Source organism: Leuresthes tenuis, unplaced genomic scaffold, assembly GCF_036924035.1.
Source record: "Leuresthes tenuis unplaced genomic scaffold, fLeuTen1.0.hap1 SCAF_6, whole genome shotgun sequence".
Classification (NCBI taxonomy): Eukaryota; Metazoa; Chordata; class Actinopteri; order Atheriniformes; family Atherinopsidae; genus Leuresthes; species Leuresthes tenuis.
The window spans coordinates 19,276,363-19,420,541 of NW_027325360.1; the positions used below are offsets into that span (position 1 = coordinate 19,276,363).

A 144,179-nucleotide genomic window follows, 5' to 3' on the forward strand; every position below is an offset into this window, starting at 1 on the left:
ACCGCACTGACTGTTGTGTTTATCTGCCACCATTTAGATTTCTGTTAATTTCTAGAAGTAAGGAACAGCATGGAGCCACAGTTTTTGGGTGAGGCTTGTTACATTACACAGGAACACACAACAGTCAGTGCGGTTACATGCGTGCCATCGGTAACCTGTAAGTGATGTCATACAGGGGCCGCCTCATATGAGTCAAAGAACGAAAAACAAAAAGAAAATTTTAGATTGATTACGGTAACATGGTAATAATATGCTGCTACATTCAATTATCTGGTCATATATAGAGACAAAACACAATCTTTGCCAATAAAGTGGTTATCTATTTTTTCAAATGTTTTTATTAGACATACAAGGTTCTTCCCCAACACTGACGTTAGTCTCCACTGCCTTCATAAGGTGGCACCTAAAGCACTGCACTGAGTGCCTCATAGTTACACTTTCAACAGGCTGGACACTGTTAATCTTAATCTCTTCTTATCTCACGTTCCAGACGATGGAAATTAGCCGCCTTCCCCCCACTACTTGGCTTCTGTTCATGCTGCAGCCATTTTTCCTTATTTAGAGACCATGTGGTCCGATGTGATACCACAGTTTCTGTTTCCTCAAGTGCACGAGTATGGATTTGATTTGCAAGTATTTTGATTTATCATTTATCATTTAGATTTTCCCTCCTCTTTAACCATCAAGAAGAAAGATGATTAATCATTTGTATACAGATATATTTATATTCCAATGACAACTTTTTCTTGTCTGCCAAAATTCCCATTTAGACTCAAGTCTTTTGCAGTTTAGTGCAATTACAAAGAGCATTGGAAAGATAATGAAAAAAATATGTAAAAAAGTTAAGGTGCTCACACATTTTATCTATGAGAAGTTTTATGCTCCGCTCACATTTCAGTTAAAAGATACAGTCTTGCTTTTAGCATGGTCCTGATTGCAACATCTGCTTTCTATTTCACTAATGTTGTTTTTATGCAAAAACCTTTCCCCCCTCATCTTCTTTTTCATGCTCTAATGGAGCGTCTGCAATGCTATTGCCCAATCTGTTAACATACAGGAAAAACTATTTCAAACGCTGCTCAACAAGTTTGACTGCTGTCTTTACTTCCATGATACTGCAGACCTGGATGTGTTTGGGATGAACTCATTTATATTGTACATCAAATTCAATTTCATTGAAATGTTGTAGATTATACATGAAAAATAGGAGATGTTTTTTTCATGAATGTTTAAAGTGCAAACTTCACAAGGAATTTCTAGACTTTGCTGAATCCTAAAGTTAATTTAACTCCATACCTCCATACTAATAAATCTTAACAATGTGGCTGCTTAAGACCTGAGGAAGATGGGTTATTTTCATTTTGTGTCTTGGCTAGTGTGTCTCCCCTAGACAGGACATAACAATAAATATATCAGTATACTAACTAAAACTAATTTTAACTAGAAGTAATTTAAAGACTAATTCTGTGCAGTTAATTCTTCTTTTCTTACACATACAATGATCTTCCACAAAGAAAGTTGGAAGTGCAGAAAGTCTTGTTTCTTCCCACAGTCCAGACTATCATGGCATAAGATACTTTGGCCAATCGCTTGATTTTCCTCCCATGCCTGTCTACTTAGACAATTAGTCCAATTGATTGCCTAAGTCAAGCTATAACCGTAGTTTGACTTAACTGTGCAGGTAAATGTAGAAGCTAATGTTTTAGTTTAAAGCCTTCATATGTAGATACTGATGTCATGCTGATGTCAATGATCATTTCTATCTAAAAGATCAGCAACGAGCTATAGTAACTAATATATCAGCTATGTAAGTCCACAGAAAAAATATCACCATTAACAAATATTTTTTTGTTCATTCCTACTCTCAAAGCGTATCACAGTGTTGCACAGTACCTGGTTTTGCTCTCAGAGTCTTTTGAATTTTAGAACAACAAATACATAAGGGGAGGATGGAAAACACAGGAGAATCATTTTACAGCTCAAATGCAAGCCAGAGAGTCCATTCTGACACAGCCTCCACAAACAGCAAGAGAAGTGATGAACTTTAACAGGACAGAATAAAGGTGTAAAAGAAGAAGAAAAAATTCACCCTGAAGCCAGAAATCTCGTGCTCCTTCTTGAAAAGAGCTTTCATTCGGAAAAACACCGGAGACAAATATTGTTGTGCTACTGTTCATCCTTGTGATGGGTTATTATGGTATAACAGTAATGGGGAGTGCGTTTGAGGTGTTAACCTGTTAGATGAAATTAGAATTTTCTGCGCAGGAGGTGTTGTGGTGTGATCATGCAAGAAAGGTGAAACCGAATGAAAAAAAAAATCATGTTCTGAGGTTGCTGAAATCATAATTAGGAAAATAATTTAATGATGTATCACAAAGAGCTTACATCAAAAATCTACAAAAAAGGATACTGATTGGGTGAAAAGAGTCAGTTGATATTAACATTGTATGTTAACACTAAACCCCACACTGTTGTCTTCTATAGAACAAAAGGGGCTGAAAAGATAATGTAAACTTAAACATCCTTGAGGTTATTTTAGTGTCCTTGTTAAAAAAAACAAAGGCAAAGAATCCAAATGACTCAGTAATTAAAATGTCATTAATTTGCGGTTTCTTATCAGACCTCACAGACAGCTCTTAATGCAGGCCTGCGAGGAAGATACAGCTTCCTTGCTCCTAGAGAACGCTGGATGCTGCAACCATTTTCACATCAGCTGTCTCAATAATGAGATATATGGTTGCGACAGACTGCACGGCAATTTGACAATTAACCAATTACATTTCTTCTTTGCAATACTGAGATTGGTTTGCAGGAATCGTCGCCTCATGCATATATCTCATTAAAGAAGTAAATTAGGTTTCATGATCAGTTGCTCTGATGATTCATAGCCCTTTCACTTCACAGCCTCGACATGTGTTCACATATGAATGTGGGTGTGCAATTGGCCTTGTGAAAACAAACGTCTGGAAATGTACATACACGTATATATCTCCTATCTGGCACATGTTAAATTGAGGAGGTTGGCTCATTTTCATTTTCATTTCACTGTTAGAAATGGAACTGCAGGCTCACATTTTCCGTTACTTTCTGTGAAAAATTGTGCTCGTCTTACATATAATAAAACCTGCTAATATGCTGTTTTTTTCATAGGTTCCCACTCCACAGCATATTGAAAATGACAATTTAGACATCAGAAGTATTAAGATGTCATGACGTATATCCAAAGAAGATTTGGTTTTATCCTCCTCCCTGCCCTCTGTGACAGCTATGTTTATACAGCTATCTGTAATTTAGCTGTCAAAATCCCATAGATTACACCCTCAACCTAAAGTGGTTTAAAGCCAGAATGAACTTTAAGGGCACAGAAAGTTGGGAAAAGCTCATCTTTTTAGTAAAATGTATCCGACCTAATGATTCTCCTCGGTCCATTGTAGCCATCTGTGTGACCCCACATGCTTGAACAAGAGCCTGCTGCTGAACAGATCTGGCTCAATGTGTCGTGTTAAACATGAGGCTCACAGTGTAGTTCAAACTGGCTGAGCGGTGGACGGATGCAGCCAAAGCATTTTTCAGCTGAAAAACGGCCGTCATCTTCTCTGGTGATGTTTGAGCTCCCTGATAGGTACCCTGACCTGGGCAGATGAGAACCCAAAGCAAGGACAGCTGCTCTGGACAGATGCTGCCATTCGGAGAGAAATAGCGAGTTTTAACTGTTCATGTTATTAGGCTGGGTTTGTAAGGCAGTTCTTGGACTGGAGTCACCTATCTGGTGCTCAGAAAGCTACAGCACAGATATTGTTTTAATAAAACAATATCTGTGCTATAGCTTTCTACTTCTCCGAGCAGAACAGTAGTAAGGATTGTGCTGCTTTCGTCATTTCTGGTATGTCTTCAAGGGAAAAAAAAGCTCAATAAAAATATAATAAATAATAAATATAATTTTGACTATAATTTTTGTTGTACTTACAAGTCCACCTACTGGTATGTCCCTCTGGCATGTTACAAGCAGTTAAAGAAAATAAAAGAAAATACTCTGCAACATGATGAGCCTCCTGTGGAGTGTGTGAAACCAGTGTTATATATTATGAATACTTCTGGGCTGTTTGACTGCTACTTCTCTTTGATTCTGATGTCATACCTGTAAGAATATAATCTTGTCTTTTTCTCAAATAACCCTTCAAAGTGTCAGACTGACTGCAGCTCACCCCCTCAGAGTGCCACACAGGCTGATTTCTGTATGATTTAACTGTCATATTACATCTGCATCTGCTGCAGTGCAATTGAATCCCGAATTGAAACCCCTCATTAGTGTTTCAGTGTGCTCTGATTGCTGATTGACCAGAGATTGCAAGCCTCACAGCTATTTCCTTTTCCCAGTCACATTCTGCCCCGCGTTCCTTTCTTCGTCCTCCCAGCTTCAATCAAAATGTAAGGGTTTCCTAAGCTTAGACTTGACATTTTGTGGGTTTTAAACGACAGATATAAGCCAAAAGGTCAGTCTATCACTTTTGCAAATTTCTGATCATGTGAAACGCTTTCTCATGTTTTTAGAAAAAAGGATTAAAATCAGGGATGCACAGATGTATCAGTAATAACCGGTGATCAGGTTGTTGGGTGCATTTTGGTAAATAGGATAACAGAGCAGTGACGGATATTTATCTGGGGTGTTGTGGTTGTGTTACATTGATTTTGCCATGAAACTTTATCTAATTTTGTTAGGTACAACATAACCTTAATTTAGGCCATGTAAGCACTGAAAAGTAATTGAGATGGTAATAGTTTCAAAGGCTAAATTTCTTCTGAAACGGTTGTAATTTTTAGACAAAGAGTCTTTTTACAGGTTTTTGGGATACATTTATTTGGAAGAATTTATGGCCATTCAAACACTCTGTGATGATTGACTGAAATACTGTTTCCCTGGCATTAAAATGAGAATAAATGTTAAACGCAATCCACACAGGTTGGTAGCAACTGGCCAGTCCTAAACACTGGTAATGGATCGGAATTTACAAAGGGTACATCCCTAAATGAAATTAGAGTAAATCTCTGTTAAACTTATGACATGACATTTAGTTATAGCACCATATTACTTTGTTTTTAGTTTGTGGTCTCCTGGCAATCTTTAAAATGAGCACACACTACTCTGATGTTAGAATGATATCGTATGCCATGCCACTTTTGTGAATATTGCAGTCTCCCCAATGCATATGGGCATTAACCAGCAGTCAGCATTTATTTACAGAATAAATACTTAATTTCCTGCAAAGAAACTATGTAACTGCAGAGATGAGATCACTGGTTATTCCTTTTAATTTCCATTTTTTTATTTTTTATTTTTTTTCTGCCTATTTCAAGTCCAGTGTTTTGGCATTAAGTTTTAATGGCATGTGGCATTCGTTGGCAGAGATAAGAGGGAGTTGGTTTGAAAGGCTCTCTGAAGTCTAATGCTGCACTCAGAGGGTTCATTTGGCTTGCAAACCGATTGGGTATGATCTCTGCCTTCTCAAAGAGTAAATTGAATTAAAAGTTGCCGATGCAAATGGGGTGATTTTGTATTTCTACAGGGACTTGTGTACTCATAGGACTCCTTGAGGATACAGCCAGAGAGGGGATTTTGTTTCTTGTTGGAAAAACATCATGAATTTGTAATGTCTTGATGACAGCTTTTGGTATTTCTTTGAGAAACTGTCTTCCTCAAAAAAAAAAAAAAAAAGAGGTAGAAGAGAAGAAGAGCAAAGCACAACTAATTCCCTCGAGATGACTTTAGCTGTGATTAGTCGCTATATAGATAAGCTGAACTGAATTGAATTGAATCGAATCGAACTCAAGGTAAAGTGTTAAAACAGCCCACATTTAGGGTTTTTCTATTCCTGTCCAAGTAGCTTTGATAACCTTAGATAAGCTGTTATATTGCCAAAGACGACCAGAAAGTGATAAAAAATGTGTTCTGATGCTAACATGTCACCAAGGCAACAAACAAAATGGAATCTTTAACATATGAAGACTTGCTAAAGTAATTTAGCTCTTGACACGATTGTTTTCTAACCTTTACAAGTTAGTTAGGATTTATATGCCTAACCAGGCACTGTTATTATCTAAACTTAGCCACAATTAAATTGAAAGAAATGACATGAAAATACTTTTGAGTCATTTCAAATGGAAATTAAAATGTTGCAGGTTGTTTTTTTGAATGGTTTTTGGTCCTTTTTAAATCTTCATTGTGTATTGTTGTGGGCAGGAATGGAATCCTGTTCTATTCGTTGCTGCAGCGGAGCTGAAGAAAAAATGACTGAATATGTAATGTGTATAGGGATCTGTGAAGGGTGCATTACTGTTCATGGAGAAGATGTTGCTCAGGCCGTGTAAAGACCCGTGGTTGATCCATCACTATTTGATTTCAAGGAGAGATCCTTTCTCTAAATATCCCAACTTTTTATAATCATTCTTTTTTTTATTTGACTTGCTCCTTTGCTTATCAGTAATACAATTTGTTCCTGTGATCATTAACATCTTAAAAACACAAAATGATGTTAATAGAAAAATATCTGTCTGTAAATATAAGTCTGTAAATTGACTTTTTCAGCTTTATAAAATTAATGAAAAACAGACTGCATCCATCTCAGTGACCTATGAGAATACAATTTCAATCAAGTCAAAATGTCCCTAAGGTTCTGATCATGAATGAGAGAGAATGATCTCCATGTCTTTTAGGCATTGTAACAAACTTGAAATTAAGTCAGAGTTCGAATTTATTGACATAGCTTTTACTGTTTGCAGAAAATGCATCGCATTAACCTGAGAGTCAGATTCCTTTCAGATTTTATGTCCAAATGGACATCAGAAATGATGACCTGTTTACGTTTTGAGAAAATCACATATGTCATGAGAAATAGATATGATCCATTTTTAAAGATCTGGCAACCTTTTATTGAGTATATTGAAACATTACCTCTAACAACTCTTTGTAAGCCTTGAACTAGTTCAATTATAAATTGATATAATAAGATCCAGGTACATTGTTTAAGATGTCTTTGACACATCTATCACAATGTAATGTTTTACATTATTTTCTTTTTCTTAAATATTTATCATTATAATTTTAATTACTTATTTGTTTGTCTTTATTATTTATACTACTTTACTTGTGGGAATGAGTTGTACTGTTTTTTTTCATAATCGAAAACTTCAAAATGAAATATTCCAAGAGATAGTATGATCGGCCTTAAGTAAGAAAACCCTTAAGTACCTCTCTGCTTTGTTCTGATGTCAAAGGACAGGCTCAACATGCCACATTTCCAAGAAAATCCACCATGGTCCCAACCTCTCACAGACAGAAATGACAAATGTTGTCTCAAAAATGTGTCTTCATCGATGCTAGAGCAGCATTAACAGTAAGTTCACCTTCCTCCACTTTTCAAAATAGATCAACAAATTAGGTTAATAAAAGGTAGGCACACAATCAAACTGACAGAATTTATTCTACAAAGGCCAAATTAATAAGTAAGGCTTTGTATATGGGTTTTGTTGAGTTTCAGGGTCCACTCGTCTAAAAGAAAAAGTGAAATGCCCAAAATTGGAAGAGATCGAAGTACTGTTATAAAACAAACACAGGAAAAGTAGCTCCGAGCACCCCGTGTCACTTCTGATACAAGTGTCCACACCACACTATCACTACCTTGAGGGAGTTTGTTGTTATTATTTGACTAATTGGGTCCATGGAGGATCTGGAGCAGCATGCCCTCTGAAACAACACCCGAAGAAGTTATTTCAACAAGATTCACAAGCCTGCAGGCGACAAACGATGAGTGCAATCATCAAATGTTCCAAATTTCCCACATTTATTCATTTCTCCAAAAGCAAAGCAGTGAATCAGTGCCTGTGGCCTTGTGGATACTTCTTTCTCCTAAACTTCCATTTAAAAGGTGCAAAAAGATACATTTTTACCAGTAATTACTTTTTTGAAACAGCACATCTAAGCTTTATTTAAAAAAAATCATGGCTTTGAAATTACCTCTGATGAACTTCACATTTTAAAAGGACAGAAGATGCGATGCTTCATTTTGGGAATAATCCAAAACCTGTCCTATGGTTTTGTGTGATGAATATGAATCTAAAAGTCTCATGGTTCTTAAACTTATAAGCTTTTGTTTGACGGCATTTGTCTGCATGCTTTGTGAAAAAAAATCCAACCATTCAATAAAAATCCTTCAGTTTAACAGCATCTCATATATTTTCAAGGTTAATTCAAATTTGTGCAATTTAAAATAAAAATGTTAACATGTCATGATGGATTTTAAAAGATTTCTTAAAGATTTAATCTTCAGCATGTTGCTTATTATGAGGATGTTTTGTTTGGAAAAAGGAAACATTTCTAACAGGATTCTAACATATGTTCGCCAACCTACAAGCATTACCTGCAGCACTGAGTATTTTAGATGGTATCTCTGCTCAAGTTCTTTGCTTGATGTTAAAGAGATGTCTCTCAGAGGCTATGAACTCGCAACTGACAAGGGCTGGAGGCTCACTGGAGCTTGGTTCATGTATCTTTCATACACCCTGCTGCTAAGTTCTTGTCATTTCCATCATCAAGTCTCATCATCATTGACGGACCTCATCTCCAGATGGAACGACTTTTCTCTCCCTCATCATCGCCCTCAGAGGCTTTGACTTCCAGGCCATAAAATCTCTTCTTTTCTGTCTTCAAGACAGAACACTTCAAGAACACCTCCCAGTTTTTAAAGAAAGACTGGAAATTTTCAACTCATTATTTTATTTAACCTTGTTCTTTTCACTTATTTATTTATTGCAGTTCTGTGAACTAAACCCTGTTATAACAATGAGTCCTTAACCAATAAAACACTGACTTAAAATGATGGCAAATGAACATTTAAGCTTAAAATAGTAATGCATAATAAAAATGACTGTCTTTATAAGGAAAGTTGTGCTGTATACTTTATGAAAACTGATTTAGCATAATTTCACTACCGCGCTTTGCTCACAGCTCACTAAGTTATTAAATTCAATTAGATTTTGTCTTCACTGTTAAACTTAACCAGGAATCACCACCACAACAAGAGGATACTGGTACTATAGCATGTTTTTTTTGCTACCTCCAAGTTTACTCCTGTTTACTTTTTTTTTTAATCTTTTATTTTTAGAAAAGTATTATTTTCACTAGCTCCAAGAAAACACTTTACATTCCACCTTTATTTGGACATCGTGAGACAATTCAGGGACTATAAGCAACGCTGGTTAATTGAAAGAGATCGAGCTGGGCTTCGGCTGGATGCCCTTTTTGATGTCTGAACACTGAGCTCAGAGCTCAAAGAATTTGCAAGGTGTTTTTTTTCTGTTTGCTCATCATTTGATGAAACCACTTTCAAACATTCTCGTTTGATCAATGATTGATATGCAAAAATTCAAATCATTATTTACTTTAGTTTTAATCAAACAAAATTATTTACTATGTAAGTCTATTTACAAAACTTGTACATTTCCCACAGACAAGCATGAACTATATTTTCTAGTATCAAAATAGTGTGCTTTCCTAATGAATAACCAAAGCCAACAGCCAACATTCTCTGGCCTTTCAGGGTGCACTTCCTGTGAACTCACACACACATTCATATTGAATTAATGAGTTACCTTGTATACACTGTGGGACACATGTAGTCTCGATTGCTCTGTGGGCATGTACTTTCATGAAAAGGTTATACTGTATATTACAGCGCCACAATACATCAAATCTTGGGAATTGAGGCAGAGATCCTACCAACAATTTCTCTATAATGTCCTTGGAATAAGCATCTGATTGAAATGTGTTTTGTTCCTGTGTTCTGTTCTCACAGTAATTGGAGTTGTTTTATCAGCCTCACTGAGACTCGCTCCCCTCGCTGAACACTGTAGGGAGACACTCGAGCTGACCTCAGAGATAAAGGACAAGAAGTTGCTTGATGGTCTCAAGAGCTCATTAATGGTAAATTGTGTCCCTCTCGAATGCTCTACAGGTGTAATAACTGAACCAAAAAAAAAATAGAATTTGCATCACTTTCAATAAAAAAGAGAACAAGAGAGAAATTTGCATGCAAGACTGGCCTCGTTTCACCTTTTAGAAAATATATCCCCAAGGACCACACAAACAGGGGAACAAGTTAGCTATCACAAGAAACTTTAACTCATTTGCTCTCAATGCTAATTGAAAAATAAACAGAAATAGAGAAATATCCCACTATATTTATATAATCTCGCTCTAACATTGGTTGTGCTGTGATCAGTATTATGAAACTAGCCATGAGTTTGCAGATTAAAAGCTAAATGACCCATGATTGAATCCTTAGACTTGTCCCATGGCACAGAGATAGGTCAGTATGAGCCAGGGTATCTGTTCTGTTTGGTAGATAAGATAATCGTACAATAAAGGAGTAAATAGTTGTTTCACAACATTAAATGGACCTTACTAGAAAAAAAGGTAGAAAACATTGCCAATGAAGTGTAACAATGAAACAAAGCCAGTGTTTATTTGTCACCATAAGGTTACTTTTTTTTATCATCATCTTGTTTAAATTATGTGCTAAATAGACTTTATTGGATATTTACTATTAAAAATGTTGATGGATGTAACTATTCTCAACAGACAATGTTCATGTGCCTATTCATTAAAGCTGGTTAAGTCTTTATTGCTCACCTTCTGTCATAGTTTTTTGCAAATGAAAAATTCTCATACCCAATATTTCACATATTGACAGCTGGTCAAGAGCCAGCTTTCAATGCACACAATACCCGTCTCCCATCAGTATCTATCTTGCATATTGACAGCTATCCATCTGCAGCAGTAAGTAATGCAGCAACGGCGCCAACGCAAAACTTCAACAGGAAAACATAACTCTGTGCTGCTTGGTTATAAACAAGAAACACAATAGGAGGTTGGATGGGAGGAGGATGAGAGGCATCACCTTTTCTTGTTGTTTCCTGTGTAGTTTTGATCTTTAATCCAAACCAAGTGATGATAGGAAGCACTGTGAGTGCCATTCTAGATTTAATACTCCAACCCTGATCCACAAATGAAAAGTTATCATATATTTAGAGTATAGGGTAACATGCATGATACCTTCAAGTAAAAGCTGAGTTCAAATACATTTAATTAACTGAGAAAAAAGGAAATTGTGGTGAAACCTAAAGAGATTAAATGGTTTATTGTAATAAAAACCATCCTATCAATTTAGTCTTTAATATTTCAAGTGTGTGTTCTTCATCCTTCTCATCCCTCAATACTGTGTTTTCATTGTTATCATTTTCATCAGTACAGGACCTTAAGTGGGCAATAACCGTTCCTATTACATGGTCCCATGGACTCTTTCATCCTGATCAATATGTTAGGTCCTGCATATTTTAACATACAAGTATTTTAACAAGCAATAACATATTGTAACACGACAGACATGAAGAAATATCCGAAATAGTTTGGCCATCATGCAACATACAGTGGTAGGTTTGAGATGCTGTTTTTGAGAGACTGTTTTCATGTTTTAGTTGTGGCTAATACAAGCTGCTTACTCACCAGTAATCTGGTTTTTAATTTATAAACAGTTAGTAGTTGTATTAATCTCAGAAATCAATGAAAAAGTCCTATAGAGGCTGCAGTAATTGCCATGATAGTGAAGGAGGAGTTCATGTGGCATTAAAACCACTGCTTACATCCTGTTTCACTTTATCATCTGTTTATTTTTGTAACCTGGACGATGGAGGCCCTCTAAAGTTAAGGTACTTGACTGAATCCAGATCGCTGTCTTAAATTTAATTGTTTATATCCCTAAATATAACCAAACCTTTACATTTATATGATCATTGAGGTTGTTCAAGTGGAGAATTTGTGAATTTGTTACTCGATATGACAAGACAGCTAAGATTAGGTGACATTGTTCAAGAATGTAAAGGATAAATGGAACACGAGTTGAGATTATTTAATTTAAGATTTTTTATGCGTGCATTTAAGAAAAAACACAGCGCATCGACTGAGTTTCATTTTTATGAATGAGATTTTTCTGACTTGCAGGAAGAAGCTTGTTTTCTTTGGCCTCCAGCGCCATCCCTGCTGCAGCTCTATCTGTCCTCTATACATGTGAACAGCAGGCGCTTTTATTTAATGTGATTCAGACCCTGTCATTTCTGCTCACTCAATAATGTAATGTTCTACAACACAGGAGAGGACACAACCCTGGTGGGAACAAGACCAAATACCCTCTTTGAAAAAAAATTACTGTCTTCAGATCTGTATGGCGGGCAGTCAGTGAGACTACAGATTACATTGCACTCTTTCTCATTTTGTTCAATCTAGTTTTTTAGAATAGATTTTCTGGATCATCACGCTGTTTTTTGATATCTCTTATTTTCTGCAGCACCATGATGGAAACTTGAAAATGCATTTGATATTATATCAATAGTGTAAGCTCCATGACACTGAAACAGCTGAAGCGAAATACTATGATATTATTAACGCCACAATTCATTATTGCACTGATGCTCAAAATTGAATGCTATTTAAGATTTCTACTTTTTTTTCTCACATAGCCTATTACATGTGACATGTGCTATGTCATTCAATTTCCTATAGGTATCATCGAAAACTGATGCACAAACAAAAGAGCTCCTTCTTCTTTTTTTTTTATCTTGGTTTAATAGGATTAATTTTTCATACACTCTGTTATTGAGTGTGTGTCCTTCCACCTCAGGTTTTTTCCCAGTTTGGTGATCCTTTAATCTCTCCACCCATTTCACCTGCTTGCAAAGCTAAACTTAATCATCAAGTCCAGTAAGTACGCCATGTCTTTGCCTAAGAAAAGATTAAAGAAATAAGATTTTGTCAGAAAAGTCAAGAAAAAGACAAAGAGATATACAAATTGAAATGGCAAATGTGTGGGTGCTCGCTGTAAGCCACTTAACCGATTTGTGAAATTAGAAGTGAGAAAATAAAACGTTAGAAATGTATCATGTAAATATCTGGACAACAGGATTGTATTTACATACATGCTCAAGATGCTTTTACACTTCAAGTCGCATTTACCCATTCACACACATACTCAAGCAGCACTTCTTCGACTATACAGTCTTACAGGACTTTTTCCCAATCCCACATATTCACAAAACAGTTGACAGAACAGGATGTCCAGTGCCTTGTACTTTGGAACATGGTCTGCACAAGCCATAGAATCACCAACTTTTCGACTGGCAGACAACCGCTCTTCCTCTTGAGGTACAGCTGCTCCATGATGTGACTCAATGCATAGCAATGAACGGATAAAGTAGCAGCAGGTAGCAGGATGCAGTCATGATATCACGCATTTGTATCCATACTCTGCAATAACTCACCCGGCTGATGTATTAATGGTGTTAATTATATTGGAGATCTTCTTCTTCATCCTGTCACTTCTCTTCCTTCATAGTAGATTGTTGAAAATAAAAATGAAAGTGTTAATATTCAACAGCATAGAACATAATAGTTTTACTGAACAGGAAGGACAGTGAAATTTAACAATCTTAAACACTAAATGTGTCTTTTTAAACTACTATGCTGCGGTTTGTAGGAAACTACTGTAAGAATCCGTTCAGATAGGGAGCACAAACTTCAGAGAGAAGTCTTTCTTAAAGACAGTGGTCACTCCACTTTGAATGAGTATCAACCTACAGCTTTATTTCAATCAGTTTTCATTGCCAAGTAACTCACCTAAGTTACATGCTGACCCTTCGCTCTTTGATAACAGAATCATTACTAGAAAGTTCAGTTGCCACCAATCCATGTCAGCCTTGGGACTTACTTTTTGATATCAGCCACAGCTGTGAGAACTCACCTCAGGGAGTTACACATATTGGCAGTGGCACACCACAGTAAATCAATGAAAGCGACTTAAAGCAGTAAAATAATGTTTGCACTGAGTCAAGTTTAATGAGTGGAAAACAGTGCAAGAAACGTTTATGTAGAACATTTATGGGCAATTAACTAATAGCTACGTGTACAGTGTGCAATCCTTTGTGCTGAATGTGGCTGTTTGTGTGTAAACATGACCAAGCACAAATTTGCTCTAACTATACAACTCTGTAGTCAGCCTCTTTGGGGTTTATAGTAGGAAAATATCCAACAGCAAGCTTGGTTGCAGATACAGTCAAGTTCAAAGCAGCTGCTGGAACTTTATAGCCGCAGCAGGGAATGGTATTCAGAAGAAAAAAAAGAAATCTATAATTTTCAAGGTAAACACGGATCATATCCATCTGTTTATGTTGTTTTCACAGCTGAATACATGTAGGCCGCAACACTTCATAGCTGTGATAGCTTAATACTGCCGATCAGGAGAGAGAGAGACGCAGAATACACCTTGCAATATGAAGAACGTTTAAAAAATCAAACAAACACACCATCTTTTTTCACAGATATGTTTTTATTTGTCAAACTGAAAGAGCCTTTGTTTTAAGCATCATCTTTTTAGACTATACAGTTTCTCATCCTCCTTTGCAGGCTTAAACCTTACCAGTATTATACTTGTCTTGTTTTTTTAGATGACCTTTGACACTTGGATGGAGGAGGTAAGAAATAATATGTGAACAGCTGACACAGTAATACAAAGATGCATGGCTTTCCAATTTGCTTCCCTTTTGGACTTGCGAAACAAAGTTTTACAATGCACAAGACTGATGGTGGGTACAAAAAAAAAAGGTTATTAGATCTTTATGATATGCAAGAATGGAATGTGCCTATGGACATCTTTGTTATACTGCACTGTTCAAACTCATACATCATGCAAACTTCCTCAGAGCTTTGGAGCAGGCCTGCTCTATGATAGATGCTTACAGGAAGCAAACTACAAAGCTCAATCAGAGCAGATGCTGGCCAACGTACAGCTATTGGCAATAAAGCATCAAAGAGTACAAATTCAAAAAGAGAAATCATAAGTGAGACAATCAATTTATGATTTTTCTGTGCCCATGAACCTACAGAGTGACAGTCACTGATTCACACCAAGAACAATTGTCACATAATGGTAATCAACAGTAATTTCAGTATAACTTACACAATTATTTTTTCAGATATATTCCTGTCTTAAGACACGTCAAAGCCATTACAGAGTACTAGTATTCCACATGTACAAGTATATCATATACTGTGTATTCCATTGTCAAAACCAGACATTTTCTGATTATGCTCGGTTCCAGCTGATCAAAACATTTTGTTTTGTTCTTAGATTTCATGCCATCAGTGAAAATGTCCGACAGCAAAACAATGTCAAGTAAAGTTCCTCATGACTTTTCTCGATGCTTTCTTGCTGTTGTGGAGTTAAATCCTAAAAATGTTTGACGCCAATCTTTTTTTGCAGACATTAAGTATTAAAAGGTGTAAACTATTGTGGCACTCCAATTTTGTCAAGCCGTCAAACTTATCGGACAAGGCTAAGGCTCTAAATTATCATTACTTTGCCTGTAAATTTCTTTTTTTTTTTTTCTCCCAGGCCGCAGTCTCAAGGCAAATAAATCGAGTTCTGAAAATATTAAATGACTGGTTTGTTGAGAGAGTGAAAGCTGACGAGTTTTAAATCAAACATGAAGCAGAAAAGTAGATGGCGCAGGTCTTCAGGAATAAGAAACTAGTAGAGTAATCCAGGCCTATCTTAGCGTAGAAGACAGGAGTTTAAAAGAAGGGTTGACAGTGTAGCAGTACCTCGGGACTTGTTTACTTCCATTTATTCACCCAGCCAGGCGTTGCTGTTCACTAAGTGCAGAATGCGACCGATGTTTTGACATGTCATTTTAAAAAAAAAATGTAACTGGCGTAGCAACACCTCGGAAATCTTTTAGCTCTCATATATCCCAGCATCCTGCTGTTATATCATGGGAAAACACCCACAAGCTCTTTAACATTTAATTACTTCACTATTTAAGTCCAGAACATTAACACTGTTTGAGCGCCTCAGAAGGAAACACTGATTTAGAGCTCTATACTGTGGCCATGGTTCATTATTATTGTAGATTCTTATTAATTTAATCCATATATTAGTGTTTTGAGCATTTTCTCTATTTTGAAAATAAGGCAATTTATTAAATCTCTGGCTTATCATGTCATAAGTATTAAAGAAAAAAAACACGTTCTGTATTTGAACTATGCACATATGGATGATTTGAATATTTGCCTTCAGCCATATGAGCATTAGCATAAATGAGCGCTGTATATCGGTGGTCAAACAGTTTACATAGTGGGTTAATATGAATGACATCTATCCTGAGCTTTTTAATTGATTCAACTTAGATCTACAGAACAACACAAGGACATTAAACACAGATATTATGAAAAAGACAACTGACAAAAAAACAAAAACAAGCACAGACAATTATATTTTAGAAAAAGTCTGTCCATAGACAAATAGTAGCAAATAAAAAAAAATTGAATTCCTCGTGTGAGCAATAAAACATTTAAACTACATGCAACCTATATGCGTCAGTGTCAGTTTTAACTGCAGTCCTTGCTCATTGTTTCACACATCAGTCATCTTTAGTAAACTTTTGCAGTGTGTTGAAGTGTTTCAGAACAACTTAAAAATGCACTTAAAAATAAGTCTCTAAATCAAAGCCATTTGCTCTCAGGGCTGAAGATTTTAAATGATTTGTCATAATATACATTAATAATTCACGCACCATGCAGTTTCTTAGTCTTTTACATATAATACAAGAGCATTAATAGTGTTTTGACTGATGCAGAAATGTCAGTGTCCCTTCGGGTAAAAGCTTGGGGTTGAGGAGGTGTTGTAATGAAATCAAAAACATATCTTATAACATGATATTACCTCTACATGGTACCTTTGTCAGTCTGATTGTGATATGAAGTTGGTTAATCTTGTTAAGTGAAGCACGACAGACAGATCTTACATCTCTGATAAAAAGTGACACTGTACAACAGCTTCCATGGCAACAAGTTAAAACCACAGTGAGACCCCCCTCTCTGACTCCACCCCCAACTCCAATTCACCCAAATATATTATAGAAGTTCATTCCAAACAGGATGGCAATTCTTGAGAAGAATAAAAAGACAAAGATCACGCTTTAAATAGGAAACTGAAAGACAAAAGTGGAACGGGGCAGGTTTTAAATCATTGTACAAAAGGACAAACAATAACCCACCACAACTTAATACATATTCTTGAAAAATCCATTGGAAATTGATTTCTTTTTACAGGCTGAACAGTTTATTTCTGAAGTACTGCATGATATACTCCAGTATGCCAAGGGACAGGGGACGATGGCCAGAGAGATGGGGGGAAGGACATCACTCTTCCTCTGTGCAGCCCAGTACTTCTACACGCAAAGTGATCCTGCCATACCACGACCAGGGGAGGATCCGAATAAGCCGAGCATAGACGGGGGGATCTATCACATTCTTTCTGTGTGTTTCGTTGTCAAAATTTCCTTGGAACACCTGAAAAGAAGGTAAGCATGAAAGAGTCATTAGATTTCCGTAGATAGATCTCAACAAAGAATTGAATCTAAAGAACATTATATTAGGGTCATTATTTAAACTTATTAATCTGAAAATATCACTTTAATGCCTCTGTAATATTAAAGGGCTTCAACGTGTTTCACCGATAAGCTTGTTCTGAAATGTATCTCTGGTGATACATTAAAAAGACAAATCTGGCAGCTATCATACAGGGACAGGTGCAGATCATTTTTTCATGATTCTGTTCCTTAATTTCTTTGTTACCTTGAATACCTCATGCCTGAGCAGATACTAAATGAGGCAAAGCTAAAAAGAGCTTCAATTCAAACACACTAATTGAACTCTTGTCTTCTATACCACGTGAGCACATTTACAGCTTTACCCCTTGAGGGAATTGCACATTGTTTAAGTGGCACAGCTGGAAGTGCCACCTTAGCAAAAAGGAAAAAAAAGTCAACTGCCATTTTACCTGATTGCTGAATCACGCTAATAATATGCACTTTAGGTGGTCTTACGTTCCTTCAGTTTTGTTATACATTTTCTCTACTTTTTCAAATGGTAATAAAATAAAGGCTTTGATGGGTGCCAAGTACACCATGATGTCATAAAAGGAAACCCTGTTATTTCGCCACTGGCAGCCCAAAACTGGACAGTTTTAAAGGTTTTAAATGAAACCCTGAAACAACTCCTGGATTGACCAAGTGCGTACAAGTATAATCGTAACATGGGGACATATGATTATTAGAAGCTTTGGTGTGTGCTTAACAGACAGCAGAATCTAGTACTGTAGAATGTGTAAGGTTGCATCGGTGCATGAATGTGTGTATGAATGGTAAGAAAGCACGTAGTTATGTATAGACTTAAGACGCGCTGTATGAGTGTGTGAATGTGGCATGTAGTGTTAGAAGCGCTTTGAGTGATCAGTTAGACTAGAAAAGTGCTATACAAGTACAGTCCATTCACCATTTATTAGAAATAAATGCATCTACAGTGAGTACTTCACTGAAGGATATGATCACTTCATATGAACAGTTGTCATTATGTCTGTGTAATAGGGATGCAACGGGAGTCACTGTTGTGTAGAAAAGAAAATCAGCAGGCTGCTGAATCCAAACAGGTGCTAGAAAACCGGGATAAACATTTTTTGAGTAAACCTCTAGTTAATTCAAATATTCATTAGAGCATGAGGAATCGGGAGAACAAAAGCTTCCATTTTGTGTGACTGGAACTAATATTTCTAAACGGAAGAGCCCAATTTCCACTCCGACCAGTTTGCCAAAAAAATATCCAACATAATGGAGGAAAATCTGATTAATACAGACAATGGATTGGTATGACTTTACATAAGAATTATGAAAGTTTATTTGACAACCTATGAAAGTACCCGCCCAGATGAAGCAAAGCACGTAAATTCTAATCGGTTCAAAAAGAGACAGGATCACTTTGAATCCAAATTAGAAAGTCGAAAGTATCCTAAACGGAGGGTATCTAATGTTAAAAAAGATAAAGCAAATATCAGTGAACATACCATAATATTCTTACACGTGCAACATACATTCCACTCAATCTTTTATTTCTTAAACAAGTCTTGCACATGGCTGCTGTCACAAACTGAAACAAAATGTTTCAACAATATAACTGTAAATTGCATTTCATAGTCCCATTAGTGGAAGCCAGTTGATCTTGTTCACATATTTATTTTTAAAACAACATTTTTAGTGCTTATTTGACAGCTGGTATGAAAGGTGGCTTTCAGCTGTCAGATACATTCATGGACCATTAGGTCATCCAGCAGAAGAAGAACATATACGGTGCAACTATCCCCAAGCAAAACACAATGATGTGACAATAGATCATACCTACTCTCTTAGATGTAATGTGTAAGGTTCTATTAATATGCCTATCTTTGTCTAAATCTTTTTACAGCAGGTTTTTGTCCTGTCATTTTTTTGTACTTTTCTGGGCTTTTGTGACTTTCTCTTTTCTATATGACAGGTGTACTCTTTAATTAGTCTACTCATTTCACATGTCGGTTGCAAATACATGCAGGCCACTTTTTCATCTTACATTCTTTTTCATCATCTTCCTTATGCAGTGAAATGCGCTCTGTCCTCTCTTTCACATCTGTACTGTGGCCTGGAGCACAGCCGTTGTCAGAGTTTGTATCTACTGACAAGCAAGCAACTAATCATCACATAGTTTTAAGCTCTCTGTCATCTCTCCTCCTTTGTCTTAGTCTGTGTATAGGCCCTCATACTTTGTTGCACATATTTAGAACCTCAAAGTATAGAAGAATAAATATTTTTTTGTGTTTTTCTGTGCTTCAGTATAAAAAGCAGTCACAATCATTTCTGCCCATTGTTTCAATTTAATTTGATGAGAAAATGAAAAGGATCTCTCTGGAAAGGAAAAAAAACATAGTTGTGTGGAAAACATAAATATGAGATAAATAAATATACTATCAAATATAAATATATAATAAATAGGAGATAATGAAGATACTTCATACAACTAAATGATGCAGTTTTAGGATGATAATTTGTCTTTGTTAGTATAATAGTTTGGACAAATGCATTGGTACCAGGTTCACATGTTAAACGATATGTCATGATCGTTTTTGATTGATTGACTTATTTATGTGATTTCAGATAAGCCACCTCATTACTGGCCTGATAGTAAACTTCCAACAGCTACACATGCATTTAGTGGGTCCGTATAATGGTGCCCTAATCTCAATAGGTTTGGCTGAACTGGATCTGGTTAAAATACTCTGCTGGAAACAACTCTCATTGTCCCAAAAGGTACAGCGTGACATTTAATGCAGCATTTTTTATGACTCATCATGTCTTATTACGAAAGTCGCACTCTCGGTTTTTCAAAATCCTTCTCATGCATCAAAAGTGAAGTTTTTGTTGATAAAACATTGGCAAGAAACTAGCATTTGTGGTAACAAATGTGCACCACAGCACAGGTGTGCCTTGTTTTACAGAATAAAGAATTTAAAAAAAATAATAATAATTTTTGAAATCATGTTTTATGCTGTTTAAAGAACTGAAACATCTGTCTAAGTAGTTCTTCACTGTGTTTCTCTATGGCACCTTACTGATGAGTGATGACATCTTTAAACAGAAGATTGCCACCACAGAGCTCCATTTCGCCTAAATATCTGACAGTGGTAAGCAAGAAATGTGTCACATCGTAGTGTGAGGGCTGACGGACATAAAATCTCCAGCTGACCAAAAAATGACAAGGGCTTGTCTTAGACTGTCTGGGGACACACATAGTGTCAGAAACCGTGTCTTCAGATTTGATTCGTTGGGGAGCCAGATGTTCCAAATATCACAAAAAAAGGAGAAAATAATGATTTAGTGACAAGTAATGTGTTGACTGGGTCGACAACAACATATTGGCAAACAACTTCGAGTGCAATTTTGAAAGTAAAGTGACAAAATATGAATTAGTTATTGATTTGGTATTAGTAATCAGAACTTGAAGCCATCTGTGACAGTCTGCTGTTAAGAACTTAGAGAGTTAGTGGTGAGCTTTCTGAATTATGTATGCGATTGTCATCACTCAATGCAGTTTTCACAACGCTTTGCCAAATGTGCAAAGTGTAGATATGATTTAGATGTGATTCAAAATGTCTATTTATGAATCAACATATGTTCAACATTGATAAAATCAGTGCCTTATGGAGTAATCTTTCAAAGTTTTCTCAAAAACCATTCCGAACCAGCTTTTGTGTTTTCTACATTAAGTCATGTGGGTGGACTGGGTAAACATTGAATGAATTTTGACATTTTCTTTGACATTGTCTAAGTATCAATATTTTACTGAACTAAATATTCTAATAAGTTATTATGCCAAGTTATTGTTGTTGCTTTATTTTTCCTGTTGACGAGATAGAAAATAGAACAGCTGGGTATAAATGATGTGGCCACAGATATAGCTCTACCTGTTGTGTCTGATTTGTGATTAGTGTGCAGGAGAACAGCAGCATCAAGACAAGAAAGGAAGATGGGCAGCTGAAAAGGGGAAGCCACACGCTAGTATTTGTTCTTCATGATAGTGACATATTTAAACAATGTGGCAGTGCTTAATGGATAGTTCAAGGTAATTGTTGCTCAATTGAAAAAGCATCACTGATAGAGAAGAGAAAATAACTATCTTAACATATAGTCCATCCTTGATGAGGAATATCTGGTCAGAACGTTTAGTCCAATGCGTAGGCTAATTACTACATATCAGCAGGAAGTATATTGCCCAATAGCTGGTATATAATGATAAGGGACAGATACCTCATTATCCATTTTTAACTGAGCCAGTTCCTGTGCTGATTCAAAGACTGCACCTTATATAGAATCAATTCTTTGCGTTTTGGTCAGTAAAACTGGTTTCAGAGTGACACCAACACTGGCACTTCTAAAACCATGACCTTAAGCAAGAATAACAACAACAAAAAATTCATTTAAAAAACTAAATCCAAAACACTGCAGCATCTAATTATCCTAATACAAAAAAAAAAAAAAAGAAATTAAAGATAACACGTTGGTATTTACATGAAAATGAAGCAGCCATGTATGTGCAATGGAATCATTTACCTGGTTTCTTTTTTTTTTTCTTTGCATATTTTTTAAATTGTTAGTTAGCAGTATAAATCCCCTTGCAAACAGGAATGTGCATTTATGAATGAATGTCATATAGAGCAACATTCACAATAGCAGGCAATAGAGGCATTTATAACTTGTTGAGTCTTTGAACTCACAACTAATATTACAGTGAGGATGACAGTTTAGAAGGCATACACACCAAACACCGCTACAGCACACATAATACCTGATAAAAACATGCAGCAGTTAGGTGTCCAGAACAGCATACACCTACTGGCAGAAAAAGAATTTACAGCTGTTATAGGTCATCTATCCACAGCCTAATGGATTAAACACTGTAACCATAGACCATCTTCTTCCTGTCTGGGATAATATATTGTAAATGGGCCTGATTTCCAGCTGATTATAGAAGAGGAGAAATGCAGGTACACGTCATGCCCTATTGCAGTCAAAATAGCAAGTGAACCAATTACTAAATAGCAATAAAGCTAGCACGAGGTCAACACTCGCCTTTTGTTAACATTCATGAAAAAAGGGTATTCTGTGAGTCTTCAGACTGAAGCACAAGCTACAACTCAGCTCCAAACTATTGATTTCAATGGCTGATAGAGACAGGAGAACATGATACTTGGACTTGGCTTGTGTGTACATTTAAACTGCCCACTCTCCATAATTTAAAGCTGCTGGACAGGTCAAGTGATCAACTTGCTCAGATCTCTTTGCCCTCTGCCCTCAACTTGGCGAGGTGCTCACCGACAGCAGTAGAGTGTCTTAGAAAAATCAGTTTCGCTCAAACTGAAGGATAAAACTAAGCTTCGTCTAATATCTTACCTTGTGAAGTGTTTTTTCTAAACCTGAGGCACCTGAGGCACAAAGAGACTCTAAGATAATATTTTCTAGGGCCAAAGAAAACAAAAAAATGACTATTACAGAAAAATCTTACAATGAATGGAAACATAGCTATCTGACACTTAGTAACCCTCTAACCCGGAGGGAATTGAAAGCTCTAATGGTTCATTAACCCTTTGTCACAAGTGAAACACTATTAAAAACTAATCAATTACTTTTGCACTTGATTGTTCCCATCAATGGGACAGTGTAAATAATGATATATTTGAAAGAGCAGTACAAGAGGACCAGTCATCATAGTGACCGAGGTGTGGAAAGTGCATGGATAGGTGATTTGGGGAATTATGGTATGTTTCAGCAACAGACGCTATTGTTACTAGTTTCACTTACAAGTCTGGCTATTTGGATTTTGTGTGTTAAGAAAAGGGAAATAAGCCCTCTATGGATTTTGCAGAGAGATATCATTGTGTGTGTGTGTGTGTGCCACTGTGCCCTGCACTGACAACATCTGTATTCTGACAGAGCCTCCTCTCTCAATCTGGATCTAAGTGCCTGCAGTCTCTGCCACACAGGAGCTGGAGGGGGAAGCTGAGAAGAATACTTACAAGCCTCTGTCAATGGGCTCGAGCCAGACACTCAGATGCACATACAGACATGGGCACTTTCGCAGTATATTCCTGCCAAGTCAAGCATTGTTGTGTGGCAGGAGGAGCCTTGGGAGCCTAATAACCAAATGTGTCCTCTAGTAGTAATGGCTGTTTCAGCCGGCTGAAAGAGGAAACACCTTGAAGAATAATACATCAAAACAGACCCTTGGCCCCTTACTAAACATGCTGCCCAAATACAGAGCACTTTTACTAACATTATCATAGGTTCTGCTGTAAGTTATACAGAAATATAAAAAAAGGATAGATAATAGATTGCCAATGAAAGGGATCCCATCAGTAAATTGGTTGAGAAACTGAATTTGAGAAATCCCGGTTGAGAAACTGAAAAAATGTGTTTGAGACTGAAAAATACTAGTATAATAGCTCTCTGACATGTCACCAGTACTTCCCTCTCTAGCTATGACAGATGATGCTTTTCCAGGCATGTAGTAGGCATGCAGTGTTTGCTGTTGAAACTGCTTGAGTGAGAATCCTGCTGAGCATGCACTGGCCCCTAGCCAAATATTCTCATGAGAGTTATAAACTCACCAAGCAACAAATTTGAACTTTAGATGTGGAAAAATGTTTCCAGGCATTAGCAGCAGCACTGTACACACAACAAGGAAAAGTGCATAAACCGATGGGAGTTGTGTGCCCTGAAAGAGTGCTGCTTTGGATTTGTCATGCTAAACCAAACAATATCAAAGTCCTTCTTTAAGAATTCACCATTTCGAAATGGAACGTGAAGTTATCACGCAACCTCTACAAACATGTCTAAAGCTGTTCTTTTTCTTTTGGCAAAGCCAGAAAATCATCTGTGAAGTCTGATGTGAAGAGACTGCAGGGCATAGACTGGAGAATGAACTGTGAAGCCAAAAAGCTTTCGCATTGGATTTTTAATCTTCACTGACTGGAAGACATGTATAAATGAATGAGCTATTACTATAATTTTAATTCTTCCAGTTGACTTTAACCTGTTACCGGTTTTGGGTGATTGTTTCACCCCATACAGGAAAAACAAAAAAATGTTAGACTTACACATGAAGACTTTCTGCATAAGAACATCTTATAGGTACTTATGCAAAAACACAAGTCTTTCACTTACATGGAACTACTTCTACACACTTACAATTTTACACATTAATTCATGGAGTTGCCATAAGATAACAAAATGATAACTGTGCTGTCTTACATTTTAATCTATTTTCTATATCCGCTTAATCCAGTTCAGGGTCGCGGGGAGATTGGAGACTATCCCAGCTGCCATTGGGCAGGAGGGTAAATCCTGGATGGGTCGCCAGTCCATCACAGGGCCACACAGAGACAAACTATCATGCACGCTCACACTCACTCCAACGGTCTACTTAGATTCACCAGTTAACCTAAAATGCATGTTCTAGGAGTGGGAGAAAGCCTGAGTACCTGCAGAAAACATACGAATGCATGGGGCGAAATTGCTAAGTCATGGCAAAAATATGTACATTATATACATGTACAATTTGATTTCCACTGACAACTCATTGGCATTACATCAAGAGGACATGGGGCTTATCTTTTAATAACATAGCAAGTAAGAAAAAGCAAAAATCTACCTCTCACACTACCAGAATTTGAAAGACAAGAGGCTTTGGCATTAGCAGTAACACTGAGCCTGCACCTCTCCTGATATCAGCAGAGAGGCTGTTGCAGATCAGCACTCCCTCCGTTGTCATGAGTGATTGCGATGGACACTGAACTCTGCTGAAGGGCCGTAAATAAGGTTTTCTGCATAGCGCTGGCCAAGCCAGGTTGCCAGTGGGGTCTTATCTGATACCACACCAAGCAAAGGCAATAAGACAGACCAGGCAGGCTGCATCTGAGCCACAGATAAGAGGCTGCTTATAGGAAGTGGTAAGAAGAAGCAGAGAAGCTGGAAATATAGAGATCTTCGCAGTGAATATTTAGAACATTTAGACATTTGTTGTTTTTTTTAGGTTTGTTTGCCTTACATGCTTTTTTCTGCTGACAATATTTACTCAGAATCATCTGATTGTGTTATTGTAATATATATTTGTGATATATATTTAAATACCCACAATTCTATGATTTCATAGCATTATTTTGTTCTTTTTGGCTTTTATTTAAAATGTGTTCCTAAATATTGTATATGGCCTGGCCAAAAGTATTTAGAAACAAGACCTGAATTTGCTAAAAGACAGCATTTGTGACAGTAACTTACCTTGTCCTTCCCTTGCTTCTCATCTTGATATATCTTCCATCGTTCTCCATCATTACTGTAAGCAAGTTTGTATGAGCCAACAAACTGGACATGGCCAAAGTCTTTAGCTCCCTGGGTGATGATACCTGTAACCTTGGTTGGCACCAGCAAGTCCACCTAAGAGAGGGCAGGAGATAAACAGAGAGGAAGGAAAACAAAAGGAGAAGAATGATTCATTTCATTGCTTGAGAAACTTTGCAAGTCAGGGAGTGTTAATATATGCTCACTTTTCACGATACACTCAGCATCTTTTTTTAATTTTTCTTTTTGGTGTCATCAGGAGATTTAGTAGAAAAAAAGAAGACAAGTCAAGTCAGTTTCAATTATTCACTATATATTGAACAACAGGGCTAAGTCCTCTCCCTTGCCTCAGCAAAAGAGAAACTGCATGCTGCAGCAGCTTCTGAGAGCCACTCTTCTGCATTTGAGTTAATTTTTAATAGCATTTCGTTTGTTGCGAACAATTTATAATGCAAGGGTTCTTGGCAGTTTACACACAAACTGTTAATTGCATTGATATCTTAGTGTTTATTCATTCTTTGTTTCTCTTAATGTACTCAAACCAGTTAGTCCTCTCAACTTCAAAATGTATAACAACAAGAATACCTGGCTGCCTCTGAAGTGAGGAGAACATTTCGTGCAATTATGCCTATATAAGTTTGAGCTATTTCCAAGTGAGATATTTAGATAGTGTTAAATATGCCAAATAAATGAGAATAATCTAACTTAGAAGTTAAGTGGAAAGCATTGTAAAGTATTATGAAATAGACCGCTCTAACCATCTTAAATAAGAATGTAGCCGTGAGTGTGTAATGTTAATGCTCAAGGCACACAGTGGTAACTGCTGAAATACCTTTACATTATGTTACACAAAAGGTTTATTCTTGGTTTTCTATAACATACATTTCATACTTCTAAATATCATATACAAGAGACGTTAAAGGTATGACATTTCCATGGCTTCATAAGTGAGGACACAACAGGAAGACCAGTAAGAAATATGGCTGCAGGAACAACTGTAACACCTCTCCACTCAGCTTCAAGAGTACACGGTCAGACAGAGACTGCAGACAAAGGGGTAACAGTGAAGGAGGAGGATTACATCACAGGAGGAGGATTACATCAGAATCGATGGTGTAATCCTGGACATTTCAGTGAGAAGTAGTGCTTCTGCACCTCAGATGTACAACTGTTGGCTGTCAGTTACTGTCCATGTTGTCTGCTGTGAGAGTTCACCCGTGTTACCTGCCAGCATGTGCAATCATCCGCAAAGTTGTTTTCAAGCTACTAAAACAACATCAACAACTAACTAGACCTCTAAAGACTTCTACCACGCCTTCCTCTCTGCTACACATCAACTTTCGACATGTTTGTCAGCTTTTAGTTTGATTTGTTATCTATCAATAGCAAAAGCATATCTTTAATTATAATGAATACTGCAGCGATACGATTTCCCTTTGGAGATTAGTAAGGCATTATTGAATTGAATTGAATTACTTCTCACAGATCAGTGGAGCACAAATTAGCCATCAACACCGGATGAAGACCAGGCTGAACTTGGTATTTGGCTTTGACGTAGACGGTGGCAAAATTCCGAAGCACAGAGAGAGTATGAGAGAAATGTAAGCACAGGGATTTATTTCTTTTGCTGAATACGCAGTACACGACACAGGGACAACCATACATCAAACTAATTGGCTTGGTCACAGGCCAACATATACTGTGTCATGCTGCTCTGACAAAACAAAACAGGGTGGGTCCCCCTGTAGATTAAACTAATAAGCAACAACTCTAATGCATGAGGTAGAAATGGCTCACTTCTGGCCTTGACACATGGCAGAACTCTGCAGTGCATCTTGGTCCATGACACAACACCTTTGTTGTCTGCATAATGTTCCAAAACCTGAAACAATATTGTTTTGCTCAGAGTGTTGTGAATGTAAGATTACTCAAGAGGCTTCATCTTTCATAAGGTTTCAACAATGCTTGAGAGCTTCTCTACCACCGATTTGAAGATTGAGTTTTTCTCTCTTGGTAATTAAGAACCTCTCTTAAATCCTTGTAACCTACTTTCTCCTCTCTTGAAGATATGTATGTGGATTAACTCCAAACTGTCCGTTTGTGAGACATTTAGCTAATAAAAGTAAGACAAAAGTTTGCATCATGTTCATCATGCTGTGGTTACATGTATGGAATTGTTCAGAACCCATAAGTACATACTGTATTTATGCTTTGTTTGTTGTGAATTTACAATTCATGAAGTTCTGTCTTTAAAAAAATGCTGTGGCAGCAGTGAAGGATATTTCCCTGTGATGTATGTGTATACATTTAAACAACAGCTCTGTTATAAGACCAATAATGCATGAAAAACTCCTTGAAGAAAGGCACGAGGAAGAAATGGTGGCAGGTGCTGCTCGGCTGTTTCAGAGGAGCTTGACAACCTGCATTGGGAGGCTTGATTATGCTGCAGTTGCAGAGCATTGAGGTAATCTTGCTCAACCCAAGCAGCCAAGTCTGCAACCGAAACAAAGGCATGCTTGAAGCGAAACCTGTAATTGCTGTCACAGGTAGCGGTCAAAAAATACGACCGCCCCTAGCGACGCCAGCTCTCAACACTTTGATGGCCCAAACTGAATTAGGGAGCGAGATAAGCTTGTTAAAGCAAGGTCTCTCCTCCAACCCCCACCTTCTGTTCTTTTTTCCATCACACACAATCAACCCCATTTGCTCCTTCATGAGCTTTTACCCCAGACAAACTAGGAGTCTGTGAAGTCTTTATAGCAATCTTTCAATGCTTGTGGCATAGATGTTCCAAAGAAATAAAACATGAATCAATTTCAGGAATTTTCTCGCTGTATCTGAGATCACAAAACAAGATTCATTTAGCTTTAATCTAGCTACATAGTCTTCCCTGAAACACAGCAACACATCCAAAAGGGAGACAGGGTCAATTACTTATTTGTACTTGTCTTTGATGGGAGCGGGCAAAAGGAGTGACGTTTGTGCACTTCTGCCAGACAAACACTTCTGGCATCTCTTCTGCTCATTAAGACAAGAGTTGGTGTGCAAATTCAGTGTTCCTATTTGAAGTGTCTTTGCCATTGGAGGATAAAGAGATTAATTCAGCAAGTGGCGGCTTTATGGGGAGCTGAATGAGGCGCAGTTTTCTCTTTTAATGAACACAGTGCATACATAGCAACCTGCTAACATTCTCCCACCAGCTGTGCTGATCTTAGTGTAGGTGATGAAGATTCATTTAATCTTTGCAGTCTGAGGGGAATACATGTGCATGAGTGTATGATGCTTGTGTGTGTGTGTGTGTGTGTATTCTCATTTAATAGTTCAGGATTCAGAAATGCGTGGCTGAGAAGTAAAGAGGAAAGTGCTATGGTTCATCAACCCCACAACGGGGCAGCAATCATTAACGCTCTAAGCCATAGTGGGAGCATGAAAACATCATATTCCAGTGCTTTTCTCACCACAGGAGTTATGACAAACCTATAGAAGTTTCATTTACTTAATCGTACCTTGGAATCATTGATGTTAAACTTCTCATATGGGCATGCTGGACATAAAGCCCTTGTGTTATTATCACAACAGTCATTAACAAGACTCATTATCATGCTAAAAACAGGCACAAGGTCTCATGAAGGCTTTTCATAAGACCAGACCCACATTCAGAAACATCACATTGAAAAGTGTTATGTTCAAGGAGTATTTACTCAAAAAATGCTACATAACTCGGAATGAATGAAGAACTTTATACCATGTGTCAAGAGTACCGACAGTCAAACATCGACAGACAGTTTCCATGTAGCAAACATGAGTCGACTGCATTTAGTCTATTAACACTTTCTTTATCTAGGCTCATGATAAAGAAATCATCTAGACTTACGGTTTGCAGCCCTAGAAGTTCAGAGTAATGCAGGTTTTGTATCTTGCAACAAAGTTTAACCAAAAAGGATTCTAAGTACTGGTGTCAAAGGTTAAAGTTGCATTAGCAGATTTTAGCCCGACTATATACCGTTTGCCTTAAGTTTTTCATGAGATCTCAGATCTACCTTTTCCCTGAACATACTTTTACATGCCACCAGCACTGTATTATGTCCTGTTACAAACCTAAAATCTCCATAAAAGCACACCTAAAATGACAACATAATGAGGGATGAAGCTGCAGGCAGACAATTTCCAGACAGATGGTTGACTCAGTGGAGCAATTCTGTGAGGCAAAGACTTTTTGTGTCATGATACTTCCGAGTTAAATCAAATGTTAAATTGCACACAGATGTAAGCTGGGTAATCTCATGCCATAAGATTAACCAGTGGGCTGAGAATAAAAAAATCTTACATAAAATAAGATTTATTCCTTCTGTGTGAAAGCATATCACCCAGATATCAAGACAGTGAAAAGGAAAATATTTTGAATATGGTACAAAATTAAACTTAAAGTAAGCTTGAAGCTCACAGAGTCTCTTGCTGATATGCAAGTACGTCTGTGTCACAGTTACGCCACCAAAAGCTCGATGGCAGTCTCTATAGCTCTTGTTGAGTTTAAATAGACTAGACATTAAAAACAACTTTGATCTTTAACCTATATAAGTCCTGTTATATTCTAAACATCTATGGAGCATTTAAATGTCTTTCAGGTGAATTTTCTACTGTAATAGGGAACAACTTTTATTTTAGACTTGCAGAAGAATTGCCTTTGTGCACAACAATATGTGTAAGCGCACGAATCAATATGTTGGGTTTACACTGCATACCAAGCAGTCCAATCACATCTGATGTGGTCTGTGTTGCCGCAACTTTTAATCATATTACTGGAAAAGTGTACTTCAAGCTGTAAAATACATGATGTAGATTTACCAGAGATATATAAATCAAGCTTCAGTCAGCATTTATATTGACTGAGAACAATTAATAATTTAGGTTGTTTTGTCATTAATGTGGCAAACAAACAGACTGCAACATTTACAAACTAGGCCTGCTGGACAAAGAACCATGACGACTTACATCTCACCAGCTGCCATTGAGCGAGGTACACTCTGGACGAGTCACTAGTCCACCACAGGGCCAGCACAAAGACGAATGAGACAAACAACTGTGCGCACTTAAACTTAAACTCACTCTGAAGATCAATTTAGAACAACCAAGAAATCTAACATGCATGTTTTTGGATGGTGAGACGATAACCCGAGGGGAAGCCACGCATGCATGAGGTCAACATATCCAACCGGAATTCAAACCATGAACCTTTTTACTGTGAGGTGAAATATATAGATTTTATGCATTTAAACTAAATACAAATACATCCTGGTCGCAATGAATCAAAAGAAAAGAGTTTTTAGTTGACATGACAGCTTGTTCATGACCAAATATACAGTAACATTCTTAAACCCTCAGGTAACATGTAGCATCAGGTAATTATGAAAAACGGCCATGTTTAGGTTTTTTCTTTTAAAATGGTCTAATTCCATTTTTCAATTTTTTTATTGGCTTCTTGTTTTATTTCTACGTTTATTTTGTACCTGCCTTTCTCTGTTACTTCAGCTTCCCTTGTTTGCATCACAACATATTGTGTTTAATGGTTTAGCTCATTGTTCTGTTCCCACCATAAATACCTGTTTGCAATCGGTCGTTAATCTTCAGTATATATACTCCTTGGTTTCACTTGTTCTCTGACAGCAAGCAGTATACATCAGTTATGATGTACTACCCAACAGCTCCCTATTCAGATATCCCTCCTTGGTAATTTTGTAAGCCATCTATACACATTTCATTACAAAGCAAATTAAAAGACAAGACTAACCAGAGATCAGCTTGGTTTATGGTTCAAAGCCATTTAGAACATCACTATGCAAAGAAAATCACATATTTTACAGATGGTTGTAAATTCTGCAGATGAGACAAGTCAATGCTGCTGTGTTCATTCCAGAGTATGACACAGTAATTAAGAAAGGAAAAACTGATCATTTTCCGCTGCCTATAGCAGAGGTTGTAGCAGTAATATTAGGCCTTCACTAAACTGTGGAAAACAACCACATTATTACAATCATTTCATCATATAGTTTGTCAGTGCTTATAAGTATCAGGTCAAAAAAAGTCATGCAGACAGGACATTATGTTCAAGATATATCATAAGCTACACATTAAAGGTTTAGATGTTGTTTCTGCAAAACAATCATTCAGATCACCAACAGCTGAACTTGAGATAGGACTAAGAAAAGTGGAGGCTAAATCTGTCATTAAGAAACATCTTCACTCCATATGGCAACAATACTGGCAAAATGAAAGACAAAGAAGCATCTATATTATTTTAAAAAAATGTAGGTTCTGCATGCTGAGTGGGCAAGAATTACAAAAGAGGAAGCAATGTTTACATAGTTTCAGGGAAAAAGAAAATAGGACCCAATAATACTCTGAAAGTCATAGGCAAATACTCAACTTGGGTATGCTTTAAAGTCTGTCCAACATGTTGGAAGACTGTTCTTTGGCAAATAACTGCTGAATGATGACTTTTGTGAGAAGCACGGGTTTAAATAAAGAGAATGGAATTTTTCTTACTGCCAATGTCCAACACGGGAGTCCAGTAGATGGTAAATGCAATATGTCATATACCGGTAACTTATTCTCCCTCACTGTGTTATACGGATCAACAATCAAGTAATTTTTTGTTTCTTCTTCAGCGTTGGTGTTCTTTTAACTTTTGTTGTTGTGTGTCTGAAGCTGTCTGTCTCACTTAGTCATTTGGATCGTCACGTAGGATTTGAAATTGAAGTTTACAAGTAAACAGGCTTCATACATTAGCACACAGTCCATCATCTGTGTTTGAAAATTAACATTATGTCCTCTTTGGCATTTCTCAGAAGACAGACACAACCACAGTCAATATATTTCTAACACCCACAGTGATTGGTGTTTTTCCACATGCGTTGATGGGATGTCAGAAGGTATAAATGCCTGCTGAGCTCTCACACAGTGACGGGAAGGTGTGTAGGCAGTCTGAAGTTGCCCTGCAGCATCCAGCATAGAAGAGGCAATGTCACAGGGGGAAAGCATCCCAGTCTGGTCAGTGTGACAGTGAAAACATTCCAGCATGCACTTAGATATTTTCCTGGTTTTGAAATGTGACGAGCTGACTGATCTTGAGGGTGTTGAGTGTGAAATGTAAGTCATGTGCAGTTTACTCAAAGACATGTCTTCATGTGACTTGTGCTGTCTTATAATGAGGATAGATGCTTTTTTTTTTCAAATTCAGATGACTTTGCAGTGACTCAGTGAATTGCAAAATAGTGGAATGCAAACAAATGTAACACTTATACATGGATTTATCAAAGCTATGCATTAAACTTGTATGCTAAATCCCCTATACACAAGTAGCTGGGCCAGCAACAACATAAAGAATCATTGTGTAGGTATTCTAAATGGTGTTTTATTGGGGAGTTCATGAAATTAGTGCTTTCATGAATTTGGAATGCCTCATCAGGCCAGTGGTGCTGACCAATCAGAGGGACTGTACAAATCAGACTCCCTGCCTGTTTCTTTGCCAACTTGGCAACTTTCTCAGTATTTTTTTTTTTTAAAACCAACAGTAGTGATAAATCTTGTGACTTATCAGACAAACACAACTCTCTGTTGCTGGGGCACTTGAGTCTGCTTCTACTCTGTTCTAAAGCAACCGTGACTTGCTTGGACGTGTGCAGTTGTCCTTGTTGGTTTTTACGTACACCCATTCCATACTTTTCAAAAAAGCCATCTCTAACCAGTTAATAGATGGCTTTACCCTGCAATCGGAAAGGGTCGTGGGTCTTTATCGGCTTAGGCCTAGATCAACAGCAATGAAAACAGCTTATCCATGCTGTCATCAGACCGGCAAGAAGGTCGAAGTCTTTCTGACCATTGAATATCACTTGGAGACTTGGACACTGACATTATAAACCGGCAGAGACGCAATGGATCAATTTTTCAGTTCGCACGGCAGCTGGCAACTCAATATCAGTCCTGTAGGGTAGGGATAAATCCCGCTGTCTGGTTAAAAATAACTACTTTTCTCAGGAAGTCATACTTATCAGAAATTGTGGTACACCACAGCCCGAGGAATTCAGTGTATGCTATCCCTTCCTGTTGTAGTAGATTATTGGGTTGTCCCCTGAGAGGAAATGGTTGTAACTTCATGTGTTGCTGCTGGCAAAATAAGACAAGATTTAGTTCTTTGCATTAGTAAGTGCAGTTGCAAGTTACCTTTGGTGTAAACACGCTATTAAGAGTGAAAGACGGAGGTCCACTGTTACTTCTAAATTTCACTCAAGACATTATGCATGTAAATAAATCCAAAAATACCTTCTCTCATTTATTGTAACAAAAAACTGTAACTTACACTGTTGCATTTCTATCAGTATATCATGCATATAAACATGTAAATGTAATCAAAAAATATATTGCTGTTGTAACTGATGAAGGTGGAGCGAATTGCTGTTAGCAACATCAGATGTGAGGCTGATCATTAATCTGCTGATTACTTTTCCAAGTGACTGATTCACTGTAGCAACAACATAAAGGCAGCATCTCATCAAAGCTCCTCATTATAGCGCACACTTTACTACTCGGACAGGCCTCTATGAAGCTACTTAGAGCAAACAGCTATAAAACAGATGGAACCACACTTCAGTAATGACAAGTTCAGTCTAGAGGTTTGGAGGAACCAATGAAGAGAATTGGCCATGGCGAAAGGAACATGAGGGGACTCAACCATGGAGGTCTGGATCATTTAGAGCTACTGTAGCAAGGAAAACAGCATCTGTGGAACCACCCAGGTGATTCTGACATCAGTATGAATGAGCGATTCAGATCCATATGCATAAAAATGGCCTTGACAGCACACTAGATAGCACACTTGGGGAATTTCACACTCTGTTTAATGCTTACTGTGGCTAGACATCTGATGGACTCTTACTCACTGTTAAATTTGGAAGAGATCAGGTTCACACCGGAGTAAAAGAAACAGCTTTCTAGTAAAAAAAAGTGAGCAAGAAATTTAATAAAATAATACAGTATGTCTTCTTTTGCCATTTTCACAACGGTGGTACAGGTTTTGAAGGTCCAGCAAGAGATGTTGGAGGTGAAAAAAATAGTTGACTGCTCTGACTCATGCATGTACATAAAGCTTCATTCTTCTCTCCCCTTCCCTACATCTCAGATGTTATATAAAATATTCACATCAAATCCTCATACATATGCACACAGACATGCGCACACCCTGAACAGGAAAAAATGCTATGGTTTGATGAAAATTTAACAACAAAATTTACAAAACTAATGCCATTCATTAACTTACAGTAAGTGTCCTCTTCAATATGATATTTAGTTAAACATAGGTAGCATTAGCTTGACTCTGGACTATTCTGAATGAATCATTTTACCATAGCATGCAGCAGTGCACCTTAAGTGCAGTCCATACTCTCCTGGGAAAATGACTCAGAGACATTTTAAATGTATGGATGTGAGGATACCCTGCTTGTCAAGAGAGGGCTTCAGCACACTCTGGAACAAAAGATCCCCATGCACAACTCATTGGGCCCAATCTCTGCTGCACTGATTTAAGATACAGCGCAGTCGCTTCTGACAGTTCCTGCAGATTCGGCGATTTCAGCAGGAACTGCTGCAGACTCATGAATCAATCATCCTAAGATAAAACAGATAGATGCAATCTAAGAAGGAGTGAGGGGTACAGAGGTAAAGAGAGATGAGGATCAGATGAGGATCAGGTTGCTCTGTGGAAGGATAAGATGGCTTCTTTGGATAATGAAAACGAAACAGTCACACCACACAGGGTACATTTGAAAGGATGAAACATTAAAACCCTCCAAACGAAACAAAGAAGCAGATACATTTACCCTCTCTTTAGAAACTTCATTTGGGAGCTAATTGAAGTATATCAGTATACTAGCTTGCAGGGAAATTCAACAAAATGATGAAAAGAAAGAGCCATATTGTGCGAGATTAAATTTATGCTTGGACGATAATTTCTTAATGAAATTTACGTCAGGCATGTTTTCAAATTAGAGTGAACTTTTTCTAAAAAAAAAGCTAAATCTTGGATGATGTTCGCAAGATGGCTGAATTAGCGATACCTACAGGGAATATTTATGCAGACGTGCAGAATAAAACTAATCTCATCAGACACTAACATAGTATATATACACACATAGATTTCTGGCTAAGTTGTAAATATGTCTTTTTGGCTTGGATGATTAATGTCAGGTTAGAAATATAAACTCTATTGAGTGCTGAATCGGGATCAAATCAACATGCATATCCTTAAACATCAGCAAGTATGTTCAAGATGGTGTTAGTATATTTCATAGTTAAAGTGCAACAATATTTGCAAAGTGCACATAATGTTGCAGGATGTTACCGATTCATTTAATGCACTATATGATACATAAGTGGTTCAGTAGAAAAAGTAGGCACTTAAATGTTAAAAGAAAAGCTTTTTTTCCCCAACGCATCATATTACGTCCCTTTGATGAGGTGTCTCTGTGTCAACTTACCGTGCAGCGGGGGTGGTAGTGAGACTTTGCATTTTGTCTTTGAAGATGGAAAGAAAGAATACAGTATGTATATATATATATATATATATATATATATATATATTCTTTTTTTAAAAGGCGATCCTTGCATGAAGTACTTATGAATAGTCGGTGTCTCACCTTTAGTAAACAGCTGTCAGACATATAAGGAGGAGTTCTGATGGGTGAGCAAAGTTAAGAGGGTCACAGAAGATTACATTTTCACCATCTAAAACAAGTCGAACCTAAAACATTCCATAGCATTAGTTACATCTCGTGAATTTTACTCTGATTCGCTTTCTTTGGATAGTTATTCATTTTGTTGCTATTTTCTCAACTGAAAGCCGTTGCTCTGTGTCGTTGTATCCATTAAGGCTGCCCACAAATCCTGCCGGGTGCCATCTTTCTCTGTAGCTTCGCCAAATTCCACCCATGCCCGAGCTTTAGCTTCAGCAACCACCAACGCTGCAGCCCTTTTTGCCACTCTGTACCTGTCACCTGCTTCAGGTGAGCTATAAAGCTGAAGAAGGAGCTGTCAAGCTGCTATACATCATATATCATTTCTGGTCTTTTTAATGTCTAGCAGGGTTGAAATGTGTTCTGTCATGCATGTGTTTTTACATTTACACCAAAATGAATATGTTAATTCATATTTCGTACCAATAAACTAGACCAAGTTTGGCTGCTTTTCCTAATGCTACATCGTTAAGTTTTTTTTGTTTCCAATGTTTTATCTTGTGTTACGTTTATGTTTTTATGCTTTTACTGATTGTTTTTATGTTTTTATGTCTTTTTATGTTTTAGTTATCTTTTAACTATTTTACTTATCTTTTATTATTATTTTTATTTTTACTTTTAATGACCATCATGCACTGACTGAGTGACTGCGTATTTGTGTTTATCTATGTGAAGCACTTTGAAATGCACCTGTGGATGAAATATGCTATAAATGAATAAATAAATAACTGTTTTTTAAAATTTCTTTCATGTCAATTAAACTATGCTACTAAAACAGATCAAAATATTATTGTAGTGCATATAGCTATACATAATCTTTTTTCCAAACACATACTCATACACTTGAGTTGCTTTTCCACTCCTGAATGTGGTTTGTTTTCTCCTCATTGACAGCAACATACACCAATTAGAGATGTTGGCCCTGTGGCATTATATGTCTCTAGCTTGTTCAGAAGTAAACTTAGCTACAGGTGCTGTTTCTATTGATTTGGTTTCCACGTGTAGCACAGTAGGAAAAATATTGATTACATTCTATACAGCTAAAACATTTACGAATGGAGTTAGAATGATGAGTTGTCCTATCTGCAGGGACAAGTGCCTTAATCCATTTTTGACCCATTAAGTACAACATGAGAGTAATACAAATCTTGGATTGAAGAGGATAGCTTCTGTACACTGAAGAGGGGTATCCTCTTGAGAACTGTGTTACCAACTTATGGAAAAGTAATTGTTTTCCATTGGTTGGATCAAACATGGACACAACTAATGATTTCTGTTGATATTTTTTTCATGAAAATAATTTCAGAAAAGTACAAGTCTTTTGTTTCTTAAAAGAAATGATCATCACTGCCATTGTGGATAATCAGAATCCCTTTTTAAAACCTCCTGTACAGCAATGCCTTGAGTGTCTCCTTGGCAGCTTTTCTGCTTTCAGCGAGGACACACCTCATCTTTGGTGCATAAACACTTAGGGGGCGATCAGAGCTTCAATGGGACAAATTAAGCCATTGTTCTCTGTGGATGGGCGAAACAACTTGCAAGCTAATTTCATTGAATAAAAGAAATAGAGTTTGTTGACATCAGTGCTACATTGGAGGTAGTGATTAGATTAGGAAACTGTGCACAGCAAAATTGGGGAAATGATAATACCCAGTTTGAGTGCACCAAAAGCATTTTTGCAGCAATCAATCTTGCATCACATCCTCTTACTGTTGCCTGTAGCTTTTTATGTGCATGGAACAATGCTTTATGTGAAGTGTCAACATGCATCAATGCTTTAGGCAGCACTGAAACAGCTGGGATACTTCAGTAATAAATCACTTTAAATGAATGATTATAATTTGAATTAAGTTTTTTAATGCCTCACACCAAAGTCGCAGCAAGTTGCAGTAGCTCATTGTGTGTTTTTTTGTATTTATACTAAGCTATTTTTTCCACAAAATAGGGATTTTTTAAGTCTACACTGGTTTGGAAGCTTATCTGTTTGTGCGATGAGTTACCATGCCGAGAAGAGCTGTTTACAATCAGATTTAAAGTGAGAATGCAATTGATGTTAAGTAGGAGCAAGACAGGGGAACAGGTGGAGGAAGTTTGAACCAAGTCTTCCCTTGATATTAATGAGGAATGTGAATGCTCTGGAGCCCTGGTGGTGACTGTTAAAAGGAGAGTGCTGCCCGATTTGATGAACATAATAGACATCACTGCTCACCCTCCACATAGCATAGAGTTGAAACTATGGAGTATGTTCAGTTAGAGGCTTCTTCAGCTCAACTGCAACACAAAACTGTACATGAGGTAATTCCTAGGTAACAATAAGTACAACGACAGCATAAAAAAAGATCGATTAAATAAACAAAAAAGCAACGAAAGAAAAAGGAAAAAAAAGCCAATTTTTAAAAATAAGATTTCATCCCATATCTATGGAGTAGCATGGTTGTAATATAGTTAGCACTGATGCTATTTTATTGTTGGAATCTTGTCCACGGCATCTTTGTTTGGAGTTTGCATGCTCTTCCTGTGCATATCAAAAAAGCCAATAAGTGTTCCAGTTTCTCACAGATTTAAAAGAGCTGCATGGCAGAATAATTAGTGAATCTAGACTGACTATAGGTAGAGGTACAGGAATTTGAGTCTTTCTGTGTTAGTTCAGTAGTGGATTGGAAAACCATCCAAGATATAACCCTCTTACTCAATGGGGCTTTTTCAACTAAAGTGCTTTCAGAGTGGGTTTGGAGTCTGTGCCTAAGAGCCAGTTCTTTATGTTTCAACAGACAATATACTGGCACAGGTGCCACAAAAACTAAAGCAAATAAGGCCTTACATTAGGGGCGGGGTGGGGTTATAAAGATAAAGATAATCACATCAAGGAATTTGAAACAATTTTGAGAATGCAAATGATTTGGGAAACTAATTTGATTTGTTTGCAATCTGAACACAGCTTAAAGTCCTTCAGTAATGAAGATTTTTTTTCTTTTTGTCATGTCAAAAAAGAATGTATTAATGTGTTTGGTGGCTCAGGTATCTCCTCGTTGGGATTTATCATATCTAGTGACCATTCTGTGTGCTCCCCAGTGTGCATGTGTTGCCTTACCTGCTAAACTGCCACAATTTCCCTCATCAACATCTGCCACCACAGCCGTAGCCCACCGCAAAATTGTGTGTGCTCTGCAAATATTAGTCCATGTTTATTCACATTTCTAGGATCCTGTGAATTCATTGCACCCTCCTCCCTAAAAACAGGCAAACCATAGCACAAACTGAAGAGCATCAGCCTATGTGTTGGAGTCTCTTTCAGCTAATATAAACATCAATCTTCATTAAATCTTCACTAAAGTCAAACATATTCAGTCGTTAGGACCACAGACACCCTGAATTTGTGAATCAGAATCTGAGTCAACATCTGTATTGTCTTCGACTGTAAGGTGTTCGCTGGTTTGCAGCAGCGACTGTATTGCTGGTCTGTAGTCTTTCCAAAGTTTTCACACAAGCTCACATGGCGTCATCTCAGGCGAAGGCGATTATTGGGCTGCCACAGCTACACAAAACACATATTTATCACTTTAAGGAGATAATTGGGTGTGAAAACCTTGGAGACAGGGGATAATAAATGAACCACCAGAAAGGAATTACGATCATGACTTGTTTTGTAACCTTTGCTGGCTATGAATACATTTGAGAGGTTGCAAATGAAGTGACACATTTTGCCTACACAACCAGATGCACTAGAATTTGATATGCTGGGGTCTAATTTAACTATGCTACATATTTGACATATTTTACAAGAGCACTTTATGTGGAATGTACACATTGCAAGAAATCTCCTCCATGAAATTTTCTAGGTTAGTCTCAGATTAATGTCATCATGCTAAAAAATAATGAAACAAATTAAACTTGTAAATCGGACATGTTCAGAAATGGCTTTGGTCATGGTAGTAATGGCCTGTCAAATCAGTTGAGCTAAGTGTAATGATACAGAGTTTATTTTATGTTCTCTTCTTCTTCATTTCCTCTCGGTAGAGATAGCCACCACCCAGAAACTCTTCACTGCTCCCCGCAACACGAGATGTAATTCGAAATTTCATATTGTGACTCAGAAAAGTGCATGTTTGCCAAGCAATTTGTTGATGGATAAAGAATTAAGAGATATGAGAGGAGGAGACACAATCACTCCATTCTAACCTTGTTCATTTGTTTGTTTGAAGCATGTTCATCATAATGTACCACAGAACTCTCCACGTCCTGAACAGTACTTGTGAGAAAATGTGCAGTGCAGATGCTGCATTAACAGGAACACTGTGAAACTGAAAACTAGCTGCTGTCTCTGTAGCCATTTTTCTTTGTTATGTGGACATGTCAAGGTGCATAATTAAGTAATCAGCTTATGCAAGATTTGGCAGCTCAGTCTGACAGACTCATTGCGACTCATGAAATCATCTGGAAAGATTCGGTTTCAGTCTCCCTCTGTGTAGTCTTATCTCCTGCCAGGCCAGAAAAAACTTTAACTTGGATGGTACCCAGAAGGTCCAGGTCTCTGTGTTTTTGTTTTGACTTGCAGTGTTCTGTGGCAAAGTATTAAATTCTTGAGTATTCAGTCTGCAGAAAATATGTTGCAAATATGCTTATCGGACTGGACTGTTACATCATACATTTTTCTACCTATTGCCACTTCTCATCCATTTGCCTGCAGCAGAGCAAACATGTTCAACTCTAAGTCAGCTGAAACACTGAAACCGCTACACACTATACAACGACAAATGGCAATATTGCAGAAACTTAAACAAGTAAGTAAGTGGTGATGAGTATTAGGTATCAGTCTCTCTAATGTTAGAAACACAGCAGTAATAGATTGTAATAGCCTTTGGCTTTACTACTCATGCTAATGCTTTGCAAATATTGGAGGTAAAATTTGTTCCTAATCGCCAGCTCCAACAAGTCCCACACTGCAAGTTGACTGGATTTGCCTCTTAGGATTACATGTAAGAAACCCCGGCAGTCTGAATCTGTGTTTTTAGGCGCTGCTGTTGCCAGTGCGAAATCCTGTCGGAATCACTGCTCATTTTGCTCCTGTCTTCCAGTGCAGTAAATCGCACAGTATGGGACAGCACAACAGTCAACAACAGAAAAACAACTGAACAAAAGAGAAGTCACAAAGAAAAGAAAGCCTATTGGGAAGAAGCGTACACAATTAGCTGCTTACTATTTACAGTAGATCTTCTGCTAAATTGTAGGCATCAAGCAATCCAGATGTTATTGTTTGGTGTTTGCTAAGAGATTCCCCCCTGTTCTAACAACAAAAGAAAGAAACAGCTGTCTTGATAAACAAGAATACTTACTTCATAATTAAGGCTGATTTATTCCATTAGTCAGTGAAGCTTTAAGTTTTTCAGTAATGGCACTGGGAATCAATTATTTACCATGGTAACAGTACCAAAAAGATAGAGACTAGTACATTAACAAATGCACATTATAAGTAAATGTACAAACTACTCAGTTCCAGCAGTTCCATCAATAGAATTATGAAACAGCACTCTGTGAAATATAACTCTACATAAAACTACACATTATATATGCCTGTGTGCTCAGACATGGTCCTTGGAAATGGAAGCTATTGATTCTCTCACTGCATCTGTATAGCATCTCCCCTCTTCTGCCAGCACCGCATGTAATATGAGGCCACAAGTTTTCCTTTACCCAGAGCAATCAATTTTGCTCAGCCGAGCCCCATGACATAGATGGAACTTGCCTAAGTACCTTTCTCTTCCAACATAGATCCCCGCGTGCCATCACCTTCCGAGAAAAGCTCTGAGCAAAAACATGTATCTGACCATTCTAATAGCAGACAGAGAAGTAAGTATGACTATCGAGTGTTAACTGTGTCAGCGCCAGAGAGGGTTTATTTGTAAAGCGAGTGCACAAGAAACTCCAAGAAAGAGGAAAAATAATTTTGATCTTCAATTCCCTGAGAAGATTATTACATGACAATTTTAGTTTGAAATTAAAAGATTTGGGTTCTCACTCTAAAAGCAAGAACATGTAATGCTTTTTATCAAAAAATCTAATATAGAGTGTGTAGAAAATAGATGGACGGATGGTTTACCAGAGATAGAGGGCCTGAATTCTAGTTAAAAGAAAATAAGGCTAAATTAAACAACTGCAACAGTGTAGGCGGTGTATATAATAAGACTGGTATGGAAATGAAAAGACAACCTGTTGACAACCTTTTCTTAGAATGACTCTGAAAGCTAATTAAAGAGAGTAGGGTATTTAGATATGATCTAATTTGCAATCGACACTGTATCCATAAATGAACACTTTCCATATCAAATACAATTAAATTCACTGGAATACGTTGCCACGTACACATATAATATAGTTATATAATAACTATGCCAAAAATGTGAAATCTAATACTTCATCAGACTGAAGTAAGATTTCTGCAAGAATTTCCCTGCTAATGCATTAGTTTCTCTCTACCGTAGATAACAACAGATAGCAGGTTTAGCTCGGATTATACCTTACCTGTAGCCACTGTGATTGGTCACTGTGTCCAGCTGTCCATGCATTGACCTTGCCCTGTTTGTCCAAACGGGCCTTCCCAGGCTCCCAAGTGAACATGTCCATGTTGAGTGTTCTGAAGATGCTCGAGGCTGTGACCTGATAGTCCTGGATATGGCCTGACTTCATCCCAAGAGGTTCAGAACAGCCTTGAAAGAAGACAAAAATAGATTTTCTCTAACCATTTTAACAACGCACAGCCCCCCCCCCCCAACTTTTAAATAACCTATGGGTTACTTTTCATTCATGATGAAGATCTTATAATTCAGTGGAATCAATAAAGATAACTTGCCTGTTAGTTCACAACCAAGCAGCTCCATCCGTAAGGTACAGTGCCTCCTGCAGACTTGGGGGTAAATGCGCACATACTGGGCTTCAATGGGAGGTGTGAAAGAGTTGGCTGATGGAGCATTGTTATCAACATTTCCTCTGAAAATCTGTTGAAATGGATGAAATAAAAGCAAATGGGAGAGTGAGAGGACAGCGAACTCGATCACTTTGCTGGCATGTGACAGTCTATCTGCTACTGTCTCTTTTGTCTACTCAACAAATTGCTGTCATTCAAGGTCAATGAGCTTGAATTACAGTGAAAAATCACCAATTTCCCGCACCACTTGAGCCCACTAATTCAGAACAGTGTGTGTTTTAAAATAGTCCTCCATTATATTGCTATACCTGCTGGGGGAGTTCCAAACTAATGACTGAAGATAATGTTATCACATCAGAGTGAGACGTATACATTGAATCATAAATATCCTCAGTGTCTTCACCAACAGCAGATGAAATGACATAAAATTCAACTACAGATTAATATTGTTCCATCTTAGGAATTTGATAAGAAGTCTGGATATCTGGTATTTTGTTGCTTGGCTAAGCAGAGGAAAGCACTGGTTTGCTGTCAGGAGTGATAGAGTGTTGTGTGGCCTCTTTGGTGGCAGTTCATCCCCAAAAAGTATAAAAATTCAATCTAAAAGTCATAAAAGTGGAGAGGGGTAAGGGGCACCAGGATGGGCCCAGTGTGTGCGAGCTAATTATAAATCCATCTCATCATGTCCTCCACTCTGCCCTTGAACGAGTGCACAGTCTCTGCTCTATGAGTGCACATGTGTATAAGTGTGTACCTCTGTAAACGTATTAAGAGTAAGAAACAGTAGGGGACAACGAATGTGCACACTTCTGTTGATATGCTCGCACGTGTGTCTCACCATATCCTCGTCTTTGCCCTTGACTTTATATGTTCTCCAGGTCTTTCCATCATCACTGTAGGCTACTTTGTAAGACTTGACATACTCTGGGCTGCCGATGCGCTTTGCACCCTGGGTAATTAGGCCTGTGACCCTCATTCTCCTTTGGAGGTTTATCTGTGGAATCAAAAAAGAAAAGGCAAATTCACAAAATTATAGCTTTAATGTTTTTTGTTGGAACACACACACACACACACACACAATAGATGTCTATCTGTGGGTACGATCTGTGTGAGTATGCTTGTCATAGGAATCAATGCAGCCCCTTCTTTCTTCAGGGCCATCCATGTTATTCAGAAACTCAGAGATTAAAAAGAACATTTAATGAATCCTCAAGTCCCACATCTAGTACATGTTATCATACATATGGTGCTAATATGAAACAGCTTGGTGAGCGAAGAAGAAAAGAGGAGATAGAAAAAAAAAAGGGAAAATGGTAAAAAGACGATAACCATAGATCCTAAAGAGCAGACACAGAGCAGCATATTAAGTGTACTGTATGTACATAGCATTCTAAGGCTTTTTACAGATAAGCTGTTCATTTCGACAAATTCATGATTGGACTGCACATTGGACAGTTTTTAAAATAAAAGTAAAGGTAGTGGAACTGTAACACCTCTCAAAAACTGCATTATTTGAAAATCAGGTAGTCTTTACCTTACAAACAATCATAAACACACTTTATAAAGATTATTATAAAACTACAAAACAGGTTATGAAATATACAAGTATTTCAAGATACCACAAAGTGTAGTGGCCTCTCTATGTAGAGATTGCATGTTCTTCCTCTGCATGATTGCGTTTCCTCCCACAAAGATAAGCATATCAAGTTGCCTGGTGATTCTACATTTTGTTAATGCATAGTTGTCTGTCTCTGTCTCAGACCTGTAATGGACTGGTAACCTATTCAGAGTGCACACAGCTTCTTTTCCAGGCATTCTTGAATGACCGACAGGAGACTCACTCTTTCATAGTGACATTTGTTGGTATTTATTTAGCACAAAAAAAAAAAAAACCCTAACACTATACGTAAACAGTCTGCCTCCAATTACAAGGTTGCAGCAGGCTTCAGAACTCTTGATATGGATAATGCACACATGACACATCTCTGTTTTCCTACAGTCTGCAGACCGCAACCTGTCATTGCCGGTTGAGGCCTGTTGTTATTCTAGTGAGCTCGTATAAAAAATGAGACAGCTGATGACAATTGATGACAGCTCACCTCATTGTGACAAAAACAGTGGCCTTTAGTGACTAAGCAGCGCTGTCATGTGAGATTACTCATGCACTGTGCTCACCGACAGATGGTTTAAAAGAGGAAAAGCAGATATCTATGCCTAGAAATCCCACACCGTAAATCGTGTGATCACAACATCTCCTCAGATTGCCAGGTAGATATCCAACTAATTTCCTGAAATGTTTCCAACAAACAAGAAAATAAGTCTCGCTGCCTCCTTTGAAAGAGTTCAAAGCAGTACTCATGAGCACACATACACTCACTATGTGTGTATTTATGCCAATGGGGACTCATCATTGACACAACGTATTCCCTAGAGACCCTTACCTCAACTATCACAAACAAATGCTTCATCCTATGCCGAAGTCCAGCCCTAAAACCTAGTCTTGACCCTCAGAAATCCCTTTGTACCTGTGGGAACAAAACTGTGGTCTCCATCTGGCAGCTGGCTGCAGTAGCACTGGACATATGGTGTCTTTCTTCGCATCTTCTTGAGATTTTTTCTAGAGAGCTTTTTTTCTGTGAAAACACTGTTTTTTAAACATTTCTCTATGCTGGTTTGGATGGTGTGTTGCTGAAAGGATTCGCACTGCTAACAGTGTCATTTTTTTTACATTTATCAAAACACATAACCATGGCAATGAGAAAAGGTGTTTGCATGTGAGGGCAGATAATTGAGCTTTCAAACCCCAGAAAGCCTAGTAGAAACAAAATGGAGAAAAAGAAGGAAGAAGTTGAAACTATTTCTTTCCTTTGATCGTCATGGAAGTGTGAGATCCCTGGCAAATAACCGGACAAGCTTGAATTAGTAATATGAGGAGGGCAATATTATGTTTCCAATGAGACATGGCTGCAGGAACAGCTGTCACACCTCTCTGGTCAGCTTTAAGTTTTTGTGGGCTGACAGATTAACAGTGCAGTCGGAGGGATTGCACTGCTTGTTAACAACAGATGGTGTAAATCTGGACATGTTGATGAGAACAGACGTCTCTGCAACCCAGATCGTAAACCCCTGGCCATGAGTTGCAATCCACGTTCACCTGTTACCTGCTGATGCTGTGTTTGATATTATCAGCTGGGTTGCTGCCAAGATAAAGAAACACCCCAACACACTGATGGTGTTTTCTGAAGACTTCTACCGCACTTTTCACATTTCCCCATTCTAGTACTCGGGTCTGTACTTAAGATTCATCATGACCAAGGTCGAGTGTGTTTATACTTAAAAATAGGGATAATTTCAAAGCCAATCCAGGAAATGTCTAACATCAGTGACAACATGACTTCAGTAACGATGGTATTCAAGAAGCTTGTGCTCATTTTCAGATGAACACATCATAGTGTTACTCTCTGAAATAGGAAAATGTACTTGACTGTTCATGTAAAAGAAATTCGAGACGTCATCTCCGGAGGACATTTGAGATGAGAGTTTCACTCGTATGGATTCAGCACAAGAAAAGAACTGTTAATATTAACCAACATTGTCTGAATAGTCAAAACCTGATGGAGTAATGTTTAAAAATTCTGGTGATTTCAAATCCAATTTCCATTTGAAGAGACAAGACTAAATCACATATATGTTTTGCCTTACCTGCTAAAACCAACATGTCATGTTAATTACACATAAGTACCACTGCTGGAGCCTTAAAGCCTCAGATGACCCTTATTTTCACATTAATAGCATTTCTTATCTCCTCTCAAATTTCTTTACCCTGCTAAGTGTTCCTTCGACTAATTAGAAGCCCTGTCACTGAAAGGCCACTGTTGGGGTAATTGGGGTGATCCTTCACATTTTTAATGGCTACTCCGAAATGCACCTCTGTCACTTAAGTGCTAATAAAGATCCATTTCCTTATTTAAGTTAGGCATCATTTGAAGCATCCTCTTTTTGTCAACAGACCTATGTGTGTCATTGTGATGAAAATCTTCAATTCAACAACATGACACAGGTAACACCAGATTGTTTTTAACATTTAAGTTATACTATATATACAACTTAAATGCTTAACTACTATAGTTAATTTGTAAACCAGGAAACTGTCAGCTGATTGAGCCCAAATTTAGGGGGAGCACCATGGTTTGTGGCTGCTTTGCTACTTAATGGCCAGGATGCTTGGCAAATATGAAAATAATCAAAAGTTTATAATCAATTTAAAAATAGCTCTCTAAAATTTTGTCAGAGCAGCAGATCAGGACATAAGTTGGAACAAGAAAATGGAAGAAAACGGTGACCTAAAGCACACATTTAAAGCAAGCAAAGCGAGGTGCAAGTCTCATAAACAGCTACAAGAAACACCTGATGGAGACTGCTGCTGATAAAAATAGTCCCAGAAGATAAACTCAACTGTTCACCTTTTTCTTTTTTTTAATTTATTAATTTTATTTATTGTTCCAGCTTGCATCCATTGTGATTATTCAATTAGTTAAAAGTAGACATGAAATACTGTTTGTAGGTTAGCAATCATGTTGTTTTCTTTGAAAACTGTGACAAATTCCAAAGCACATTAAATACATTATCAATTAGGACATCTGCAAAAGGACAAAAAAGGACAAAAAGCAAGAAGATCACAAAAGGAAGTTGCACTGTACAATGTGATTTTCTTTTTTTTCTTCTTCTTCCTAACATAGATCTTTCTTTACTGTGATGCAGGGTAAACAAAAAAAAAAAAAAACACAGTAAGAAGTAACTGCCTGTTCGTTATAGAAAAACAACTCACATCAAAGCAACCAAACAGACAAAAAGTGTGCCTTAGGTTGCTTCTCTGTAACTTTTCTGCAGAGACACATAGACACCAAAAAGCAAGAAGGCAGAAGAAAGTTTACAATGAACTCTTACCCTTTCCGAATCCCAAGCCCAACTTTTTCTTTTTCTGAACATGCGGAAACTATAAAGCTCAGGAAACTGTGCCCCTTTGACGAAAAAAAACAAAACAAAAAACTTCTACAATAAATAATTTCAGATCTCATGACTTGTTATGAACATAACGTGGTACGATTCAACTTGTTTAACCTGCCCCACCCTCAGATAATATTCAGCATGTAACCACTGGTGACTTTCTGAAAGTGACTATGTGACTGGCTGTGCTGCACACTAATTGCAGGGATAAAGAATTTATATATTAAATAAGAGTATTTAATTTAATATTAAGGTATTCAAAAAAAACCCACATAAGATCATAAGATTATTACATAAATGGTGATACTATAATATAAATAATATTTAAAAAATAAAGTAATATTCATTATGTTTGGAATGAGCCACATTTACAAACATAATGTTTCATTATCATTATGTTTTTTTTTGCGGTTATGTTTTCATTGAGATTTATAGCACAGAGCCATAAGATATGGATGATAGAACTAAAGTAGATTTATATGTAATGATTACAGCTAAAACACTAGTCGATAAAAGACAACTTGGCTCTGAGGAATAATGGCTATTTTTCATAGTTTCTTGACATTTCAAAGACAAAATGGATAATCTATTCATCAAGAAAATGATCAACAGTACAGTCAATGGGGATTTTAATTGTCAGTGACAGCCTCAGCCATGAGGGGGGAAAACAACAACAAAAAATCCAATTGTTCTGTCACTGTGCAGTAAGTGATAATCTATGTGTCAGATCACACCATATCAAAAGCTCAAACCATCTGCAAAACAGTGAAGAACAACATGGCAGACTGTTACTTTTTGGTTGTTGTTTTTACTTCAGTGTTCATTAAGGGATTTTCAGGGGGGTACTATGAAGGGAGATTAGGGACTTTGGGAGCTATGTTGTGTGCTGAAAGTCATGAAGGTGGCTCTCTTTTTTCATCTTGAATGGATCCATGTGGTACCGTAGAGTGCACTGAAGACCTGAAGTTTCAGATCTTTCACTGACTCTCATTCTGATGATATCCCAGACATTAAACTCAGACTGAAACAATGTTTCATTTTTACCAGGGAGAAATACTGAAAATTGTATCTAACATTACAGCTAAATTGAAAGCTTTTAAGTAACGTTTAATGAGCGTTGGATTATCAAGAGAATGACAGTAAGTCAATAATTCAAGCATCATTAGTCAACTTAAAAGCCAACCAGTGTACCACATTTTAATGTTCATCGTTCTAAATGGCCACTTTAACCACAACACAACATTTATTCAATAATATCCTTTTAGTATTTAAGCTATAAAGTATGTGACCTACGGGTGGATTTTAATCTGAACAAAAAGCTAACCTTTTGGACGGCAACTTAGTGCTTAATTAACGACTAGGGTGTAGATTCTCAGCTGAACGAACATGTTACATATCCAAAACTGTTGATTGGTGACACTGTGTCACCAAAGAAGCTTTGCAGTCACAGCATAACAACATGTAGGTTGTCTTTTGTCAGTTCTTTATTGCTGGTTTCTGCTCTAACAGATGCTTAGAAAACAAATTACTCCAGGCCTATATATAAGAGAATAGTCAATCAATAAAAATTGTTTTGATTTTGTTCATGACTTATGAGCTTCCTAATTTATGTAGGTTTCTGTCAGAGCTCATCTGCTTCTTGTCAAGTTAAAAGTTTAAGAGTTTTGTCATGACATAAACAGCTGGAATTACTCTCATGTCTTAATTGCAGCAACTGTATGAGAGTTTTATATTTTTCATACCTCTTAATTCACCAGTGCCTCACATCAAGAGGGTTCCAGGTTCAACTCCTGGCTGTGTGGAGTTTCTGTGTGGAGTTTGCTTGTTCTCCCCATGTATGTGTGTGTTCTCTCCAGGTACTCCAGCTTCCTCCCACCATCCAAAATCATACATGTTAGGTTAATCGGCAACTCAAAATTGTTCTTAGGAGTGAGTGTGAGCATGTGTGTGGTTGTTTGTGTCCTTGTGGCCCTGTGATGGACTGGCAACCTGTCAAGGGTGTACCTCACCTCTCGCCTGTTGACTGCTGGGATAGGCTCCAGCCCCCCCATGACCCAACTGACGAATTAAGCGGGTTAATTGGATGGATGGATGGGTGACTGGTGTATCTTGTGCAGAAACAGTGCCAAATGCCTTGTAAAAGGCTCATTTTATGATAACATGAATGGAGCCTGAAGAGGAAAGCCTGAGATAGACACAGAAACATCATTACCACCAATGCTGTAACTGTTATCTTTGAAACTATAAATATAACTTTTGTTGTGCACACTGAGATCACAACTGTAGGAGGAGGTGCATCATCACTGTAACTATTGGATTGTCCTTGAAACTGCCTTAAAGACCTGGGGCACTGTTCTGTAACAATGCACAAGAGCACACATACTTTACACACTCAAACGTACATATTTAAAAAGGCATAACTCCAAGCAATACATTTCTATATAACAGCGAACATTTTATTCATTGCTTTTATCTTTCTTTTCTGATGCGTCTTGTGTGAAGTAATAAAGACATCGTGATCCGTATTGTAAACAGAATCATAATCAACCATGAGATGATGTTTGAGATAAATACTCTTGCAAGAATGGCCTCTGAACCAAGAGATGTTCTTAAAAGACCCAAGAGTATGAAAAATTCATTTCTATACCCACTTAATCCAGATCAGGGAGGGGTGGAGCCTAACCCAGCTGCCATTGGATGAGAGAGCAGGATACAGTCTGGACGGGTCGCCAGTCCATACCAGTGCCAGAACAGTCCAGTGTCAAGAGCACATAGTTCAACAGCATTGAATTAATTTATTTTGGGACATCGCAAATGTTTAAATTATTTTTAATGGCGTTAAGAACAAGCCCAAATTTCAACACTCTGGGGATGTTTTAGCAGGATCAGAATGAGGCAGTTTCATCTGCAGTTTTTCTGGATGCATATAAAATCGTCAATAGTCTTCATTTATTTAACTTCAGCTGTACTCAGGGGGGCCAGTGTTTCTCATTCACTCATTTACACATGTATTCCCACCAGTTATGTAGAAACCTGCTTCAGTGGCTTGCCTTACTTGGGCATGATTGGTTCAACCTGTTCTATAGTTAGAGTAACAGTTACCCTAAAGATGGTAACCCATGCACTGTTGTAGAGACTGATGAATTACTCTGAATTCAATACTGAGTGTGCTGTGGTAAGGTGTATAGACCTGAAAATCCTGAATCTGAGTATATCCAAGGCTTTACACAGATCCTGCCATGCTATGATTATGAAATAAATATACATTCAGGGTTATGGTTCAGTAAAAGCAGTTTATCGAATGTTTACATTTTGATGGTTACACTGGAATAAAAGAAGAAAAACTCTCCAGACAAAACAATAATTCAGACTGTACAGGACAGAGTCCATCTGACTGCCACTGACACAAATCCTACTTTGGCATCAAACAATGCCAGTGGCACAGCCATCTCTGTTAGAACTTAAGGGGTGGTGAGCAGGCTACATAGCTGAAGGCCATTTGGTATAATGATAATAATAATAATATCCTCACTCTTGTGTGCTGTCCATGATCCCGTGCCATGAAAAACAGGAAGTAATAAGATTTGAATATAGTTAAACTAAAGACTTAAGTTAAATGGCAGCTATATGGAAGGAGCAGTTTACTGTAAATGATGACATAGGCTGGATAAACGGTGTCTTGTGATCGGAGCCAAACAGCACAGCTCAGTCATTTTCAGCATCTTCATAAGTTGTAAGCAGGGTCAGTCATGTTTGTACACGAAACAAGGACTCTTTGTAAAAAAGAAAAAACAGCGTCTTATGATCAAAAGATCTTCCTGTTTGTTTTAGCTGCATTTGGACTATTGTTTTTGGTCATCGCTAATATAAACTGGCTTTGTCCGTGATGATGGATTTTCGCAGTGTCAGTCCATCACCAGCCTAAGTGGCGACTCCCATCAGCATTTTTTCTGGATAGCAACCAAAAGCCAATTTGCTCGGCTTAGTAAATCTGGCCCTATAGATTTCAACGCCAACAAATGCAACCAAATTGATGAAGATCTACATCCAAACATTATGTCATTAACTGTGTGACTTCCATTAAAAGATGTTCAGACCCGCTTAGCCTTCACAAGTGATTTGTATTGTTTCATTCGTTCAACACGGCTGGCTAAAGTTATATCTTGCTGATAATGGTTAGACCGGCAACATATTTCCCCTGAGTGTTCAAATGCAATTTTATGAGTGAGCTAGATGTGGTGAGGGTGTGGAAAATTCTCACAGTACATAGGTGTGTGAGCAATAGCGAGCTCCCGCACACACATGCACAAACACAACTCAAAAGCCCACAAACCAACATAAACATAAGCACATCTTCAGTCTGCATGTGTTGTCTGAATCTCTGTGATGTATTATTCAAAGAATGTTGTTTTTCTGTTTGTTTATGATTGATACATTTGTCGAGGTTGAAGGTTTAAGAAAAAGAGAGAAAAAATTGGCGGTGCTGTCCCAGAGAAAAACCATAGAAATAGCCATACTAACATATAGCTGATGAGGATTTCATCCGTCAGTATTAACCTGTTTGGCATGACAAACATGTCGTGTCACATCACTCCACACTTCAAAGGCACGCCACCGACCGCTTAGTTTAATGCCAAAACACTGACATGCCTGTACACCTCTGTACTCACGTCCCAATTATCCGGGCCCTCTGAAGAAACACACAATGCCAACAGCATCCTGCGTAACATCCCACGTGGCATCATTAAAGTCAAAAGCACTGCTTGAATGTTTTATGCCTCCCCACCCTCTCCACGTACCATGCTCTTTTTCTCTTTCTCTCCTTTTTTTTTTCTACAAATCCATCTCCCTTGTCTTATTATTCTCTTGTTGTTACAAGAAAAGTGTAAGACAGGGCTTCTCAGTCTCCATAACTCTGTTGCAGAGTAGTATATTTTTCTACGATTCTTTTTTCATGGTTTGTGTATAATGTATCTAATAAGAGCACGCATCAAAAAGGACTATCTGAGGTGATGCAACAGTAAGAAAAAATGCCTATAAACTAATTATTAGTACTGTTCATAAATATATCTTCAGTTGCAGTTCTGTCTGTGGAAGTGTTCTCACTTTTGGACTGAGCCTTGGATTGAGAACTGAGTTTGACTTCAAACAAACAGTTTATATTTGCTATTTAAACTCTTGTGTGATTCTGGTATTTGGCTTTGGATTGGTATTTGGAAATACTCGCCCCCTCTTCTGAGCTTGTCCAACATGAGAGTCCTCTTGCATATCGTATTGTGTATTCATATCAAAACAGTGTCTGACATCTTTTGCATTGCGTTGTATCATCACACATCCACCGTTGTGCTCCAATGTCTGGACTACTTACTCACTATGGTGGTTTTCGCAAAGTTCTTTCCAAACACGCTGGACCCGATCTGACCCGAGAACTTTCTTTACGTTAACAGAGTTTCATCAGCAGTTCTGTGATATAGTGCAACGTCAGGATTGTTTCTGGTACATCATCCATATAGATGATGTATTATGTATTGTGTGGTGTCATTCGCACAGTCTGAGAAATCTGAATTATTTATAAGATGAAACATTCTACTTGTCAACTTAAACATAACATAGTCATCTAGAGGTGATTCACTTTTGAATCATTCGACATTTACATGGGGCATGCTCACTTCTGTTGTTTTACATGTACAATGGACAGTGACAGTCGTTTTATAAGCTACAGCTGTTTCAGCTGAGTGTTCTCATGTGAGACTACTTCCTCTGTATTTATATTATAATAATAATAATTTCTGCTTAAGTCTGTGTATAATTCAGGTGAGGTAGCCTCACTGTCAACACATCAATCTTTGCCTTGTCCAGAGTCAATCCAAGTCCATTTAATTATAGGCACATTCAAAAACAAGTGTGTTGATCAAAGTGCTGTGCTGTACTCAAATCAAAAATATAAAAAAAAAAAAAAAAACAGTTAAAACTACACAGGCTGAATAGGTTGTTCAAGGCAACAATTCAGTTACAGTAAAAGTTAAAAGCAATGAGATCTGCAACATGACAGGACCGACGAGGACAGAATCAAGGGATGTGATGTGCAGGTAATCCATTTTATCGATCTGTTTATGTTGCTCTTTGAAAATAAGCACTGCCTAATGGCACAGCATGAAGGTTATCTTCAACAAAGCTTGAGGAAAGATGTGAGTTTCATGTATAAATGCTTTGCTGCAATGAATATGGACTTTTCCTTTTTCAGTTCACAGCTATGTTGATGTTCAAGATGAAGGCGCTGTAGGTGGCTGTGGAAACAGTCTAGGATACACAAAGCTAATAAAGATAGCAAGCTGAATATGAAAATGACTGTTATCATCGCTGCTGAGAGAAAAAATAGACACACAACAAACATAAATCATCAGTGTACTAAACTATTCAGATTTTTATGTGCAATAGGTTTTGCTGCTTTAAAATCTTGCCAATGTCAAATTATGCATGCAAATTTTACAATTGTGTGAATTTCTTAACAAAAGCTTTGTGAAATGTTTTACTAGTATCTGGGTTTCCGTTGTTTGGTAATTACCGGACTTTGACCGGTAAAATCTGCCGAAGTCAGTATTTTCTAACCCCGCCGGTCAAAATGTGAAAATATTCCCTCCATTTTCCATTCAGGTGAGGCTTCTCTCTGCAGAATCGCATCAAAAGTGTACAGCAAAGTCGCCTGGGGGAGAGAAAAGTCACACGACTGATGCGCATTTCAAGCTGCGCTGAGACACTGAACACATTTGATTTTAAAACCGCTTGCAGCACATTTCACACACGCAAAAATGCGTAAAAAGTAAAAGTAAAAGTAAAAATTTTTTTTCAGTTTTTATTGCAAAGCAGCGGACTTTTTATTATTATTATATCAAAATGCCAGCACGCCGCGTTATAAGGAAATGAGCCAGTGCAGATGTGTTATATGTTTGTAAATTGTTGTATCTGAGAATAGGCCTTCAGTTTCTTTATGTTCTTTATGTAGGCTATGAGCGCAGGTTTGTGCAATATTTACTTTAGAATTGACGTGGTCAATTGACAGCACTCATTTAATTTGATACACCCTATACTTTTCAATAAAAAGGGTTATTAATTGACAATCTTTGATATCATTATTTTATAACCTGCATATCAATTATTATTTTAAGCTCAATAAATTCAGATAATATTTGACTGGAATTTCAAACATAGAAATGTTACTATAGTGACGGCCATTCAACTGGCATCAAGGTTCTCAGGAAGCGATATTGTAACGTATATATATCAAGAGCATCTGAAAAAATATATGCAACTGCATACAGATTTCACTTCATTACTGAATGCTGAACAATAACACACAAAGCTATATAACATGTCGTGCGTGGTATGACATTTTGGATACATGTTAAAACAAGTTATGGCAAAGTTGAGAAAACAGTTCATCAGCATTAAGTGCAACAAATCAGCCACTATGTGAAAATGCCGTGCTTTGTTTTTTTCTCACATTTGACTCCACATACATATGTTCTACCCTCTAGCCTGCAAGTTTTATCAGCCTTTCTTACCAGCAAGCTAGCCGCCAAATCCTTATCTAACTTCTGAAATTCACATTATGAGGTAAAACTGCAGAAAATCATCAATTCATATCGATCCTCAACTACAATTAAGTGAAGTTGTAAAGGAAGGAAGTTATAAGTACAACTCAAGCTTTACCACTTAAAAATGCAAAAACAAAACACCCACACACGCACGCACACAAAAAAATACCCGAAAAAACAAAACAAAGGGCCTTATATAATTAAGACTGTGCCTTAGTTTAGATATATCTGGCTCTGGCCCGGCTTTGCGTGCTGCCTGTTCTGTGACTGAACTGTACCTGGATCCATGGCCATCTGTCATTTTCGGCAGCAGTCCAGGCATTGACCAGGCCTTTCTTGTTGAGGCGTGCAAAGTATGGATACCACTTCTGTAAACCAAAGAGAGCACGGTGGGTGGAAGAGGCTGTTATCTGTTGGTTGGAGATTATACCGCCCTCCATACCCAGCGGACCAGAGCATTCTGAGGGAAGAAAGGGGAAAAGACACAGATGAACCCTTCAAGACACCAAAAAAAATGTGTGCAACTCAGTCTATGGGATGCATACAGATTTATCAAAAATAGCACAAAAGCAGCAGCTTTAAGGTCACTGATTTTTATTTTTCTCCGCATTTATATTCACCTTTCAATGTCACTTTGTCAGAGTTGATATACTTGTTCATCTGAGTCCAAGTGAATTACAGATCCTTCAATCAGACATGTTCACATAAACTGCAACTGTTCCTTCTGTCTCTGTGGACTCTTTGCTACATTCCTTTTATTCCTTAATATTTGACATCATAGTTACATTGACCCTTTCTTTTTCACAACAACTGCTACTTTGACTTATAACAATAAGGCTCCTAATGTTTTCTATTTGACAAATATAATTTGAGGCCAAAGCTGGCAACAGGAAGACTCTTTTTTTCAACTTCATACATCCCTGGATTTTTTTTTTTAAGGTTTTTTTCTTCATCTCTTCTATCAGGAACAAAGCCCCCAGGCTTTTTCCAAAGGAGTTGTGGCCACTTCTGGCAGGCATCATCCCCAAAGTCAACAGGATTTTGTAACAGCTTTAATTGTCTTAAAGACTGTAGCATTAAAGTGAGAAAGTAAAATATATCTTTGGATATTGTTTTCCCAGTTAATTCTAACTGGCATGTCCAGACACATCAAACTTATTTGAATAATAGGGGAAAAAATGCCTGTGGTAAGGCATTCTGGCAATGGCGATCCGACAAAGAATTTGTTGTTCTGCAAAACAATCACCTTTTTGTGCTTCAATATTAGAAGAAAAAAAAAAAAAAAGAAAAAAAAGTGTTTGGGGAAATAGAGATAATAATAGAAAACACATGAAAGGCAATGTAGCAATAGACAGAACTGGGACGTGGAAATGTACAGTAGCAAATGTCAGCGTCATTTTTCTACTTAAAAGTGAATGTCTATAAATGTATCCATTGCTCATTTACACACACAAATTTGGCTTTTACAATTGAAACACATAGGATGCGAGAACCCTCAAGCTCGGGACAGATTCACTAAGAAATGCCACATGTAAGGAGGTTCTATTGATTTCTCTAACATTACAATATAATTAAGCTTGTGCAAAGACATCTTGACTGAGAAGCACTGGTGTGCCAACACAATATCCAAACAGTAACTGAACAGTTGTTTGAAACAGCTGTGGCACACTGCCAGCAAAAAATGAATTAGGTTTGTCTAAAATTCTTCCGATTCTTTCAGCCTGGACAAACTGTGCAAAAGAGCTGGGTGTCTCTAATGAACTTGACTTGACTTGTAATATGCAACTTATTCATTTAAAATTGGTTAGAGATTTCCCTCACATACTTTGCAGTCCGGGGGGAAACGGGATCTGTTTTACAGTCGTCATGCAAAAAACCCTGCATCATTACATGTTTTCTAGCCCACAACAAAGCTCCAACCACAAACAGCCCAAAAGCTTTACTGAGGATTTGCTGCATTATTCGTGACAGATGCTTAAGTTTCAAGTTGTGTTTAAGTCTGGCAAATAGTTGACATAAATTCAAGGGATTGTAACATGAGAAAGATTTTTATTTCCAAATATCAACTTTGACACGATTGTGGAAAAAAAAACGTTCAATTGCTCTGCTGATATCATTTCAGGTAAAGCTGGTCCTTCCCTACAAAGATTAACTTACACTGACTGGACAGCATAGTCCGTTTGAGGAACAAAACTCGGTCTCCGGTCAATGTTCTGACATGCTTTTTAATGGCTGGACTGTATCTGTTTTCAGCTTAGTTAGCATTACAACCGAGAAAAGATTATTCCAAGGTGAGGGCTGAGACACAAGCTGTTGGTTTGTAAACTAAACAGTTGGCATAAAGATAAAGATAGATAGATAGATAGATAGATAGATAGATAGATAGATAGATAGATAGATAGATAGATAGATAGATAGATAGATAGATAGATAGATAGATAGATAGATAGATAGATAGATAGATAGATAGATAGATAGATAGATAGATAGATAGATAGATAGATAGATAGATAGATAGATAGATAGATAGATAGATAGATAGATAGATAGAACTCTTTTTTGTGAGAAACATTGGTATGGGTGGAGGAGGCACCTTTCGAGTGTGCTTACTGTGTCCTGAATTTAACCTCACTAACGCACAACTGCATTCAGTTCAGGAAAGAAGTAATGGCTTCCTTGAGTTCTATTCTGAATGTTTATTTCTAATGACAAACACAATTAGAGATTTACCAGAGCACAAGCAATACTTTAGATATCTGAATCAAAATCAACCATTTGACTACTCTCATTTGTGTGTCACTGGTCAAAGATAAATAAACAGATCTGCGTAAAACCATGAAGTAGGAAAAGCTGAGGAAACTTCAAAGTATCCCATAACAATGAAAGCAGGTCAAGCTAAGACTTCAGTCAGAGCCACGGCTTATGTTAACTGAACTGCAAACTGTGGCTGAACTGTGTTTGTGCCTTTAGGGGAAGCCTGGAGCAATGGCCACTTGAAAGCCATGATACCTCCTTCACCATTTAAGTGAAACACCTGAGCATTTCAAACTCAGGGCTGACACACAGCCAGAAAAGACACACACCCGCCAGCAGACAAAAACGGGCAGTGCTGAGAGAAGAATTTCACCACACAGGAATGCCAAGAGTGAGGTAAGAATGGAACAATGAAAACAACCCTCACACAACTTATCCAGCTGTTAAAACATTGGGGTTCTGGTCAACAGGGAGTGAGGGAGACGTTGAGTAATGTCTGAAGACGGTCCGAGGAGGATCGACTGGAGGCTGGAGGGGAGCGAAGAGAATATCTGTGTGTGTATCTGTGTGTTCTGAAAAGGATGTGTTCATGTATTCAAGTATGGTAAATCACTCTCGCTTCACTAGTTCTTCCTCGTATATGACTCACTGCTTCCAGACTGGTGTAGGTGGATACCGACAGCCTACTGCTGCAACTCAGAGAAGCATCTTACTTTCCAATATCAAGTGGAATGACATTTGGTCCTGTTTTTTTATGTGTTTTAATTTGACATTTTTCATATATTTCTATACATTTTTACACAAAAGCTTGTCAACTAAAGGCTTGAAGACATGAAGATCGATGCTGGATCTTTCAAACTCCTACCGTGTTAAATCAACCTGAACTGTAATCCAGGTTAAATTCACAATCACGTTCCAGGTCTAATACTTCTTAGTTCATTATTTCTTTCATATCAATATATCAAATAAAGATCATAGAGTAGATCTTTTTTTTTTAAGTATTTGAAGAATCTATTTCAAACACAGAACTTTTTTAGAGGATTTTAGAGGATGTTAGAGAGCAATTCAATTTAATTCTTTCCCCATTTTTCAAACGCAATTATTAAATTTGACATTCATCACAATGCGTGGTAGTGCTTGAAGACTTTTGAATTTAATCAGTCCTTGCATCTCTAAGCTTACCACTATCTAAAAAAAAATCCATTGTTAATATATATATTATGCTAATGTTTTAAGCCTGAAAAGGAAGAAGGCAAAATCTTTGTGAATATTTACTTACACGTATGCACAGGAGGGCTTTCAGTTAAACACTAAATCAGCATGCTATCTGTTTAATACTGCATCATTTTCAACTAGTGTAACTACAAATGTAAACGACTACTAAACCATAAATGTTTGCAGAAAGGATTGATACTAACATGGCTGAAAACCCATTTCAAGCTCAGACAGCAACATGTACTTATTTTCACTTATCACATCTCTCTCATACAAACAGAATATACTATTTAGATAATTCCATATTTTGTAGAGTTATGGTCCCTTCCCACTGCACGTGTCACAAAGAGTGAGATTGATTGAAAACTATTGGGCATCACAAGAGATGCTCTTTGGTGTTGTCGCCTTTTCCTTCACAGGTGGTTTCGAGTCTGCTGGTAAAGACAAAAAAGAAGGCAAAAGAAAGGGAAGCAGGATGGAGGGTTCAGCAATAGTGGTAGTTTTAACACGAAATGTGAAAGAAGTCTCTGATTTTAATTGGCTATTAAACATTTGATTGAGCTCGAGGGCAGCTGAAGTTCAAGTTCACACTTCACAACATTTATGCATATCTAATGGTAATATTGTCACTGGTTGCATTGTTTTCTTTCTGTCTTTTTCTTTTTTTTCTAATTTGCCACTGGTTATAGTGGGGAAAAAACAGCCCAGAGGGAGAAGCTCTTTTCGTTATTTCATCCAAAATTAAACCCTGAAAATGACTTGATATCAAGTTTCCCAGAGAAAGTCCTGATGATACAAATTGAGGAGCAATGTTGCATCAGCATAATATCATATTTGTCTGGACCTTTTACCTCTTCAGCAGCATTCTTGTAAGATATATGTGGATGTTGTGACAATGCACTGTTACAAAGCCATGGTCCTTTTCACCTTGTGGCAATGATGGGCCATTCTTAACGAGCTGTCTGCCAGCCGTCCGTTAGAGCAGCAGTGGCAGTCAGCCCTCGGGCCTGGCCCTGCTGGCCTCTGAGCATACATCAGCCCTGCAACAACACGCATTGCTAACACCAACACTACTGTGCAGTGACAGCTGAATCCATCTCCCACAAGCCCTACCTACACCCTAAACAAATTACTGCTCGACTGAAATTAATGCCAACACACCAATGCTAATGAGGATGCAGCGGAAGGCGAGGATGAGGAAAAGAATAATAAACAGACAAAACAGATGCCAGCCATGTAATGGGGGTTCCACAGGTAACAAATGAGACTGGATGAAATGCAGCTGTTTGTACATTTAAGAAAGATGGCAACTGACATTTAAAGTAACATCAGAATAACATAATCAAATAAAATGTGAATAACAATTCTGGAAGTCTAATAAAGAGTTTTTAATGATATTAACTACACTTACATTTTAGTTATCGTATGATAACTGTAGCTTTAAAAACCCCCCCACTAATAATCCTTCCTACTAATCTTTTTCAGTCTCTGACAACTGATTTCTGGTCTAGGCTCAGGCTGGGTTATTCCAAAATGTTGATCTCCTTTTGATGAAGTCCTTCCTTTGTTGAGATGGATATAAAATTTGGGATGTTCTCAATGTAGGAGGAGGGGGAAAAACACAGCTTTTGTAGCTTCCAAGCAGACACCTGAAGGTTTTGTGCCAAGTAAGTCGTGATTCCCTCCACCTTCATGAAAGCCCACGTTCCCCCTTTAAAAAAAGAAGCAGCCCCAAAGCTTGACGTGACTGAAAATGGTGATACTGGTCTCATCAGACCATTACACATTTTTCAGCAGTAAAATTGGCTGTACCTTAATTATACCTTTCAGAGGGGCTTGGATTTTTTCTTCATGAGAAGGGGCTCGGTCTTTTCACGCTATAATTCAGACATATGAGGGATACAGAGGGTTTCAGTCACATGTACTGAGCAACTAGCAATTGCTAGAAAGTCCTGTTGCTCTTTTACATTTACCATGGCCTCTTAGCAGCCACCATGGCCAGCTTCATTCTCGTCTTCCAGTAAATATCCATTTTGAAGGTACATCCTGTTATTAACAGATTCATTGTTTCACCATGTGCTTTTTTAAGACTTAATGATCCTCAATAGTCATCACTGATCCTTAGAACAGCATCTTTAACTATGGCCATTTAACCCTAATAACGTCTTAAGAGTGTCTCATTCTAATTCAAGCAGCAACAATCCCACATTTGTTGCAGTAGAGAGGCTGAGACATCTCGTGTAAGTAGGTGTTATCTTACTAAAATTAAATTAAAATGACTAAACTTAAATTTTATGCTTCCTTGGACATTTTACAAGAATTCATTTTGACAAGAAATAGCTGAGATTGTTCTTCTTACTCTCCACTTTCTGTTATCTCACGGAAATCAGTTCTGAAAACCCTGGAACCGCTGAAGAGACTAGTAATTGCCCAAACCTCACTCCAACTTTCACATAATACTCCCATGCTTATTATAGAACGGTACAGGAGGAAAATGTACAGCAGCTACATCTGCATCAGCAAGTGTGTGCAGGTTTTTGCCCACACAGACGACGTGGGCTGAAGGAACACTTCAGAAGAGAAGATGAGTGCTTGTTTTACAGGCATTCAACCATATAGCACTCTAGATTTTTAATGGTATCAACTAACTGTAAAGTAAATTCAACATGTAATTCAAATTCATAAAGTCAAAATGTATGAAGAGTCATCACAGGGAGTGACATTCTGCAGCTAGCAGGAGTAGTAAGATATTTCCAAAGGGACTTCCTTCCTCCTAAGAGGATAATTGATATAATAGTCATTTTTATACACACAGACATCTTTCTTTACTAATAGTTGTAAATTAATATGCAGAACTAAGGTTTTCAGTTTTCTTGGATTTAGATTTCAGAGGGAACAGCAACAAATTAAGGTGAGCCAAGGACCACTGACTAACCTTCAAATAAAAGTCAAACACGTTTTCTTTGAGCGTAATTTGATCTAGTTCACCATAAAGTGAAAAGGACTGTTGTGGACACACACTGGTACGGTACCATGGCCCCCTGCATACCCCATTAGTCTCATTTTTATCTGACAGTTTCTGACACCTAAGGTTTCCTCCCTTGAGAAGAAATCTTTTAAACTGCTTTTTTTTAATCATGACTATAGAAATAAATCAGGAAAACAGATCTGCATCTGCCTTATCTCAGTGTGTCATGGTACACAAATGAAATTACGAGAAGATTTGTGACTTAAAACATGCTGTATGCTTCTATAGTACACTGTGAAGTGACAGGCGTAAAAACTCAAAGTAATGTCTTTATTTTTGTGAATTAGACATATTCATATAATTTATATTACTGAAAAGTACCCATGTTGTTATGCATAAATGCAATCTCACTTTATATAGGTAAAACAGATTACTGTCAGTGGTATAAGTGAATATCCTACTACTTCAGATCCACAGTGCATTCAAGCAAGCAATGTACCAATGTATACTGATTAAATGAATCCGTCAATAGTAGGGTCACACTCGTTCTTTTGCAAAAATATAATATATATTTTATACTGTATATATCTTTATACATATTATGTATATAATAGTTTGACTTACCGACTGAGACCGATTTTTTTCTTTTGCGTTAAAGATGGGGAGGTTAGACAGTGACAGTGGAGCTACAGCTTTTGATAATCATTCATTGAGAAATCGGACTGAATATTGAATTAACTGTAACATTTGGAGAAAATAGAGTCCATTTCAATCAAAGAAATTAAGTTGCTACACAAAATCTTTTCAGTTCATCCTGAAAGCACCAGTGCTTCACGCATGGCTATGTTACAGGACACTGAATGCGAAATGAAGGAACGAAGCGTTAATGGGGCTGACTTTATCCTTTAGTGCAGTCTTGTGCAGGTGTAAACACCATTGAATTACTGTGGAGAATCGGTATTTTAAACTTGTTTCTTGTTTTCATTGTTTTCATGTCAAATGTGAATTGTTGTAGGCACAGAGTAGAAAAAAACAAAACATCTTAATATTCAGACTGCACAACAAATTTCAAACTGAAAGGCAGAATTAATAGTTGTGTAATATCTGTGCATGAACTACAACTACAAGTGAAATTTTTTATTACATTTTTTTTTCACTTAATAGTCCAATTTAAGTAGTCAGACTGTGCATTTTTACTCCCTTCTGTCTACTTTCCGACAGTTGGTTTTGTAAGACAATCACGGCCCTTCAGAGAACTCTTCATTTACTTCTTCACTACATTCCTACAAGTCTTTATCTTTGTCTTTATTTGTATATTTAAACAACATTCCCAGGCAAAAGATTTCAAGATAAATTTTCAATGCCTGAGCAAAAATAACAAACATAACCTGAAAATGGTAAGGGATATGAAACCTTCAGATATTCAGGTTTTAAAGAAGTAATACATTCTACATATAGAGCAAAAATAAACAGTGGATATATGTCAGGTTATATGTGCGCTTGACCTGAAATTCATCCAGTAAATACAAGACATCAGAAGAAGATCAGCTCAAACTTTAAGCACATGTTTTTTGCAGTTGGAACGTCATCAGCATGAGAGCTGCTAGTGCTCTGGTCAGCTTTGCTGCTACGATGAACACACATCCACACACACAAAATCACAGCAGAACAAAGGCTACAGAGGGGAAGAAAAAAAAAAACTTAAGTGACTGTAAATAACAGCAAATACAATAAAGATTAACCCACTGCTCAAGTGAAACAAGTGTTTAATTTTTTCCGTTGTTTCCTTCTAAAAGGGCCTCTGCCTCTTATTTCAAACAAACTACAAGAGGTCCCTGTGACTTAATGAGCTACACAAAGCTTTTATCAGAGGTGAAAGACAGATCTTTATGGGAAAGACCAGCAGCCTTCTAAAGCAAGCCAGAAAATGCTTTCTGGCTAATATGACTAACACCAATAATGGGAAGTTCTAAAAGAGTAAAAAGACAAACATCACTTACTGTACTGGCAGTTCCTCCCCATGTACTCTCCTGGGCATTCGCAGGAATAGTTGGCAACCAGGTCAGTGCAAATGCCCCCGTTCTTACATGGGTCTCTCTCACATTCGTTAATATCTAGAGGAGCCAAGAAACAAGAACAGGTGCATTAATTTATTTGATGCAGGCATGTAGGCAATTAGACTTCATTCTCATTAAAATGCAATGTGAGGGAGTATATATTGAATTTTCCCAGTATGTTACTTGATTCTGTGCTCCCACAGAAGAGCCCACACATACACAGAGTTTCACAAAGCTAATAAATCAAATGACTCATTGGTTGAATATCACTCCAAGAACCCAGGCACAGTTTTTAAATGTTAAGACCAATTAACTTCGGGTGTAATTATGGTACTTTTAAAAGAGGATCACACATTTTCAAAAACTTGGGACCTCTGAAAGTAATTTTGCAGTGAACATCCTAAATATCCTCCACAAATCCATTCAAGTATCACAAGAGAACAAATATGAAGTCTTTTTCTCAATTACTTCTCCTTTGAAACTGCTCTTAAGAAACAGTTCTCTGATAATTTATCTAACCAGCTGAGGAAGTGGAAAGATCCCTGCCCATAACACCCAGTATACCCAGTGCATCCATCATACCCACTATACCTAGAAAACCCATTATAGCCTTAACCATTTGCAAAAGAGAGCAATGGGTAACTCTGTGAACTTTTACGTAACTGAACAAATTTCTAATGATTTCCAAACATGGCTTTGATAAGACTTTAAATCATCTAAAACACACCCAGAGCCGTGTGTGACTCAAAAATACATTTTTGGTTTCATGAAAATGTAACTAGGTTCGAGATTTGTAAAGCTTAAGAAAGTGAAACATGATTAAAGTGAGTATTTTATCATTCTTTTTATGAATATGAGATCTCATCTATATATACTCGTCACTCAAGCACTTTTGTAATATCTTCAAAAAAATCTTGAAGAATGTCTTACAGTCAAGGTCTTTGCACATAGTGGTCACCGAGGTACTGTGAGGAGAAGTGAACCATGTCGAACAAGCAACAAGTCAAACATGTAGTGAACCGCAAGGTAAAGAGCCTTAAAATGCAATGTGTGTGTTTTACTTTAGCATTATCAGAGGACTCAAGTAAATAATTTCATTAACTAGCATGTCATGCCATGCCGAAGAGACACAGCTGGCAATAAAAGCACCACCTTTGACAGACACACTGTATGAATGCCCAGTTGACTCATGTTTGATTACGATGTAACATTTCATTCTTAACAGAGAACAATGAAAGAATTGTTGTTCTAGTCAGCTCTGAAATTTTGTTCTTTTGGGATTTACTGTGATGATAATTGTCTTACTTTTGCATTATTTTCCCATGATGTAATTTGGAGGATACGGGAACTGTGCACCAACTGTTACCAGATGCATGTTTTTTTATGTTAAATGACTCCAGAAATGTCTCGGGAAACATTTGAACATGTGTAAAGAGTCGAAAAAGATCTTTGTAAATTGTCTGCAGGGGTCCATGGAGCTCAGTAGGGATGACAATTACGAAAATTCTATTCAACAATGCCATGCTTGCTAAGGAACTATGGTTTAACTTTGGAGAATAGAGGACAAAAACACAACTTTAAAAAAATGACTGATTTATTTGATGTGTGCTATTTGTTAAAATCTGGATGAACAAGATCATGTACTTGTTGCTACCAAAACACAATTCATTCAGCAAGACACAAAACCACTCAAAGTGGTTAAACTTGATGTTAATCTATCTGACGGATATTTGTGCTTTTTTTTAGTGTATTTAATATTCTGACTAATGGCTATTATTACACTGATCAGCCATTACATTATGAACACCTGTCTAATACTGAGAAGGCCCGAGTGCCGCCAAAAGAGCTCTGACCAGTCAAGGCGTGAACAAACTAAAGGTGTCTTGGTGTATCTGGTAATAGGACTTCAGTAATAGATTTAGCCCCATTTGAGCCCTGTGGGGTTTGGGTTAAGGTCTTCGTATAGCTGCCATCGTATCCCATCAGTGTGGTATCTGCGGTATTGAGAGACCTGAAGAACACGTTGAACACCAATCTCTGCCGTGTTCTTTGAGCCTTTCCTCAGTGGCTTTTTGCTTGGAAAACCTCTGTCCTGCTGCAGGAGGCTTTGACAGAAGGGGGGTGCTGTTATAAAGTGGAGTATTTGACTGGCTTACAAAAATGTTTAGCTAGGTGGCCAAAGTAACATCTGCGGGGACAAAATGAGCAGTGTTACTCTGTAATTGCTTGGTAATTGCTTGATGGTGTACTTTTCACAGATGATTTCAATAATGAAAAGAACCAAAATCCTGCTTTAAGTACGTTTCTGTACCTAAATGTTCAGAATAAGTAATACAGGAAACCGGCCTCTTATTACAACCTAATATTAGCACAGCTATAAACCAAAAAAGCACTTGTCTCAAGTGAACATATAGATTGAGAGAGGTACCATCAAAGAAAGGAAATGAATGTCTTGCAAAAAGTTCTATAACTTATAACATAAACCTGCCTTATGAAACACTGCCTAATTCTTTCAAACAGTTCAGCTTTTCATCAATTTTACTGCTTTTGAATTTAATGGTTTATGGTTCCACAAGAACCAAAAATTTCAAGATGTTATGACAATAGCCACAAAAATAAAAACTCAGTTATTGATCAAGGCCCATGTGAGCAAGCCTATGCGAAACAATACTTATGTTAGTTACGAATCACTACTGCTATGAGCGCTAAGGCGCTATGAGAAACCTGACGATAAACAAATGCAGCTGTAAACAACCCCTGCACAACTCATGACTTTTTAAATAAAGCATATGGAAAGTGAACACACCCTCTCTATATAGATTGCGCTACAAAAAGCAAAAGCCACTATCATTTCACTACTGTGCTAATGCCATTTGGATGTGTGACGCTGTTGTTACTCTGTTAAGGTCTAATGCTGCTTCATTGAGATGACAGCCAAATGGCCAGGCCATTCAAATAGCCTGAAGCACAACAACCCAGAGTGAGTGAAAACACAGCTACCCCATCTTGCTTCCCTTTCATGAGAGGCCATCAGCCTGTGGGAGATCAGTAGGGAGGAGTCGGCTTGCCAGTAAATCAGGTGAGAGAAAAGGGATTACTTCGGAGAAAGCAGTTAATCCATCTGGTAAAAATTAAACAAGATATGAAAAGCCTGGGGAGGAAGGGACAGACTCAAATAACTAAATGAAAAGACAATAGGGTAGAAGAAATGCAGTTGGGTAAATAAATTCAGTTTCCACTTCTTTAAAATAGTCAATGATATGCATCCAAAGAGGTTCCCAAACTGACAATAGTCTAAGTCTATAGTGCCATCCTGAATTTAAATGTTCCATTAAAGCTTTAAACACAGTAAAACAACATTTTGCTACTGATGTATCCAGTTTAATGAGGATGGTTAGGAATTAACAATCTAATTCGAGTAAAGATTTTTCAGTTGATGGAGACAGTAAAATAGCAGACCGTTAAATGCAATCCAACACACTGGCCATCCAGTAATACCAGTGAAGCTGAGGATGTTTTTGTTAGATCTCTGTCAGAAACACACTCATTAAACTGAGACTGCAGGTAGTGGAATTCCACTGGATTCTAGTACTTGTGCTATTTTCATCATTCAGTGTACATTGATAGGAAAAATCCAATTACCAATTACATCATCACCAGTTGCTCCTAAAGCCACGGTACATGGTTGCTTTCCAACATTCTACACCTGTTATCATTGCTGTCCTTATCAATCTCTGACCCTGTACAAGCCACCAAAAAACAAGGCTTTCAGACAAAACAAATTTATATTAATTTAGTCTCCAGTCAGACTCTCATCAATGCACTGGATTGTCTTTCTCCCTGGCTTTACTCCTCTGTGCTCCTTAAAAAGTGTCTCAGATGCACAATAATGAGAGCAATAAATAGTGTTGAATGTCAGGCTCTAACTCTCACTATGAGTGTTAAATTGGCTATGGTGTGTCCAGGGAACTGTAGGAAAAGGCTTACAAAGGGAGGGGGCACCTGTGCTCTGGGCTGCAGCGACTTTCACAGCACCTGAAGCTGCCGAGACACATCCATAGTGTTGGATGGACAAAGGCAATGTGACTCATAGAGCTTGATCTGATATATATATATATATATAAACACATATTTTTGACTGGAATGTGTGCAGATATATGTAATTGCATCAAAGACTCTAAACAGCCTCAAACAATAATATAAATCACACAAGTGCATGAAATAAACACCAGCTAATAGCTTGTAATCCTCTCACACTTGCAAAGCCCCCGAACTTAATTAGCTTAATGAAAGGTAGTGTCTCTGCTGTATTGCCCCCTCATCCCTGTCATTTCCTTTATTAAATTTCAGTCAGATTTTGTAATGTATGATGTAACAATGTAAAAGTGGATAAAGCCTTCTTTTTTTCTCTGCTGAAACACCGTGAGACATACAATTGGAGGTTAGTCAAGCCTTTGTTTTCATGAGGAGATGCCTCATCATGTTTCAACTCTACATCTGGACTTAGTTTGGCTCACATGCAGGATTTCCCCTGGAGGAGTTCTATCTTGTCTCATCAGAATGTTCATCCAAAAAGAAGCTGATGCACAAATGTCTGGTAAGTAAATTGATCTTTTAGATCTCTCCGTCTATGCAAGGAGCAAAACTTTGACCTTTGAGGTTAGTTATTGAAATAAATGAAGACAACTATTTATTTTTGTCTATTGTGCTATTAACCCCTAACCTCAAACAGTCAGACTTCCCATGCTGTCATAGAGGTTAGAGTACCCCACTGAGACAGGCTATTGGTGCTGATGCCTTGTGATCCATTGTGGTCCTTCAAATTTACTACTGAAAAAAATAAAAACATTGCAATGGGGCAATTCTTCAGGTGAATGAAATTACTCATTACATTAGCTCCATTAGATACATACAACTTAATGTCCTGCGATAAAGTTAATTTGATATATCCATATTTGTGTCACTTTAAGATGTGTACAGTACTGCCTTCATGATGTCTTCATTTGGCAACAAACAAGACACATTACTTTATGTGTCCAAAGCACAGCATGCTTTGCTGAGCAAGTCATGCTTGTCACACAACACTTTTGCATTAACACAATGATAATTTCACCATGTTCAGCCAATAACAGTGTAGCAGTTCTTCATTTCACTTCATTTTATGCTTATTTCTTTTGAGGATATTATTCATCCTTTCTCTTTTCTGGCAGTTTTAAACAAACACCTAAGTTCATGCCTCAGTGGAAAATACTGAACCCATCGGTGTTTTATTATGTACCGTCATAATTTATTGAGTGGTGTCAAGATACATGAGTTTGCATCTGCATTTGTTCACATCTGCAGGTGCTTTCCATTCTGGTCACACAGGCTTTAGCATATGCCACAGATAACTTAAACATATCGTAGATGAATTATGCACATAATGTAAATAAATTATCTATATTGAATATGCTATTGCTTGTCATGTGTATTTCTGGGATGGACATTCTTAAGAAGCTACTGTACTTTTAGAAGTACTGACTTGTCCACAGAGCTTTTTTCTTGGTGTATGGGAGATCGGCTTTAGATTCTCTGTTTGACAGGTCCCAGTGCAATGAAATGTGTCTAGTCCTCACTACACAAGACTGAGACATGCCCTGTCTCTACTAGTTGAGTCAGTTATAAAGGACTGAACAAGGAAGTGTCTGTCTTCATCGTCAACCTATGCTGTCAGTCTCGCCTTGCCATAGCCACACCACTGAGGTGACAGTCATCTCACAAGACAGGATTCCTATCCGGGGATTGATGGAGTCACACAGACAGTTGAAAGGTAAAAAGACATAACATCACCCAGTGCATCCTTGAAATGTGTTTTCACAGTGACACATTTGAAGCTTAAGCACACACATCCACGCTTAGTGTGAGTATTGATCTTAATGATTTTTTTTTACAAAAAATCTTCTTCTATTTGCAGGTTAGTTATTAAAGGCAAACGTGCTGCATGTTTTAGGAGAGATGAAGCTGTGAATGCAGAATTAAGACTGGTGTATTCCAAGGACATGCTTTCTGAAGTGGGATTAGGCTACTGAGAAGTTATTCACAGCAGCACTCCAGAAGCCCTTGAAAAGGTATCTGAGGATGTACTGCAGAGAGGCTTGAGTATCGGAGAGTCAAAACACTCATCGTGCAGACTGGAGGGGATCCACCAAAGCTGGGATGTGCCGAATACGAAGAGCCCTCAGCTTGGAGGTACAATGACATTTGTAGGAAAGCCTTAAGTGTCATTTTAAGCTTAGAGACGGAGGCAGGTGTGTGAGGGGAATACTAATCAAAAAACAGAGCTTAATCCTCATGCTCTATAATATCACCAGGGTACACTAAATAGAATGCTTAAATGATGTGCAGGTTAAAAAGGGAAAAGAGATAATAGGAAAACAACATCTGCTCCTGCAAGGTGTTTACTCTTCTTAGATCTGTCTACACGAGCACAATATTTGATACTTACATAAATGTATTGAAACAGAAAATTAAAACATATATCATATGGGGATTCTTAACATCGCTGTCAAGCACTGACACTGATCACGTTATCGTGAAAAGCACAAAAATCAACTAAATTAACTTACTCTTAGTATGTTTAGTTATTTACCAAACCGATGCATGCATAAACCAGACTTGATACAAGCTACGGAAGGGTATCAGGAGCAGAAAAATAAACTTGCAAGGAAGCAATTCTGCTCTGTGAGCGTCCATGAATGAACTTTGTGCTTTCAGTGGAGCCCTCCTGCTGTAAGGGTACAAAGGCTGTCCCACGAGTACCGGGCTGTGATGAGTGCCTCCTCATGACACATTCCAATGTGTTCAGCAGAGGCTTAATTACACTTTATCCCTGTTACCCCATCATATTAGTTCAAATGTATTACTCCATCATATTAGTTCAAAAGTAAAAATTCAATTTCAGCAGACCTAGCTTACTTAGTAGCATTTAATAGCATTTCAGAATACAGAAAAAAAAAACATTATTCATTCAATGATTTTATATCAGCATGACACAAAACAAACACTGTGGTTGTTACGAATAAATGACAGCTGAAACTAAGCAAAACTAAAAATAAAAACTGAAACCGATACAGTTGATCTACTGTAGTGTAGGCTAAACTCAAACCTTCCTCCAAATCGTCCATCTGGTCTACATTGACCAGGAAAAATATTTAGTATGGCTAAATCTTAGCATGGCTGTATTGATTTCGCCCTGACAGCTGAACCCCAGCTCTGGAGCCACAAGGGAGACTGGAATTACCAGTCCCAGTTCAGCCACTTCTTTAAATTCAAAGAACATTGCTCTCAGGTGAGGTATAAAGAGAAGACGAGAATTTCAGAAAGTGGGATTTCCCGATGCTGCAAACAGTCGCTTCACTGAGAGGAAATCCTGCTGCACGTGAACTCAATGCACCTGTCCAAAAAGCATTGTGATTGACAATATTCTTCTAGTGCCAACCCTGGCGCTCATAGCTACTCAAGACCTCCTTAGACTTTTAAGACTTTTTGGGTAGCTGATGTCCTCTCTCCCTTAAATCAACACGTGATCTAACTTAGCATAAGATAAGTTCATTTTAAAAATGCATTAAAAACCTTGTCCATAGTCAGTAAGACTTTTAGTCAAGCTACAGGTCATTTTGTTTGCTGTTAAAACATGAAGCAGGTTTGATTGTGTTGGATTATGGAGAAATAGCGTAAATAAAGCCACTACTGTATATTTACCACTAATTCTGATACTTTTCTTCCTCTTTTTCAACAAGTTAAAGAAAAGGAGTAACATAAATGATGCTACATTACTTAATCATGTAGGGTAATTAAGTAATGCAATTACTATTGCAGCTTCTATACAGCCACTAAGGCGTATCTTCACTGTTACTAACCAAAATGCTACTGTTCCTGCCTCCAAAGTCGCCTTGTGGTGGCAATAATTGCAGAATCACCAGAGTTGCAAACACTTAATTTGACTGGGGAGGCCACCCCCCTTGTACCTAAATGACCAATTCACACTCTTTAGCCATGTCCATATGTGTGTGTTACTTACCAGTTACAAATGACAGCCTGAAAAAGGCGATCAGTCAGGGGACAGCCAAAGTCTGTAGGATTTCTTTTCTGGGAATAATGCATTTGAACAAAACAGTAGAAATGTGCGTGTAGAATGGCTGAAATCTTCCTTATGATCAAATAAACAACTAGAATTAGAATAAACGCTCTAAGCCAAGACATAAAAACAAGCTGGCATAATGGGTTTGATTGAAGTTCAACATCTGAAGAAAGAATTTGCATCTTAATCGGACATTGAGAATTATATCCATCGAAAGAGAAATGCAGCTTTTTACAAGGGTCAGTTGAATTTATTATACAAACTTTTAACATTGATAGTGCTGCTCAATTAAGATGTACCAGCGGTTTCAATAAAGTAATTTCACCTAAATTTTTTTAATTTATTTCCTTGCCGACCCTCTCTTCAGTGCCAGCTAAACATCAGAAACACCAAAGCATAAATGATTAAAACCTTACACACATTTTCCATCTAGCTGATAAATATTTTTGAATGATTAAGATTTGCCTGCCAGAGAGCACAACATCCCACGTCACAGTTTGTCCATGACCATTAATGTCCATCTGAGATTTTTCTTCCATCTGAGATTTGGAGTTGCATCTCTATTCATGCTTTTGTCACCTGCCAACAGGTCCATCCCTACAGCAGGGGCCAGAAGGTGACAGAACACTTCCGGTGACTGAGAAAGGCCAAAGGTCCTCCAAAAAAGCGATTAAGGAAGTGAATGGTTTTTTGAAACATTCAAAAAAAGGCTTATTTTTTGGGGCATTTTCTGGCTTTAAACACTATCAAAGCTTTTGCTTTTGTCTGAACCTTTCTTTCTTTCATTTTTGCCATGATCCCAACAGGATGGCATAAGACGACAAACGTGACACACTGCACTTAGAATTATTAGAATTCAAAAGTGACCTTCAAAAAAAAATCGCACAGCAAACTAGTACTCTGCTTATTTCATATAGCTTTCACTTCTTCTAAGTAATCTGTGCCATTGTCTTTGGCGCAATGCTGAGTGGTAGAAAAAACTTACCACACCTGTAATGCTGCTTGCAAAGCACCACTATATTTTAAATTCCTTTTCATTTGGTAAGCATGATGCTTGCTGAAAAGAAAATTCTAAAAAATCCCCATTATAGTCTTTGATGGTCCAGGACAATGACAAATGAGGATGTGATAACATGGCTTCTTGATAAATATTATGGTAGTGCCATTTATTTTCATAAATTGACTTGGGGATGTGCTGTTATTTTCTTTATTTAGCAAGTTGGTTAGTTGCTATGCTTTTTTTTTCATTTAAAGCTTTAGTCATTCATGTATTTATCTATCCACTATGAAATAAGTGAGGAAAACATTTGTCAATGGTTAAAAAAAAAAGAAAAAAGTGCTTTTAAACACTTCACTATAGCTTATTTCCTAGCTGGCCACTGATGATGGAATCTGACAGCAAACATACAAATTAATAGCATAATTGTGTCTTGTTACAACAGTGCAGTTTACAATACTTCCATATACTTCTAAACTTCCTTTATCTGTTATTTGTTCTCTTGTGTAGATCCAGCCCAGTGAGCAATGGTATTCTGAATGATATCTACATCTAACAGAAAAAGGCACCGCAGAAATTCATATGTTTCAAAGCCTGAGGCGAATTATCCGTACAATTACCACCGAGTCAACATACTGATGATTTCTTGATAAAGGTGCGCAGAAAAGAAATATTTTCACCCAGTTGCTGAAAATCACTGCTCTTCTGTTCCATCACCATCCTTTTACTCACTTCCCTGTTTCATTAATGTGGAGGCCCTTTGAGACACATTGCATGGAGACCCAAATACTGTAAATGTTTAACAAAGTGTAGCATGAGAGAACCAAGACTTTCAAATGAAACAATACCAGTTGTGACAATAGTGACACCAGATTTTACTACATAGAAAACACCAATTTGTATGTCAACTGGGCTGCTACTACTTATAAAACCCAACTTATAAAACTCCCTTAAACTGATACTGTTTGTATATTCATATTCAAGCAAGTACTGCAAGACACAAGTGCAGCTACTATGAGCCAGTGAGTCCTGTGATACCAGAATTGTGTCCGATTTGCAGGAGGCTGATAATGAATCATGCAATCCCAACAAATGTAAGTGGAAAACAGCTGCTATACTCCACATGAATCCACTGATTTACTTACGTATCTCAGTAAGAAAAAAAGACTATTCCATAAATAAACACAATCACTTTCTGCGGCGTTCAACATTCAAAGGTGAGTAAGCACATCAGAGACCTCAGACAACATAGTGCATATGTATTTTCAGGATCGTGATCATTTCTCCTTCAACTCTGTGTAAGTTGTAAATAGGAGGAGATTGAGGGTGTGGTTGATTTCTATAATAAAACTAATGAGACATGTTTTATTACATTCAGACAGTTGAATGTCTTTGTATCATGACGGATGGGAAATGCTCGAAACAACCGCTTGTTCGTCCATGTTATGTTGTTTATCAGAGACTAACAATTAAGTTATAACCTTAATGTTATCGTCTCTATATCAAAGATGGAGCCTCAGTTACCTTTTTAGACTAATATGGAAAAAAGTCCTATTATACGTAGCATTGGTCAGTTTTTGCCAATTTAACACAAAAATGTGTTTGCAGCCTTTCAATTCACATTACATTTCACATTTACTGATATCAAACATACATTTGAAGTGAGTTTTTTTTTTCTATGACAGCAGCATCATAAGGTGTTTATAGCCAAAGAGCAAAAAAAGCCATATTGTCTTGAGTTTAAATTGAGGACATCAGATATCTGGTAATATCAGCCTCTACACTGACTCTATTGCGCTTTGCTGTAATTTCTGAGGATATACACAAAAGACACTCCATTCAGACACAGGCTGCACAAGGCAGCCCTCATAGCATGTGAACACATAATTAAAACCGATAGTATTTCTGGGCTAACTCAGGGATTTATGGTATTAAAGTTCTGTGCTTGCAGCATGTGACTTTTCTGGGGCAAAGTACGACACACTATTACATGGTTCTCTAAGCCAGAGAAGAGCAGAAAACTGTCAATAACTCCCAGAATTCAGCGTGGAAGAAAGCTTCTCAAATGCTGGATTTGACTAAAGCCTCTTGCAGAGTAATACACTAAGTGCGCCTTCACTCCCCCAACAATGGATATAATTAAGCATCTGTCGAGTAAGCCAGTAACCATGCAAACAGAAGACATCTGCTTCTACTAGACCATTTTCGCAGAAACCCCAGGAGTAGCCAAGTCACCAGGAGACAATCAGCCGCTCTCAAAAACAACTGTAGCAGTCACAAAGTAAAAAAGAGCAGTGTGTGTCTGTGACAGGCTCACATACACACATTTCCACTGCTTAAAGACATTAAATTTCATTGAATTTAATGTTGAGTTACTATATTTCTAACGATCAGCACAGCTTCCCTGATCTTGATACTAGTCCTATCCTTAAATTAGAAATACCATTACCTTAGCAGCACTTGAACAGGATAAAACAGAAATGAAAAATAGAAGGATGTTTTTGAAGATTTGCTTTTGGTCCCCAAAGAGAAGTGGGTAACACAATACAACTGTGTACACAAGTGTATGCCCCCATACGCAGGCACTGATTCGTATATGTCATGCTAACAACAGTGAATTATACTCTTTCATCTATCCGTTTCCCATTTGCTCAAAAAAATAAGAAAGAAGAAAGAACACTGCTCCATACAATGTAAAATGATTTTCTGATCTCGCTTGTTTAAATGTCACATACTTTTCCATTTTAGACTAAGAGGTAAAACACAAAATCCATTGTATGGTTGAATTTACTGATCTGACAGAACCAAAGAGGAGTTCAGCCATTTCTGGTGACATAAGTGGATGATGCTTTGAAAAATGAGAGACCACAGGCATACCCATCTTTTCAGTGCAATCCGCAGACCCTATCTCTCCCACAAGCTTCCGATCACTGGTGTCTTTCGCTTTGGCTCTTCACTTGTGGTCACTACTTTGGATGTTTCATGGACTACAGACCCTTCCCCCTTGAATCTCCCCACTCATCTCTCCCTGTAAATGCAGCATTCTTGCCACAGACTGCGAGCTGTGGGTGGGCTGTGGGCTTGTGAATGCAACACTGAGACGGTGCCTGGAAATGCCTATGTTCACCACATAGCTCATCATCAAAGAAATCTAATAGTGGTGAGAGCCCTTAGGTTGTCAGTGTTTATCATACCTCTGAGGCTACCGCATGATGCTGAGACGCTTTCATTTGGATATGTGATAGAATCACGATCCTGGGAAGAATTTCACAAAATCCATTAGAGTCAAGGTAAATTTCTTGGGGAGTCTTGTATGAATAACCCAGACACAAACAGTGAAATAGTGCTGTATTGTGAGGTAGCCGCAACTGTTTTGAATAAAGCAACACAAACAGCAGTTGTGTGTGTTAGATTTCTGACCTGAGTCCTACATCTGAGAACAGGAAGAAGTTACTCAGTGAACAGACTGCTGCTAAAAGTTCTTTATATTAATTTATGCATACAGAAAAAAAGAGTGCTGTTCAGATTAGCATAATTTCAGTCAAACTTTTTCAACTCTTGTAACCCAGAGGCTGGTAAAATGAGACAGCTTTATACCTACAAGTGCCGAACTCAGGCGCTATGACTAAACCAATGGCTCTGTTTATTTTGAGAACAGATTAACTTTCTGTGGACAAAGTGCTGCTTCTGCCTATTTACCAAGTTTTCCTTGAGCAAACTTTTTCACCAACTTAACTTGTATTTAAAATAATCTTAATCCATTTAGCTAAGCCTGGCCTGAAACAGTAATTTCTGAAACTTGAACTCAAAATCTGCCCTTAAACAATATTTAGCTGCACTTCTTATATCATCTGAGACATTTAGTGGATTTTTGTAAATGAGCAACCTACCCTGGAGCTACAAACTAAAGAGCATCAGCACTCTGTGAAGCTTTGCAACTGAGATGAATAGGAACCTGATTTTGTGGAAAATTTGCATCATATGCTAGAAATATAGACCTATTTGCTGACTTAGTTTGGACAGACGGCACAGCACTGCAAGTAAACGACACTTATTTAGCCCCCAATGTTCTGAATTCCATGATCTGTCAGAAGAGGATTGATAGTGCTCACAGTGTAGATGAGATACAAAATCCTGATAGAGGCAGATCTGGTGAAGAGCCAGATGCTCAATATGATTTCACCCCTTCGAATGATTTTTGATGCCAAGTGAGATACTATTAGAATTTAAAACAGCAACAGGAGGATAAAATGGCCACATGCTTCATCGTGATCTTTGTTGGAGTAACTTTAACAGCCCAGCTTCACAGTCAGGCATAAAACAACTGCCTCAATCACAGGGAGAGGCAGCAGAAATCTACAAGCCAACCAGTCTGTCTCTGACTGTACTCTGATGTTGCACTCCAGGGGTGGAGTGGGGGGATGTGCGCTAACAAAATCTCCCTTCTTTCCCACTTGTGCCATGACACAGTAAGGTAGATCTGCTGTCACTGTACTGGGTCATCAATTTTGAGAAAGGCCAGTTACTTTTTTCTGGACAAGATGCAGGTAACCACTCGGTGTGCAACTTAAGAGGTGCTCACTGGGGCAGACATCACTGTACTGTCAGTCCACTGCATTGAGCCTGGGAAGCACAGCGTCTTATTTCAATCAAATGTTTATATAACCGCTGTTGTTCTGAGACTCGTTCATACTACCTCAGGTTACAGTGCTATTGTGTTTTCTGTCTTCTGTAAAGAAGAAAATTTAGCACAGAACACACAAATGAGAGCAGAAAAGGCCAGATCTCAGATTCTTTTACTTACTTTACATAAAATCCATTTGAAGAAATAAAAGATGCAAGAAAGTAAAATGCAATTACCATCAGATACCTCTTTACCAGGCGCAACAGCTTCAAAACAGACCACTATTGCATTTCTAAGCGGGGTACCAAAGAATAAGCTCAGAGTGGATCTTTATGTTGTTTGTTCTTTCTCTTGGGCTTATAAAAAGCAGCCTAGGATCTGCCTGAGGTGAACTGAATATAAGTAATGGTTCCTCACGGCTTTACATGAGGCCAAAGCCATATACACCGGCTGATTACCCTGTGCCACAGATCTGTACAAGCAGCAGGACTAATACAGCATGATATCACTGTCGATACAGGATCAAATACAGAGGCCACGTTTAAGAAAAAAATAAATAAATTTCACACGTCCTACATTTAGCCTCAATCAATCCTGCCCTGCTGGTGTGTTTCAAGACTCATATTGATCAGAGAGCAAGATGAAATCCATTTAAAGGATTCACAGGAAAGAAAAAAAAGGTTGGAAATATATAGTTAGGGAGTTAATGGCAGTCATCAGACAGGCAATTTAGCTTCATTAACTTGTTAATTTTTCTTGTTTTGTTTTTTTCTTGTCATGGTGAGTGGATACAGTAATTACGCGTAACATATCAAACTGGCTCATACTATCAGAAAACAGTTTCTTCATTAGTCATAAGTTTTGACGTGATTTGAATCTCTGAGCAAGACCTAAAGGAATCAGGCCAAATCGGACGCTGTTTTACAACAAATGATGTTGTTCACATCGATCTAAACATCCCTGTTTCTGGTGAGGCAGTGCAGCAAAATTCTAACTCAGAAAAATACAACTCCGACACTTTACACCACGTTTGTCCTTGATAGACTGAAAAATGTCCCCAAAAAATGATCTGCCACCTCATGACATCTGAGGCAATCAGTCCCAATCTTCACACTGTGACAGCTCATTACAGCGTTTGGCTACTCGCCCAATAATGCCACACTTGTTCGCTTGTCACCACAGGGACATGACGCAACACTATTCGAAAGATAAATGACTTGGTGATAATAATGGCTCAAGCAGTGACACTAACCCAATGTTAAGCCTGGTTTTCTCAGTTGTGGTTGTGACTATCACTTATATTTATTTAGAAAGGGTCTGAAACAATATCCAACTATTTTGTGTAAGTCAATGCAGTAAGAACAAAAAAACAAACAAAAAAAAAGACGCCATTTAACATTCAGGTGATCTTTCATTGGCTAAAACAAAGATCTTGGGAGTTTTAATTGCAAATGAACTGGCTGAGTGAATCTAACCCAACAAAACATTATCATTTAATTGCATGCCTACAACTCCTACATACTGACACCTGCCCTAAAGGAGACAAAAAAGAAAGAAAAGAAAGAAATATTATTAAATCATTAACAGGGTACATAAAATTCCCTCTCATTGAATAAGTTTATATGTCTTCCATGTCTCCTCATTGTCCATGTGTGACCTCATTCCTCGCTGTGCTTCACAAAACCAGTCTAATAAGCAGTATATGTCGTGCATGTATTTAGAATAACGTTCGAAGGTGTGAAATTGGATTTGGCTCTGCCAGAGCAAGAAAATAGTAAGCTCAACAGTAAAAAGCTAAACCCAACCTACATATATTTTAGGTTGGAACAGTATAGAACACAGCACCCCCTCCCAAAAAAATGAGGGGGAAATAAAGAGCGAATTTAAACACAGGAATAGATCTAGTAAAATATTTGCTCAGGATATGACAGCGTGTTAAAAAGGAGGCTGATGAATCTCACTGATAATAAATGTATATATATTTTTATCTGTCTTTCCATTTTTCTTTTTTCTTTGTTTCTTTTCCTATTCAAACAACCTTTCATCCAATCTTGGTAAGCATATTACTGGGGATGTGACGAGGGCTCTTAATTCAGGAATGTTCTGATCTTGGGGGTAAAAATAAAACCCAAAGTTGTAACAACTTTGTCATTGTAATATATTTTCTTGTAATTGCTTTCTAGTTTCAAGAAGAACCTAATCTTTTGTCGTTTGGTTCATGCTACTGAATGTTCAGGCTATGCTTTTCTCACGTTTATCCTTTTCATTAAGCTTGCCATTCATTCATAGCCACCACCATGCCATAACTAAGCCAGCTAAGCTGTAATTTAATAGGAATTATTATTTATGTGTCTTCATAATTCCATTGCAGGGATAGACACAGTGCAGGTTTGATTATTAACGTCTTCAGACATATTCACTTACATTCAGCCAAAATGACAATGAAGCCAATTGGCAGATATTTATGTGTGTTCAGCCCATATCGAATCAGTTTCTCACCACTCTTTGGCCCTAATAGGAATCAATAACTGAATTATGACATGCTACACTGTTTCTCACTTTCTCTGGTTGCAAACAAAACAAACACAGTGACACAGAGTTGATATAGTGACTCGCTCTATTTCCTTGGATGTTTTGTGCCTTTTAACAGAAAACACTATATATCAGTGATGTGAAAACAAGTAATGAAAATGACTGACAAAAACTTTCCCAGGGCAGAAGCTTATTTCTTTTTTTCTGAATTGGCCATTCAATTTCCCTCTCGTACAACCTTGTAAGTTCGGCACCACCATCATGTTATCTGTTATGTACTTTATTAGTCAAAATCTCTTTGCACTTCGTCATTTTGCCTAACCTTCTTTCTCCATCAAACCAATAAAGATATATTACCTCCTGCAGTTTGCACAGTGATACATTAAATCCATTACTTACATGTGCACTTGCGATGAAGGACAAATGTGTTATGTGAGCTAATGCAAAGCTCAGCCAAGCACAGGGAAGCCACAGAACTTGGCCTATATATCAAACTGCAGGATTTAGCAAGATTTAGCACTAACAGACAAAGCCAAATGCAATTTCCAAATCCAGGGATATATTCAAAATGCATGACATGTATGTGGAGGTTCGATGCTGCATGTGAATATTTGTAATGCAAGCTTGCCTCCAGCTGCTATAAGACCTCCTTTCATGATCAAATAAGTAGTCACATTTACTTAAAGTAAATTGACAATTTTGATAATTTTGACTGCAAATTTTGTTCATACAACTTACTTGCTGTTTGTAAAATACCAAGACAGCTCCCTGTGGATGTTTTATGTTGTCATGAAAGGCAACATGTATGAAAGGTACTACCTCCAGGAGGGGTCCTTAGGCAAGACCTCCTTACGCTACCTGCCTACCTGTAAGTCACTTTGGATAAAAGCGTCTGCCAAATGCATTAACACGAAGGGCTGCCAAGTCTAGGCAGAATGGACAGAGCTTTGCCATTATGATCCATACAAGTGTATGGAAAGCAGTAATGTTAATTTCTCTTCCATTCCCTTCTCTTCCTTTTGCTTTCTTTCTTTCTTTGAAAAATGTGCCTGAAAACATGCCTTCACACACTGCGATATCTGTGATTTAACTGAATTTGATGTTGTGTTTGTAACCCACATTTTACATTATTCCTTGATCTCAGGACAATGAGTACCTGGTTTAAAAGTCCAAAGTGTCAGTTGGTAGTAAGAACAATGTTCACAGTCTAATGCACTGTAGTATCTCATAGTAAGCAAAAACAACTTTGACATCTTTTAATAAGAGAAGGCTCAACAAAAGAAAGCGAGATCAGCTTTTTTCCAACAACACTCATGCTTATTCTGCAGAACTGGTCTTTTCAACATTTAGTCACATTTTTGTCACTTGTTCAACATTTACTCACCACACAAGGTCGTTAATTGTGTTGGCGCATCGCTCTGATCAAAGATAAAAATCATGTTCTTTTGTGTTTCAGAGGAGGCAAATGTTTCCCATTGTTTCACGGACATGACATGTAGAGTAGCCCCACTTACTGTGTTGGCAGTGAACTCCACTGAAGCCTGGTGGACACTTGCATACATAACCAATGAAGGTATCACCCCTGTAGGTCTCACTGATCTCACATGTCCCTCTGTTGTGGCAAGGGTTTGGATGGCAAGGGCCTGTGTGGAAAAAAAGAGGGAAGCAGACAGGTATAGTGGGCTGCATATTTCACTTCATCATTTAGTGTGTAGATAAGAATATATTGTATCTAGGATATATATGAATTTTGTATAGCAGATAGATTTTCATTGTGTGCATGAATAAAACTGTCAACAATTCATACCTCAGACAACCTCCCCCAGACAGAAAACAGAAGTGTTCTAGACTAGTTGTGTTTTGAAGGGAAATTTAAAAAGTCGAAAAGTTTTGATCAATACTTTATATGTATAGAGATGCAATGAGATGGTGCACATGTAAAACAGTTTGACAGGCAAATGTGTGGTTGACACAGAGGAGTGTGAATATTCCGGGTTAAGTTAATGCTGCTGGTCTCAGTGGTCTAGAGGGCGGCCCAAGGCACGGTCTAGAAATCATCGAATATGTCCCCTCTGGGAAGGCAACACCTTGCTCTGACAGTGCTGAGAAGAGAGCACAGACTAGCTGCAAGCGACAGTAGAGCCCCATCACACATATACATGCACTTACAACCACTGACGGCAACAACCATTCACATACACATGACATGACCACATAAACACACATGAAAGTATCACAGTTGTTGGACTTTTTGCAGTTTGATTTTAGTTGGCTGAATATTTGGAGGAATAACTCAAACTTGGGACAAAAAATGCCAAGACAAAATGGGCAGTTAGTAAGGTAATCGTTAAAGTCGGAGCAAGGTTTTCTTGTTAAATTAATCAAAAATGGACATCATAATGCACAACTTATTAGATAAAAAGACCTTATTTCTTAGTTCATGTCTTTGCATCTGCCATCTAAAAGGCTCATTATCAAGAGTGTACCTTATTTATATTCCACAGTGGAAAACAGTCCTCTCGGAAAATGTGATTACTTAAGTGATTGCATTTGTGAGAATTCTGCTGCTCCAGTGGATGCAAGGCACAGGTTAGCTGGATGATTAATAATTGACCTTATGCCACTAATGACTCGATCATTTTAATGACTGAGGGTGGAACATAAAGTAGTTGCAATAAGACCAGCATTGCAGATGAGGGTGTCAAGTTTGATCTTCTTTAATGGTTTCATTTTACAAAAGGGTAAGTTAAGACAGATTTGTTTGTTTCAAATGGGAAAAAATAACTAAATACCATAAGTAAATAGAAATCATTTTGACTTGCCTTCACAACTTGAAGCCCACCTATACATAATGGAATTGATTGGTCTTTATCAAAAAGTCATACACCCATCCATAAAAGGTCTCACTGTTGATGAACAAAGAGCCCCAAAAGCACAGCAGCCTTTATTATTCTAAAATGGAAGAAGTTTAGAACAACAGAAAAGACTTTGTGGATCTGGCTGCCCGATCTGTCACAAATGCCTTTCAAGCTGGGACTTTTCATTTTATTCAAAGCTTTGAATGGAAAACTGTAAGCATGGATAAAAATATAGTATAAAATCCACAATGCAGCACATGTATATGTGAGCACAGTCACGAGACAGCTTCAAAATGTTTTGAGGAGCTAACTTTTTGCTACTTTGTTGTGGTCTCCATTAAGCCTTTACTCATTACCACCTAACTTTGAGGAAACTGAGGAAACATTTCTTGTAAACCTGAGGGTGAGGATTACAATGGGCAGGTTGGGAGTGTTTAAATAATTAAGCTAATTTAAACATAGTTGCAGCTAACTTTAAAATATTAGGTCAGAATAGAGCCTTTATTGTTGTAAGAATGTCTCTAACATCTGACTCATCCAAAAGAAAGACCAAAAAGAGCAGTCATGTGTGCTTTTTTTTTGCTTTTTTTTCCCATCAAATGCAAAAGCATTGCAGTTACACAGACTCCTGTCTGTGTCTGTGCCCAGTTGTCTCTATGAATGACAGAAATCCATTTGGCACTCCTCTCTTCACTTTGTAGAGTTGTGTAAAAAGAAAACCTGACTTCTTTGTAAATCTGTGGGTACAGTTGACTGCACAACAGCTCTTCATCACTTTAGGTGTGTTTTTTGTGTTTTCCACCTGAACAGTCTGCGCCCACTGAGCCGGATGTCTTTTTGACACTCACTGACAACAACTGGGCATAACCAGTCACATGTCTGATCCATGACTCATCCATTCCCTCCATACTGTGTAGGATGTTTTTATATGATAATGGGGAGTGTCTCCCATTCATGGCTAAAATTGAGTAGGGACATCAGTGTGTGCACGTGCATATAAGTTCACAATGATTGACATTTATAAAAGAGAACCACATTTAGACATGCATATTTAAATCTGGCATAAATAATGCTTATGTGCATTTCCTTCTTTATGCATGCACGCAATTTCACTAATGAATCCACACACAGTTTTATACATCTGACCCCTGGAATCTGGTCCTGAACTCAGTAGAGTTTCTCCAAAGAGATCTGATCATGAAACTGTGGACACTCTGTCTACAAGAGCTGACTTTGAACGTTTCTGTCAAGCAAAATAGGAGAAACACAAGGTATTGTGTACCATACTTGTAAATATATATATGTATATATGTGATGACAATGTTTAAGATGCATTTTAAAGTTAATTATATACATATATAATTAACTTTAAAATGCATCTTAAACATAGTAAAATACAGAAACCTTCATTCACTGTGATTGCCAGCCCCTTTGTAGAAATTACAAAAGTACAACCTTTCCAGAGTTGTGCTGGAGGACAGCCTGTAGTGCCTTTGGGTATAAATCACTTGTTCAAAGGTAAAGCAAACACTTTTCAGAGGCTGTTTATCCTGTACCTGGCAGACCATCAATACAGCCCAGAACACAAAAGCTCTTATGAACACTAATTTGCAAGGGAAACCATATTTTTGGTTATTAAGCACCTCCATTTGTCCTGTGTAAACAGCATTCATTGCTCACTACCATTGTTTCTCTTTGATTAATCAGTTTTAGAAAACACCATGAAGCCTATTGTAATTTCATGTTTTTCAGGATTGAAGAAGCAGATAAAAACAAATTAATCAAAGGAACCAAAAAGAGAGAAAAATTGTCAATCATAAAATGAAAAAAAAAACAAAGAAATCCTCAAGGAAATGCAATAATCACTAACTCTGTTGGTTCACTTTTGGTTTTGGGAGTGCTTTACTTTTGTTATAATTTGCACCACTGATGTTAAATCATTGATCTTTGAATAAAAGTTATCAAAACCAAAAGTAGTTTGAATGACAAAGAAAGAGTTCACAAGATTGTGCTATATTACTGTCATCTAAATTTTCTCCTGGACTTACCTGCAGCTTTTGGCTAAAGATAATCAACCGGACCCTGACACTAGTTATTGGCTTCGTAACTCAAAGACAAGCCAGTCACTCTCAGTTTTTATATGTTGAATTGTAGAGCTGCACCAAGGCTGTCAAAACTTTGCAGAGTGAGGTGGGACTGAAAAAACCTAAGAAATCTGTCACTGGATATCGGCTAGGGATATGCTAAACAATGAAAGTTTGATATAAAATGAAACTCCAGCAGTCTATATGCTTATATATATAACTTATATTAAGTTCAGAGATTCTAAATGTCTGTTGAGAGAAGGACAAGGTGAAGCTAAACAATTACTGTCCCATGAGCATGTCCTTTTGCGAACAGTCATATCTTACTGTTGAGAGGTAAATTGTGCTTTGACAGGCTTCTCAATTTCATTGTAAGTGATAACATGAGGAAGTCTCAAAGGTGGGAGCATCATGCCCTCTTAAGTGAGTTTGACAAATCAATAGTCATGTGCACAACATTTGACAATGTGACATAAACACGTGGTGCCTTGAGTTGTATGCAGCATCATCAGGGCAAATCCAAATTGAAAACGACCTCGGTAGAGAAAATAAACATCTAAATAAACATCACCACCAAGCTTATTACCCTCCTTGGAATTTGTGGGAGTCTGGATGTGAATTACAAAAGAAGGTAATCCTATCGAAGCTCTGCCATTTCTAAGCCAGGCACTGTATCAGTAATAATGAGAGCAGTGGCTAATCAGTTGAACAGAGACGCAGAATAGCTTTCAATGGGGTCCTGCTCTGAGCGGGAAGGAGGAATGGCAGCTTTTAGGCTTGTTTTGATGTGATGATCTATAGTTGCACAAGGCTGTGCTGACAGCCTTCTTAATCGGGAGTGTGTAAAGGAAAAAAGCAGGAAGAAAGGAGAATGGAGGGAAACAGACAAACCCGAGGAGAGAAAGTGTGTTTCATAGAGATGTACAGTAGAGCGTTCTTCTGTTTGACAGCTTCCTTTGAGTCCAATCATTTTTAAAATTCTTTTATTTATTTATTCATTTTAAAAGCAGCTCTAAAACATTATAAAGGAGTACATTATAGAGACTGAATGACTCAGACTGTCAGTTTTCAGCCACAATCAAATTTCAGCCAGTGGAAACACTGCATATCTTTAGATGGCACGTCTTGGAAAGGCTTAGTCAGGATGAGGTGCCAGTCACATCCGCACACACGCATGGACACACACACATACACAAGAAAAAAATTAAACATCCAATAAGCTTACTGTATTACTATAGAACGACTCGGCTGAGAAAATGCATTCTTGCTTTGTCAATGATAGGTAAACACAATAGAGCTGTTATGACTTAAAACAGGACCTAAATGCTGACATACATGAGGCAGGTTAGCAGACAAGGCGTAAAATAGAACCTACAAATTACAGACCCACAGACTTGAAGGTGGACATAGGTCTGTAATCTGTAGGTACTTTTTTGAGCTCTGAAGCTGAAAGTAACAGCCACCAACACAGGAAAAATCCATTTATTATTTGACCATAGCACAAGCTCAGGTAATGAAAAGACCATCCACGGATGAGGTGTGAACAAAGTCACAAGAGTGCGTAATTGCTATTGTTACTATCATGTCCAAGGGAGGCTAACACCTCTTATTAAAAGTCTCTGAAAAACAAACAAAACTGATGAATTCCATTCTTTAAAACTATCAAATCCCCAGTACATTCTATCAATTTCCACGAAGCTTTCATAGATTAAGCTAAAGCCATCAGCTGGTAAGAAAACAACTTTTTGAGAAAAGGGAATAAGAAGAGATTGCATGCCATCAGTGGATGTTCTCTTCACTTTTGTATGTTGTGTGATGCATGTCCAGAAAGCCATTAGCAACTCTATTGTGTGAATGTCAGCTGCTGCTCTGCTGTACAAGCCAATGCTGCCTCAGTGATTGATGTGAGCCTGTGTCGCGTCCGGCACAAGCTCTGTGATTTCTTTTCTGGCTGCAAATAGAGGCCAATCAATCAGCTGTGAAAACTTGATCAATGGTTAAACACAAGAGAGCATCTTCTGTTTCCTTGGAGATTAATCTCATAGACTTGACATGTTCAGGGTAAGGCCCCATGTGTGCTCTTGCATCTTTGCTGAAAGCTGTCACAAACATTTTGGACACTTGAAATGTAGAAAAATGACTGATTTCATTCGGAAAGAGAACTAGTGTAGGTGTGCTTTGTATCTATAAACCTAGAACATCATACAAAAGCCAGGGAAAGAAAAATGTTCAGAGATAAGCGAACAAAATATTGCTGCCTGCTCCTTGGTTCACATTTCTGCTGATCCCAGTGAAGTGCCTGAGATTGTGCGGCCAGCTGAGCATTTATTGTGCTGGGGTATACGAACACAATTCTTCGTCTTAAAAGCTGCACTGAGTAATACTTCACTAGTTTTTATTGAAAAACCTTTATTTCAAGAAGAGACATATGTCTGACAGAAGCGATTTTCGATGACAAAGCAACTGAGTGTGAATTAATTCAAATTTGTCCATCGTACACAGGACTGAATGGAACATGGAAATCTGAAACCATCTACCACAATGTTTGAAAAGAAGAAGAAGAAAAAATTCACCTGCATTGAGAGTGTCAAATTTGCATTTTATCTCATCAGCTCTGAATATGCAACCAGCCACATCACTGAAAAATCTAACATGGCCTAATTGTGTCAAATCTATTTTAACCCAACCTCTTTTTCTACGATGGCTTTACTGGTTTTTGGGCTCATGATGATTACATCCATCCTGCTCTAGCACTGATGAAAGTTGGCACTGCACCACCGATAAGCCATCAAGGCTCTCAGCATGAGAGCCCGGGCTTTTAGTGAGTGCCTGGTCTCCCATTCTTGTATGCTCTTACAATTTTTCAGCCCATCAGCAATTGACAGTGTCAGACAAATGCATTTACCAAGGACAGTGGTAAGAATCATGCAAAAACAAAATGGTTTGGGATATGTCAAATAAATATCCAAAAAGGAGAGGTCGTACAGGGGAGCAGCGGTTGAGGATCCAGAGAAACGAAAAGATAAAAGATTTCTTGGTGGAGAAAATGCCTCTGAAATGTCAGAGCTTTACCCTGAAACCAAGGGGTCTCCCAAAAAAAAAAAAAAATCAGGCTATAATTTCTAATTTAATGTTTGTGGGGTATAGCAAATTGTATAAAGGGATTGATGCTACTTTTATAAGAGTTCCATCTTCTCCCTAGGAACCGTTACTTATCCACTTAACCTTGAGGCTTAAGTATGCTTCTAGCAGTCTCACTAGTATTTAAGGTATTTTGATAGCACTTGCAAACACGGGGCTTGTAAATTCAAAACATCTGTTATATATCTCAGGTTTTGCGCATGTGATAATCTGAGCTATCTGACAACATTGCCTTTAGGAAAAGATCAATAGACTGCTCAGTCAACGGCTCATTTAAAAAGATTGTCTTAGATTTAGGAATTAATTAATATCAAATGGTTTTACAGTGACACCAACATAACTTACAATAAACCATCCAAGCACAGTCATGCAGGTGCAAGCCAGTAACTGCAGTGACTGGTTAAATACTTACAGTATAGCACTTTTCTAGTCTAGTTGACCACTTAAAGCGCTTACACTACAATCCACCTTCACCCATACATACACACACTCACAGCACCTCTTAGTCTCTACACAGGCTATACAGTGCTTTTTCTCTATCACACATATTCACACAATGATAAAGGCATCAGAGGCAATGTGGGGTTCAGTATCTTGCCCTAGGACACTTCCCCATGAAGGAAGTGGGGAATCACACCACAAACTTTCTGATTTGCAGACGACCATCCTCCTGAGCTGCTTTGCCCTAAGCTCAAAGAACTCTTATTGATACAATGCGGCCATTTTCCTTACTTATTATTCCACAAAGATTGAGAGAACAAAATTATATTTAGTATGCTGTCAAGTTAACACACAAAGCAGGTTTCCCCACTCAATAGAGCCTCAGCTTTGGATTCCATGTAGATTTAGCCCAATTTACAGAACCAGTACAATCAAATCCACTTAAACAAAAATAAATACTGGCCATACACGCTGGATAATACCCCATTTTATGACGGCAGACAAAGCTTTAGATTATGCAGATCACAGATATGAAGGTTGTGAGAGAGCAGCTGATATGCTAAATACATCAAACCTGTCAGAAGTAATTTGGTCTTTCACATCACTCTGCCCTATTTCCTCAAACAGTCCAGTTCCAGGTCAGTAGTCACAAATCACACCTAATTCAGGTCATTCTCAAATCTGATGATTACTTCTTGAGCAGATTGTCATATTCTTTATGTTCTGAACTGAAATGTGTGCATTGGAAAAAAAAAATGAAGGAATACATGAATAAATAAATACCCCCCCCCAAAAAAAGGATAAATAAAGGGCTTTTGGTTACATTGATTACTGTTTTTGTTTTGTCTTGCTTTCCTTTTGCACAGAAGCTTGCTAGGGTCAAACCATGTTGAAATAAGTGTATTGATAGGATTCATTTTAGACTGATTCAAGACATGACAGTAAACTATCAAAGAGTAGCAATACAGATATGTTACAGTGATGAATATTTCAAATATAGCTTAACCCATCCATACGTTACCCTCAGAGTTTTAACAAGTCTGTTCTGTGTGATGTTTATTTCTCCAGAAAAAATTTGATTAGCATTTTCCAACTAATATTTGTTGTTTAAAATAAAGCGCTGAAGCGCTGGAAAGATTTTTGTGGCAGCAAGTGTTTAATCAGTTGACGTTTGCTAATATGTGCAAGCACAAGCACAAATACATTTGGGTTTCCATTTTTTCAGTGATTACAATCTGAGACGACACAAATCTTTCCATTGCAACAGCAAACTATTTAGATTCCTGGGATATTATTCCTAATCAAAAAAAAAAACAACTCTACTTCTTGATTTAACCGACTTGATCTCTAATAAACCACCAAGAATTAATATTAATGACAGAAACACAGACAAAGACAATTAGTTGCTTAGAGTGCACTTAGAACTATAACTTTGTTTTCAGCTGCAGTACTCCCCCAGTATGTAAAGTGACATTTTAATTACATTATTGATGAAGATAAATAAGGTTCTTGTTTAGTGTTGCTCTCGGTGGGGTTCCTTATGTAACAGAACTGGGAGCCAGTCCAGGAACCCTGGTTCTTTTTCAAACTATCATAAAGTATCAAGGGCGCGTGCGGATGGGAGTGTGTGCCAGTGTGTGGAGTTTAAGTGGGGGTGCATGTGCGAGGCCAGGCAAAGCCTCCATTAAATAGTAGCAGTTATGTCAATCATCAGAGACATTTCTTATGATAGAGGAGTTTTCGACAAAGTGTCTGCATGTATGAGATCTGCACTTTAGCGCTGACTAGATGCACTTCTTTGGGAGTGGATATGATGTATATTCAGACTAAGGTTAATTGTATGTATTTAAGAGACAATGCATTTACCTCCGGAATAAAAATGATGAAATTGCTGTAGTTTAATGTTGCTTTCATGTTAATGGAATATAAAGTCTGCACTCTCACACTAGAAATGATTTTCATAACCAGCCCCCAAAATTATGCTCAATACTCAGGTGTTCAGAATATTTACTTGCAATAAAAAACAATCAACCAAGCAATCAGTGCGCCAAATTGAATCGTGAGCCTCTGAATATCAAAACTGAACCAGAGTGTGCTCAGAGACAAGATATTTCTCTGAGCCACACTATTAGAAGAAGTTTAACTAATGAACAGAACTACCAAATTATATAATCACGAGTGCTGTTGATTAGGCATGATCAGTGGGACAATGAAGGGTTCCGACTAAATAAGTAATGAAGTAAGGAAGGGACTTGACCAAGATATTGAGACCAAATGTACTCCTCCTTTGGTCTGTATCCTCATCTAAACACAAACAAAAAATGAAGGGAGATCATGTTACCAAACATAAAAATGTCCCACCTGCTGAAGTTGGCTCCTCGCCATCTGCTGCTGTGGAGACAAAAAAACAAGGGAAAACTGTATTAGCTTTTTGGCAACTATGTCCCAGTTTTCAGGGCTGCACTAACTAAACTGTTAACTGCACAGCTCTACCATACATACAGCAAAAACATTTCACATGTAATTCACTGGACCATACAGTGGAGCCAGACACCACCTGCCACCTGTAGGCCACTTCCTGCAAAAGAAATACTTAATAATGGAACATAATCTGGCACTTTGACAGAGCCCATCTCACCATTTATATGCTTTGTCCTGGTCAGTTGGCTTTGACTAATACGTGTTCATCATTCTGCACCACTGTAGGATTAGCCCCTGTGGCATACACACTTGCTTGCTACAGCCCCAGCTCCCAAGCCCCAGTTCAGCTCCCCAGCTCAGATTTGGCATGTCTACCATCATTACAGCAGTCCTCCATCTCCATCATTGCTCATGAAATTGCTCCAAAATATGTGCTTGAGAGCTGGACAAAGCTACAAAGGCATCAGACCAAGGCCATTAGATGCAGGGGATGACAAAAAGACTGCCATTATTGTTGGGGATAATCAGAAATTTGATAGATACACGAACCATGCCTGGATGTATTGGGATTTGCTGCTTCACAGGACAAATTTAATATACATGTATGTTGTGTCTGAAGACAGCTAATAGTATTGCTCTCCGGTTCTTGCTTAATTAAAATGAATACTAATTAGGTATTAGCATAGAGAGAGTTAAGGCCACATAGATTATGAAGCAGGCCACCAGACAAAAACAGAATCCCTTAGAAAAGTAATCAGATCTGATTACCCATCATAATGCCGAAAAATCCATAGTCGATGTTCTATTCTTGTTAAATCAACCATCAAGGCTCAACTTGTGTTGCTGAGGGATTTCTGACCATGAACATCTAAAATGTATTCAGATGGTTTTAAAGGAATTTTCAAATGACTCATTTTACTTCACTTATTGCATGCGGTACTTTGTCTCTGTGTAAGTGGTCTGTGTGCAGTGCATCCACTGAATATTTACTAAGACCTTTAGTAGATGCACTAAATCTGGACTGATGGCAGTGACAAACTTTTGGGTATCTCTGGCCTCCCCAGGGCCGCAGTGCATGCAGCAACATCTTCAAATTGAAGAGGAAAATGATTCACTTCAAGACAACAACTATAAACCAACAGAATCAAAGAGTGAGCTGGGGCCTTTTACATTCCTTTATAGGTTTCAATCCCAGTCACACAGTGCCAAAGCCAAGCATTTTGTCAGCCTCTCATCAGTCTGGCAGCAGAAGTTTCCCTTTGTGTTTTCCGTATGCACATGGGCCAATGTAATCCCCAAGCACATTCCACGCTTCACTTAGTCTGGTTTTCTTTCTGCCTTTCTGTTCCTCTCTTAACATAAGGGTCAAGGCGAAAAACTTGCAAGTTCTTAAACAAACACTCTATTCATACACAATTATTCACTACAAAGGAAACACAAGGAAAAAATATAAATAAACAAAAACATATGCCTACAAAATGTGGGCAACTACTCACGCCCACACATAAATACACATGCTGCAAAGATAAAGATGCAGAAAATGAACTTTTTTTTTGTTTTGTTTATCCAAGGGCTGAAGTGGTGAATCGTAAGAGTTCATAAAATACTGAGAGAGAACAATATACTTGGCTTGTGTTCCCTATAGATCAATAAAAGCACCCAGTATGAGCTCCATCACACGGCTTATCTCCAGTAGACACTAGCATCGCAATTTATTTAACACAGCCAGACAAGTCTCAGCTTTTTTTTAATAGGAACATTAAATACTGAGGCTTATTAGAAGCAAAGCTGAATAAATGCCTTGTTTTGGTAGCTGCTGATGAAACTGTCCTATGGTGTTTTCGCACCAAACTCCAAGACAAGGTTGATGTTCATGCTACATTGTGTACATTCAGGTAGGTTTGGCTTCACACTGCTCTTCATATAAGAGAACAAAACAACTTTACATGACTACCTACATCCGTTCCTGTGTGATCTAAATCTGAAGTGGATTGGTTCAGAGATACATGTAATTCTGTGTCAGTACGCTGACAGGTTGCCTTTCAATGTTTGAATAAATGAAGAAAAATGAGGGAAAATTAATTTATTGTTACCACTATAACAATACCATCATTATATTCCAAGCATGCTCATCAGTCAAAGTTTGTTTGAATTTCCCAAATGAATCTCCTCATCATACAAAACTGACACTATTGCCAATAAACAAGTATTCGTTTTCTTGTCATTCTTCAAGCCACCCCATTAGCCTTGGAAAATCAGTTTCGGGAGTGACTGCTGAGGAGAGAGGGAGTTATTTCTGACATAAAATACACCCACTGTAATTAACTCTTTGACAGGTTCACAAGTCCATTCACAGCTTCTAGAAACCAATTTTTTTCTTTAAACAAATATTTTTCTTTCCATTAACTTTAAGTCTGACTAAACACAGCTTGGCACAAAGTCAGTTTGGGCTTTTAGAGACAACCAAAAACACACTGTCAAGGAAACGGGTACTCTGATATCGCATGATAATTGTTTTCCTCTCAATAATCCTGTTTTTCTAACACAATTATTTTAACTCAAAAGCGTAATTATACAATAAAATGTAGGTAATTCCACAGCTTTATCCCAAAAGTAGCCTCACACGGCCAACGGTTGGTGAGTCACATGTAGGAAGTCCACTATGGAAAGTTTGCAAAAGGGCAGACACCTTCAAAACAATGCTTAACAGTTGACTGGATGAATCATCGCTCCATCATTCTCATAAGAGAAATCCAACCAATTAGTTTAGCAAATCACTCCAAATGAGGCCAGTCAGTGCACAGGGGCTGCCAGTGGTAATATGGGAGTAATTGGTCTGGACTTTTGTGTCAGCTTTTGGCCACAAATGGATAGCTTAAAGCTCTACAAGTTTGGATCGCTTACTCTCATGCGAAAATCGAGCATGAGATCAAAACTATTTTGTAAATTCAACATGTGAACTTCTTAAAACATCAACATGCATTTTAGCGTTTTTTTTCCAGTTGTTAAGCCCGGGTATAAACAGTGTAGGACAATAAAATTCTTCAAGCAGCGGCTAGAGGGGCATCTTGTTAGGTTAGCACAATATCTTACCATTTTACATACTAAACACTTGAAGTTTTGATATATATGCATATATATTGTAACGCTACTAATACATTTGTAAAACACGGACGACTCTGCAGATGACTTATTTAAATGTCCACTCCTCTTGGGAGGAGAATGTCCACTCTATGGCATGATAAACTTCCATCCTGAGACATATTGGTTTAATCTGACTGACAGCCAAGAGGCAGCAATGACCATCCATAATATAAATAGGAACCAGCCAGCCTGTCGAACCAATGGCTGATATGACCTCAAAGTGTTCAGTGCAGATAGAGGAGCCAGTGCGTGGTACGAGCAAGTATAAAAGCCCCACAAAGCATGTATACAGTACGTACGGTGCTTAATAAAAACACATAAATGTGGTAAATGAAACAAGAGAGAGACATGTAAGCTTGTAAAATCTTCTTAGTTTTGATTTAATCATTTTGATGAAAAATAGCGATTAAACCAAGAGCTCATCTAATTAAACCAAATAATTTAACTTAAGAGTTGTGTAGAATAATCTATTATGTGGCGTTTTGAATAGGCAGTCATAACCTCCTTCCATCTAGAATTAATAAAGTCTATCCAAATATCAGTCTGAACATGTGGACAAGTACTATCAGAGGGACGATATCAATCAAGTTTACTTTAAAACAGTTATATTGACCATTACCATCTAAATGTCTGGGCTTCATTTGTTAAAGAAAAATAATGTAGAAGCTAATTTATTTAGAATGTCAGTAAAAGTTAAAAAGGAGTCCAAACCTTGGTACAAACATAGTGATGTGTCATATGCCGTTTAACGTAACATTTGTAAGATCAAATGAATGGCAAAAAAAAGTAGATGTAGAGATTTACATACAGGAAGTGAACGTGATATATTTCTATGAGGAGACAGTAAAACAGAGGTTCGCTTGAAGTGTATGGAAGTGTGAAATGCAATTGGATCACCTCAGACAAACCATGTGATCACATTTTCACAAGCTGACAAACACCTTGAAATAGAACCGAAAAGGTGAAATTGAGTGAGAAGAAGAAAAATAAATAGCACACTTAGAAAAAAAAACATATACATGCTTAAACACACACATATATACATTGACTTCAATTCAATTCAATGAAAATAATCTGATTCAGATTGTTTTGAGTCAGGCCACACTGCATTAAAAATGCAATGTACCTTCTTCAGTGTTGTTTTTAGAGCATTAGCATTAACCATGTAACCCCATTACTGTTTTGATGTGTCTACATTTGTCTGTGTGAGGGGTCAACACAATGATTGCAGTAACTGTGATTATGATAGCAGTGGATTGCACAGTTGTGAGACCCAGCATTCGTTTTTTTTATGTCATTTGTGATGGCGCTGACCCTGTGGATGCTTTGTTTTCTGGAAAGGTTGAGAAGGGACTTCAGCTTAATATCAGTTATTTACCAGAGCAGAGATTTTGACATGCAGTAGGTGTTCTTGTATGAGCAGCTGTCCCACAAATTTACATAAAATTTCTTGCCCAACTCTTGGCAAACGGTCCAAGATGGCAGGTTGCATTGTAACTTAATCTGGTGACCAGCATTGTTTGTCAGTTGGCTGCAGTCAACTTCTGCACTGATTATATTGCAAAGCATTAAATCAGAATTAACAAGGGAAAAGCCAACAGTATTAGCCAGACAGAAGGCTGAGTTCCACCTAAACGTAGACTTGGTAAAGATTGTCACTCTTACTTTCATTGCCAGTCAGGCCATGACAAGGTCAAAAACAATCCAGTTAATGGATTGTATTCCCATTTAGCAGCGTTGCATCAAGAATGACAGTTGGCTGTCACTACTGGCAGCCCAGAGACAACTCACTGAGGCTGACAAATCATGTTTGTGTCTGTCAAGTGTCTAGTTATAGTTCTCTGAAAGTAAAATTCTTCAACTTTTTGTGTTTCTTTCCAGTATGCAGAAGCGAGCAGGAGACAAGGGAAGTTTTCATCAGGATGCAGTGGCTTTAAAAAGACAGTCCATCAAATTATCACACAAACCAGTTCAATTTGCCACAGATCTGCATTTAATTAGTGCGCGACTCAAGTCGCAGCTTAAAATGTTCCATGTGTTTCTGTGGGTGTGTGTGTGTTCTAGCCATAATTGAGCAATATTAAATATGATAATCAACTTGCAGGCCAGCGGCAGAGAAGGGAAGCCGATTAGACTAATCTAGACGAGACAGATTAGCTGAAATGGTAATTCTTGTTAAAAGGTATCATTTCTTAAAAGTATTTCTAAAAGTTTGTTTAATACTTTTTCTGACAAATAAGAAAAGCAAATGTCTGACTGACAGTCAGTGTGCATGTTCTACATTAGGTCTACAGATATCACCTTTACCTTCTCACATACGCACACACACAAACACGTGCAAATACTCTCCTAAACCAACAACAGATGCTCATAGCACATCTATCTCCCACATACCATCCCGATTCAAAGTGTTTGTTCCATCACAGCCGTGCTTATTAACATTAAGTCATCTTGCTATGGAGGGGGTGTGAAATAACTCACAGACACAATACCAACAATAATTAGGGAGTTATTGTTGAGGCACTTCCTTGTCATTAGCTGGAGACAGCTAATGACAACAAAGACACAATAGCATAACTTTCATGTCAAATGCAGTAGTAAACACCATCTCTTTGTAAGCAAATAACCCATCTATCCTCATTTCTTTTTCTTTTTTGTCAAAGAAGCTGAATCATAGTGTGAAGGTGTCCATTAAAGAGTAGCTCCTGGATATGTAACTTCAAATGAAAAAAAAAAATAGATTAGGGTATAGCTTTCTTTTTCCCCCCACATTTAATCTGCATTCAAAGGATGCTTCACATACCATTTAAGCTTCTTTTAAGGAGTAACAAAAATAATAATCAATACAAAAAAACAGAGCTACATGTGGTAATGTTTACACAGGTGCATGCAAGAAATCTCAAATTTGAGAATAGGGATGCACGTTTTCAGCAGTTTTTGCACTTTCCTATTTCTCTCCCACTCAAGATTTCTCACATTTTTATACAGCGTTCTTACCCACAAATGGACAACTGAAGAAACATATCAGTTACACATTTTCTAATGACTGAGCCATTGCATTGAATAATATATAATACCAGCTTTAGTAACTTGGTGAATACAGTATACCACAACAGCACATATCTCTATCAGTGCAAGTCTATGAAAGGCATTCAAACAAAATGCACATTACAAAAACCTTTGTGGAGTACATACTGTTATGAAATAATGTAATGATGACAAAGTGTATGGCCTAAGAGATACTTTCCTTTTTACAACCGTCCCTGATAGAACTAAATAAATATTGTTAATAATATCTTGGCTGGGGCATTTCTCCTCGTGCATGCCTGGGTTCTCTCTGGGTACTCTGGCTTCCTCCCACCATCCAAAAGCATGCATGTCAGGTTAATTGGTGATTCTAAATTGAACCTAGGAGACAGTGTGAGAGTGCATGGTTGTTTGTCTTGTTTGTCTCTGTGAAGCCCTGCACCTGACTGGTGATAAGTCCAGGGTGTACCATGCTTTTTGCCTAACAGGAATTGGGATAGACTCCAACACCTCCTAAACCCTGAATTGGAGTGAGCGGGTATAGAAAATGGAAGGATGGATGTTAATAATTCTAAAAATCAACAGACTGTTACAAATCCCTAACATCACATATTGTAGTGTATCGTGTAAAGTATGACAGGGATTTTCAGTCAAATAGAGCATCAAATTGCTATTCCAAACATAATATAAAGAGAAGCTTGTTGGATCAGACTGTCTGAAACAAAAGTGTTTTGGTAATGTGGTCAATACAGAGTGAGGACACATCCATGGTCTGATTCATACTGTGTTTTCGACATGAAATCGATGTGATTTTTTTTTTCTTTTTAAGGGTCTGCGTGCAAAACCAAGTGTCAGCAAATAACATATGCTCTCAGTCTTGTTTTTTGTCAATATTGACTGCCAATACCTCACGAGAAGATACCTGAAGAATACAGAATTAGACCAAAATTGACAGTTTTATTCAAAAATCAATAAAATGCAAAAACAGATGCTGCATATAAGAGTTGTGAACTGAAATTACATTGATTCCACATAGAAGAGGTGGAAAACTGAAACATATGGTAAGCCATCAAACATAATGATTCATTCAGACTTATTATTGCTTGTCATTCCAAAATACCTCCTAACTGAACAACAGTCATTGCACTTATTTATTGAAATGTCTTGACAAAAAGTCCTCATTTTTAGCAGGGAACTGTTTCTTGCCTTGTCCCCTAATTTACTGTTATATATAACAGGACAGAAGCCACATTACTTGAAATATGTGGTCAAATTAAAAACCCTAGCGTCTCTGGATTCACTTTATGCGGCAGCAAATGCAGAGCACATAAAATCTAAGATTGGAGAAATATCAGAGGGAGTGGAGTACTGAGAGAGGAAGAAAGGGAAAGAAGAAGAAACAACAGGACCCAGCTGAACTAGCAAGCAGCAAAAGCCTCTACAGGGCACCACCTTAAAGGAGCGGGTCACACCAAAAAGAATTGCTGACTTCAGCCTCATGTATGCAGGTGAAATTCAGCCCAAGTGTGTAAAGACAATTAACAAAAGTAAATAATATCTCTGAGTGCTGCAGCACATGGACTCTATTATGCAGCACAAGCCGTTCCAGGAAAAGTTCTGGTAATTTTCCACCCTTTTTCTATCATACACCAGTGTTTACTTCAATTACCAAACATGGAGCTCTAAAGGTTAACCCCTAATGTCGTTAAAAAAAAAGAAATTGACACAAAATTAAAAATAATCTCATGGATTTCTGAGTTTTAGTTTTGCTCCAGTTGTAAAAACAGCAATTATTCATCACCTGTAAACATGAAATACAAAACTGTCAGAAATGATTTATCATTTGTGGCTTTTGAAGCTGCCGTCATGGTCTTTGGCTGCCCTGAAATCAAACACCCACTTTAGATGGCATCTGTTTTAATGGATTTAGCTCTCACCTCATACTTTTTCCTCTGCATTTTGCCCATTACCAGAGATAAATTGCTGAGTCAAAGCCAGTACTTGTGTTGCTTCTCTAGCAAGAAAGATCTTAACTTTCCCCAACATTTCTTTTTAAAGTTTACTTTTCATAGTTCTGCAAATTAAGTATACAGAAAAAAAGAAAAGATTAAGTCGAGATGTTCAAATGGTTACGGGTTTTGGGTGAGAAAGGAGGAGGTTTAAAGATCATCATGGCTACTTGTCCCATATGCAGTGCTGCTTTACATGCAACCAATGGGCCCCTGAAGGTAGATCATGCAGAGATTTGGTTCATGCATAACCTGTTACAAGAATAACAACCATAGGAAACCACTAGAAGTAACCGCAGTAAGTCAGCATATATGACACCAATACTATCTAAACAGCTGATGCTGTTCCTGGGAACAGCTAGACAATTTTGAATCAAATTACTTTATGTACACGTTTATTTATGTCGCTGTTATTCAAATCCAAGTTTGAGCTGGTATTTTTCAAGCTGCATGAGTAACTGCCGTAAAAAAGCATCAGTCCACATAAAATGATCTCTTCTTTCATTGTGTATCATGTTGTTCACCAAATGACAAAGAATCCCAGCTTGAAAGAGTAAACTGGATCTGTGTTTCCTTGCCAAGTGTGTATGTGAAGTGTAATTTGTTCACATCAAAGAAGAGAAGAGAAAGCCCCGACTCATTCCACTGTATTCCACATTGTTAGTGTGGGAAGGAGGGGTGAAACCCTCACTCCTCCTAATTGGATGTAATCGCTAGAGGGAATAAACTTGCTTTGGCCTAAGGGAGGGGGAAGTGAGAAGAGAAAGAAGATGTTTAGAGAGGGCTGAAAATGCTAAATATCCCTAGAAGACTAAAGAAACATAGTGCGGTCTTAGTATGCCAAACACATACACAGCCAACTGTGAAGAAAGCGCTCTGTACAGATAAACGCACAAAGAGCAAAAATCAAGAAGAAAAAGAAACTGGAATTAAAAGAGAGACTAAAGGGAGATCCTAAAAAGCAGCACATCAAAGAGATGAATGGTTATTGATAACAAAGAACATGCTGGTCACTAAGTCTGAGAAAGCTTTTGGATGATCTTGGTCCAGAGAGGAGATCTAAGTCTTTACTACATTTGAAAACAACAGAACATAAGTGCTCTCGGGAAGCCGGTTGGCTGCTGAAGCAGTCTCCTATCTCTGATAACTTAAGCTGACAATGAATTTTATCACAGAATACTTTGGCATATGTTATGATGAATGTCTTCTGGGGTGGGGACAGCGTGATAGTGTCGGAGTCTATTGATAATCTAAGAGTGTGCAGATTCGTAGAATTATGGCTCATCTATTTTCTCAATTTTCACCTGAAAAAGCAGGTTTTCAATTTCAGTTATAGCCCAAATGATTGTCAAGTTTGATCCACCCTAAGTGTTCCATTCCATATGTATGTACATCAATCTCCAGCTGGGAATTTGTCAAAATGGACACAAATCTGTCAGACATCCAATTCAAATAAAACTGAAATGACTGTAGATTAGGAAGAGATAGTTTAAAATCAATTCTTTATTGTTTCACAAACTAAATTCAAGCAATATATTGTATTATGTATATGAGGCGTGCTTTGCTTTGACTCTGAGAGCATATCTGTATCCCCCTTTCTGTATTTTTGTTTTTACTTTCTAAAAAGGACAGTGCTTTTGATCTGTTCAAATAACTTTCATGCATGATAGAAATTAAGCATATTTTCCAAAATGTCAAACAATTTCCTCTACCTCCAGTTGGTAACGCACGCAGGCAAAATGTCATTAGGGTTCCTGTTCCTCCTTCTCCCCCGAGAAGCACAAACACATTTTTGAGTCTGCTGCATTACCATTTTCACCACCACAGAAGGTGATTTAAGTTCTCAGCAAGCCTCTCCAAAACACACAGCTTTTGTGACCCATAATCAGCATCCACAATTAGTGTGTTGTGGTTGAGCTCTGGTCACTGTGAGGTTTGAGGCTTTGGTAAATGTTATCACCAACTCAAAGGCCAGTATGCACAAAGTATGCTCTTTGGAGTCCTTGTTATAAAAAAGTTGCCACAAAAGTCTACAGGCAGAGAGCAGAGCCATAGCCAGAGGGATCCTAAAACCTTATGTTTAGGTGAGATTCTCTTAAAAAACACTTCTAATTGTTTTGGGCCACCTCCTTTGGTACTCGTACTTGTTAGAAGTAAATCAAATTTGGTTGTCAGAAAGCTGATAAACCCACAAGCATCTTAAATCCAGGGTAAGATTGGTCAAGACTTGAACTATGCTCTGAGAAGAAAACAACAGAGTGGTTTGAGGGAAGGGGTTAAAAAATACCAGAGCGAGCATCTTTTCTTCCTTAGTTTAAAGGTCTCCACCCTCGTTAGGTTTAAGCTGGTCCCCCATTCTGCCCTCTATCGCTCTCATTACTGTGCATCCTGCCACAGACAACTCTAAGCCCTGCAAAGGTGCACAAAGAGCTTTTGTCTCAGAATAAGATCGATACCTCTCCTCATGATGAGCCAGGGGCAGCTATAATGCACTCAGCCCAGGACCTGCAGGGTTCACAAGATTTTCAAGCAACTCAGGACTAGCTTCCCTGGGGTGAGAGCATAGCCCATGACCAGTACGAACCAGTAAGTCAGACTAAAAATTCACAATGTCTCCAAAACAGCATTGATATTTCAGATGTGAGGACTTTACGAGGTTAAGCTTGCGCAAACGGTAAGAATATGGAATTTTTTGCCATGCTGCCATTGTGAGTCACTCTGAAATAGCCAACTATTAGAATGAGCAGCACCACAAAATGTTAACAAAGTAAATTCCTCTCTGTGAGCACTATGCTTCCTACTCAGTCTTATAATTAAAACTGAAGTTAGCAACTTCATACACTATCAAGGCCACAGTGAGTTGTGTTGGTTGAATTGATTGAATCTCATGGTTCGGCCTTCAGATCATATACAATTTTCTGTACCTGACTAATCCATATTCATATACCGTATATCAAATTGAGTCTTTCTCTTTCAGTCTCTGACCATAACACCAACTCGAGTCATTAGTCAGTTAACCTTTTGCACATTTTGGTGGTCTTACACTATAAACAATTGATTTTATCCAGTTTACATGTACATGTACTGTACTGTAACAGATACGTTTAATAAAGGAAGATAATGACACTGTTTTGCTGTGTATGTGATTGAAGCTTGAATCTAAGTCTGACTGGAACACTCATTTGATATCTATGGCTCTTTCGCTATCAAATAAGTTGAGCTGATGAAATATACACCAAACTCTAATCAAAAGTAAGGAAGAAACTCAAAACGTAAACATGCTTTTGAAACTCTGACTTGCATACATCCAATATATCTATTCATGCAGGGTGTGTCATAGCAATCAAAAGTAAGAGGTCTAAACAAATGAATTGTCTTAAAATCTCCTTTCTATTGTAAATCATAGATTGGCAAGGAAACATAACAACAACGTCCTTTGATGAATAGTGCTAATTAATATAATTCGCACTCTATTTCAGGTTCTTGCTAATTAAGAGCTGGCAAATCTAATTTGGTTACATAAATATTTCACTGGTTTCACAATATCTCTGCCATTATGTGGCACGTTGGCAATGTGAATAGTTACTGTTTCCATATTAAGTATGAGTGTTTTGGTTTGGTTTTTATCATGATCAACACGGAAGCACTGGACAGAATAAAAACTGACTATAATGCCACTATATACACGCACATGTCAGCGCAAAACTGTCATGATCAAACAACAGTCAATACTCAAAATAATGGCAAATGTTTGGTAAAACTGTTTGTTCTTTCTGTCTCTGGAAAACTGTGCCCAGTGTTTCACTGTCCATCAAAGACTGTTGCATGTCCTTTTGAAAACCAAGCGAGCTGAGTTTTTGGGAAAACACACCCGGCAGGTATGAGGGCAGTTGTAATTACCAAATGTGCTCAGAATCTCATGCTGAGCGGGAGTTACAGTATGACTGACACCCCCTTGCTCCAGCTGATGTTACTGCTTGTGACTAAATGCAAGTTCACAACATGTCTCTCTTTCCTCTCTCTGCCCCCATACCCTCATCTCTCTGCATGCTCATTACAGATGTCCTAGATTACTTGGAAGCCAGGAGAGCGTCACTAGCCTCATTACAAACTTGGACACCTCCCATCTTTTGTACCTTTTTCCCCGACAAGATCTCCCACATTCATGCTTTTATCCCACGAGCAGCCTAAAAAGACTCATCAAACATGTATAAAGAAGAGGAGCTCACATTTCAGCTGAATCCTCGCAGTGCAGACGACGGTGTCTGTGATGGAAAGTGCCACTGATGATTAACGGGCGAGGAAAGTTAAATAGGCAAAGAGAAAATGCCTTTTCGTTCAAAAGTGTGTCAGTTTGCAGGATGAATACATATTCAACAGCACACTGAGGCATTTCCTTGACCCTGTTCGTTAAATGTTTTGCTCATTAGCTCTCTTGTTGCCATGATGTTTTCTATGTGGCATTTTGGATGAGAGGGAAATTATGTCACACAAATACATAATGTGACCGAGCAATGCCCTGATTGAAAATTCACAAAGGATGAACTAGCACTGCAAATCCAAATGTTTAGTCTTTTGTTGCTGTGACAAAGATAGTTTCAAAGAGCCGTTCACGTTTGATAAATCCAGGAATGTCCTGTTGATCATTTCTAAATATTGTTTTAAGTTTTCTTATTATTACATTAAGAAGAAGATCTGTGGACAATTTCCATGTTTGCTTTGTTGCTAAGAATAGCTCATCTATTGGAGCCTGCAGCCAGTTAGTTAACTATAAAGCCAGCTGAGAGTCCTGCTTTGTCTGAAAAACAATCTTCCACTATCATTATCTCTGAAGCTTGCTAATTGTCATTTTGTTTATTTAATTCTCGCAACAACAAAAAAAAGTGCAAAAAAAAAGCCCCAAAAAAAGCCAAGCCCATTTCTTGACCAAGAACCTATCTGAAATCTCAGCTGGTATGTTGGTACTCTCATAGAGACAACAAGAAGTAGCACGTCTCTCCACTGTAATCTACGTACAGATGGAGACATCCCAAATGACACATACGGCCACATATTTAATCATCTGCTTTGTGAAAGGTTTATATCTGTTTGCATAAAACTTGCCAACAAAGCAAATAAGCATGCTTATCCAAGATGTTAACCAACTCTTTTAAAAGCTTCTCTGAAGGTCTCACATATTAAACATTTGATTTGAATAAGCATATAAACATCATTACGGCTTTATCAGAGTTGTTATCACTTTCCATTTAGGTCATATTGGTTTTAACCTGACATGACTGAATGCATAAAGTATGTACTTTTAGAATCGGTTGAAACTTCTTAGTTGAACTAAGATGCATTTAATTGGTAATGCGTTTGAACGAAGCATATGTCACACGCAGTCTTAGTGATAATCAGCACATTTACTTACCAGATGTGATATAATGCCAACATACGTACGGTATGGACGACTTAGTAACCTTTGCTGCTAGCAGACAGAGCAGCACTTGTTTTTACTGTAAGGCTGCACAGAAGTTGACTTACATCGTGGGAATTGCTTATTTGGTTAAAGTGAAACTCTTAAACTGTCAGAAACGTTAAAGAGAAGCTGCATCTTATGTTGCTCTACAACATAAAACAAAGGGTAAGAACACGGAGGGTGAGTCAGAGAATATCATCTAATAGTTGTTGCCCTCACTGGCATAAGCTGTGACCTAAGAAACTTTTATTTCTTTGCCTTTTTTTTATTTACCGTTTACCAAGTGTGAAGTAATAAAAGGCTGTGTACACAGCAGCTTTATCAGCGATGATGTGTCTCTGAGGGCGATTACTGAACCTCCAAATACTATACTGTAGCTATGTCTCAGCAATTATTTTGATGGACACACATAGCTCAAAACTTAGTATTCACAGAAATCCTTTAAAAGGTTTGCTGATTTACTGCAAAGCTGGATAGTATGAGACACAAACAAGAATCCATTGTGAAATAAGCCCATGCCCCACATCACGTCAGTTTAATGCAAGGTGCGGGTTAAAACCCAGCCAACAGTTTTATTCGTAACGTTAAATCTAATATTCTAGCAGCGTACTGTTCCTAAAAGCCATTGTTTCAGATGTTACCAAAATAGCCTCTAGTTAGTATGTGTGAAATCAAACAGAAGGTGAAATACCCCACAAAGCCTCCTCTTCAGTGCAGTGAAGCTTGTTAATTATTTTTTTTTAAACTAATTTGGCTGCTATTATTCCTTTTTTTTTTGTCAGATTCCTCACAGTTTTCACATTATATACAGTATAGGGCAGACACATTGTTACACCCAGCAAGGATGACTGGGCCAGGCGGGTATAAATATTTGATATGCAGGTAAATATTTGACGTACTTCAAACAGTAGTAAAAAATACAGACAACCCAACTGCAGAAAGGCATGGTTTACTCGCAAAATAGAAAGATTGAGGAAATATTCTGCCTGCTGAGTGATTTCGGTGAAATTATCATGGCTTTTTAATATGGAAACGAAACTAAAGTCAAACATTTCAAATAACACTGTAATGCTCTACATCAACATTTGGTAGGCATATTTTACACATTTTCCCTTTGCTTTCACTCTTGATAAAGTCAATAAAACCGTTCACAGATATATTTCTTTCTTGGAGTCTTCTTTTCAGCTTTTTTTTTTTCATATAATGTGAGAGGCCTCAACATAGGCAATGATATAAAGATGGTTATAAAGTACATCTTGCACATTGCAGTTACATACAAAACAAAGTTCACTATAAGATAAAAAAGTGACTGAAGGAATGACTTGATTGATTGTGTAATAATGTACAAATGAGCTACGATGAGCCAGATTAAAATGTCCAGGCTGCATTGCACATGCTAGGACAGAATTAAGCCTCCATTGAGCCTACACTTGAGGGGTGAATGGGGAACAGGTTAATAGAAGGACTTAAATCAAATGTGAGGAGAGAGCTAACACAAACAAAACTAGAGTACAGTCAGCAGAGTACTATTTCATTTGAAATCACCTTCTACACACACAAAGCAGATGCACCTAATCTCAATGGTTCTCCTTTTCCTCATGGGCTTTGCTGTTCGAATAAACCTCCTTTTAAAATCTTTTACAGTTTTACAGTTATATTATATGGTCTTATTCACTTACATGTTTCCTTTTTGGGACAAACCCTCCATTCCATGTCTTTAATGTAAGTCAGGCAGTGGCATTATCTACACAAGTAGCTAAAACAACAAGCAGGTTGACCTTGGCCTTATTGCTAATGTAAAAAAGGAATATTCAGAGGAACTGAGATGACTGCCAGTTGCTATTATGTTGCAATTATATTTGTCCTTCACTTTTTTCCTACTCTTTCTTCCTCACTGTTTTTCAGTGATCATGATGAATTCAACTCCTCTGATTCAAGGCAACTTTATTGTGTATTTGGCCTGTAATTCTCCAAATATTACTGAAATCCTCATTGTCAGATTCATACCTGAATCCTACTAAACTCCAAAACACGGTGCAACTTGTTGCAACCCCTGCCCTTTTGTAAATGACGATAGGCAGCAATTACCACAGTGGGGAAGATGATTATTTTTCAGTTTTCTAACAGGCTGTACTTTGAAGTTTGAAGGTGAGTGGTTTCTGTCCATTCAACTACACATTAAAGGGAATTTTCATCCTGGCTCTAATAGCTTTCTTTCCCTCCCTCCCCTCTCTAGTCTGGTACTCTACATCCTCGGGGTATTCTAAAACACCTGGGCTGAAGATATTTCACTGCAAATTACACTTCACTTCTCAATGGACATGTCATTACCAAAAACACCCCCGCAAAAGACAGTCGTTGGAAGAAGTTTGTTTACATTTGAGTTGAAGCATATATACAGGCTGGTAATCAAGCACATCAAGAACATTTCAACTTTCTTTTGGCAGATACTTATTTCTCTTAATTTTAGTTTTTGACAAGAAAACACACCAGTAGGCAGAACACAGTGTGAAGGTAGGCTGACTGGCATGAAAAATAAAGGGGTGTAATTATTTATTTATTTATTGAGGAAAATGAGTAAAGTATTGATACACATTCACGTTGTGCGAATGAGGCAATCACTCTGTGAGATCACATTGCTGTGTGAACACATTTTTCACACAAAAACTCACATCTCTGTACGCACGCACACACACACACACACACACACACTAATATGATGTACTAATATGATCATATATCGTTTGAAATTCTACAAACCAAACATTACGCACAAATAAATCCTCAAATAATGCATGCAACTACAACTCCTTACAAGGAGTGGCAAGAAAATAATGACAGATACGAAGAATGGACATAATATGTGAATTATGTTCCACATCAGAGCCAGCCGCCATCAACCACTGACCATCCTATAGGACTATGCACACAAGAATAAGTGACCCACATTTCCTAAAGGCTTATTGGACATGAGAACAAAAGCCACCTACACCTGTCTGATCTAAAATAAATAGATTGGGTATGTTGAAAATATATTGTGTTGAAGAGCCCACAAGAGAAACTGTATCAGACCAGAGCCAAGCTCATTTCTATAACTCCTCCATCTTGTCTGGACTAAGACTGGTTTAAATGCAGTCTACGGCAGCTAAAGCATGCTTGTAATGAATACAATCATAAATGTTATTATATTTGTTTTTTAACTGTCAACCTCTCCTTCCATTAAAATCTTAAACAAGACCGGATGCCCTGAACACCACTGACAGTACTTTAAAACTCAAAGCATTCTTTGAGAAGATTACAAGCTTACAGTCAAGCACCAAAAAGATTTTATGCCTTCACAGAAAGTAAAAAGCACATCAAAAAAATGTGCCAGGAAGTACATTTCTGTGCAAACAACAAAGATTTAACAATCTTTGCATCATCGTCCGATCCATGAACGAGTTTCAAACTCTAAAAAGTTTAAACTTTAAAAAAAAAATTTAAACTTCATTGTTTCAGAGCTTTGGTCTGCCGATAAAATCTAAACCAACTAAAACTGCTAACACCTCCTCAGCCTCACAGACTTGCTGCAGTTCTGACCTGAATCCAAAATAATTTGCTCTGCTCATTGATCTGGCATGTAGAGGTGCACTCTCTAATTCACAGCCAACACTGATAAGGAAAGACTGATCCTGGCGTGACACCTCCCTGACAAATCGGATAGGTTTAAAGCACCAAGGAGCCACGCCCACGACAAAGTAAAAGTTTTGGTTGGCTTGCATAAGGAATGCAGTGAAGATCCACCCTGATCTTTGACATAGCTCAATGAAGTCTTGTTACTCAACTCCCTTCCCACAGGCATTAGTGACATGCCTGGTAATATCCTAAGAGGCTCCCTTACGCTGACTCTGCACAGGCAGGAGTTAAAAAGGACTAACAAATCAAAAGGTGACACAGATAGATAGATGGATATACACAGCATTGTGGTGAAGATAAACAAGAAAACATTTCAACTAAAGAAGCAGACTCTCTGTTCTCTGTTTCTTTCTAAGAATAGAGATCAAACTTTTCTGCATCCAACCGCAACACTTTACTGATTCCCAAAAGGAAAACCGGGCTGCAAAGTAATTACACTGTTGAAGTTAAATAGAACAGAAAATGATGAAATTTGGGCTTTTACATTTCATGTGGAAGCAAAAGACGCAGAATGATGAGTCTTTGGAATGTGACCAATGAAAAACAATTTTTCCTTACTAAAATGTCCAATATTCCTTTCAAGATTAAAAACTCTGTGATGTGGGTCCACTCTGTAAGATTAGGTCTAAGAAATGTTATCAAATGAAATAATGGACATTTACTGCTTTCAAGTGAGCTAGAAACTACATGCAATGGCCTGTAGTTTATAGGTGAAGTGGTGGGTATGCTGTTATAGCCAGTTTACAACGTAAGCTTTAACAGGATGAGTTGTTATAATTGACAAATGCCTGAACACATGGTGTAAGAAAAAAATCTACAGCACTCTAGCCTGAAATATGTGTTTTTGTATAAAAATTTATCAAAATGGTACAGTTTGTTTGTTTTAAAAAAAAGACAGGATTTTTAACATGCAACGTGCAGCAGGTATATTTTGGCATGATTCAATATAATATATATAGCAAAGAAAAAGCCACTAAGAAACATATCAGCTAATGCCTAACCTTTTGGTCAGTCACTGTTATATATAGCACTGAACAGCATTTTAATGACTCCTATGAAACAAAACATCAGAAAAAGTGCTATCAGTTGAACCCTAAAGAGTTACGTTTTCTTAGCTACTGGCCCAACATTCGCTTTAGACACATGTTCATAATCTAAATTGGGAGAACGCTTAAGCTGCTTAAGATGTAGAACCCACTTTTTCAGAAGGTGAAATTTGATTGGATAAAGTAACAAGGTCACAAATTAGATTGTCATTTTTAATACTTTGCAGAGGATAAATTGAAGTCTTGAAGCCGTGGGTTCTGCTATCTTTCTGCCTTTATTTTTTGCCTTCAACAAGTAAACTGTAGCTTGATGTGCTTGAGCTCACGTGACTGACTCGACTACTTCAGAAAATTCTACTACTTATCCCTCAAAAACTCTTGGACTTCATCCTCAGAATTCCTCGGGTCACTCACTATCCATCTGTACTGTGAAGCAACAGCTAATCAACTTTGCTGCATTAGGCTAAATGTGAGCAGACAGCATATCACTAAGCACATCAGAATTCATCCAGCTTCCTCTGTCACATCGTCAATAAACACTAGTGATTAGAGATATGCTGATTGCCTGACTGTTGGCTGGAGTCCGGTAACGTTTAGTTTGACCTGACTTAAGGAAATGCTTTTTTTTGCAGCATAAGTCACACAAGCATCTCTTTTGAGTGGAAGTTCTTTTCACTATAGACCAGGAGGACCCAAAGCTCACAATTTGTATCTGTAAAGTGAAAACTTCAGCGCAACAACCACCAAAAAGTCTGAGATAACTAACGTAGTCTGACTCAGAAAGTCCGAAAAATGGACCTGAAATTATGTCAGAAATTTGACACGTCTGTATTTCGAACGAACGATTAGGAAAATAATACAATATAATACAAAATGCATTAAAAAATATATAATTAAAAGATAATTGGGTAATCTGGCAAACTTTTAATTTTATATATATAATAAAGAGGAAAAGGTTTAAGACCTATATTATCTGCGGCTGTAAATCCTCTTCAACTGAAATTCAGTTCTAGAAATAACTCATGGAGCACTTAATTCTTAGATTTCCAGTGACAGAGATGAAGGGCTCAGTAAACTGGAGCCATTTTGGAGAAAATGTGAAAATTCTTTGGAGTCATGGTTCGAATGTGACAACACAAATGAATATTCAATTAAAACTATCTTCATTTCAAACTATTTTTTTCTATGTTGTTAGTCATATGTAAACTACATAAATAAAACTACATTTTATCTATTTATGTAATAACTGATCTATTTATTTATCCATTCGTTCATTCATTGGAGCAAGTTCTAATCTCTAATCTAGTTTTTCATTCTTGGGGTTTGTGGGTACTGTTAACTCAGTGGTGAACCCTTCATTTGCACTTGTGAAATGTTCTCTTTATAGTAGACTTAGATAATGATGTGCCTTTCTTCCTCACTTGGCTGAATGTAATTAAGAGGTTTTTCTTTACCATGGAATGGATAGTGTGATCTTTCACCGATGTTATCTCCAGCAGACGTCTAGGTTTTTTAGGCTGAACAGTTCACAGTGCCTTGTATGTTCCTCAGAATGTAACAAACCTTTGTTATGGCCACTCCTAAAATTCTTATTGTCTCTCTTGTGGATTTAATTTATTTTCTTTAGGAAATAAAGATTGACCAATGTTATTGCACTGCGAGTTGTCGGATCACAGAAACAGCAGATTCAGAATGAAACTACATTGTAGAAAATACATTTTCTATAAAACCATTATCTATTTTCCATTAAAATACAGTTGGGTCATTAATCATGACCAAGTAGTATTACTTAAAATCAGTCCAATCTTATGAAATCTCAAGCTATATGAAGATGTTATTATGTATAAAACTAATATGCACTCAACATGATCTCCTATAAACAAAACATCATCCATTTTCCATAGTCGCTTCATCCTATTCAAGGTCAGCTAAAGCCTATCTCTACAGCCATCAGGGTACACCTGGACGAGTCACCAGTCCATGACAGAGACAAAGAAGAAAAGCAACAATGGCTGCTCATGTTACATTTAGAATGACCAAATAACCAATGCATGATGTCAGACTGTGGGAAAAAGTATCTGGAAAGAACTAATATAATACAAAAGATTACTATATCTGGGGTTCTTTTTGCTGTCACAGCCAAATTCTGAATTTTGGCACTGGCTTGATTTGAGTGCCATTGTGATGTTGCTGTCAGTAAATGAGACTTTTAACATGTCTGAGAACATTCGGAGTCAATGTTTTCAGAGTTTTGTGAATAGTAGAAGAAACTGATTTGAAGGTTTAGGGGAAAAAAAACAATGTGTGTGAAAAGAGGCTATTTTTAGAACTGATCAGTCTTTTGTGTTTGTCTTTTGTCTGTGTGACATGTTGAAACACCTTTTTTTTTTATTCTCAGAGGTACAAAGGCTAGGTTGATAAGTCTGATGTCACCTTGAAAATCTAAAGACTGCGCCTGAAGCACAGCACATCACTAACGTCGGTATTATGGTGAGACACTTTGGACAAGTCATATGATTTCTCAGTTTCAAAGAAGAAAATCGGATACAATGGCACCGCAAAACAACAGCGACGCTCACATTTTGTTTCTGTCTGAAAGCTTACATGAATCTGTGTTGGCTTAAAGAACATATTTCTCCCCGTGTGATCATCCTCATCTCGTTGCTTTATCAAAGACTTGATAAGCGCTTCCTCTGCGTGTGTCCTTGCAGCTCCTATAACCGTCCCTCTAGTGCCCTCCCATTAAGTCAAGCATGAAATGTAGGCAGGACGACAGAGGTCTGACTACAGCACCAGACCAATTGCACTTTATCCATTAACTTGTCACCATAATAGAAAAATGACCTCTCCCTCAAATATTAAAGGGATTAGGGGACATCTGTACTGACGATGAATTGCCCAATTACGTTCCACAAACATCACAAAAAAAAAGAAAAAAAGAGAAAGAGAGCCAGTAGCCAGTTTCCTTATACTCCATGCTGAATTTCCTTTTGCGTGGAATTTCATCTATGGAGTCACTTTGATTCCTTTGGTTATCATGGATGGCGATCTGACATAAGTCTGACCTCTCTCCACTGATTGAAGATTGTGCCATTTAAAATCAGAGCGAAGGACGCCACGGAGGTAGGTCACAAGTCATTGTTACTAAAAGTCACCCATACATCAGCCATAACCTTCAGTGGCCAGTAAATGTAATGAGCTTTTAGATAAATCACCATCATCTGCATCCATCTTCCACTGATAGCCATTTAACTGTTTGCAAACAAAAGCTCTGTCTCTCTGCTCAGGACAGGGGTGACATGTTAATTTATAATAGCTTAATTTAAAGTAACTCAAGGATTAGTAAGCAATTAACTTAATCCTGTAATTTGTCTCAAAAGGTAACAAAGCAATAAAGTATTAATTTGAGGTTTCATATCTCCATTTCCACCCAGATTTATTTGAATCCAAATGTGCCAGTCACGATTCCTACTGCCAAAGAAGCATCTTTCTCTCTCAAATTAGTCTGAACGCCTGGAGAGCAAATGATCAAACCAATCTAACCAAAGTAAATAAATCTGCAAATATTCCAAAAAAAGGCAACATTTCAACATCAGCAGATTGTGTTTGACAAACTTCTTAATCCTTGTTACACAGTGAAATCTCTGCCCAAAATAAACAGCAAACAACAATTTTAGCACTAAACATGATTCACCAATGGCAGACAATAACCCTGCCACTCCAGATGGCTGTCCATTTGCCTAAAAGGCTTTAATTTAGCAGCCATTATAATAGGAATGGAACTGAAATTAAGATGCATAAAATTCATTAAAACCCGCTTGCTATAGAGGCACAATAGCATCTTGCATTTCCATACACTGGGTGCAATCGTGTGCTTTGTCCGGGCCTGACAGGCAGAATCCCAAACAATGTGTGAGAGTCAGCACCAGCAACCAACCAGAGGATGTGATGTATTGCACACTGACTTGGAACAATGAAGTCTGTTTTACCTGAAGGCGAACGTTTCTACCACATCAATTTGTTTCAGTGGCACTCCGTGACATCCCCAATAGAGTGTTTGTTACCAGCTATCTCTGTAGACAGCCGCTATCTTTGAGTGATGACAAAGGGTAAGCATAATGCTTCTTCAGTGCAAAAAAAAAAAAGACTTCTAATGATAACAATACAATTTTTCTTTGAGACATGGAGTATGAATGCTTTGGGGTCCAGTCAATCTGTGATGTTTTCAATCACTATTAGTTCAGTCCTAGTAAATCATGGATCATACATAATAAATCCTTCATCTACCTCTTCATACCAACTCCTTACTGTGGATTAGGTTACAGCTGTACTCAGCTTGGAAACAGGTGAACAAAGATCCCTTCCAAACACCATAAATTTAACTGGGATATGATTAATTGAGCGACCATTGGGTTGTATTTTTAACTCAGTGAGCCTTGAAACAAGTCGACCCACAGCACCACGGCTCTTGCTTTTCCTCCACATTCATTATCCCGGCCTACCAGGGAGTATTATGTCTTGTAAAGGCTGACTCTGAGTTGCCACTGTGGCTTAGGGAGCCCTAGAAACTCTGCTTGAGGCACACTCCTTGTGTTGAGACTGAGTTCTGTCTGACATGTGTGACTCCTGAGGCAAGCATGTAGTTAAATGGATAGAGACAAGGAGGATGGCATGACCCACTTCCATTAGGGCTACAGTACGCTCTTTTCTTCACAGAAGATCCCACAGGTACTGTTCTTTGCTGTTTGTGGACAAAATACAGCAGGCAAAAGCTCACACATTCCCATCACCCAGAGAACTACAGAGAGCAAATGAGGCAAGGACGTGGAGTGATCTGAATGCTGATCTAGGTGTACAGGTCAATCTATAAGTTTTCAACAATTTCCTTTCTAAATAAGGCAATCTGACAGGTAATGGTAGGACTCTGAATTAGACTTGTAACGTCCAATTGACCTTTTAGTGATGTCATCCTGTCAATAATTACACAGCTACAAGAGGAGACTCTCTGTCTCCTCCTTCAATTGATAACATCTTGGTCTGTCTCTAACCCTCACGCAGGGAATCTTTCCATTTATCGTTTTTTCCTCCTCATTTCATTAGTTAAAAAGGAGTGACGCCCTGTCTGCATTAGTCGAGGGCGCTAAATCTGGACCCTCAGCTCATTTTATCCTGTGGAAGCATCACAGAGGAGGGAGGCATGCAGCTGATGAGGATCACAGTGAGGGCGCGCAAACATACGGTGCCCATTTTTATTTGAACTGTGCGCACCATAGTGCGAAGACTGATTTGGCTGCTACCAAAAAGAAATTCACGCACGATCAAAACCTCCTTCTATCCGTCTGATCGACTCAAACAAGTGTCCTAGAAACACATATAAGCCTATTAACTAACGAGTCGTGAACATACACACACTGGGCTGCTCATATTCAGCTAACAATAGACTCACAAATGTACACGTTATATTTATTTTTTGGGGAAATTTGTGTGAAATCCTCGCTTTTAAAATAGTTAGTTCATCACTTTCAACAGGATAAAGACTTCCCAACCACTACGAGTCGGTCTGTGGTATTCTCATTTTACTGGTGTAAAATTGTTACAACAACAATGACAGCCTGTCACTTTTCCACTCACCGCTCACATGCTGTGGGACAGCGGCGCTCACACACATCACGATGAAAAAGAGCAGCGGTCCCATCCTCGCACAACCGTCAGGTGTGACTTCCAAGGTTACAGGAATGTGGTTTAACAAAAAAAAAAAAAGAAAAAAATCACACGGCCAAAAGTTCTCTTTCCTCCGCTCTCGCCAGGCTGCAATTTTGCCCACGGAGATGCTGGTGTATGTCCTCTCAGGGTGAAGTACCTCTTAAGTGATGAAGTCGGCAGAGAGACACAGTCGCCTCTTGGAATATGTCACGCAGGAACAAGTAAAACTGTACCTGCCGTCTACTCCTCGTCTGCTGCCTTCCCGATCCTACCGCAGTGGAGAGATGTTGTGGAGACGTGCGCGCTCAATGCTCCCGGACATCTACTGTCAAGTCTCTGGAGTTACAGTGGACTTCCGGTCCACAGTTACAAAATAATACTTCATGATTCCTTTTATTTCAATATCAATAACAGAATCAGTCCCTGGCGACAAGGAAAGGAAAGAAGCGATTTAACCCTAACTGATGACTGTGAATCGCTTCTTATTCCTGAAACAAACAAGTCGGATGTCACCCTGTTTCAGAACCAAATTAATTGAAATCTTCTTCAAGCAAATAAAACAAAAAAGGTTAGTGAAACCACTAACACTGGATTAAAAAAATCCCCCAACGCATCTTTAAGTCTGCGCAGATAGTGGTAAATCATCAAATTCCAGCAGTAGAAAGTATTGGATGATTGTGATCATAGGTCGCTTAAACATTTAGTGAATTCAAATCAAAGGAAGTCAAAAGTATGCAGCAATGTTGCACAGTAAAATAGAATAAAAATATGTTTTCTCTTTAGTAAAAGTAAGAGCATTTCCTCATGCACAATGTGACCTGAGCTAATCAAATTAAATAATAATAATGAAGAAAAAGGACTGGTCAGAGGTCATGTGGTACAAATATGAATAAATATGTGTCTGAGTCCAGATTTACCCCTTTTCGCAGTGATGTGTACATCAGGGTAAGAAGAGCAGCAGATTAAGGGCTGCACCCATCACACCTTGTGCCGACATACTCGACATTATGATTTGGGTTTTCATCAGTTGGTTAGGTCTGGGTTCAGCAAAGGCGTGTGCCCAAACATCAGGCCAGCAGACTACTTCAATATACTGGATAATATACTAAATGGCCAGCTTTTCCAGTTTTTTCCCTCCCTAATGTCACAGCCATATCCCATGATCATCATGCCAGCGTTCCTCAGGCCCAAAGTGTGAAAGGATGTCCCAGGCTTTTAGCTATGATTCATCACTGTTGAGTGAAAGCTGCACATTTTTTTACAGATAGTCATGTTCATAAGTCAGTGTGTTGTTTTTTCAGTGGTTCGCAGATTATTTGCAACTTCAAAGCTGGTGGAAAGTGTAAAACATACAACCAAAAACGGGTGTTTTTTTTTTTTTTTTTTTTTTTGGGGGGGGGGTCACTTATCCACCCACAATGATAGACTTTGAATGATTGCTGGTTCAGTTCCCAGTCCTTATGTCCTTTCTTCATTGTCCTCATCAGATCTCCCCCTATGTGCTCCTCACTTGTAAATTGCTTTGGATACATCTGTCTGTTAAATGAGTAAAACTAAAAGTGTCAATGTTCACAGAAACTGTGGATACTACATCTCTGGTGAGGCTAAGTAGCAATAATCTATTGATGCTCATAATGAAAAGGAGTCCAAGTGAGCTTAATTGAGAGTATATTTCATAGTCAATCACCTCTCAGAGGGTCCGGAACCTGTAGCTTTGAAAAGCAGTCAGAAGTATTGCCACATATTCTATGCAATGCAGTGCTGATGTGGCAGCAGCAAGACCCAGACAAAAAAATAAAACATAAAAATCACAATTTATTTCATCAATGATATCTTATCATAGCTCTATCTTGCCATCAGACAGCCTTTTCTGCCAGTAAAATGCAGCCATTTTTGCCATTCTGTTCAAAGTCACTAGACAAAACCTTTAATTTTACCTCACAACGTGGGGAGACTGACCTTCTCACACAGCCTTTAACATGTATGTGCATCCCGGGTAAATAGACAAAAAAATAAAAGTCACTGTACAAATTAAATTTAATAAAGAGATTTGTGAGGTAAAATGTTTATTTGTCACTTGTTTTCAGCTTAAAAATCGCAGGTAAATTCCAACCCCTGATTCATCACACACAACATACACACACAAAAAAACACACCATCGGCAGCACCTGTGAGGTAAGCTATGCACCGATTAAAAGCAGAGTCATAAATCAAGCTTTTGGCCATGTATAGCACGTCTGACATGCATCTCCCTAGATATGTAACTAAATTACACATTGCAGCTAATCACACAAAACAATTACAATTTAAATGGTATCCAGACATATTGATTTGCTCAAAGGTAAAACGCCTGTGAAATAATAATGTAACATTTATTGGGGATTAATTGTATCTGGCATTCTCAATAACCAATGTTCTGCCTGTGTAACTGGATGCCGTTTTCTCCTTTTAGTGGCTCTGCCATTTTCTGTATAGAATTGATTGATTCAGTTGTTACACACGTCATGTCGTCTGACATCTTCGTTCTCTTCTGCATTGCAGTAATTTTAGTTCATATTAAAAAGTTATGCTCCATCGTAGACTATCCATGCACTCTGCAGACTGACCTGAAGTCTAATAAGTACGGTTATCTATTGCCATGTTTGAGGTATACAAAGAAACTTGACACTGTGGCTTGGAAACCCTGTCACTGGACGGTTTCTATAACTTTATGGTTATGTTAAAAAGAAAATCAGTCTACGCATATGTCCCCGTTTTAGGAATTTGTAACCCTGAAATTTGAAACTACAACGTTTTGGACATGTAGACAAATGTTCACATTACATGTTTAATGAGGCCTTTATGTGATGGTCACTGAATCACTTTAATAATTTGCAAACAGTATTGATTTTAAAGCTACTAAAGCCAAAGTGTTTGCCCACTTTCACAATATTATTGACTCCATGAATGACAGTAGCACCAGTGCACAATTTCACGGCTTAGATTGGTTTCATAGTTGAAAAGTCATTTAAAATACATCAAGAGCAGAAACATGCTCGAATAATCTTACTGAAACATCAACTTTAATGACCAACTTGGGATTTCATATTCACTCTCTCAGGCCACAGTGACAATGGACTAATGAAACTTTACCGCTGTAGGTATCTCACTGAGCTGTGACATTTTCGAAATTAAATTATTTTGCACAAGGGTGGCACCACGCTGATGCCTGGGATTCCTGTGTCCTGTGTGATATTTCAGCCACCTCTGATTGGATTTTGATTAATCTAGGTTATTTCAAATTCATTTGACAGCCATACAATTTCTAATCTACATTGATTCATGAGAACTCTAGTAAGTGTATTTAAATATACATTTTCAGCATTTTTTTCATGTTCATAGCACTCTGTGAGCTGTTGAATATGGAATTTGATAATGAAATTAGGAGATAATGGATTTGTTTTTCACTGGGCTAAAAGTTGTAAAATGCTCTCTGCTTGCAAGGATATTTTTCCCTTGGGTCAAAAATGTGTCATTTTGAGGCCTTTTTTTTTTCAGAGGCGGCATCCTGTTTAATTCTATAGAAGATAACACAATTTCTACCGCTTCATGTTTTTGAGAGATCTTTTCACAGCTGAGGGAAGAAAGGGATACAACTCAGACTTTAAGCTGATGACATCATCCAACATCCCATAGTTATCGGTCTGACCTTGAGGTGTGTCCAAGCTTCTCATCATGAATCATTTAAGATATCAAATGTCCTATGGTTTAATGTAGATAGAGACATATAACTTTATGCACTTGGTCAAGACTAATAAATCATCTGCAGTCGCCATAAAGAGGTCTGCCATCATGTTAATGGGATGCTGCCCACTCTACCTACACTCACACCACCCACTGTTTTAGTTTGCAGAATCTGTCTCCCGAGCATATGGTTCTAGATATCTTTTTTTTTCTTTTAAAAAAAAAGGGTATTATTACCAAGGAAGATTATGAATTAGAATAGAAAAAGAGGAGCTGTACATAAATGTCCTATTAAATGTCCCAGATAGTCCTAGTTACAACCTATATATCCAGTGATCTGTATGTAATGTAATGTTTGCATGCTAAGATATCGATAGAATTTGATTGTTTTATTCCTGATTTTTAATTGGATCCGAATAATAAAACATGCTATTCAAAGAGGATATAATTTGACATAAGAGTGTGCATTTATATTTATGAAAGTGACAAGAAACGCCTCATTAGTTCCATCTATGACTGAGATGATCAGAGAAGATTGTCTGCCAGCATGTCACTAAGGTTAGCTGGTACATGCGTACACTAAGTGCAGGCTCCTTGATCTCCCTCGTCTCTGCTGCCACCGTACACACTGAATGCAGCAGCTGCAAATCCTGGCCACAGTAAGTCCTTTTTCCAGCTCCGCTGGTCTTGTTGCCCTTGTCCTTCCCATTGCTTCAAGAGGCTGAGTTCAGATCAGTGAATCCTCCTCAGCACACATCCATCCTCATTTAGACCAAAGGGACCCATTTAGGACGAGCAACGGGCTGGAAAACACAGTGACCTTCTCTTCTTTGAGTCATTTACTGCTGTTTTTATTCTAAGTTAAGTTTTTTTTTTTTTTTTGGCAGAAATTGTGGTTGGAGAGGAGTTGCACAAAAGATTATATCCTTTTATCCACATTGATTGGGGCTATAGCACCTTTTGAAAAGAGAGCAATAATCTCAGATTCAAACTTAATAGGTGAAGAGTTTAAAAATTCAGGGTTTGCATGTTCTACTGGCTTCGTGTCTATAATGCCCTCAGTATTTTCATAACCACACTTTTAATGAGGATAACCTCTTTAAAAGTGGTTCGGGGGAAAACAGCTTTTTTCCCCCCTTCCTTGCCTATGTGTGTTTGTAACAGTCTGCTTCTTCTTCTTAGCCATTTTCACTGTCTCTCTCAGGGGGGATAAGAGCTTTTCATATCCACTCACTCCCTCACTCGACTCCCATGTCTTCAGGTTCCTTGTGCTTTCCTTCCCAATCAGGCTGCCCGAGTCGTGTTCAAGGCTGTTCTCTTTCTCTCTATGCTCGTCCAAAAGACAGCCGAACAAAAGCCTAAGGTAGAGAGGAAGAGAATGAGAGAGTAAAGGGAAAGGGGTGTTGATGGTTTGGAGGTGGGGGTGTCACAGTACAGGAGAAGCGAAGATGGTGAAGTAGATAGATGAAAAAAGTGGGAAAGACAAAGAGTGAGGGTACATTGTGCAAGGAAGGCAAGCAGCACTAAATTAGATGCTCTTGGAGAAGTGACAGTGAATTAATTCCAAAGAGAATACAATATTGTATCTTCTTTTCTGCTTCTCTCCGAGCATTGGGATACTGAGTGGAGTTATGTTGCCCCAGCAGGCTTATTCATTTCTCTCTTCTGTATTTTGTTAGTCCCAGACCGCTGATAGCGTTGGCATCAGCACACGTTTTCCCTCTCTTTGTCATTCCACTTAGGATTTGACTTTTTTTCTGCAGCAAATACACAGAGTGCTAACATCACGCATGCACTGAAAATGAGATTTTGATCGAGGTGTAATCAAACTAAGACCATGATCCTCGGTATAAAAGAATCTTAAGCACTGGGCAATCTGTCATAAAAAATCTGCCATGCAGTGCAACTTTTGTGACAGCTTTCAATATCTCACAAGAAAATGGCATTCACATCAAAAGCATACCTGCTTTTTGGACTTTTGCTATGAGACCCCTTCATTTCTGTTCTTTAGAGTTAATGAAAGGTGATGCATTGGAACATTTCCCATTACTCGTCTCCACTGTGTGACCACCATGTAGCAATGAGCTGCAACCATGTGCCTCAGTCCATCTGTTTCCACTTCAAAATACTCCAGGGCGACAATCTAGTGGTTGTCTGAGGCACTGGCCTGATTCATAATATCCAGAAACCTGCATTTCTTATTGCAGCTATGGGTGGAAATTATAATATTTGCTGTGTAGTCAGCTGTGCTTTACTAACGTTCCACTCTGCAGTGTTTTTGTCAGTTTGTGCTGCATGCATAATACAGTGATATATATATATATTGGGTTCCATTGAATGAATGGCATGGCCTTGCACATTTTGATAGTTATTTCAGTTATAACAGTTATTTCCATTGTTCCTGTAACTTCCATTCTAAGTCATTAATTGAAAAAAAAATTTGAATAAACAAATAGTTAAAATAAAAAAACAATAATTATAATTGGACATAACCAAAGTAGTGTGCGTCTAATACAATATATAATTATTTGTCTATGGCACACTTTCAAACAAAGACGAAACAGTCACTGTTTGCAGTATTCAAATTTAGCCACCACACAATCTCCATACAAACCGGTGGGAATTTGAAGGATTGTCTGATCTGATTTTATCTGAAAGTCTCTATTCTGCCAATAGAGCTTGAATGTGTGTGTACACAGACATCTACAGTCATGGGCACGAACCTCGTTTTAATGTTGGAGGGAGCGGGGGACAATAAACAGAGATATTTCTCAAGAGCAAATGCTCAGGGGGTCACTGTTGGTGGCAACAGGGTTATCATTATTCACTTTTCTCCTGTCTCCTGTGCTGTCAAGTCTCAGGCTTTTTCCGACTGATCCTTCCAAATCTCATTGAATTCTTGTAGTGTTTCTCTTTGAATAGACTTACGGTGTTTGCGTGAAGCTTACCATTCTGCGGCGCAGAAAGTCTGCATATGAAAGAGCTCCACATTTCACACTGATAAATGATCAACAAACTTAGTTGAGACTCCTTTTTCCATGGATGGAGGGACCCATCTCCAGTTTCTGCAGTTTCTCCCCAGTGTCAACAGTGAGAATGGAGAAAAGGCAGGGGAGGGCTATAATTTGATAGTCCTCAGAACAATTGTTACTTGTGGGAATCTGCACACTCAAATGGTGCAGCTGAAAATGTTGCAAGATAACAAAATACAAAGAAACAAGGGATAAACAGAGTGGGTTGTCTCTGCTGAGAAATACCCCACCATACACTGGTGAGTCATAAGATATGAGTGATAGGAATAAAGTTTGTGTGAGTCAACATTGTAATTTTCAGAAATATTCTACTTAATGTGACTTTAACTTAAAAAGCTGAAAGTTTGCAAGATTTTCTTTGTCTTAAGTTTATTGAGTGTCATATTGTGCTTCATTGATTTAATTAGCTTGGATACAACATCTTGTTTGATAAATGGATACTGTAATGACTATGGAGAATGAGCGACAACGTCATGTCGCACTAAATTATGAATAGTTTTCAGACACATGGCTTTTACATTCAATTTAGCTGTTAAGTTACATCGTTGCAACACAGATGTTCACATTAAGCCACCATTGTTCACTTTTGATCATTTAAACAGTAATATCCAAACCGTGGCAGCTTATTAAATCAGCATATTCTTTCAAAAAAGAATAGAATCCAAAGCTGCAAAATCAGATGAGTTGCAACACTGTAGAGTTTGATATGCATGTCAGTTTAATTTTGTGACTTGCTTTGCTGCTATGTTCTTCTTCAGTAGTGCCAGTGATCAACTCATCTTCTCCCTATACATTAAGTTGGCTCGTTATTTGGTCTTTTGATGTAGGGCACAAAGGTATGACGGTCATCGTAATTTCTGGGTCAGTCAGAATTTTGTCAGTGTTAATATGATCGAGACCATTGCAAAATACATCTTTGATATTCAGGCATAGTGTGATGTGGGAGCAGTTTTTCTTCTTTTTTCTTTTTCTTCTTCTGAAGAGGAAAAATTGATTAACCCAAGAATGCTAATTAGTTTATTAAAACATAGGAGTTAGTTAAGTCAAAGTGCCCAGGGGGCATATCAAGGGCACATCGATCACAAATAGTGGGGTGGGAAAAAGTTGGTTATTCATAGATGGTTAGTCAACCAGTAGGCATGACTTTGAGGCATCAACTCCAACCTCTAAGTCATGCCTCCCCCTCCCCCCTTAACCTAACCCATTATGGAAAATGCCTAAATTCACATAATGTATACCCAGCTACAACTTCCCAGAGCTCTCAGCCCACTGTCTTATGTTGGACTTCAATCAGTGTTTGATTACTGACAGATTTGTTTTTCAGCATTCAATTTTGATTGTAGAATACGTTTATATATTTTATAAATGATATTATTTTCTACAAATTGTATTATTTTATACGTTTATAACATTTCCGGTTTTATAGTGATCAAAACTACCATTTTACCACCCTGCAGTTAAAAAACTTACAGTTTTTACTCGATTAAGCAAATGTTTTCTTTTGTGACCAAGGCCCTGTTGCACAGAAGCCATAACATGAGCAGCACGTTGGCTGAACAGTAGCAGCAATAGGGCTCTGCGTGAGCCTGAAGAGGAGGTTGTCAGGCACAGTTGTTGGTGACATGCATTTTGGAGGCATGCAGAGCCCATACACAGCTGCTGAAAGCATAGGCCTACAAAAAGTGTGAAAAGCTATTGTGCGTTCTCGACAGATCACTACATTGATTGGAACACGTATGAGATGAATAATTGAAAAATGCTGCTGAAACACTGTGTAGACACAGATTTAGGAATATTTTTCAGCAAATGCTGGATATGTCATCAGTTGTTTACTGCCCTGCCTCCGCAAATCTGGCATCTGATCATGACATCATCCGATCTGTCACCATATGGTTTCAGATCTGCATCACCTTGCTTTTATGTATTTTTCTCTGGGGATTTTGTATTATTGTGTGATTTTATAACCTTTAAGTGCTGAATGACTGTTACAAGACAATTTACTTAGCCTTTTTCTAATGTCTAAAGTCTTTATGCTTCACTGATGACATAACTTTGAGCACAGATAGCACTTATGATATTTCATGGTCTGTGGGTTTTGGGTTCAGTGTTGGGCCTTGTTTTTTGGTTCCTTAGCATTTAATGTTATATTTTGTTAACTTCTTTTGGCTGATTTACTCCTGTTCTGTGTTTAGTCAAGTATTACCCTGTATTAATGTTTTATCGACTCAGATTATATAGCTTCCTACTATACATTATTTTGTTAAACTCATTTCGTCCCATTTGAATTTTGTTGGTGACTACTTCTCACCTGTTTTCATTGCGTTCATTCATCATTTGTCCTTCACTCTATAATTGGTCTGTTGTCCTTTATTCTCTGCCAGTTAATCATAATTGTAATTTTTCTTACTATTCCTGTGTCTCATTTTGGATTTCTCTTTGTTGATGGATTTCATTGTAATATCCTGCTTGTAGTCAGTTTTCAATGGTTAGTAAGTCAATTAAAGTTTCTTTTTTCCATCATCTACGTTCTTTCTTTCTGTGAATCATGCGTTGGGGTCCATCATCTTCAGCTACGTCTCTTGACATGATGACTAAAAAGGCTACAAGGGGGGAAAAGGGTAAACAAAAATGCATGTTTCTGCTGAAGACTGACTTTCTGAGTTAATGATTGTGATATTCTACCAGAGGACTTCTGCAATTCATTTTCAACACCAGTTTGCAACAACAAAGGCAAAAGGCCAGGAAAGGCTACATTTCTTGTGCAAAAATCAATAAGCTGTTTGCCTGCATGAAGCAGACGGATTTATAATGTAACAGTGTGAGTTATGATCAAAACCTCCCTTTTTGTTCCTCCACCACCATGATGTGATGTGTTTACTCAAATCAGAGGTTTGAGTAAACAGATCACAGCACCAACTTCTCCAAAATCCCTGCCCACTTCATGCTGTCGTCCATTTGCAGTTTTTGACCAAGAAAAGCAAATTGTTGATTAGAAGATATCCCATAAAGAAGTACTTGTCAGTTGATCAAATCAACAGCTTTGATAAACCAAGGAATTTGGCATGATTCTATTTTGCATATTTAAAGCTGCAGGCTGGTATAAATGTAGACATAGCAAGAAAAAGACTCCCAGTTATCTAGAGTCAGTTATCTAAAACCACTGGGGTATTTATGCTATATTTATGGTCTTTTCAGTGAGTTGGTAGATTTACATAACCCTGAGGATTATTTCATATGACAAGAATGGAAAAGCTATGTACTTTTCTTGTTTGAAGTTTGCTTTTCAACAGTGAGGCTGGTCCTCGTTTACCCTCCACTCTAACCTCAGTCTAGACAAAACTCTTCCTAATCTACTTAACCAAAACCCAAATTTAACTCGAGGGAGACATTTCTTTTTTTTTTTTTTTCTTTTTCCAAAAGTTTGCAATAAGGTCCTTCCTTTGAGGAGAAAGACACGTGGATGACTCACTAAGTGAGAGCAGATTTTTAGCCTTGGCAGTTGAATCAGTCGTGGGACTCATTGGTCTGTGCCACAACTGCCTGAAAATCAATAGTATCAGCGGTAATATATGAGAGATAAATGGTAAGCGGTTCGAAGGAATGAAAAGTCATGCTTGGGTATACTGCTTTACTGGGACTCTGCTCCAGTGAAACCACAGAAAATATTTACCAGCACCCAGAGGAAAGCCACAGTGGTCACTTGGATTTTTGGAAAATTAGAATATAATTGAACTAGTTTTGTGTGTATTGTTTTCCTGTGATAGTGGAGTATTAAGTGTCACAGTAAGGTACGCGCACAGTCAACAAAACATACTCTGTTAAGGAAGTCTTTCCTACATTATGCGTTATGCATTTCACCAACATTAGATATAGTAACTCTAAACATATAGTTCTTTCTCATTCATAATTACCTCTCATCTCATATACATAATATGGCTTGAAAACATGAACCCTTTGAAATGCTCAAAATCACTGTATGAATTTAAACTTGTAATTTTTGCAAATGAGTCCTAAAAGTAGGCAAAGCTAGCTTAATAAAAAAAAAAGAAAACAGAATATTGAAATATAGTTTGTGGCGTTTTAATCTGTTGAGCAAGTTAATCCACGACCGCATAGTTGTGAATTTCAAACTTTTGCAAACTTGAGCTGTCAGAGTGTGGGGTAAAATGAATCGAGAAACAGTTTGTTCTTCTTGAAAGAGTAAGATACGTAGGTTTATCATTTAATTTCAAGACATTAAGACATTTCTTTTCTAGGAACCAGCTAACTCAGCTTAACAAAACTTTTACATTAGAGGAAAACAAAGAAAGGTAAAGTCCTACTGTCAGTATCTAAATTTGAAAGCACGCATTCCTAATTCCCAAAACATCAGACTGGCTTTATTTAGTCATGTTACTGAGCAACAATTGTTGTTTGGCTGAAAGGGGGATTTTTCTCCATAAGTAAAGATAATATGTAACTTAATCCATCCATTTTCAATGATATTCTTTCTTTAAAATGTTGACTCAAACTTTTTGTAAATATTTCTGCTTTTGATGACTGCTCATAAAGTTCAGACATTCTTTCCCACCATATGAGGCATGATTATACATCTGAAGCCAAAGCCCACGCTGTCACTCTGTGGGTGGAAAAGGAGGAGATGAAAGAGAGAAACAAGAGGCGACACTTCACTTCAGGACTCCATTTATGGAGAGTAAACAACATTGTCACAGTGTTTACTTACTCACATGTGTGAAAACGTCTTTTCTGAGGTGAATTATTGAATAACTCGAAGAAAATGTTGAACTATTATGTCAGCAAATGCCACAAATAACAAAATGTTGTTTTTTTATGTATCCTTTAATTATTTTCCAAGAGATAGAAAACAGCAGAAAATGTTCCTTTTTTCTCTCTTTAACTAAACACCCTAAATCAAGGACCTCATTTATAAAGAAGTCATGCATCTGGAAATGTTAGGCAATCCAATGTCCTTGTATTAGTATGCTGCAGAGATTTTCTTTTTGTAGATATTGATAAAGAACAGTGCTCTAGAGACCAGAATCCTTGAAATGCTACCGTTTCTTGGTAGTTACAGAAGCCTGAACAGAAGCGATTCCCTTGTATTTCAATCTTGAAATCCTATTTTGGCTGAAAGTAATGAAAAATGAAATACCTTGACATTATTTACCATGAAGCTATTTTCACGGACAGTAAGAAAATAAATGCTGAGGTTTAATCTCTGCATTACCATTGACTGCTATGGCAAAAACTATTAAATGATCAATAGACTAAGCAGATCTGCAATGGCTACTGACATCACAGCGGCATTGGTCTCTGGGTTATGATCAATATGTCGATCCTGCTTGCAGACACTGTCCGCCTTCCATAGACTCTCTCCCCCCTCTCATGGTCTGAGTCTCAACACTAATATAATAGCTGCCAAGGAATGGGTGTCCATCTTCACCCAGCAAGCCTTATGACAGTCATGTTTAGGCACCCCCACTGCAGTATGTAAATAATTCAGTTGTTATGCAATGGATTGTCTCGGCTGCGCCAGTGTCAGATGGTGAGAGAGACTGTTGACTGGCAATGGAATATTTACAATTTCCTCACGCCAGTCGTTTCAAAGCAGTGCACTTAACATTTTCCATTCTAATTCAAAAGTAATCTTTGAGCATTGTAAGCTTCTTAAAATGTGTTAGACCTCTGCTGGTAAAAGTGAAGGTGGCCATACAAACTCTGCTTCTCCCCATTGATAAGCTATGAAATAGCAGAGTAAAACAGCCACTTACAATATAAGCTTTACTTCCAAAATATTTCGGATTCAGTTCTGTTGAACTTCAGCCCTACGCTGTCGTAAAATGTACAAAATCGTTCTTCCAAATATCCAATATTACTTGCTAAACCTTTGATATACTAGAAACTATTTTATCTATTTCAAGGATGTTTTACATTTTCTAACACTTTTATTATTATTATTACTGTAAATGACCAAAAGTCCACTCATGATGATTGTTAGAAAACCTGAAAAAAATACTTTTATATTTAGATATTAAGCTATTTACGAGGTGTTTCCCGCATCGGTATCACTGACTGAGTAAACATACGTCTCACCTGAGCCTGCACTTATGCATAATCCTGCAATAGCAGTATTGCATCTGTTGAATTTAAGTTGTTGTTTGCTTGTGGGCTGCGAATCATTTTCCAAAGCCAAACACATTAACAAATGGAAATCCAAGTTGGACTGTCAGTGCAGCACAACTTGAGAAGGGAATAGATCTCCCCTGAGTCCTCAGCACATTCACCCATGCTGATATCCACAGGAACTATGAATCTCAGGGGCCTTGTCTGATGTAAGCAAAACAGCTGCGTAGCTCTAATTTTTCACAGTTAAACATAAATATACAAAGTCAGTTACACATACTTTCAAAGACATTCAATTCAATCCTATAGTAATACTTTATTATTCTCCAATGGGAACTTATATTGGTGCAGTATGAATTGCTATTAAAGATATGCTTTTGTTATAGAGACAGACACAAATTTAGGAAGGTGTGGTAGACATCTTCAGAGACTGCCATCAGTGGGTTGGGGTGTTGTTTTTGTAGCTTGGCAGCAACTTTCTTGATGATGTCACACACAGCATCAGCAGGTAAGATAGGTGAGCTCTCCCAGTGGACAAAATGGACAGGAACTCATAGCCAGGTGTTCAAAATCTGGGGGCTAGGAAACTCTCCATCCCAGTAACTTGTCCATATATATATATATGTAAAGTATATATATCTGTATCTATATCTATATCTATGGATATAGAGATATATCCATAGATATAGATGTATATTTATATAACAGAATAACAGATGGAAATGAAGTGCTCAACAGTTCTCAACTCAACAGAGTTCACAACAGAAAACAACAGAAAACAGCACAGCATCCACAGTGAAAAATGTTTCTCAATAGGGAGTGGAAGAAAACAAAAAGAAAGAAAAACAGTCTCACACATTCACTGACAGTGGACCATTCCCTCATGGTAATCAACCCTGGGTGAAAGTGCCTTCGCTTTCATCATCAAATGTTTCTATAGCTCGTGCATCGTGGTCCAGATGGTAACTTTCTGCTTTCCTTTGAGATGATGGCTGTTTTGAAAAAAATAGCAGTATTTAAGTTCCAAGGAATGAAAATGAGTTGTTTAAACACGGTGGAGCCAAATGACTTGAAAATGACCTGCTGACAGCAGACCCTAGCGAACATGAACTAATAAGCTAATTTTGGCAGCAGTTGTTGAGGTTTCTAAGGTCAGATGCAGGGGACGAGTGATTTGCTCTGGGGTGGTGGAGAAATTCATATTTAATCAAAATCTCTTATTCAAAATGAAATATTTGTTGTTTCAACTTTATCTGTGTATGTTTTCATAATGTATCTATGAATTTTGGATTTCAACGTTGATAGAAACTTGAGGCTTTTTGGACTTTTTGAAATAAATAGCGCTTCTCTACACTTTCACACAGTAAAAGTGTTAGACTATGTCTTTCTTGGAATCTCATTTTAATTGTCTGTCACAGAGTTCGCCCTATTAATCATTCCCTCAATTAAATTAGCAAGAACAGACGTGAAAGTTCAGTAATATAGTACTGATAGTATTCAACAATCAAAGAATTGTATATTTAGATACAAAACTTTCATGACCGAGTTCTGGGAGTTACAGTTCCCAGATGTTTTAGATGTTTATGTACTGTCTAATGAGCTCTCTTCCACTGTAGACTGAATCTACCATTCACAGAGCTTTGTTCCAGATGACATAATGCCGTGGAAGTATAATTGAAGGGTGTGAATGCACATTCAAGACTACTTGAAAGTACAGGAGAGGTTTTAAAATTGGAATTGAGATCAAAACTATTATAAATGGAAGTCATGCACACAATACTGATGTGTTACTTAGAGATGAGCAAGCAGCTTTCTGTACTTTTAATGAAGAAAAAACAACAGAAAAGAAGTTACCTGGTGAGTGTTTCACATTCGTCACAACTATTGAGTAACATTCTTTTTTATATTAATCATTATATTTCCTTCAAAAAGTATTCGCTTTGAATCAAAATAAAGAGCATTTTAGCAACTCTGATTATAGTTAACTTTTAATTCCACTTCATCTGTTGTCTTCTGGCTTTCTCACAAACACAGTGTACATGTATGCCCTTTCACCTGTGTCTGTCAGTGTGTCTGCCATGGTTTATCTGTCAGGTGTTTCTGAGATCCTGCTGATGTTGTTGGTCAGAATAAACATGTTCAAAAGGGAGAGCTGTGTCGAATAGCATCCTCCTAAATCCTATCACAGGCATACACAACAATTCTACATTCTTCTCAAAGTTTTAAAGTTAATCTGAGGTGAAAATAAACTGTTGCCTTGAAAGAGAGTGTCTCCAGTTAACTTTTTTCTTTTGTTTGACTGATGTTTTCCCCACAGCATTAAAAGCAAAGGATGAATGATGAAAGGGTCTTGATGTAGTTTCGTTTTTTCCCACATGGAGTATCATGCTTCTCCAAAGTCCATTGAATTATTAAAGATGATTTAAAATGAAATTAAAATGGCAAAATGTGCTTCCTGGTCAAACGTAATGAGTGTGAGGATCATGGGATACTGTACAGATACAGCAAAGTATTGATATTAAATTGGATTTGTGCTTTATTATTCCTGTGAACATTTTATGTTGAGATGACATTATCAAAATATGCAGTTTACTGACATTTGGACACAATGTCGAAAATGTTCAGACACATTCTGGTGTGTCAAAAGTTGGACATATATCCCCATTATAAATAGTTGTGTCCAAATGTTTGACTGGTATTGTATAATAGAAAATAAAAGGGTTTAACCAGTTTTGGTGTAAATACTATAGATTTACTGAAGCCAATTGTCTGAAAAATATATTAGGTTTTTAACTTTTTTAACTTGTTGGATAACATCAGGAGAACATGGGCAATGGGGGAATACCTTTAAAGGAGGGCTAAGATAACTAGAAAATTACCCTTTTAAAATAAAGTTGTTATCTAACAGATACATCTATCCATTCATTTACTATTCTCTCTTTTTCCTGAACAGGATACTTGATCATGACAGGAAGATAGACCTCAGGAACCTCAGGAAGATAGACAACAGTGCGCTCTCACAATGGTGATTTGCTACTTAACCAATTAACCCATCATGCATCCCTTTGGGCTAAGGGACAACATTGGAGCAAACACACTCAAAAGAAGTTAGAAGATGTAAATTCAACACATAAAAGTCTCAACTGAAATTCAATAAGGAGAGATCAATGGTCAGGATGGAACAAAATGTATCTATGTACATGGATGAAATCTGAAAAACATTTTTTTTTGGCGATTGTACTTGAAAGTGTCACCACAGTATTAGTATAGACTAATAATGAACAAAAGTGATTCAGTAAAATGTAATCATAGGGCAAAATAATCATGTGACCAGCATGACAGCAAAAGTTGCGTGTCAACCTACACCAACCTGCTTATTTACTTTTCATTTAAATTATTTCTACTCTGTAGATGGGGTAGTGAACAAAGCAGTCATTGTTGTTTAAACCACCAGTGCTTCTCCTGCTGTGATGATTCACATTATCTGCTATAAAAAAAAAAGTTATTGTTTCAAATGATGGCATACAATAGAGGAAAAAAATGTTGTGTAGCAATGACATTGCAATGACTACAAAAACCAATTTGCTCCACAACTGCATCCCTTCCCAACTCTAATATCTTGAAGCAGTTGTATTATCGGTAAAGCTGAAGCCTGCATCAAACTGTATCTGTCTCCAGTAAAGCCATATAATGCTAAATTGATGACATAATTGTTGATAAATTGAATCTCATTTTTTAAAATCTTTTTCCTGTCAACAAATACAGGATGTGTGGTGATGGGGATGACTCATTCATAACATTTATGACTGTTTTATGTCTTTTAATGTAAATGTGTTTTGTTGCTCAACTTTAGCTTCTAAATTAGACGTTCTATACACAACCGCTCCCCGTCACACACTTATCAGTGACAGAGATATTCACACATGTTCAATGATGTGATGATATGCATGCAGACAGCTTGGAAATAAGCCACCCATACTGAGGATGAAATGGGCAGGAAAACACCAGTTTCCAGATATTGAAGAGGCACTCATTTCTAATTACCATTGTATTAATTTCTCGAAGCCACATGCGGACAGATCCAGTGGTGCTTATGTGTTTCAAGCAGATTCATGTAGGTAATAAACAATGAATGAGGTGCTCAAGCATGGTTGCTCATTTATTCTAATGAACGCAGCGTACAAGGACTAAAGTCCGACTGAGACAAATTATGTCTCTGAACTGCTTTTACCCTATATATCATTATTTTCTTTGGAAAAAAATGTCTTTAGAGCCAGTATTATTTTCTTAGGAGACTCATGATTAAATCAAAGACACATTTTAATTGGCTAGGTGCTTCAGCGCTGAAACCTGTTTAGTTTAATACCTCTTAAGCTTATCAATATTTAGTATTGCACAGTTTTGTATATTTTTTTCTCACTGAGTGCCAGTGTGCCTAAATTAAGAGTCAAGTTGAACTTTTCCTCATACTGTAAGGTTGCTTGAAATTAGAGTGCTTGAGAGGAGGTGGTGCTTTAGGATGAAAATACAGTTGCTATTTCACCTCATGCTCACATAAGCAACCGGAGGCTCCCACAACAAGGCACATGTGATTACTCAGACCTGCTTCCGGATTTACAGGATACAAACAGAAGCACTCTGATGAACGGTGACTATAGGGTAAGTAGAAGAGGTTGGCATTTTGTTGATCTTAAGATCATGGCAGAAAAAGCAACAGCGGCAGTATCGTAGATGGTATGTGAGGCCCCTAAACCAAGCATGATGGGAGGAATTGACCATAAAAAACATTGAAACTTCAAAATTTAGCTTATACACCCCCAACCTACATATCGATGCTTGCATTATAACATTAATTTCTGAGGACGTGCACAGCCGACGCACCAAACAAAAGCAGGATACACAAGGCTGCCATGAAAAACATGCATACATGTTGTTAACAGCAACTGTATTTAAAGCTTTAGAGGCTTAACTCAGGTCACCCAGTTTACCATGACAGTATACGTCAGATTAAGAGACAGTTGCTGAGAGTCAAAATATAATCGTGCTGCAATAAGGATTGAATTAAATCCATATAGCACGTTTGAATTACATGTAAAGTCCCAATTCAGACAGGAAAGTAGAACATATAGCTTCATAGTGACATAACAAGTGTAGATTAAGCTCCAACAGACCACACTGTGTATGTATACTATATGATGTATTTTCTAAATGGTGGAGTAATTTAAAATCTAATCTTATTACTTTAGTGAGTTTTCTGTTTGTATTTTAAATCTGACTTACAATCATTAAGGAATTCAGATATTCCAAATCATTTTACGGTTTTGTGGCTGGCATTTATTAATTTCTCCTGTCAGAAAAATGTGATGAAGATGGCGGTGGGATGACACACAAAATTTAGGAGAATGTTGCATTTGAATAAAGAGCAGGAAATGCAAGTAATATCAGACACCAGTAGATGGTCAGTGATATTCAGGAAGCAATTTACTTCGTGGACTTGGTTTTATCGCTGGTGACAGCATTTTCTATGCTCCAGGATACTATTGCAACACCCAGCTCTTGGATACATCTGGGAGTAGGGGTTAACTTTATCACGCTGCCAGGAACACCGTTAACCTCTGCAGGAATGTGTCCTCCTTTACTGCTGGATATTTAAAATAGTTTTACGCAGTACAGCAAAGGTAATCCTGATTGTGCTACTACCAGTAAGGCTGAACACATGACACATGGTTTGGAACTGTATTGGGATTTGATGGATACTTTGCAATGCTCTGCGGGTCATGGTGCCTGTACATGATTACAGCAGAGCCATTTTGTGATTTGAGACCTTGCTGTTCTTTAGAAAGAGACATGTCAGAAATTCTTGTCACAAAGCTATCATAGTTTCTGCAGAGCAGAGTAATTTTTGCATCTGCAACTACTATGAAAGTTCATATTCTTAAAATGTTTAAATGCATGTTTCAAATTGCAGATGACACTGTGGAATGAAAGTAGGTTCCTGGTGGGACTGTTTTCTTAATCCTGCTCCTACCTCCCTTGATGTGAATCTCTGACCATTGTGGCCCACCTCTGCACACAATAGTTCCATTGATTATGTGTCTCCTGCCGTCTTCTTTTTAATGGGGTGAACACGTCTGCAACATTGAAAAGTTTTCCTACGTGGGATCTTGGTTGGTCCCCCCTGAGTCACTGCTCAATGTGGTTGCATTTTCATTCAGAGTGTTGACTACATTTTCTTTATTTCTTATTACAGAGAGGAAAATACACTTCCCGCAAAACACTGCTCCTCTTTGGTAATAGTGTTACTTAATCATTTTACAAATTGTAACTTTAAAGCAGTATTGCAACCATCACCAGGACTTCATAATAACAAAACATGAATTAACATGATTCATGTCTTAAATCTACAGCTTAAGGCTTTTGAATCTGAAATAAAAAGTACTAACATGAAATGTAATATATTATTTTTCGGAAATTTATTGAAATCCCCTCTTCGGGATTGTTTCATGAATAGTGCAGATAGTCTGTTTTCCTTTTTACTGACCCTGAAAGGAATACTTTGTTGACGAATGACACACCTAGCTGGATGGGAAATCCAAACTTTGTTATTGTTCTTTTCATACATTCGACCTTGAAGACACAAACATGGCATTGTTATAAAACGGCTTCATTCTGCACAATGCAAATCCCCCTTTTCCGTGCACCATTTTTTTCCTCCTTTTCCTCACATTTTCTCACTCCCAGCTTTTTAGGGTTTGACCTCAGGGACAGCATGTGAACAACAAAACAAAGTGGCAGTAGATGTCAGGAGATGTTGCTGGTGATGTGTAAAGTGTCCATAAGGAAGTGTGTATTTCCTTATTCCATCTGAGATATGTGGTGTGAGACAAAGCTTGAAAAAAAGCTGGTGATAACTGTTTTAGAGTGTCTGCTCTGTGCAATTGTCTTTTGTTAATTACAGCTGGTGTAAAAGTCCTCATGACTGTGTTAGCATAAGTTACCATAGATGTTACTTGCTTCTGTGACTTTGTGTGTTACCATGACCATAAGGGGAAAACTGGGGTTTTCGTTTTCTTTATATCAAAGCGTCTTTGAATTGCCTGATTATTAAGTTGAGAAGGGCACAGAGCCAGTCATGAGCTGGTACTAACCGTCATGTATTTTTCCTATTTTTAAGATAAGTGTGAACCAAACATATGTGGTTTTCGGATCCTTGGTTTGAAAAAAAAATAAAAAAGAAGACAATTCAGACACTGGTTTATAGGAATCATACAAATATAATATCTAAAAATTCTCAATGATAATAATAAAATGATTATTAGCTGCTATTCTACAATCTGTTACAATTTCAAAAACAAATGTTGAATTTTTCCAGTTATTTGTAATATGATTGGTCTAATTTTACAGTAAGGATTAAATAATGTTTTGGAAAGAAGTAGATACTGTTAATAAAAGCCAATAGTGATGATGTGTGTAGGTTTTGATACACAAAGGTCAGAGCAGCAGCCTCGTCCCCTTTTTGTTCTCCAAATTGTCTGTTTATTAGCATGTGATTCTGAACTGTTACTTGTGTAGCAATCTATACACGAATTTATATATTTTTTCTAACATGATATGGAAATTATCATTGCCTCTTGCAAATACACGTAGTTAGACCAAAACATTAGTGCACTATACAATCCAGCACATCAAGAAAAGCCAAAATGCTGATTCGAAGAAACCTTCTTTCTGCTAGCTGCGCTGGCTCCTTTTTGCAGTTTCGCTGACTGCTACAGTTTATCTGCATGCAATATTTACCCGACATGGGCTTTCACCATACAGACAAGAAATTGCTGGCCTCTGGCTTGTGATTTCTCTGTTTCTTGTTTGATCTGTGCTTGATTAATATCGCTCACCGACTGAAAAACCTATCCATAAAGTTGTCTTTGATGATAAATGGGAGCAGTGTAAACAGGAGATGTGGGGTATGTAAATTAGTTTGTTATTGGTGTGCTGCTTGATCCCCCACCAGATATCACATTGGAGGATTCATCATGCCTTGGATATAGAAAAGATGGAAGTTCCTGTGCTAATTCAAGCATGTACAGAGGGATTTAGCTCTCCAGCTGATGGAGACAGCTGTTTGCATTAAAAGGGAGTATATGATTAAGCTACTATGTGATTCTCAGATATGACGGAACTCTTAGATCAGTAATAATTGTATTAGATTTTCCAGTGCAAGTTTTGTCCTTGTGTGGTATGATAGACCAGGATCACTGTTTAAATGGTTATAAATTTTTCCAGTTTTATCTCGACTGATTGATAGCATGTGGTGCTTTGAGATATCACAAGCAGAGCAACTTCCATTTCAGTTAGAAATAACATATCACATTGGTATAGAAAGCCTTTTAATCTTGTTATTGAATTATGTACATCATGATAGATATGTTCTTCCGGTTTACAGTGGCATGAAAAAGAATGGGGAACATTTTGGTGACTGAAAAAAAAAAGAGTAAAAAAAGATCTGATTTCATAAAGCATACCGGTAAAGATTACATGTTTCCATTTTGACAAGAGGACTATCAATAATTCTCCAGCACTTTCATATGCTGTACTTTAAAATGAATTGTAACCTTCTTTATGAAGACCACAACAATTTTTTTTTTTGTTGTTGCTTGAGTTCTACAATCTGTCTAAGCTGCCTCTGGTTTTAAAAACCAACTCAATGTTGCTGTAACAATGTCCACTTTAAAGGCATGTGAATGTGACCAGTCACGTGGGTTTGCTTTGCACATCCACCCTCAAGGTTGGAAGGAATCAATCTTATTTGTTCAGGTACCTTCAGTATCACTGTCAAACACACCATTTTTATTAATAACACAACCTATCAGAGTGACCCTGATCAAACTTGAAGCGAAATAGCAACTGAAAGGCTTCGGAGCAGCCAATAAGAATCCTTTCTCCCTTCTGTATCCCGCAGCTCTTTGCCTTGCAGGTAGTTCACAGTCAACACAGAAAGTGTGGGAAAAGATACAGACCTATTAATTACTAAAAGGACACTTCCCACTGCAGATGAAGCACGCACCTTTGGATGAGAGAAGTTTTGAAACAGAGTAAAGCCTTTGATCAACTGTGTAAAGTGTCAAATGCTCAGGATGAAAACAGTTCAAATGAGGAAATGCATCAACCTTATATAACTAACAAATAACCCCTGATGTAAAAGATCATGCTTGTAAATATTTGATACACTGCAGGAAATGCACGATGCAAGTAAATGCATTCCGTAATGTAAAGTAGGATGTAATTTCCTTCAGTGGCGATATTGTTGTAAACTGCCTCACCCAATTTTAAATTCAGCCCAATGCAAGGTCAGATAAACAGTATTAATCAAATGCTTTTTAATATGTGAAATGCAGCATTAGCCAAGTGATGTTGATGCTATAAAAGGATAAAAGGGTTGTTTGACGGATTGAAAGAGAACTTTTTATGGTTTAGACTGATGAGCAATGTTTTGAAGGATGGAGAAATTAATTTGGAATTGGAAAACTTTAAGATTTATGTCTGCTACATACATCCACCTGTATCTTTAATGTTTTGTAAGCATACTAATAGTGACTTTCGTTAAGGAACAAAAATTATTGAAAATGCTTATGCTTGTTATGTGAATAGATTTTTCTTCCTTTTTTTCCCCTGGCAACTAAAGATAAATAAAAGCACGTAGTAGGGTATGTTGCTATGCCCTGAGTATAAGATAGAGTATTAGATCATATCTAAATTCGAAATTTGCTTATTTAACAGTGTATTCATATTTAAGCTAGAACAAAAGAAAACTTCAGGTAAAGAGGGCAGCATATCAAATGATGGTAAGGGATCACAGAGTTTTAAATATTCTGTAAAACTTCTCATCTTGGCAGATTCTGGGAGTAAAATCTCATTATACACAATCTCTTCTCATGGAGGTTGTTTGTGACTCAATCCTGTTCCATCTCTGAGCCCTGAAAGTTCCTTTTTTTTGCAATTTACAATGCAGAAGTGGGAATACAGTCGCCAGTGGTTTGGTTCTCTGCCAGGGCCTAGAGGAGGATGTCGACAAACACTACATGATTGGATGATGATTGGCTGAAGCAGCAGCAGTGTGAGAAAAACCTCTTATCGTGTCTGAGCAGCTTTTCAGTACTCCACAACCTAATACGGCATTAGTATACCAGAGCAACATTTCATTGTTTTGCCAATGTGACTTGTATTATATCACAGCAAATGAATTAAACGAAGTAGAGAAGAGTCCCTCAGATAAATGTGTTACAGTGATGGATCACAGAACGGAATGATGATTAATATCCCATAAACAGACAAAAATGTGGATGTTAGCTGAGTGAGAAGAAAGTACAATTGAGTATCACCAACAAACTACACAACAAATAGTAATGATGATATAAAATGGATATGATAACTAAAGAAAAGGCAAAGAATATTTTTTACCTTGAGATATGAGTCTGACTGCATGACAATGAATAATTTTCAGAAGGTAAAAGTTCTTTTGTTTTTTACAGTCAGAACTACTATTACTGTCAGATACCACACTTTTACGGCAACCTATCAGGGAGGTGTCAAGACGTTCTAACTGTCATGAAACTGCACACACACTCACGCTTTTACGGTATATAATTGCAAAGCCACAGAGGCAAAAACACACTGAACCGGCAATATCGTACATGTAAAATTACAATTAGCACATTGTACAATCTCATGATGTGTATGATTGTGCCATTAGAATGTATAATGTATGGCATTACACAATAGTTCCACTGACTCACACTTTGAGGATGGCAAAAAAGGAGTTGAATGCTTACGATTTATGGATATTTCACATAACACTGCAGAAAAACAAACCTGCTATAGTTTATATAATGATTCACCATGAAATCACGTTTTAACAAACTTGAGGCTTCGGCTGGGTGGAGTTTGTAATAGAATAAAAAAACATGTTTGAAGAATTTAGGTATCATGTCACAAGTCATAACCGTGTGCGTGGGAGAGTGAAATATAAAAGCAGCGCTCTTGCTTACCCACACTCCAGCAAATCAAAAAAATACAGCAGATTAATGATGTGCCATATTAGAAATCTTTCTGTCAACCCCTAGAAAGCCAGATCCTAGTAAAGTTCTTGGGAAATTAATTTGATTAAAAGTATATCTTGGTTTTTGAATGAAAATACACAGAGCAGCAAAACCATCCCTGTCACAGATTATAGTCTTAAAACCTGCTATAAATATTTGTGTAAGTGGGAGGAATTGGCTCTAATCTGAATCCTGAAATGATTCAAGTATTCCTCGGATTTTGACTGTGGCCCTTGCTATCCATTCTTGTCAGATATCTCATTAGCAAGGATGAGATTGATTTTCATAGTTATCCAGATGATATTTAATTATATATTTATCTATCGTCTTGGGATGTGAGCTCCACTGAGAATCCCATTGATTGCTCTGACAACATTAATTTGTATATCATGGGACTTTTCTGCTAGTCCTCTTGATTCCAGCATACCACTGAGCACCTTCCAAATCTTAATATAACATCCTGACAAACCATGACCTGGATTGGTTCAGTATTTTATTTCTGGACATTCACAGATGGCTTCTGAATTACCACAAAGTAACACTTACCATACCCAATACTTGATCTTGATGCAAAAGCATTTCTCTCCACGGCACATGGATGAGAGTTGGTCATAGTGTGTGAAATACACCTGAGCACAGAAAGCTGTATTATGTATTGGCTTTGTAAGTTGCCAAACTTGTAAATTTGGTCTTGAATCTGTATTCTGTATGGATGTGTTTTGCCAAATCCAGAGTAAATTGAACCAGTTGTCATTATTTGAGTATAGTGGTTATAGTTTCTGTGGAAATGGTACCCTCAGCTCTCCAATATATTCAACATTTTTTATGTATTCAAATATATTGTTAGTTTATTTCTATAATCATATTTCAGACAATAAGCAATTAAGAAAGTACTTTTAGCAGCTTTGATAATTATCCTTATAAAGATTCACTCCATTACTCCGCTTGTTGATAAGCTCCTGAGTTTTTTTATTTTGATTTTGTATGAGAAAAACAAGACTAGCCTTCTGACCTCATATTCCCATTTTTGCTTTAACTTTTTCTTTAATTTCTGACTTAACGATGGAGTAACCACAGATCAAATTACATCTGGTTCTAAACTGTTATTAAATCATATTCTAAAAAAGGTAGACGACCACAACTTGTCCAAAAACATTGGCTGTTTAGATTGTACTTGTCAAAACACATTTAACACAACTCATGTTATTCTAACTGACAAGTTGCGTTAAATGTGTTTTGTTGTGTATCAAGTAGTTTTTCAAGATAACCATTTTAACCTTGTGAAATGTTGCTGATAGTCTAACTATCAAGACTATCTAACCCTCAACCCTTAGCCTGCATTAAGGCCCACGTGGCTAAAATGTTCCACCTGCTCAATGTGTTTCTTTACAATTTAATAAGTACCATCTTGTACTGGGGTCCAGCACTGACTTGTTATGCTGTTAAATCATGGGGCCGCTGTATGATTTTATAAGAATCTTCAAAGGTCACATTTCTATCATGCACTTTTCCTCACCTTCACCACAGGAGATAAAAACAGGATCAGTGAATTTTATGACATGGCCATAAACCAAACAATCCGCATAATATGACAAATCCAGTGAAGGTTCAAACATTTCAGTTACTCCAGGGTTTGTTTATTGCAAAACACCTGGAATACTTTAAAATGGAAATTGAGTTTAGACCCCTGGAGATTTTGATGACATGATCTTAGCTGGAAATCGAACTGCTCATCAAATCGATGTTATGCTTGGCAGCTGCGGCAGAAGTTAGAGTTGGGATGACCTCATAGACTCCCATGGCTCCCGCTACTTGGCTGGGTATAAAAGATGGTGATAGATCGGCAGATGGGCATAGAGGCAAGCAGCGGCAGTGACACACAGGTAGGAAGCAATACTAATATGGAGAGGGAAAATGTTATATGCAAGAGGGAAATTGGCTTTCACTTCCTCATGCCAAAATGAAAAAGTGATAGAAAGCATGAAATAGAGATGTAAAAAGTATTAAGCGTGTAGGCACAACTGCAAGTAGGATCTACTTGCTTGAAGTGAGGATCTTCCACAATGACTGTGCAGATTACATTCAGATAGTGAGACAATTTAAGGTTACCAGCACAGCTCAAGCATATTAAAACTGTAAGTATAAATATATAAACATACCTCCACTCTATAGATTATATCCGAGCTACTCATAATGAGACTGAACCTGGACCAAGACTACTGGTAATGCAATAGATTTGCAACATGCAAATACATATGTTCAACAAAAGATTAGAGAATCAGTTTTGGCACTTCATTACACAAGGAAAAAATTATTAATTAAATCATTCTTGTCATTCTTTTGCCAAGATCCAAATGCATCCTATCACAGAAGTCCTCATTCTCAACCACACTGAAAGAACATAAAACTTTAGCAACACAGATTTATGGGCAAGAGTTATGACTAAGTTCTGGTTAAAATTCTCTTTAACATCCATCTTGTTTTGCTTTTGGTTGCACATGCTACATAATCATCCATAGAAAAACCATGAGCTTACCAGGTGTGTGTTCAGTTTCTGGTGCACTTCAATACCAGATTAATGCTGCAGACTTTTGTCCAGTTTTCCGTTAGTCTTTTAAAAAACCAAGTGATTTTCATTTAAAAAATTTGTGGATGCAGTGTAAATTGTGTCAGAACTAGTTTAACATGCCTGTGTTTTTTCTAGAAAAGTAAGATTATGGCCATTTCTGCCTCTAGGTCAGGGTGTGGCGGGCTTATACACTGTTTATGTGGTGTGAACACCTGGATCACACAGATGAGAGGCAGGCTCATAAAAGTAAAAAAAAAGCTGTCCATTTCTCTTCACGTTGCTCATACAGTAAGAGATAAGTATAATATTCTGACCATCTCGGAAATTTTCTTTGTGACATTGTAACTGTTTTGAGGTCATAATCATACCATTCTTGCTTAATAGTCTTACTGTACAACACTTTTGTCCCTATCAACAATTTACACCCAACTACACCAGGGGCACAAGTTTAAGAAAAAAGATTTATTTTCGTTTGTTTACCTCACATAAATATTTGTGAGGTATCGTAGTGGTCTTCAGGTAAAGCTCTACAAGCCCCATCAGAAACAAACTGTCAGAAAATAAATCTATAACATGATTTTCTTTGTTGTACACTGAGTCCATCTCTTTCTTCAAGGGCAACGCCAAAGGTAGCAACAACACACCAAACGATAGCCAGCGATCATCTTGGCATTTCATCATCTCAACTGTCCTTTTTGAATTGCCCACAATTTATCTGCCTTTGTACTTGCTTTTGTCATTCTGTGATATCTTTGTCAATTTCTTTTCAAATCCCTGGGTGAAAATGAATATTGTCATCTTGGATTGCACTATTGCCGTAAATGAAAAAAATATATATATTGCTTCATATTGTGATAGTGGAAAATCACAAGATTTTTTTAGTTGCGGGAAATAATTTGCATGATTATGACTTTTCTTGCACATACCATGGCAGGATGGCAGAAATGGGATTTAAATAGCATGCCATAATAGTCTTGATTATGTTCGCAAATGAATTTGATAATCGCTTCTCACTTTGCAAGTAAATTAAACGAGAAGGGAAAAAAGAAAGAACAAAGAAAAGAAAAAAGATACCTTCTAATGGAAAAGACAACATCGCATCACACTATTCTGACAGTAGTAAGATACCCACATAAAATGCATAAAAACTTACTTTATTTCATATGTTTTATAGACGTGAAACCTTAAAAAGAAACAAGGT

At 37.7% G+C, this 144,179-nt stretch overlaps 1 protein-coding gene across 2 annotated transcripts; it reads right to left on the reverse strand.

The window, feature by feature from the left end:
• Positions 1-15,799: 15,799 nt before the first annotated feature.
• On the reverse strand, positions 15,800-116,762 carry edil3a (EGF-like repeats and discoidin I-like domains 3a). 2 transcript variants are annotated; one of them, XM_072388085.1, is made up of 10 exons: positions 116,367-116,762; positions 92,317-92,343; positions 82,946-83,074; positions 65,103-65,216; positions 56,444-56,625; positions 44,402-44,557; positions 43,489-43,633; positions 43,161-43,345; positions 25,798-25,953; positions 15,800-17,452 (listed from the first exon to the last, which is right to left on the reverse strand). In XM_072388085.1, the coding sequence occupies exons 1-10, from the start codon at positions 116,428-116,430 to the stop codon at positions 17,303-17,305; spliced, it is 1,308 nt and encodes a 435-aa protein (XP_072244186.1). In that variant the 5' UTR covers positions 116,431-116,762; the 3' UTR covers positions 15,800-17,302. The 2 variants fall into 2 exon arrangements, with proteins under 2 accessions (XP_072244186.1, XP_072244185.1); XM_072388084.1 differs by having other exon boundaries at positions 92,317-92,346.
• Between the last annotated feature and the right edge of the window lie 27,417 nt (positions 116,763-144,179).

What these genes read in the sequence shown, in the direction of transcription:
- edil3a (XM_072388084.1), bottom strand. Translation starts at nt 116,430, where the DNA reads ATGGGACCGCTGCTCTTTTTCATCGTGATGTGTGTGAGCGCCGCTGTC. An exon ending in AGGGCAAAGACGAGGATATG is followed by an intron (nt 43,634 to 44,401) that starts GTGAGACACACG and finishes CCATTTCAACAG; the next exon opens with ATTTTCAGAGGAAATGTTGA. An exon ending in GCTTGGTTGTGAACTAACAG is followed by an intron (nt 43,346 to 43,488) that starts GCAAGTTATCTT and finishes TCTTCTTTCAAG; the next exon opens with GCTGTTCTGAACCTCTTGGG.